Source organism: Rhineura floridana, chromosome 18, assembly GCF_030035675.1.
Source record: "Rhineura floridana isolate rRhiFlo1 chromosome 18, rRhiFlo1.hap2, whole genome shotgun sequence".
NCBI lineage: Eukaryota > Metazoa > Chordata > Lepidosauria > Squamata > Rhineuridae > Rhineura > Rhineura floridana.
Genome location: NC_084497.1, coordinates 19258861 through 19402112, shown reverse-complemented (window position 1 = coordinate 19402112; position 143252 = coordinate 19258861). Strand labels below are relative to the sequence as shown.

General features: G+C 45.5%; 4 protein-coding genes across 13 annotated transcripts; 1 reads left to right on the top strand and 3 right to left on the bottom strand.

Moving 5' to 3' along the window:
- Nucleotides 1-85509: 85509 nt before the first annotated feature.
- On the bottom strand, nucleotides 85510-102174 carry LOC133372276 (F-box only protein 2-like). 2 transcript variants are annotated; one of them, XM_061600638.1, is made up of 7 exons: nucleotides 102043-102174; nucleotides 98143-98396; nucleotides 97129-97255; nucleotides 96002-96097; nucleotides 95691-95826; nucleotides 95041-95129; nucleotides 85510-85875 (listed from the first exon to the last, which is right to left on the bottom strand). In XM_061600638.1, exons 2-7 carry the CDS (start codon nucleotides 98393-98395, stop codon nucleotides 85869-85871), a joined length of 708 nt encoding a protein of 235 aa, XP_061456622.1. In that variant the 5' UTR covers nucleotide 98396; nucleotides 102043-102174; the 3' UTR covers nucleotides 85510-85868. The 2 variants fall into 2 exon arrangements, with proteins under 2 accessions (XP_061456622.1, XP_061456621.1); XM_061600637.1 differs by lacking the exon at nucleotides 85510-85875 and having other exon boundaries at nucleotides 93316-95129.
- Nucleotides 102175-104525: 2351 nt separating this feature from the next.
- On the bottom strand, nucleotides 104526-111740 carry LOC133372277 (F-box only protein 44-like). 2 transcript variants are annotated; one of them, XM_061600641.1, is made up of 6 exons: nucleotides 111560-111740; nucleotides 108528-108805; nucleotides 107861-107975; nucleotides 106671-106766; nucleotides 105030-105168; nucleotides 104526-104817 (listed from the first exon to the last, which is right to left on the bottom strand). In XM_061600641.1, the coding sequence occupies exons 2-6, from the start codon at nucleotides 108787-108789 to the stop codon at nucleotides 104701-104703; spliced, it is 729 nt and encodes a 242-aa protein (XP_061456625.1). In that variant the 5' UTR covers nucleotides 108790-108805; nucleotides 111560-111740; the 3' UTR covers nucleotides 104526-104700. The 2 variants fall into 2 exon arrangements, with proteins under 2 accessions (XP_061456625.1, XP_061456623.1); XM_061600639.1 differs by having other exon boundaries at nucleotides 107861-107978; nucleotides 111560-111737.
- Nucleotides 111741-116580: 4840 nt separating this feature from the next.
- Nucleotides 116581-125865, top strand: LOC133372274 (F-box only protein 44-like). Of its 6 annotated transcripts, none has more exons than XM_061600631.1 (7): nucleotides 116679-116782; nucleotides 117462-117647; nucleotides 118174-118442; nucleotides 120243-120417; nucleotides 123096-123191; nucleotides 124021-124150; nucleotides 124594-125825. In XM_061600631.1, the coding sequence occupies exons 3-7, from the start codon at nucleotides 118199-118201 to the stop codon at nucleotides 124849-124851; spliced, it is 903 nt and encodes a 300-aa protein (XP_061456615.1). In that variant the 5' UTR covers nucleotides 116679-116782; nucleotides 117462-117647; nucleotides 118174-118198; the 3' UTR covers nucleotides 124852-125825. The 6 variants fall into 6 exon arrangements, with proteins under 6 accessions (XP_061456612.1, XP_061456611.1, XP_061456615.1 ...); XM_061600632.1 differs by having other exon boundaries at nucleotides 117459-117647; XM_061600633.1 differs by having other exon boundaries at nucleotides 116710-116772.
- A 1576-nt stretch (nucleotides 125866-127441) lies between these two features.
- Nucleotides 127442-140761, bottom strand: UBXN10 (UBX domain protein 10). Of its 3 annotated transcripts, XM_061600635.1 has the most exons (4): nucleotides 140598-140761; nucleotides 131086-131207; nucleotides 129465-129630; nucleotides 127442-129221 (listed from the first exon to the last, which is right to left on the bottom strand). In XM_061600635.1, exon 4 carries the CDS (start codon nucleotides 129204-129206, stop codon nucleotides 128322-128324), a length of 885 nt encoding a protein of 294 aa, XP_061456619.1. In that variant the 5' UTR covers nucleotides 129207-129221; nucleotides 129465-129630; nucleotides 131086-131207; nucleotides 140598-140761; the 3' UTR covers nucleotides 127442-128321. The 3 variants fall into 3 exon arrangements, with proteins under 3 accessions (XP_061456619.1, XP_061456618.1, XP_061456620.1); XM_061600634.1 differs by lacking the exon at nucleotides 129465-129630 and having other exon boundaries at nucleotides 140598-140760; XM_061600636.1 differs by lacking the exons at nucleotides 129465-129630; nucleotides 140598-140761 and adding an exon at nucleotides 139985-140292.
- Between the last annotated feature and the right edge of the window lie 2491 nt (nucleotides 140762-143252).

Sequence of the window (143252 nt, the reverse complement as noted above, 5' to 3'; positions counted from 1 at the left end):
TGTGTGAGTATACGCATGTCATGGTATCAGCGGATATTGCAGGACATGCATTTCTGACCAGTATAATTGTGTCACACAAATGCATATACAAGGGGTGTGTTTGTGTCAATTAAATTAGGGGTTGCGCATCAGTTTCAAGCAAATTTGGAATCCTGAGCCAGTGCGGGAGGCCTCTGAGGAAATTTAGGTGAAGTGGGTTTTATACAGCAGGAATGGAGAATATAGATACAGAGTCAGATCACAAGAGGGCTTTTGATGCCAGCAGGCTTCTTCAGTCATTTCTGTTTTTTAAAAAAACTGGTTTTGTCTCTATTGTATTTGCTAAGCTGACTGTATTTTATTTATTTATTTATTATAAATTTATATACCACCCATCACTCCAAGGGAGCCCAGGGTGTCCAACCACAAGGGATAAAACATTTTTTAAAAAAGATAAAACATCTTAAAAACAAAACATCTTAAAAACAATTTCAGTCCAGATGCAGACTGGGATAAAGTAACTCCTTAAAAGGCTTGTGGAAAGAGGAAGGGACTTAAAGGCAGTTGTAATTAAGTGGTGCATCAATTGTCAAAATCAATCCATCAATAAAAGTCATCCGCTCCTAAATTAAAAAAAAACACCACTGCAGTCTGTCTTAGTAATGTCTGCTAACTTCAGTGGGTTTACTCTAAGTAGGAGAAACATTGGATACAACCTAGGATCCGATCTTAAGGGTCAGGGAAAGCCTGCGCAAAAAAGGGTAATGATAGACCAACTCATAGCTCCACTAAATTAATGAACATGCCTAACTGAGGTCCTGGCAGCATTTTGAAACAGCACAAACACGACACACATTTTAAATCCAGCAGCTTAAAATAGGATATTTGAAAATAGCAGCAGTATAAGTTAGAGAGCGCTAAAACATGAAATTTTAAAAGCAGGTTGACAATGGGAAGGACTTCGAGGCCTGCTGGAAAAGCTGTCAAAGTCAGGGCCATTTGCATTCGCCAAGAGAAGGAGTTGAGGACAGACGCAAGCCTACCTAATTCGCACTTCTCAAACCAGGTAGAATCTATGGCATCCAAGCTGTTGCTGGACTACAACTCCCATCATGCCTGACCATGGGCCAATGGGAGTTGGAGTCCAATAACATCTGGAGGGCTACAGATTCCTCCCCCCCTGCTATAACCAGACATGTCCAGTACAGAACGTGGGATCTTCTGTGTGCAAATTATATGTTCTTACCACTGCGCATTGGGCTTGTGAGATTTGTCACCTATGCTTTCTCCAAGGAACACAACACAAGATTGCAATCAGCTTGCCTAACTGGGAAAGGGCCATAGTTCAGTGGTAGAGCATCCGCTTTGCATCCAGAAGGTCCCATGTTCAATCCCCGGCATCCCCAGGTAGGGCTGGGGGAGAATTGTGCCTGAAATCCTGGAGAGCTGCTGTCAATCAGTGTAGACAAGGACACAGCTTCCTATATTCCAGGAACTGATCGAGATCAGATCTGCTTAGCTTCAGAGATGGATCTCTAGACCATGGACCATTTCCTTAAAAATGCAAGAGCCCTTATGGACCATCTAGTCTAGCATCCTGTTCTCAACAGTGACCAGCTAGATGTCTATGGGAAGCCCACGAGCAGAACCCTTTCTGCACCTGAGATTCCCAGCAACTGGTATTCAGAGGCATGATAACAGCACACAGCCATTGTGGCTAGTAGCCACTGATCCTCTTTGAAAGCCATCCACAGTGTTGGCCGTCACTAATTCCCGAGGGAGAAAATTCAATGGGCTGTGTGAAGAAGTCCTGTCTATTGTCTGTTCTGAATCTTCCAATGTTCACCTTCACTGGATGGTCCTGAGTTCTAATATTAATATTTTAATAATATTTTAAATTGTTTTTAAAATATGTTTTAAATTGTGTATTTGTTTTAATGTTTTTGATTGCTGTAAACCGCCCAGAGAGCTTCGGCTAGGGGCGGTATACAAGTGCAATAGATAAATAAATAATATTATGAGAGAAAGGAGGGGGGGAAACTACCCACTTTCTCTACACCACACACAATGCACCATGTGCTTCTATCACGTCGCCACTGACTTGCCTTTTCTCTAAATTACGATGGCCCGAATGCTGCAAGCTTTCCTTACGTACATCCAGTTGATTATTTTTGCTGCCATTTTCTGACATCACTGCATAGGCCAGCAGTTTTGAGCAGAGACACTCCATTTAGTAATGATATGTTCATACCACCCACCCTCCAAGGAGCAGTGAATATAGGGGGCCATCCTCCCCTAATTTATTATCACAAACGCCTAGGGCAAGGATGGGCCCTTACATTCACTAGGTCTTCCCAGTGTAATTTAGAAACAGATGAGAAATTCTTTTCAGCATGTATTTAAAGGTGAGCCAAACTAATCCACACTTTCCAAAACAATATGCAAACTGGAACATAGCCATCCTTTGAAAAATCTCCTTTTTTTCTGAATTTTGCAGTTCTCCAGACAAGGGATGTGAATAAAATGCACATGCTAGTGAAAATTGCAGTATATTAGGGGAAGCTGATTTGCAAAAAGGTGCATAACAGGCAAAATTGCATATAACGATACCATGCTACTAGCAGAAACCAGGAATGATTTAAAACAAATGCTGCTGAATGTTAAAGAGGAAAGCACAAAAACAGGACTACAGCTGAATGTGAAGAAACCAAAGTAATGACAACAGAAGATTTATGTAACTTTAAAGCTGACAATGAGGACATTGAACTCGTCAAGGATTATCAATACCTTGGCACAGTCATTAACCAAAATGGAGACTATAGTCAAGAAATCAGAAGAAGGCTAGGACTGGGGAGGGCAGCTATGAGAGAACTGGAAAAGGTCCTCAAATGCAAAGATGTATCACTGAACACTAAAGTCAGGATCATTCATACCATGGTATTCCCGATCTCTATGTACGGATGAGAAAGCTGGACAGTGAAAAAAGCAGATAAGAGAAAAATCAACTCGTTTGAAATGTGGTGTTGGAGTAGAGCTTTGCGCATACCATGGACTGCGAGAAAGACAAATAATTGGGTGTTAGAACAAATTAAACCAGAACTATCACTAGAAGCTAAAACGATGAAACTGAGGTTATCATACACATAATGAGAAGACATGATTCCCTAGACAAGATGATAACGCTGGGAAAAACAGAAGAGAGTAGCAAAAGAGGAAGGCCAAACAAGAGATGGATTGACTCCATCAAGGAAGCCACAGACTAGAACTTACAAGATCTGAACAGGGTGGTTTATAACAGATGCGACTGGAGGTCGCTGGTTCATAGGGTCGCCATAAGTCGTAGTCAACTTGAAGGCACATAACAACAACAACAACAGGAGGTAACTGCATTAAAATGCTGATTAATTTTTGTGAGGACTTAAAAAAACCTCTGGAGTGGAAATGTGAAGAACTGAAGATGCAAAAAACAAGAAACTAAGAGAAACCACAGCTGACAGATCCGTTGGCCACTGGGGGAGCAGAATACTGGCCGAGACGGGCCACTGGCCTGACCAGCTGGGCTGTTCTTATGATTTTATGCTCTAATGTCCACTCCTAGTGCTTCCTCTATTTTATCCTCAGAACAACCCTGAGGTAGGTTAGGCTAACAGATATGGAATGGCTCTAGGTTCCCCCAGTCAGCTTTATCAGTGAGAAGGGTACTTGAGGCTAGTTAAAGTGTACCCCTCTGTTGTTGCGTTAGGCATATGTATTTATGCAGTACTCTTAAAGATGGTCTTTTCTAAGGAAAAGGGAGACATGAAAGCATGGAAGATAAGCAAATAAGCAAGGAAATATATATATATTTGCTGGAAACGTCATTATTTATTTACAGCTGGGGGAGGTTATATATACATATTACTTCGTTCTGCTTCACTTCTGCAAAAGAGATAAAATAAAAAGAACCTTGTGTTCTTGAGATCGTGTCTCGAGAAAGACCACGCTGTGAACTGACTGTACCTGTGAAATTCTGCGGTGTCCTAAATTTGGAGTGAATCCTGCTAGAGAAGAGCAAAAAAGGAGCTCTATGGGACAGCTTTCTGAACTCTTTAAAAGGCTCTTGCACGGAGGAGGAGAAGGTTGTATTGGGAAAAGGTACATTCAGGGCATACATAGGATCACCACCTCAATTAGGGTTTCACAGAAAAACAGGATAGAAATATAGGGAAGCAAACAAACCAATTATTTGTATTAATTTTTACATTCATAGCCCACCTTTCCTCCAAGAAGCTCAAAGGACAGTATATGGGTTCTCCATTTTATCCTCATGACAACCTTGTGAGGTAGGTTAGGCTGAGAGAGTGGCTCAAAGTCACTCCTAACTGAGTGGAGATTTGAACCCTGCTCCAAGGTCCTGGTCCAACACTCCAGCCACTACACCACAGACCTATGGGTTGTATCTAACTAGGTTTTACTCAGAGTCGACCCACTGAAATTAACTGACCTACATTAAGTCATGTCAATTAATTTCAGTTTGTATACTCTGAGTAAGACTACCTTTCGATAAGAACCCTGCGGAACTGGCTACCACAAGAAAATGTCGTGTGAGGCCCACCAACTTTGTATTAAAAGAGCGGTAGGCAAATTCATGGAGGGATAGGGCTCTGGTTACTGGTTGCTAGTCGTGATGGCCACATGTTGCCTCTACCGTCAGAAGCGGTGTGTCTGTGAATACCAGACATGGAGTTAGACTATGGAACTCACTCCCGCAAGAGACAGTGATAGCCATCAACTTGGATGTCTTTAAAAGAGGGTTAGACAAATTCATGGAGGAGCTTAAGGCCATCAGTGGCCTACTAGCCTTGATGGCTATACCCTTTCTCCATGGTCAGAAGCTCTATGCTTCTGAAGACCAGTTGCTGGAAACCAAGGAAGAGACAGTACTGTTGTGCTTAGGTCCTGCATTTGAGCTCCCCATAAAAGGCACCTAATTGGCCACTGTGAGAATAGGTGGCTGGACTAGATGGGCCGTTGACCTGATCCAGCAAGATCTTCTGTTTTTATGACCTGCGTTTGGTCATGAGGCTGCAGAAATGAGCAACTCCCTTCCCGATAGAAATGGACGACAGGAGCTCATTAATATCAGTGCTCAAAACTGTACAGAGCTTCCCATCATTCAGTTTTAATCTACGCCAGCAACTAGATATGGAGAGCACGGTTGCTGGGAATCACAAGGGGGGAAGAGAGTGCGGTCGTGCTCAGGTCCTGCATGGGGGCTTCCCAATGGGGCATCTGGTGGGCCACTGTGAGAACAGGATGTTGGACTAGATGGGCCCCCTTTGGCCTGATCCAAGAACCAGGCTCTTGCTTCTTAACTGCCCTCCCTAAAAAAACATCTCTCTCTCTCTCCGTCTCTCTCTGTGTGTTTGGAAGGAAGATCAGCCCCATCTCTCCTGCTTTTGGAATGAGACCACCAGGTATCTATGGTGGTAGATGATCACTGGTAGAGTATCGGTGGCAGAACACTTGCTTTGCACACAGAAGGTCCCAGGTTCAATTTCCGGTGGCATCTCCAAGTAGGGCTGGGAGGGACTCCTGTCTGAAACCCTGGAGAGCCGCTGCCAGTCAGTGTAGACTGAATTAGATGGAGCAATGGGTCTGAATCGGCATAAGGCAGCTTCCACTGTTCCTGATTCCTTGAGGAGCCAGTGGCCCCACTCTGCCTATATTAGGCTTGTGCACTTTGGGGGGGGGTCCCACCTCCTCCCTGCCCTTGTCGTGCTTCGATCTCTCGCCTCCTGTGAGTCCTCCAGCTGGCATGTGGGAGTGCTGCCATTCCCAGCCATCTGGGTGGCTGAGGTGTGTCATCTACAACAGCTATAAAAAGAGTGGAGTCATCCTCACCACGCAACCCCAGTGACAGCTGTCAGAAAGGGAGGTGACTCAGATGCATGTAAAGCCCACGCCATATTTCAGCATCCCTGCCTAACGGATAAGATCTGAAGCTATACACACATACACACACAGAAACACACTCATGCAAATAGAAATCTAGCATCTCAGGGAGGAGGGTTCTGGCTGAATGTTCTCCCTGACATGGTAGATTTTTATGTACAGGGATTTTCCCCCAGTAGTATGGAGGAGCATTTAGTCATGGGAGGTGCAGCTTCAAGTGCTACAGGTGAGGTCAAAGACCTACAACTGAGACCCCTGGAGAGCCACTGCCAGTCAGAGTTGACAACAGTGGGCTACATCGGGGGGGGAGAACCATTTCTAGCCCAAGGACTGCATTAACTTCTGGGTACCTTTCCAAGGGCCAGGTAAAAGATTTTCTCAACCCCAACCAGTCAAGGGCGTTCTGCAGAAGAGGGCAAACTGCTGATACTATCCTGTCAGGAGGTTTGCTCTGCACAGTGTCAGAATCGGGCCTTTAGGCTGGCAACACCTACCCTTTGGAACTCCCTCTCACTGCATATCAGACAGGCACCTTCTCTGTTGAATTTTCAGTGTCTGTTAAAGATTTTCCTCTTTCGAAAAGCCTTCTAAATGGAGGTCTTTATCTCAGTTGGTATCTGTCTTGGACTTGAATTGATTTTATGCATGTGCCATTGTTCTTTTAAACTATCTATATCTATATATCAGGATACCTGAAAGATCATCTTACTCCTTATATACCAAGTCGATCATTACGCTCTGCAGGTGAGGGCCTCCTGCAGATACCATGTTATCAGGAAGCCCGTTCCACACAACATAGGAAGTGGACCTTTAGTTTAGTGGCGCAGAGTGGTATGCGGCGGTAACGCAGCTGAAGCTGTGCTCACGGCCGGAATTCGATTCCAACGGAAGGAGGAAGTTGAATCTCTGGTAAAAGGGGTCAAGGTCCACTCAGCCTTCCATCCATCCGTGGTCAGTAAAATGAGTACCCGGCATACGCTTGGGGGTAAAGAAAGGCCAGGGAAGGAACTGGCAATCCCACCCCATATATACGGTCTGCCTAGTAAACGTTGCAAGACGTCACCCTAAGAGTTGGAAACGACTCACACTATAAGTGCGGGGACACCTTTACCTTTACCTTTACCATCTCTTATCTTTTCAGCACCTACTGAAGACCTTCCTCTTTCAACAAGCCTTTTAAGCAGAGACCTTATCTCAGTCTGCGTCTGTGTTGGAATTGCTTTTTAAGACGTTTTTAAAGCTTGCTTTCCCCCCCCCCCAAAAAAGATGTTTCTAAAGAGGTTTTGATTTAATATATTTTAAGGTCTGTTTTTATAAAGTTTTAAAGTGTTTTTAGCATTTTTGTTTGCCGCCCTGGGCTGCTGCTGGGAGGAAGGGCAGGATATAAATCAAATAATAAATAAATAAAAACTATCAATTGATTGATCAGTCGGTTAATAGATTGATCGACAGAAAGACAATATATGTTATTGTTTTAACTGTTTTTATACATTTAACTGGTCTGTATACCTATGTTTCTATTACCGTGTAAATTGCTTCAGGATGCCTGATGGGAAGCGGCTCATACAAGAAATATATTATATTATTAATAATGTCTGTGGTGTTCGGGCCCAGAGACAAAAGTGGGTGGAGCAGCAGGTATATGTTTTGCTTTTGTCGTGTGTGCTAGATTCTACACACACACACACACACCTCCACTGGAAGCTGGTGCACATTGGGACTGGTGGGGCGGAATGCAGGGAGCCCGAACAGTAGGCGGAGCCAGAGGCAATGACAGACAGAGCCAACTCTTTCTAGTTTTGCCCCCAGACTCCCTTGCTGAGATCTACAAGGGGCAACACTGTGACTCAGGAGGAAGAAGCTGATGGGTCCTCCTGCCAGCCCCTGGACTGGTTGGAAGTGAGAAGGCAGACAGGTGGAGGCTGGCTGAGGGCAGCCTGAGTTTGGTGGGTCAGTATCCCACGTGCCCTCGTGGGATACTGGACCAGCCTCCATAGCCCCTCTCTGTCCTCTATCCAGCGTGATCAGAGTTCAAGGGCACATTCCAGTCAGGCAAAAACTGGAGGGTGCAAATCAGGGCCAGGAAGCAGAAAGTTCTGAGGGCCGGCGAAAGAGGGCTGGAAGGGCCCGGGCCTGAGATTGTTATCTGATTTATTTATTATTTGATTTATATCCCGCCCTTCCTCCCAGCAGGAGCCCAGGGCAGCAAACAGAAATGCGAAAAACACTTTAAAATATCGTAAGAACAGACCTTAAAATACATTAAAACAAAACAACGTTAAAAACATTTTTTTAAAAACATATTTTAAAAAGGATTAAAACATATCGTTAAAACAGCATATTAACAAGCAATTCTAACACAGACGCAGACTGGGATAGGTCTCGACTTAAACGGCTTGTTGAAAGAGGAAAGTTGAAAGAGATGCCCCAGAATAGATGGGCAACTCTTCTGATCTGGCGTTGGAAAATGGAAATGGACGACCTTCAAGTCGATTCCAACTTATGGCAACTCTACGAATAGGGTTTTCATGGTAAGCAGTATTCAGAGGGGGTTTACCATTGCCTTCCTCTGAGACTGAGAGGCAGTGACTGGCCCAAGGTCACCCAGTGAACTTCATGGCTATGTGGGGATTTGAACCCTGGTCTCCGAGGTCATAGTCCAACACTTTAACCACTACACCACACTCAAGACACCCACCTCAGGTGGCAGATTCTGGAGGGTGATGGCAGCAGTATTGTATACACTGACTGGAAGGGGCTCTCCAGTATTTCAGACAGGGTTCTCTCTCTCAGCCCTCTGGAGATGCCGGGTTTCGAACTCGGGACCTTCTTCATGCAAGGCAGATGCTTTTCTCTTGAGCTATGGTCCTTCCCCTTTAGCAGAGAAGGGTGGATTATGGCCCCTTCTCCACGCCTCAGATGATCCGTCCGAGGACGGGGAGCAAGGACACCTTCAACAACCATCAGGGTGCTGACTCACCCTCAGCACTGGGTCCCCTTTTAATTGTATTTGCTTTTTGTCACTGTGACCAGTATCAGAGGGGTCTTGGGTGGGGAGCAGAGAAATTTGCTTGAGGGGTAGATCAGGACCACAAAACGGGCTTGGCCACCCCTCCTTTAAAGAGATGGCTTGCATGTGGGGTGGGGAGAGACTCGCTTGCCTCCCCTTCTGAAAATGGTTGTCAAAAAAAAAAAAACTCAAGGAAACAATGTAATTTTCCTCCCATTGTTCAACCACCCCATTTTTTGAAGGGACGGCGCAACCAGCAGCAATAAATCAAGCTGTTTCTTTTGTAAATCAAATGCATTTGCAGGCTTTGTGTGAGGCTGTTTTTGTGTTTATTCTTCGCTGTTGCTGCATTCTGTGAGAGGTACAGGAGAAAGCGGGCAGGGAGACTGTTTTTCACTGTCGTGATGCAGGAACGTGGATCAAATTATAGATGGAAATTCCTGAAAATCTCCATGCAGAGCTTATATGCATTTTTTTTCTAATCCTTGTCTCGCTACTTAATCTTGATGAGAGGCAATTGTTCCCAGTCCCCCAGATTCCGCTAAAAATACAAACAATTCTCACATATTATATGCATCATTATATTCGTTATTGGATGTATAATGTTATATGCATATGCACTCCAAGGTTCCTAAAGCAGAGGTTGGGAACCACATTTGGCCCCCAGGCCTCTGCATCCGGCCCTCAGAAACTCTCCCCAGGCCACGCCCCTCTGTACGGGCCACACATTTCACTGGCCGCAGTTTTTGCCTGGCTGGAATGTGTCCTTGAAGTCTGATAATGCTTCTTGATTGTCTGGATGGAGGACAGAGAAGGATGTATGATTTTGTGTGGAAACTAACCTACTGTACACCCACTTCTGTCTCTTGTGGGACACTGATATGCGGCCCTCGGAAGATTGCCTAGAAGGGGATGCGGCCCTCCAGCTCAAAAGTGTCCCCTGCTCTTATCCTAAAGTAACCAGCGCATAAACAGATAAATACTGCGCTGCATGTAACTGTATAAATGGAAATAGACTGCCTTCAAGTCGATCCAAACTTATGGCTATCCTATGAATAGGGTTTTCATGGTAAGCGGTATTCAGAGGGAGTGTCCCATTGCCTCCCTCTGAGGCTAGTCCTCCCCAGCTGGCCAGGGCCTGCTCAGCTTGCCACGGCTACACAAGCCAGGTGTGTTCAGGGTAGTATGGCTGTAGGCAATATATATGTAATTGTATAAAGGTACATATAGATTGCCTACGGCCATATTACCCTGAACACTAAGCAGAGTCAGGCCTGGTTAGTACTTGGATAGGAGACCACCTGGAAATACCAAGTGCTGTAGGCTTAGAGGAAGGCAATGGTAGACCACCTCTGAATACTTCTCACCACGAAAACCCTATGAATATTTCCAGAAAAGATTCATAGGGTCGCCATAAGTCGTAATCGTCTTGAAGGCATATAACAACAACAAACATATATATTACTATAAAACAGTCCTGCAAAAATATAGTACAGCATGATGCTTGACTCTTTTATACACTGTACATATAATCTACTATTGCTGTTGTTGTTGTTATGTGCCTTCAAGTCGATTATGACTTATGGCGACCCTATGAATCAGCGACCTCCAAGAGCATCTGTCATGAACCACCCTGTTCAGAACTTGCAAGTTCAGGTCTGTGGCTTCCTTTATGGAATCAATCCATCTCTTATTTGGCTTTCCTCTTTTTCTACTCTCTTCCGAGACCCAGCAAGATGGCGATCTAGGAGGAAGCTAATTTTAATGCTCCCCAGACAAAGAGATCAAAATAACTTATCCAATGCTCAAAAAACTCCTTAATTATTTCAAGGACTATACAGGAACATCATTTACTTGGATGGACTGTTTTTATCTGCTGATTACCTTTCATTCTTTGGCTACTCCATGCTCTCTGGACGTTTTATAATTAAAGCTGAGACACAACAGACTTCGAGCGTGGAGCCTATTTTCCAACTGTAAGTAACTAAAAGCGTAAAGCTTATCTCAAGAGACTAAGAGACTAAGAGACTATTTTATTCTATTTCGTCCATCTATAGTGACTATGATGAACAAAATAATATATTAACCTAACACTACATCATGATGGTTCTCACTAGAAATGCATGTAAAACGCTGGGTATTTCTCCCACCCTTGAAGCTCTTCCAACTAGCTCTCGAAAATCCTCTCGCAACCATAAACAGATGGAGATTACACAATATTACAAAGCAAATAATAGCAAAATGGGAAGAAAAGAAACTAATCAAATGTCAATATCAAATTCACACCCTTCTCCTATAATTAGGATGAACAAGGATGTCCTTGATATCTCTTTGAGCAACATAGAAATACTAGCCTCTAAGTGGGAGGATTCATCCTGCCCTAACTTAGCCGAAGAACTAAAATGGGCTGAGCAAAGCGAGTCCTCTACTCCTGCTTCTGATTCTTACTTGAAAGATTTTCCAATTAATTTATCCACACCCAGCTCCATGCCCTCTCTTGAATCATCTTACAATGAAGCAACACCAGAACTGCAGTCTATCAAAAGTATAGAAACCTTAATACCATCTTCGCCATCCTCATTAAAAATAAATTCAATTTCACATATCGAATATGATCTCTATGACTCTATTAATCTAAATGATGTCTTACCTAATGAGCAAAGAGAACATGATATTGCAGAATTGGATAAACCCCATGAAGGATTTAAACTTCATACAACACAGGATAACAATGAGACGAATATAACAATGATTAAATGGATCTCAGCAACCATACAATATTTCTCCCAAATTGTTACATATCTCACTCAACTAAGCCCCTTATTAACAACATTAATTGCGCTCACTAGAAAAATAGACTCTCAAACTAGCTCACCAAATGCCGATACAACAAACAGATCGCAAACTACTCAAACTAGGAGAAAGGACTGGAAACTATCTTCAAAGAATAAGACTAATATGAATTCACAAACAAACCAACAAAAGAAAAAAACTAAGAACATAAAAAACAACAACTTAACAAGAAAGTCTCACATGAACGTTAAGAAACTATACAAACTATTAGATCCGCCACGACGAGCTCCAAAAAAGAAAAAAAAGAAAAAGGAAAAGGAAAAGGAAAAGGAAAAGGAAAAAGAAACAAGAACTGCCAGAAAGGAGCTCTGTCAGAATCTTCGAGAGCCCGAATTTTCTCGAGGATCAAATACCGTTTCATTAATTCAAAACTCAACTCAAGAGGGGACTTCCGGGAAGGGTGACTTCGCTTGTGCCTGCTTTTGAGACGGGCTCCCGCCTCAAAAGAAGCTTATTCAGATATAAATCAGTCAGAACATTTTTTTTTTGACTGATGAAATTTCTCCCGGGCAGGGAGAAACGTAGAGATCAACCTCAAAAGCCTGTTTTTGTTGGGAGGACTGGATTTCATTAATTTATGAGAAAAGGTCCAGCCAGCAATGCCGGACGGACTTCCGAACAAGCTCTATCTGATTAATGCGATACGTTTATCTTTGCTTCAAAGAGAAAACGGACTAACAGGCAAGCACCCTTCTTTCTATCATTTTTTTTACTTGGTTTAAATTGTTGCAGCAAAAAGAGATTTGTCAAATGAATCAGCTTTAAAGAACTTCTGGGTGAGCTATAACTCTTCTCTGTTATTCACGAAATTAACAGCTTATCTCTGTTTCTATTGCAAAAAGCTGTCCTGGAAGTGCATTCTAAAGATATAAACAGAAGAGGGATTTCTATTCCGAGGAACATTATATTGTCTGGGACTATTCTCTTTTTGGTCTATTTTATTTTGACGAATCTGCTTCTTCACGACGCCACTAACTGTTTTGATGCTGGGAACTAAATTTGTTTTGTATTCTTGAACATAGAGAGATAAGGCAGGCTGCTCTGTTTATACTGTGATGTCATCAAGCCTGGAATATTAACCCAATTGTTGCTGAAATAAGAAGTGGTTCTTCTTTATTTTTGTTTTGTTTTGTTTTCGTGGTTTTAAAAATGGCAATCAAGAAAGTGGCTGAGAACCTGGAAGTAATTATGTTTCAGAAAATAATGGATGAGATTGAGATAACGAAACAAACCCTGCGACAGGGCAATAAGGAGCTGAAAATTGAACTGAGCAAAATGACACAGGAGCTTAAAGAAATAGGGGATCCTGTGAGAGAGGAGAATGAGATCAGAGATGAGAAAAGAAACAATAAAGGGAAGATACAAGCCCTGGAGATTGGAACAAATGTGGAATTGGAAAAAGATCTGGAGTTTATGGATATTAGAAATAAAATCTACTGTTTGGAATTTAACGTTATCTCTGAAGAAATTAATGAAGATATTAGAGATAAAGTTATCAATGGCTTGGATAATCTTCTGGACTGGAATGACGTGATGGAGCTTGATATAGAGAAAATCTATGGAATTAACTGCAGCCATGTGACAATGGAAAAACTCTCAAGAGATGAGCCAGTGCATTTTGTAAAAAAGAAGAACAGAGATATGACTTTACAACAATATTTCAGCAACTTATTCAGAATTGATGGCAAGAAAATATTTGAGATAGAGGAAATTCCCATCAGACTCTTATTATATGACTATGGTTATGACAGCAAGATTATTATGGAATACTGATAATGGAAGATTGGACACTGAAATTACTGGACTTAACAGGACTATTGAAGATGGAAGATGGAATTAATATGGATAATGGAATAATGGCTATTGAAATTATTGGACCTAACAGATTTTGATGAGATGGATTAATCGATATGTTTATTTGGACTATGGTTATGACAATAAGATTATTATTATTATTGAGATGGATTAATCGACATGTTTATTAGGAGAAAAATTGATAGATATATTTCTTAAAGAATTGAAACCTCTCTTTGACTTTTTGTGGAAAGAATAAAGTAATGTTTATGAGATTTGATGATTAATTAAGATAACTACTGGAGGAAAGTGATTTTATAATATAATTTAAGAGACAGGATTGTTATATATTGTAGACCTATAACTGATTTGATCTGCGACAAATGGGAAGTCAACATTTTATTTTTTTTGTTTAATCATTTTTGTTTTGTTTTGTTTTTTGTCTTTGAATGTTTTATGATTTTGTTTTGTATGTTTTATGAAAATTTGAATAAAAATTATCGTAAAAAAAACAAAACACTCAACTGAAGAGACCATAATACAGAAGACATCACAGATGACTTATAACGAACTTCATAAGGAACTCCACCAGATCCAAACCCAACAAAAAAACAATAAGATAGTAACATCAAACCAAACACAGAACCGATACTGGAAACTAGTTCTAAACCCAAGAAAATTAGTACTTTCGAATTTCCCTAAAGTTAAGAGATGGCTCCCACAGAGGGAACGCAAACAGCATTTATGGAAACTTCTTGAGGAAATAATTCCTGGCACCATTGACATAAACTCAATCTCATCGGTACAATACTTCTTTTACAATTATGTTACAGCCAGAGCAGTTATCTCCTTTTATGATGTGAGAAATGCACATCTCCTCTACACTTTTAAAGAGACACTTGCCTACAACCATCTATGGGTTGTAAGATACTTTGAAAACTACGCTCCACCGCAAAGCCTTTTTGAAACTCCATTCTGTCACACAAACCTATCTATTCATTCACATCCAAAGACGAATACTCGACGAATAGAGAATGTCCACAACTCTCCTATAGATCAAGAAACTCAATATCCAATATTGAAGCTTCCGGAAGAACAATTGCTCCTTGACCTCTATCCTGATCTCAATCCCAACGAACAACTTGAGACTATTAATAGACTGAAAGTTCTAATACAATCTTTAGAGAATACAAAGAAACTAACGACATCACCTGAAACCCCAATACAAGACCCGTCTGAGTCGCAATTAATACACAATGAGCCTTCAAGCTTATCTTTGCCAACTAATACTTCAAAATTCACTTCGCGACTATCAAAGAACACCTTAATTGCCCGATCACATCCTTTTACAGCTATTGAAAATGAACAAGGAGAAAAGATACCATATCAACTTTCAACTACCCATCCTTCGTCTAACTGACTGAAACCCAAGCCAAGAGCGAAAGAACTTAGTTTACTTTCATGGAACATTGCTGGATGGAACAATAATTCTACCAATCAGGACACGATAGATTATTTATCCTCTTATGACATAATATCCTTACAAGAAACCTGGTCTCTGAGTGAACTGACCCTTGATGGTTTTACATCTTATTATCTCCAAGCAACTCCTAGCGATAGAGGTGGCAGACCCAAAGGAGGAGTCTGCACTTTTATCTCAACCTCTTTAAAAGTCGAAACCATACTTGCTGGGACTTTCAGAGATCTAGCTATTGCTCTCATTTTAAAATTCACCAAATTCTCATTGATACTTATCAATGTATACTTACCTCCCATTCGTAGTAATAATATAATTAGCAATAGAATCATTTCACTTGAAGCTTTCATTACTAAATTGATGATCGAAAATCCGGACAAAAAATTAATGTTACATGGGGACTTTAATGCTCGAATTGGCAATTCAGATGCAGCATTATTCCAAAAGTATCACCAACTACCTCTACTCTTATTGGAGACTATTAAAATACCCCCTCGTTCTTCCAAGGATAATGCTACAAATTATGCAGGACTCCTGCTAATCAAAATGTGTACAGAAGCAAACCTAATATTGCTAAATGGTCGAACAAAGGGAGACACTCCAGGGGAATTTACTTATTATTCTTCCAATGGCTCATCTCAAATTGATTTTGTGTTTGTTTCAATAGATTTTTACTCTTTGGTAAACAAATTTCATATTGAAAATCGTCGAGAAAGTGACCATTTACCAACCCTTACTGAATTTAACCCCAATGTAACTGACTTCTATTTCTCTAATAGAACATTTGCTAATAATGAAGTAGAAATACGTCCAACTAGGGTTACCAAAGCTGAGCGACGAGATAACCAAGTTATTAATCTCCCCGATTATTAACAAAATTAAAGATGAATTACTAGAACCCACTTCTATGACCGACGCACTCCACATCTTCCAATTACTTATGACAAATTTACAAACGATTATCATAAATACATCACGCCCCCACTCTATTAACCATCGCTCAAGATCTAAGATATGGTTTGACAATGAATGTGCAATAGTCAACCACCAAATGAGAGATACTTACCGAAAAGCAAGTTTATCAGGGACTCCTGAAGACTTGCTTGCATACTGTGAAATAAAGAAAAAATATAAATCATTAATTAAGAACAAAAAACAACAAGATAAGAAAAGTGCTTGGCAAAAATTACTAGAAGCTGCTAAACAAAATAACACTACTAGTTTTTGGCGTATAGTTACATCTCATTGGCCAAAATCTCAATACCACAACTCCATAAATATACCAGCACCTGTCTGGGAATCATATTTTTATAATTTATACCTGGACCAAATTGACCTAAATCCATCATTTCACCCACCAAATGAGTCTTTGCAGAAGTGGTCCCCAGTCTCTAAACAGGAAATTGTCTATCTGATCTCAAAATTGAGGTGCAATAAAGCTCCTGGACCAGACAATATCCCCCCTGAGGTCTTCATAACGAATGTAAATTGGTGGGCTCCCATTCTGGCTTCATTGTTCACATATATTGATTCTACATTAACGATACCAAAAGATTGGGGATTGGCTACAATTGTACCCATTTATAAAAAAGGCTCGGTAAATGACCCATCCAATTATAGGCCGATTAATTTACTTAACATAATTAGTAAACTATACGCAGCCCATCTCCATATAAAACTGAACGACTGGATTGAGCAGAACGATATTTTACTGGATGAACAAGCTGGCTTTCGATCAAAAAGATCAATTTTTGACCATATACTTGTGCTTCAACACTTAATTGATAAATACGCAGCCAGAAAAGGAGGAACCCTCTATGCGGCCTTTATAGATCTGAAGGCCGCATTTGATTCAATATCTCGTCCCCGTCTTTGGTAAAAATTAAACCATCTAGGCATGGATAATCGCCTCATTACCTTAATACAGGGTCTTTATAGCAACACCTTCATGCAAATAAGATGCAATGCTAATGGACATTTAACTAACCCTGTCCCAACATTTAAAGGGGTTAAACAGGGATGTGTCTTAGCCCCAGTATTGTTTAATATATTTATTAACGATATTGTACATAATCTTTCAACAACAGCTACACACCCTCCCATATTAGCCAAAAAATCGAGAAACATCCTTCTATACGCGGACAATATTGCTTTAATAGCGAGAACCCCAATCGATCTGAAGAGACTTCTTGCCAAATTAGCAACTTACTGTCACACGGAGTCACTGACGATAAATTATCAAAAGACTAAAATAATAGCTTTTACTAAGAAAAAAACCAAACATCATTGGCGAATACAAGGAAATGAAATCGAACAAGTTAATTCTTTCAAATATCTGGGTTAAGTCATACAAGCGTCAGGTAATTGTCACATGCATAATAAACTTATGATTTCCAATGCTAAGAGAACGATGAGAGCACTGCTTGCTTTCTACTTCTCTACTGGCGGACCATCTTTCTTGCCAGCCATTAAAATCTTTAACGCTAAAATAGCACAATTAATTTACGGCTCTGAGGTAAATAAGAATCTCAGCTTTAAAGAGTTTGAAACGATCCAGACCATCTTTCTGAGATCCATAATGGCAATTCCAACATGTATTCCCAATAACATTCTGAGGTTGGAAGCCGGAGTACAATCAATTGAAACCAGAATATGGCTTTCAAGAATTAATGTTTGGCTAAAACTTAAGTTTAACCCTATTGGTTTTACTCCAGATATTCTAAATGACAATTTTAAATCTCTATGGGCAGATCTCGTGGTGGATAAACTCACAAAGATAGGTTTTTCACCTCAACTTATCTTTACCATGGGATATCAAGCAGCTATAAATAATATACGCCAACGCCTGAAAGATATTGACCACCAGCAACATTTGGTATTAATCAGAAACCAAAGACATAACCCCACATTTTTCACCCCAATGCCATATTTACTAAACTTAGAAATCCCAAAATACCGTAAAGCTTTTTCCCAGATCAGATTGGATATCTTACCGTCGGCTGTTTTGGAGGGCAGGTTCACTAAAATTCCATACAAAAATCGAGTATGTCCTTGTGGGGAAGATGTACCTGAAAATAACACACATGTACTTTTCTATTACCCCTTTTATAATGCATTAAGACATCAATTTATTATCCCCCTTCTGGCCACTTTACGACATAAATCTGAACGCTTTTGGTTGCAACATCTTCTTGATGATACATCGCCCATTATAACAATCCAGGTTGCAAAATATAGCATTGCTGTTCAAAAACTCAGATCCAATATTTTAAAAAGCTCTCCTAATTGAATATATTACCCAATAGGATGAATAATATTATGAAATATAATCTATTTTTATATTGTTTTAACTGACTTCTATTTTAAAAAATTTAGTTTATTGATTTTATTAGAATTGTCATCAATGTATAATTGTTGTGTTTAAATTTTCTAATGTATTTTACTGACCATGTGGTCGAATAAACTGTCATTCATTCATAACAGAGGTGGCACCGGACTAATATTTCAGGGGAGGGAATTCCAAAGGGGAGGTGCCACAACACTGAAGGTCCTCTTAATCAACAAAGTTTCTAAGCAGTGTACATAAAGATTTTTAAAAGTGTACTGTGGATAAAATCAATTAAAACTAATCATAAAAACAGAGAACTCCACTTGCCTGCTGGAATAGGAAGGTTTTCTATTTCAAGTGCCTGAGGTTCAATGGGGAGGGGCCTGTCTGATGTCAGCCAGGAGGGGGTTCTGCAGAGTGAAGTCCACAATATCGAATGCGTGACTCCGGAGGATGCGAGCTGAGCCATGGGGAACCACCACTAACACAGACTCCCCCAAAGACCTCAGTGATCTCGCAAGGATAGAAGGAATCAGGTGATCCTTAGGGTATCCCAGACCCAAGTTGTTTAGGGCTGTGTAAATTAATACAAGATCCTTGACTCTGCCCTGATAACATAGGGGCAGCCAGTCCAATCACTTAAGCACCAGAGTTATGTGCTGATAGTAGTCTGCCTCCATCAGCAATCTAGCCTTAGCAGATTGCACCAGCTGGAGCTTCCAAACCAGGCCCAAGGTGAGCCCCACATAGTGTGCATAGCAATGACCAAGTCTTGAGGTTACCAACGCAATGCAAAATCAACAGATTTGCCTGTCCTAGTTCCACAGTTGAGAGCTGGCATTGAAAACAGGTTCTGGGGTTCAGCCACTGGTGACTCCTCCCCCCGGCATAAATTAAACTCTGCAATCTCACCTCCAAGTGGAATGTTTTCCAAACGGATGTGTACAGCTGTCCCAGTCAGCCGGATCATAACACACGAGACTTTCAAATAGGATGTAACTTTGCAATGAGGGCATAGTACATCTTATCACTACCCAGTAGATCCCCATGATGGATTTGTTGTTGCTATGTGCCTTCAAGTGAATTACGACTTATGGCGACCCTATGAATCAGCGACCTCCAAGAGCATCTGTCATGAACCGCCCTGTTCAGATCTTGCAAGTTCAGGTCTGTGGCTTCCTTTATGGAATCCATCCATCTCTTGTTTGGCCTTCCTCTTTTGCTACTCCCTTCTGTTTTTCCCAGCATTATTGTCTTTTCTAATGAATAATGTCTTCCCATTATGTGTCCAAAGTATGATAACCTCAGTTTCATCATTTTAGCTTCTAGTGACAGTTCTGGTTCAATTTGTTCTAACACCCAGTTCTTTGTCTTTTTCGCAGTCCATGGTATGCGCAAAGCTGTCCTCCAGCACCACATTTCAAATGAGTTGATTTTTCTCTTATCCACTTTTTTCACTGTCCAACTTTCACATCCATACATAGAGATCAGGAACCATGGTCTGAATGATCCTGACTTTGGTGTTCAGTGCAGGGTTTTATGTGTTTCTCTCTCTCTTTCCTTGCGGCATAGCAAACACAAACAAAACTACAAGATGCTCCTGAGGATGGAAGCGAGAGTCATGCAGCCTGTCGCAAGCCATCTTGGATCAGCAGTTTGCTAAAGTCAGTTGAGATATCCATTTGACAGTCTCTCCCTCTCAAGTTCGCTTCCAACATGGCAATGTCTGTTGGTGTTTTAAGTCATAGGGATTTCATTGCAAAAGACGTCCCTGCTTAAGCAAGAATCAAAAGCCTTTCGCTGCCTTCATCTTCTGTCACGGAATGTTCTCAAACATTCAGGAACCTGAGGCAGGGTTGTGTTGGCAGCTGAACGTTGACGAATGGTGCAGCTTCTGTGGAGGAAGTGAAAGGTCAATATGGGTAGAGAGGGTGAAATGTTCACGCAAGGCCTAAGGACAAGAGAAATTGGGTTCTGTTGGCTGGAAGAAGGGAACGGACTGGAGGAGGTGAGCTGGGAATGGAATTAGGAGATAATAAACCCAGATGCTGGATGATGAAGAAAGAGGAATGTCTGGTCTTTCAAACTCTACAATTGTTCAGTTGCCAACTGGCCCAGTTTTTCATCCATATGGTGGTTGGCATTTCAATGGTGCCAAGGACGACATAGTCCCTTCTGCATCTTTCCAAGGCGGCATCAGCCAAAGCAACACTGTGGTTGGAAAATAAACAAATAAAAATAAATAAAAATTGAGGCTGCTTCTAATTATGCCCCTAATTAGGTTGTATCCATTCCTGTTCCCACTCAGAGGAGACCCGTCGGAGTTAATGGGCATGAATGACTTGGGTCCATGGATTTCAGTGGGTCTACTCTGAGTAGAATTTAGCGGGATACAATCCACTGACTGCTCCTTCTGTCTGACCCAAAGGGTGGAGGCAGAATTGTGTCCGGACCCAGAAGGGAGGCAACATGCTGCTGCAGGTTATTTCACCCCATATTCCACCCGCTCTTTGCCAGTTGTTTGATGCTCACCCCTGCAGTGCGGTGTAGGATCAGCCTGTCATGTACAGGCAATGTAGGAATGTTTAGCTTGTCAACCACAGTGGCCTCAGAAGACGAGTCCTTTATGTACTCTGCACTAGCTGACTAGAATATAGGACAATTAATGCTGGAACGGAGTGTCCAGTGATTAGGACGTAGGTTGGTCACAACAGCTGGGCTATGTGGTAAAGCAAGAAGTAAAGACGAGAGCATCAGCGACTAGTCAGAGGCACCAGGAGAAGGTGAAGAGGGTTCCTCTAGACACCAACATGGTGCCCATGGGCACAAGGACACTCTTGAGATCTTCCTGCAGTGCCCATAAAGTTTCTGCTGTGATGGATTCTGCTGTACTAATCAAGAGCTAGGACAGGGGTAGCCAAAGCGGTGCCCTCCAGATGTTGGACTCCAACTCCCATCAGCCCCAGCCAGCAGGGGCAATGGTATGAGCGGTAGTCCAGCAACATCTGGAGGGTGCCAGGTTGGCTATCCCTGCTCTGCCGTCTCATCCCATCCCATGAAACTCACAGTGCAATCCTGTGCATAGTCAACTCACCAGCAAGTCCTCTTGAGTTCAATGGAACTTACTCTCAGGTAATTGCACTTAGGACCCCAGTCTTCCTGCACTGGAGTTGAGAAACAAGTCTAAGTCACATTATAAGTTCCATCTGATTGTATGAGAACATCAGAAGAGCCCTGCAGCTGGATCGGGCCAATAGGGGCCCATCCAGTCCATCATCCTGTTCTCATGGTGGCCAACCAGATGCCTCTTTGGGGAAGCCAACAAGCAGGACCTGAGCACAACAGCAACTCTCCCCACTTGTGATTCCCAGCAACCAGGATTCAGAGGAATGCTGCCTCTGACAATGAAGGTAATATATAGCCTTCATGGCTAGTAGACATTGGTATCCTTCATGCATGTGTCTAATTTGGCACCCACCATCGATTGCACAATGGGCTAAAGACCTCGCTGCCTTTGCTGTTGGAAGTGGGGCAAGAGCAACTCCTGTTTGGGTTCTTTTGTTTGTATTCCAAAAGGAAGATAGAGTCTGGGTCCTCCAGCTGGCTAGGCTTGCCTGCCTTGACCTGTGCTCTTCTCTACCTGACCTCCTTCCATTGTAAACTGATATGCTCAGGGAAGCTGACCTGCCCCTCCTTCCTCTTCGACTGTCCAAGGAGAGAGGAGACATATTTGTCTTTGCTCTCTCTCTCCTGAGCCATGAAGGCAATACTCAAGTCTGGGCATTGTGCCTCCAACTTAGTTAGAACTAGGTATGCCTTTCCTATCTACTATGCATTTCTATAAATAAAATAGCTTTTCTTGTTTTACTAAGTCTTAAGTCTCAGTGATGTAAATGCAGGGTAAAAGCCTGCTACTTAGGTAAACACACACACTGGCACACACGCAGCTCAGACCGCTGAGAATCTCTGCATATACATATATATTTCCATTACACCTGCTACATCTGAACATCTTCCATATAAACATCAGTCTCATGTGGATACCTATGTGGTTTATAGCAGCTTACACGTTTAAATTAAAATGGATGGTTGTGGTTTTTTTTAATGTGAGCTGATGGGTTCCTCCCATTCTTCATTTTTCCTTTCCCCCTTTCCTCTCCCTTTGTTTTTCTTTCCCCCTTCTTTTTCAAATTTCTATATAAAAATTAAAAAAAGGATTTAAAAATGAACTCGTCTAGGATGTGCTCAGTAGCTAGTAGCCACTAGCCATCAAAGGCCATTGAGCAAAGCGTTTTCAGCTAGCATAGACCCTTTCATATGAATACATTTGTGGCCCTTGTTTCAAGCTAAGAATTTGCATCTTGCCTTTTCATCCCTAACGTCTCTGCACAGTTTTTGTTTCGCTTCATTTTGTGTTCTTGGCTGAAGGAACACCTCATTACAAAGTGAGAGAATATTTTCTCGCAGATTGGGAGAGCGTGCTAATGAAGTTTTCCAATAAAACAACATACATCTGGAAAAAGCCAGTTTATTACAGGAGAGAGAGAGAGAGACAGAGAGAGAGAGAGAGAGGCTCACACAACAAAAACAACCCCCTTTTTTTTTTTTTTCTCAATAATTTTTATTCAGATTTTCATAAAACATACAAAACAAAATCATAAAACATTCAAAGACAAAAAACAAAATCAAAAATAGTTAAACAAAAAGAAAAAAAGAAAAAAAAAAAACAAAAATAAAAAATAAAGAGTAAAATATTGACTTCCCATTTGTCAAAGATCAAATCAGTTATAAGTCTATAATATATAACAATCCTGTCTCTTAAGTCATATTATAAAATCACTTTCCTCCAATAGTTATCTTACTTAATCATCAAATCTCATAAACATTACTTTATTCTTTCCACAAAAAGTCAAAGAGAGGTTTCAATTCTTTAAGAAATATATCTATCAATTTTTTTTCCAGATAAGCATATCGATTAATCCATCTCATTACTAATTATGATAATCTTATTGTCATAACCATAGTCAAAATAAACATTTCAATTAATCCAACACATCAGAATCTGTTAGGTTCAGTAATTTCAGTAGCCATTGTTCTATTATCTCTATTAGTTCCATTTTCCATCTTCCATCTTCAGTAGTCTTGTTAAGTCCAGTAATTTCAATATCCAATCTTCCATTATCAGTATTCCATAATAATCTTGCTGTCAAAGCCATAGTCATATAGTAAGAGTCTGATGGGAATTACCTCTATCCCAAATATTTTCTTGCCATCCATTCTGAATAGGTTGCTGAAATACTGCTGTAAAATCATATCTCTGTTCTTTTTTTCAAAATACACTGGGTCATCTCTTAAAAGTTTTTCCATTGTCACATGGCTGCAGTTAATTCCATAGATTTTCTCTATATTGGGCTCCATCACATCATTCCAGTCCAGAAGATAATCCATGCCATTGATAACTTTATCTCTAGAATCTTCATTAATTTCTTCAGAGATAACATTGAGTTCCAAACAATAGATTTTATTTCTAAAGTCCATAGACTCCAAATCTTGTTCCTGTTCCACGTTTGTTCCAATCTCCGGGATCTCCTCTCTCACAGGGACCCCTATTCCAGTCTCCAGGGTCTCCTCTCTCACAGGGACCCCTGTTCCAATCTCCGGGGTCTCCTCTCTCACAGGGACCCCTTCCAGGGTCACCTCTCTCACAGGGACCCTTATATCTTTAATCTCCTGCTTCATTTTACTCAATTCAATTTTCGTTATCTCAATCTCATCCATTATTTTCTGAAACATAGTTATTTCCAGATTCTCAGCCACTTTCTTAATTGCCATTTTAAAAGAAAAATATAGGAAAACCACTTCTTATTTCAGCAACAATTGGGTTAATACTCCAAACTTGGTGACATCACAGTATAAACAGAGCAGACAGCCTTATCTCTCCAATAGTTAAGTAAACAAAATGCAGTTCCCAGGATCGAAACAATTAATGGCAATCGTCAAGAAACAGATTCGTCAAAATAAAATAGACCAAAAAGAGAGTAGTCTCAAAACAGTATAATATTTTTCAAAATAAAAATCTGGAATAGAAATCCCTCTTCTGTGTATATCTTTAGAATGCAAATCCAGGACAGCTTTTTGCAACAAAAACAGAGATAAGCTATTAATTAGTGCGTAGCAGAGAGAAGTTACGGCTCCCCAGTGAGATGTCAAAAACCGATCAATCTGGCAAATCTCTTTTAAACAGCAACAATTTAAGTCAAGTAAAAGAAAAATATAGAAAGAAGGGTGCTTGCCTGTTAGTGCGTTCTCTCTTAGAAGATAAGATGAACGTTCGCTTTAACAGATAGAGCTTGCTGTTGAAAATCTGTCCCACCTTCGTCGGCTGGACCTCGTCCCATAAATTAATGAGATCTGGTCGTCCCAACAAAAATAGGCTTTGAGGTTAATCTCTTCGTTTCTCCCTACCCGGGAGAAGTTTAATCAGTCAAAAAAAAAAGAAAAAACTGACTGATATATCTGAATAAGCTTCTTTTGAGGCAGGAGCCCGTCTCAAAAGCAGGCACAGGCTAAGTCACCCTTCCCGGAAGTCCAAAAACAACCCCCTTTAAAAAAAAAAAAAAAAAAAAAAAAAAAAAAACTTCTTTTGGCTTGGCGTTCTTAAATTAAACAATTTTTGGATAATTGACACGGCTCATGCCATTAAGCAAATGTACTTTAAATTGATTTCAAATTAGTGAATTAATGATTCTCCCCATCTCTGGGCTGTCATTTCTGAAATGGACAAAATGGAGAAGGGTGTCTTTTTTTTAATAAAAGGAGAGGTGAGCATTAAAAGCCTGCTTTCTCCTATAACCATAATTGGACTGGTTTGGTCACACTCAGTGGTTGTATTGATCTCTATAAAGTGTGTGGGGAGGAGAACCTGCTGACTTTCTATCATCTTTGAGCAAACGAAGGTGGAAGGAAAGAAGGAACTCAGGGGAAAAAACTTGCCGCGTCTGCATTTTACTCTTCTTAAAGAGCTTCCGTTTCTAGGTTTTCTGCGAACTCCCACTAAATGCACTTTAATGCAGCCCAATTGATTTGGTATTGTTAAATAACCCTGCGATTTATGGCGCCATTAACAGTTTATTCATCGCGGCAAGGTGCTCGCCTTGAGGGATATACAATACAACCCTGGCCTCCATAAAAGCAGAACACCCTGGATCTGACCGTTCACAGCTCTTGAGCGTCAAGAGACATTACGTGTGTGTTGGAAGAAGGCTGGGTGGGAGTGGGGGGGGGCAGAAGGGAAACAGAACTGAAGTCCTTGAACAATAAGTAAAGCAGAACAAGAAGAATGTCAGCAAAAAAGCTGAATGTTAGTGTGTGTGTGTGTGTGGTATGTATATATATATATATATATATATATATATATATATATATGAATGTAATTGTGATAAACAGAATCCTTGTAGGGATCCAGAGCAAACTTGAGTGAAGTTCTGTTTGTTGCTTTCAAAACTGTCTTATATATATATATATATATATATATATGCGCTTAAATAACTCATTGGTGGGATTTAGCCCCTGTAGGAGGATGGGTGAGTGATATGGGTTGTATGCCACTTGCTCAAAGTAGACCCACTGAAATTCATGAACCTATGTTAGCCACATCCATTAACTTCAATTGGTCTACTCTGTGTAAGACTAGCATTGGATACCACCCTATGGATACAACTCAGATGGGACCCATTGAAATTCATGAGCCTAAGTTAGTCATACAACCCTATATTTCCTTCTACCAGCTATGAGCATTGTTAGCTGGCGGTCCTGAACCCCAGGTCATTCACTCTGGGTCCCAGATCTCCTGCACCTTCCACCCCATAAAAAAACACCTTTGTTACAGGATGGCTGAGTGCATTGAAAGGCACACTGCTGGTTAGAGCTCAGCCATCTGCCATCTTAATTTGTGCAGAGACGTTTGTCCTAATAAGAACATGAGAACATGAACCATGTTGGATCAGGCCAAAGGTCCATCTAGTCCAGCATCCTGTTCTCACGATAGCCAATCAGATGCCCCAGTGGGAAGTCCACGAGCAGAACCCAAGGGCAAAGTGCACTCTCCGCTTCCCATTTCTATAGTCAACAGCTTCAGTTTCAGAACCTGGAACAGCTTCTAGTACGTGGACAGTCTTTTCCTAATCCTACCTAGAGGTGCCAGGGATTGAACCTGGGACCTTCTCCATGCAAAGCAGTTGCTCTGCCACTAAGCTACATTTCTTCCACTATAATAATAATAAATAATAATAATAATAATAAAATTTTATTTAGCAGACGCCCATCTGTCCGACTGAACGGACACTCTGGGCGACGTACAATATAAAATACAATATAAAATACAATATAAAATACAATCTCCTCATATACATAGTCATCATATTATTAATATCGTAACATCTCATCTAAAGACCATCTTACGCTAATACCGTGCAAACCTAACCCACCCCAGAGATCCCATAGGCCTGCCTGAAGAGCCAGGTCTTCAAGGCTCGGCGAAAAGTCAGCAGGGAGGGGGCATGCCGAAGGTCAAAGGGAAGTAAGTTCCAGAGAGATGAGGAAGTTGTGACCTTCCAGATTCTGTTTGACTCCAGCTCTCATCCTCCCTGACAGTTGGCCATGCAGGCTAGGTGTGATGGGAGATGGCGTGTAATGACATCTAGAGGGCCACAGTTTAGGGAAAGCTGTCCTACTGCGATATAAGATGCTGTCTTTGACTCGGTCAGATCTTTGACCCACCTAACGTAGAATAGCCTACACCAGCTTTTTGCAACCTGGCACTCTACAGAAACGTAACCAGTGGTTAGTGGATTGTCTCCAACTAAGTCCTACTCAAAGTAGACTCATTGTCCATGCACTGGAAACTTCCAGGTTGGGCTATTGTAATGTGCTCTATGCGGGGCTGCCCTTGAGGTTGGTCCAGAAGCTGCAGCTGGTGCAAAATGCGGCGGCGAGACTGCTCACTGGGGCAGGGTATCGCCAACATGTCTCCCCACAGCTGAAAGAATTGCACCGGCTGCCCATTAGCTTCTGGGCTAAGTTCTAGTTTTGGTGTACAAAACCCTATGCAGCTTGGGACCAAGATACCTGAAAGGCCATCTTATCCCTTATATATCCAGTTGATCACTGCGCTCTGCAGGTGAGGGCCTCCTGCAGATACCATCTTATCAGGAGGTCTGTTCTGCACAACATAGGAAACGGACCTTTAGTGTGGCGGCACCTACCCTTTGGAATTCCCTCCCCTCAAATATTAGACAGACGCCATCTCTGTTATCTTTTCGGTGCCTATTGAAGACCTTCCTCTTTCAACAAGCTTTTTATCCCAGTCTTGATCTGTGCTGGAATTGCTTTTTAATGCATTTTTAAAATTGTTTTTTAAAGATGTTTCTAAGATGTTTTGTTTTAAGATGTTTTTAAATATCTCTTGTTTCAATATGTTTTAGTCTTTTGTTTTTGAGATGTTCTGAGGTGCTTTCAGTGTTCTTTGCCGCCCTGGGCTCCTTCTGGGAGGAAGGGGGGATATGAATGTAATAAATAAATCAGTTAGTCATGTGCATTCATTTCAATGGGTCTACTCTGAATAGGAGTAACAGTGGATATAACCCAGAGATGGTGAGGCCCAAAGCATCTGCAGGGCACCAAGCTGGTGAAGACTATTCTACACTGACTAGCAGGGACTCCCCAAGGTTTCAGACTAGAGTCTTTTCTAGTCCTACTGAGATAGTGGGGATTGAAACCGGGATCATTTTAATGCAAACATATCGCTCATCATGGAAGGCCAAAGCTGTGTAATAACATGAAAGGAACTGGAGGAGGAGATATCCACACCAGGAAAGCGTGGAACTGGGGGGGGGGGAGCCATTTCCAAATCTGTTTGCATCCTGCGTAGGCGGCAAGGAAGACTGGGTACAGATTGACTACTGAGAAAAGATTTTCTCACAATATGTTGTATGAGCGTGAAGGGCTCTTGAGAAATTCCATCGCTTTCCTTTCGTCGAGAAGCCTGCCACCATTGTTGGCGCTCAGTTCCGCCGATAATTACAGTCCATCTTATTAGCACATTCAAGGGGACTCTAGTATGAGTTTTATCCAAACATTCTTTAATTGATTGAGCTTTCTCTTTTGTCAGCTTCATAGGCCGCCACTTAGCCTACAAGACACGCACCATGTTGCTGTCAGTCCTTGTCACTCTGCCTAATGCTAGGGCCAGCCCCATCTGTGAGCTTCCCAGAAGTGTTTGACCATCCACCATTAGAAGAAGGATGCTGGGTTAGGTGGACCTTTGGCCTGATCTAGCAGGGATTTTCTAATGTTCTTAAGTTTTGGGGGAGAGAGCCAGTGTGGTGTAGTGGTTAGAGTGTTGGACTACCACCTGGGAGACCAGGGTTCGAATCCCCACACAGCCATGAAGGGGGTGACCTTGGGCCAGTCACCACCTCTCAGCCTCAGAGGAAGACAATGGTGAATCCCCTCTGAATACCGCTTACCACGAAAACCCTATTCATAGGGTCACCATGTCAGGATCGACTTGAAGGCAGTCCATTTTCATTTTCCAAAGTTTTGGGGAATGTGGGAGGGCAATTACAAAAAGCCCAAGAAACACTGGCTTAAGCTGCAGCTCTGTGTATACTGAGACAGATTTAATACAAACAAGAAATACATTTGCTGACTTGCACTTCTGAGATATGCACGAGAAGAGGACCAGCTCGGAATGCACGCAAGTTGATCGCTCCGTAAGAAAAGGAAGAAAATAAACCTTGAACAAGGGCAGAGTAGGTTTCAAAGCTGCCCATAAAACCTGATGGATGGCTTCCTGAAAAATGAGAGCTTTCTAAATCCAAAAACATGAGCTGAAGGTGCAGCCCGCCAGCTGGTCTCCCTTGGAGAAAAATTTGCAACTCTGTTCTCTCTGTCTTTCAAATACTGATAGTGCCCTTCACAGGCCGGAGAAGCCGAAGCAATAGAAGAGGAGTGGAAAGATTTTCTTTGCAAGGCGGGAACGGAATCTATCAGGGGGAACCTGTGGCCAACCGGATGACTCTGGGAAGCCCACAAGCAAGGCTTGAAGGCAAGCCACCCCTCCCAGAGTTGTTGCCCAGAAGCTGGTATTCAGTGGTACGCTGCCTCTGAAGCTGGAGGGTCATAGAATCATAGAATAGTAGAGTTGGAAGGGGCCTATAAGGCCATCAAGTCCAACCCCCTGCACAATGCAGGAATCCAAATCAAAGCATTCCCGACAGATGGCTGTCCAGCTGCCTCCTGAATGCCTTCAGTGTCAGAGAGCCCACTACCTCCCTACGTAATTGGTTCCATTGTTGTATGGCTCTAACAGTTAGGTTTTCCTGATGTCCAGTCGAAATCTGGCTTCCTGCAACTTGAGCCCATTATTCCATGTCCTGCACTCTGAGACGATCGAGAAGAGATCCCGGCCCTCCTCTATGTGGCAACATTTCATGTACTTGAAGAGTGCTATCATATCTCCCCCCAGTCTTCCCTTCTCCAGGCGAAACATTCCCCATTCTTTCAGTCTCTCCTCATAGGGCTTGGTTTCCAGTCCCCTGATCATCTTTGTTGCCCTCCTCTGAACCCATTCCAGTTTGTCTGCATCCTTCTTGAAGTGCGGAGACCAGACCTGGATGCAGTATTCAAGATGAGGCCTAACCAGTGTTGGTGTGGATTTCTCCTAATATACATATTCTGTATGCAATTTTTGCCTCTCATTTTTGCAAAGCAATTTCCCTTGGAATCATAGAATAGTAGAGTTAGAAGGGGCCTGTAAGGCCATCAAGTCCAATCCCCTGCACAACGCAAGAATCCAAATCAAAGCTCTCCTGACAGATGGCTGTCCAGCTGCCTCTTGAAGGCCTCCAGTATTGGAGAGCCCACTACCTCTCTAGGTCATTGGTGCCATCGTCGTATGGCTCTAACAGTTAGGACGTTCTTCCTGATGTCAACTTCGTTTCACAGCATGGCATGGGGAACTTCAATGCCAGGAACCAAATGCGGCCCTCCAAGGTCGCAAGGTCTCTAGCTGATTCTCCCCAGCCATGCCCCCTCTTCTCAGGCCACACCCCCTCCCTGGCTTGGCTTTGCACCCTCCTGCAGTGCTTTTGCCTGGCCAAAATGTGCTCTTGACCTCTGGTCATGCCTTTTCCTTGCCTGTACAGAGGCAGACAGGGTGTGTGCAGAAACTAGCGTAAGTGTATGAAGGTTGTATTTACGTGTGAGTGCACGTAGAGAGTAGCCTGCTCTGCAAAGGTAAAATTCACATTAATTCCTCTGCTCATTCATTGCTTTTGGCCCCTGAAAGTTGCCCAGAATGGAATGTGGCCCTCAGGCCGAAAACAGCTCCCCACCTTTGTTTCATAGGGTGACTGCTGCAGCTGCAGCATTGCTGAGATCTCCAGAGACCCCTCCCATCACGCAAAGCAAAGCCCAGCTATTTCCACCTGTTTCCTACAAAATAGGACAGCCATCTTACCCTCCCGCCTCATCCCCAAGAAGCGTCGAGAGAGCTAGCGGCGCCCACCATGCCAGCTTGTTACCAAGGCGTGAACAATTACCCTTGCGCGGAAGCCGTGGAAATGACAAGCCTTAACGGCTGTGGAAATGCAGCCTGTAAATTAGAGAATGCAGCTAATTGTTCTTTTATGGCGTCGATGTTCTCTTTTTAAAAAAAAAGAAAAAAAGGAAGGAAGAAAAGTCGCCGTAAGCACGCGGAAAGCCTGCTGGTGCTGTTTAGCTGACGGGAAGTGAGTACAGCTGGAGAGGAAGGTCGATTAGCTGGGCACGGCTGTCCGCTGAAGGGCATCTGACACATCTGAGTTGCCTTCGCAGAGGCCGACAGTCTCCAGAGAGGGGTGTTGGCAGCAAGGGGAAAGCGCTCCCATCTGCCGCCCTGGGCACCTACTGGGAGGAAGGGCGGGATATAAATCAAATAAATAAATAACAATAACATCTGACCACACCAGACCCAAAGCAGCTGCTTTTGCAAATTAGGTTATGGTGCAGCAGGTGGACTTTGCTACTCAACAAAACTCACACAAAGACAACTCCAACAGGAGGAAACTAGGAAGCCGCCTCTGCCTTCTACGGGGTCAGGTTATCTGGTCCTACAGATGCTGTTGGGCTCCAACACCCATCAGCCCCAGCCAGCATGGCCAGTGGTCAAAGAATCATAGAATAGTAGAGTTGGAAGGGGCCTATAAGGCCATCAAGTCCAACCCCTGCTCAATGCAGGAATCCAAATCAAAGCATTCCCGACAGATGGTTGTCCAGCTGCCTCTTGAAGGCCTCCAGTGTCAGACAGCCCACGACCTCTCTAAGTCATTGGTTCCATTGTTGTATGGCTTGAACGGTTAGGAAGTTTTTCCTGATGTCCAGTCGAAATCTGGTTTCCTGCAACTTGAGCCCATTATTCCATGTCCTGCACTCTGGGACAATCGGGAAGAGGTCCTGGCCCTCCTCTGTGTGACAACCTTTCATGTACTTGAAGAGGGCTATCATATCTCCCCTCAATCATCTCTTCTCCAGGCTAAACATGCCCAGTTCTTTCAGTCTCTCCTCATAGGGCTTTGTTTCCTGTCCCCTGATCATCCTTGTTGCCCTCCTCTGAACCTGTTTCCAGTTTGTCTGCATCCTTCTTGAAGTGTGGAGACCAGAACTGGATGCAGTACTCAAGATGAGGCCTAACCAGTGCTGAATAGAGGGGAACTAATACTTCACATGATTTGGAAACTATACTTCTGTTAATGCAGCCTAATATAGCATTTGCCTTTTTTGCAGCCACATCACACTGTTGGCTCATATTCAGCTTGTGATCAATGACAATTCCAAGATCCTTCTCACATGTCATATGGCTGAGCCAAGTATCCCCCATCTTATAACTGTGCATTTGGTTTCTTTTTCCTAAGTGTAGAACTTTGCATTTATCCCTGTTGAATTTCATTCTGCTGTTTTCAGCCCAATTCTCAGCCTATCAAGGTCCCTTTAAATTTTCTTTCTGTCTTCCATGGTATTAGCTGTGTCCCCCCCCCCAATTCTGTATCATCTGCAAATTTGATAAGCATGCTCTGTACCTCCTCATCCAATTCTTTAATAAAAATGTTGAACAGCACTGGACCCTGGACCGAGCCCTGTGGTACCCCACTCGTTAGTTCCATCCAGTTTGAGAAAGAACCATTGATCAGCACTCTGAGTACGATCCTGGAGCCAACTGTGGATCCACCTGACAGTTGTTCCTACCAGCCGACATTTAGCTAGCTTGCTAATCAGAATATCATGAGGCACTTTGTCAAAAGCTTTGCTGAAGTTGAGGTATATTATGTCCACAGCATTCCAACAGGCTATAAGGGAGGTTATCCCATCAAAAAATGAGATGAGATTAGTTTGGCAGGATTTGTTCTTCATAAATCCGTGTTGGCTCCTAGTAATATTGTGTGTGTGTAGTGTAGTGTAGTATAGCGTAGTATAGTGTTTAGAGCATTGGACTAGGATCTGGGAGACCAGGGTTCAAATCCCCATTCAGCCATGAAGTACCCTGGGTTACAACTTGGGCCACTCGCTGTCTCTTAGCCCAACCTACCTCACAGGGTTGTTGTGGGGATTAAATTAGGAGATGGAGAACCATGTATGCCTCTTTGAGCTCCTTGGAAGAAAAGTGGGATATAAATGCAATAAATTAATCAATAAATTATATAGATACATAAATTATATATATATACACATGCATGCCAGGGCTAAGCATCTCAGCACTGTGCAGTAGGATTCCTCAAGAGCACCTTGACATTACCAAGAGAAGAACATCTCAGTTCCCATGGATCAAGTCTGACGAGACCACGACTTCCAGAGAGTTAAATAGGTTGGCGTGCATGCATTTGAATAATAGAAACCGCCGCCACTTGCACAATTTCTGCTGAGCCGGCACAAATTTATTCCATATTACCAACGTTAGGGTGGCTGCCAATGGCCTGGTTTGATTTACTGTTTATTTAGCGATGGTTACATTTTCTGCTGCTTTGCAGGAATGCAGAGGGGATGGGAGTAGGGAGGAGGTTAAAGTGTGTGGTGAGAAAATGTACTTTTTAGAACATAAGGATGGGGAACTCCAGTCCCAAGGGCCAAATGCAGCCTCCAGGCTTCTCTCTGTGGCCCTCAAGACTCTCTCCAGACCACACCCTTTGCTGACTCTGCCTTGCACCCTTCTTGAGTGTGTTGGCCTGTCTGGAACAAGTCCTTGAATCCGGATTTTGCCTCTTGCTCGACTGGATGGAGGACAGAGTCATACAATGCCCTTCTGTGCAAAGGTAACAGTTATCGTCACGGCTGTGCCCAATTTTGTGCCTGGCACCAACCTCCACTCACATATGGACCCCAGAAGGTTGTCCGAAAGCAAATGTAGCCCTTGGGCTGAAGAAAATGTTTCCTCACCCTGGTTTTAAAACAAGGGACCGGGGTCGCTCCGAATGGGTGAGAAGCTGCCATAGGTTTTGAGAGACAGCTTCGTCAATCTTGGGGTCAGGAAGTGCTCCACATTTTGAGAAGGACACTGACAAAGCAGAGTGTGCCCACCAGAGGGAGACCAGGATGGTGAGGGGTCTGGAAAGGGAGTCCTGCATGGAATAGTTGAAAGAGCTGCATTGGGGAAGGGGGCATAGATCAGTGGCAGAGCATCTGCCTCGCATGGAGAAGGTCCCATGTTCAGTCTCTGGCATCTTCAGGAAAGGCTGGGAGAGACCCCTGCCTGAAACCCTGGAGAGCTGCTGCCAGTCAATGTAGACAGTACTCAGCTAGATGGACCAATGGTATGACTCAGTATGGAGCAGCCTGCTATGTTCCTTACTGGCTAGCCTGAGGAAGGTTAAAGAGACACAATTTGTTATGTGCCTTCAAGTCAACTACGACTTATGGCGACCCTATGAATCAGCAACCTCCAATAGCATCTGTCATGAACCACCCTGCTCAGATCTTGTAGGTTCAGGTCTGTGGCTTCCTTGATGGACTCAATCCATCTCTTGTTTGGCCTTCCTCTTTTTCTACTCCCTCCTGTTTTCCCAGCATTATTGTCTTTTCTGGGTGAATCATGTCTTCTCATTATGTGTCCAAAGTATGATAACCTCAGTTTCATCATTTTAGCTTCTAGTGATAGTTCTGGTTTAATTTGTTCTAACACCCAATTATTTGTCTTTCTCGCAGTCCTTGGTATGCACAAAGCTCTCCTCCAACACCACATTTCAAATGAGTTGATTTTTCTCTTATCCACTTTTTTCACTGTCCAACTTTCACATCCATACATAGAGATCGGGAATACCATGGTCTGAATCCTGACTTTAGTATTCAGTGATATATCTTTGCATTTGAGGACCTTTTCTAGTTTTCACATACCTGCCCTCCCCAGTCCTAGCCTTCTGATGTCTTGACTATTGTCTCCAATTTGGTTAATGACTGTGCCGAGGTATTGATAACCCTTGACAAGTTCAATGTCCTCATTGTCAACTTTAAAGTTACATAAATCTTCTGCTGTCATTACTTTAGTCTTCTTGAGGTTCAGCTCTAGTCCTGCTTTTGTGCTTTCCTCTTTAACTTTCATCAGCAATAGCTGTCGTCAGATATAATTCTGAAAGGCCGATATACAGAACATAAAAACAGCCCTGAAACTGGATTGGGCCAAGAGCCCATCTAGTCCAGCCTCCTGTTCTCACAGTGGCCAACCAGATGCCTCAATGGGAAGCCCCAAACTATGACCCGAGTGCAAGAACACTCTCTCATCCCTCTTCTATAGTCAGCAGCTTGGATTTCAGCACCTGGAACAGCTCCTAGTATGTTGATAGTCTTTTCCTAGCCCTAATTGGAGATGCCAGGGGTTGAACCCAGGGCCTTTCCATCCAAGCAGTGGGAATCCCACACGCAGCAACTGGTACTCAGAGGCTTACTACCTTCAACAGTGGAGGTAGAATAATTATCATGCTGGGTTGCCATTGATAAAGATGGAGGAGGCTTCTTCCCTGTTGCTCCTGAGGACAGGACTAAGGTGTGCTTGGTAGACAGCCTCCCTGGCTTCCCACACTTCAATAAAAAGCCCAGGTGAAGACACTGTAAAAGTGACTTCTCCCATGGGTCTTTTTCAGAACAGGAAGTGCGGGCATCTGGGGAGGCTGCAGAAATGTTCAATGGACAAAACACAGGCACCACCCTTGGCCACCTCACAAGGGTAAATAAGTTCAATCCCGCACACACACACGCACACAAAATTATCAAGAAATGTAAACAGGGCAGAAAAATAGAAGCCTTTTTCATGGGGAATGAAAACGTTCATGGAATTGGAAGAGGTTTTGGCGCTAATCTTTACCAAAGGTCATGACAGAGCGCTCTTTCGACCCGCTCTGCTCTCCTCCCCCCTCAAAAATAACAAATGCCAAATACTTTGAGCGTCTAAAAGAAAACAGCAAGAAGTGACTATCAAGCTGAAACCCAGGAAAGGTTTTCAGTAATTGCTATCAATATTCAGAATGGGAGACGTGGTTGATCTGCTTTGACAGCATGGAGATAAATCCCACTTCTCTCTCTGAGCAGCAGCGGGCTGCCGGCAAATAAATAAAAATCTCTGGGGGGCTGACATTTCCTTTCCTTTCTCATCGTCTTGTCTTTCTCTGACCTCGCGGGGTGGGATGGGGCACGAGTTTCCACCAGCAAGTACAAGGCTGCTTCGAGCAGGCCCAGATGCAGTGGAGGATGCTCTGTTAGGGTGAATGGGGCCCTGCCACATCAACCTCAGGCTGCCCTCAACCAGCCCTCACTTGCCTTCCTTCTTACTTACAAGCAGTCCAGGGGGTGGCCCTGCCTGTCAGCTTTTTCCTCCTTAGTGTCAGTGCTGCCCTTGAAGAATTCATCAGGGAGGAGGATGGGGACAGAATCAGAATTAGTCGGCTCTGCCCTGTCATTGGCTCTGGCTCCACCAACTGCTGGGCTCCCTGCCTTCTGCCCTACTAGTCCCAGGGGGCACCAGCCATCAGTGTCCAGGCTCCAGCATCCCACATTGCTTGTTGGGTGGCTGAAACTCACCCCCAAGCTCTAGCCGTTGTGTGAGCCTTAAAGAGTGCGATGCGAACTGGCAATATCATCAGTGTGCGCCTGTTTGGCATGGCACAGACAACAGCAGCAAAATATGATTTAGGAAAGGCACGAGGGTGGTGACAGAAGATGTGGAGGGACCCCACTTTAGACTGCATCTCAACCCACCAGTTTGAGCCCAATGGTCTAGATCAGCCATCCCCAAGCCAGTGCCCTCCAGATGTGCTCCAGACTGCATGGTCCATGGTCAAAGGTGATGAGGGTTGTAGTCCAACATCTGGAAGGCACCAGGTTGAAGAAGCCGTGCAGTGTCACATGGGCCACAACTGCCTTGTTTGTTTACATTCTGTTATTGACACCCATCCCAATGTCATCGACTCAACCCAACGTCCATCAGCATCCCAAGACATCACATCAGCTGCACCAACAGCTGAGATGAGCTCATTTCCAATCAGTACTGATCTGTGGCATCTAGACAGGCATAGATATGGAAAGAGCAAGTAGATATTACAATCTTCTGCAGTTTTCTATGAGTCCTGTCCTGATCTTCCCCCAAATTTCCATATGATGGCTTCGAACAACAGGGAGCCCCTGATGCCAACTCATTCTGTTAGGCATTTTAAATTGCAGGAGGCATTTTCAATTAAATTCCCCTGCCTTGCAAGATGTTCATTCAGAAGCGGGATTTGATATTTTGTTTTGTTGTGTTTTTTTTTTTAAAAAAAACTCCTTAATTCTTTAAACAAGTATGTGTCCCAGCTCACAGCTGTTTCTCTCATGGGAGAATTTGTGCCGTTTAGCCTTCCTGGAGAAATGGAATATCTGAGGATAGAAACCTCACCGCCCCTAAAGCTTTGAACTCCGATAATGCTTTTCTGGATGGAGGGCAGAGAGGGGTATCCAAGGGTGTGTAGAAACTAACTTACTGTACAATGGTAAAATTCACATCCATTTCTCTGGCCCTGCCCATTAGCGGCATGTGGCCCCCAGAAGGCTGTTCAGCAGGGAATGAGGCTCTCAGGCTGACCAATGTTCCCCATTCTCAAGACATGACTTTGGTCTGATCTAGCAGTGTTCTTTCATATCTATGTCATGTATATTATACATATTTATCATATATATTTCATGTTCTTATTTAAAAGTGTTCATTGTGTTGTTTGGGGAGGAAAAGACTGTTAGTTACAAATAGGCATCCTTCACAAATACCTAAATGCCTCATCTTGAGTACTGCATCCAGTTCTGGTCTCCGCACTTCAAGAAGGATGCAGACAAACTAGAACAGGTTCAGAAGAGGGCAACAAGGATGATCAGGGGACTGGAAAGAAAGCCCTATGAGGAGAGACTGAAAAAACTGGGCCTGTTTAGCCTGGAGAAGAGAAGACTGAGGGGAGATATGATAGCTCTCTTCAAGGACATGAAAGTTTGTCACATAGAGGAGGGCCAGGATCTCTTCTCAATTGTCCCAGAGTGCAGGATACAGAATAATGGGCTCAAGTTGCAGGAAGCCAGATTTTGACTGGACATCAGGAAAAACTTCCTAACTGTTAGACCCATACCACAATGGAACCAATGACCTAGAGAGGTAGTGGGCTCTCCGACACTGGAGGCCTTCAAGAGGCAGCTGGACAGCCATCTGTCGGGAATGCTTTGATTTGGATTCCTGCATTGTGCAGGGGGTTGGACTTGATGGCCTTATAGGCCCCTTCCAACTCTACTATTCTATGATTCCATGATTCTATGATAGCCATTGACGGAGAGGTGGTGGCATACAAGAACATCAGAGGAGCCCTGCACCAGCAGGATCAGGCCACAAGCCCATCATGATCCAGCATCCCATTCTCACAGTGGCCACCGAGATGACCGGGGAAGCCTGCAAGTAGAACCTGAACACAACAGCCCTGTCTCAACTTGCAGTTCCCAGAACTGGTATTCAGAGTCATCCTGCCTTGAAGAGTGGAGAGAGAACATAGCCATTATGAAATAGCCCCTGATTATCCTTATCCTCCATGAATGCATCTAATTCTCGTTTAAAGCCATTCAGATTGGTGACCATAACTACATTTTAGAACATATGAATTCTAGCATCCTCATAACTGGCATTGCTTGAGGATTCTGAGAAACCAAAACATTGGAAAGCTTCAGTCCACCACCTTGATTCAAGATGGTGCCCAACTCTATCCAAACATAGATGAAAATCCGATCTTGGGATTCCTTATGCAAAATTTGGTTATGATCTCTTGAGAGGTTATAATCTCTTGATGCATAGTGAACACCCAACTTGCCAAAACATTTAATAGAAAAGAGCCTTTCTGGATCCATTCAGAGGCCCATCTAGTCCAGCCTCCTGTGCTCACAGTGGCCAACCAGATGCCTCTGGGATGCCCGCAAGCAGGACTTGAGGGTGACAGCTCTCTTGCTTTCTCTCTGTCTCTTAGCACAAAGTTGCCAGGCAGCCTTACCAAGCCAAAGAGAGCATCTCAGACAGTAATGCACTTTGATCTGGTAATAACAGTAAGAGGGTCTCCGCTGGATTCTCTTCCAGTTGCTAAAGACAAGAAGCCACTCCGAACAGTGGATTGTGGAGCTAGCAGATCCTATTATCCCAATAGTTTTGATAACATAATCCCCTATTAAAGCCTGGATAATACCATCCATCTGGAGAAAAAGAGCTCCAGAGTGAAGGAGAATGGGGGCCAGGGGAAGGACAGGTCTGGGAAGGAACACCATGAATATTATTGAGGTTGAGGTTAAACTTTCTAGCTTCGGTAGGAGACCACCAAGCTAACTAGAGCAGGGTTGAAGTTTACAGGATGAATAACAGCATAGAGAGCATGACTCGAGACTGATTCCTACACTCAAGGTGACCCTAAACTTGACTCCTGGAGGAATACTGGACATTTTTATCCAAGCCCTTTAGGAGAAATATTGGGTATTTTTGTCTAAGTCCACAAACGCTGCTGTGCCAAAAGCCAAGACACCTGACTTGGCATTAAGAGCTTCCTATGCAATGCTAGTCCTACTCAGAGTTGACCCACTGAAGTGAATTAACATGCACTAACTTAGGTCAATTTATTTCAATGGGTCTACTCTGAGTAGGACAAGCATTGCATACAAGCCATAGGAAGCTCCTTATGCCAAGTCAGGCTATTGGTCTATCTAGATCTATGTTGTCTACAGTGGCTGGCAGCGGCTCTCCAGGGTTTCAGCAGTAAGGGTCCCTTCCAGCCCTACCTGGTGATGCTTGGGACTGAATCTGGGATTTTCAGTCCATCTAGTTCTCTATTGTTGGCACTGACTGGTAGTGGCTTGCCAGGATATCAAGCTGGAGTCTTTCCTAACCCTACCTGGTGATCCCAGGGATTGAACCTCGGACATTCTGCATGCAAATCAGGTGCTCTAACCACTAGGGATGGTGGAGAAATTCAATTCAGTTCACATTTAAAGACTGAAGCTCAGACATCTTTCAAAACTGGCACTCTGAATTTTAGTAATGCAGGTTTTCAGTCACATAATGTGTGCAAAAATGCATATACTGGGGTGAAATGTGCATATCAGTGCATATAGTAGTGTAAATAAAATATTAGGGATGAATTATATTAGGGAATACTATGCGCGTATTAGGCAAAATCACATACAAAAATGTATGTACCAGGAGAAATTCACATGAAAATGTTGGTGGGTTTTCAGGAGGATTTAAAAATGGATGCATGGATGGATGGATGGATGGATGGATGGATGGATGGATGGATGGATGGATGGATGGATGGATGGATGGAAGGAAGGCCATAGATGATAGGTAGGTAGGTAGACAGACAGACAGACAGACAGACAGATAGATCTTCAGAATATATACAGAGAGAGAGAGAAGGAAGGAAGGAAGGAAGGAAGGAAGGAAGGAAGGAAGGAAGGCGATAGATAGATAGATAGATAGATAGATAGATAGATAGATAGATAGATAGATAGATAGATAGATAGATAGATAGATAGATAGATAGATAGATAGATAGATAGATAGATAGATAGATAGATAGATAGATAGATAATCACATACTGGTGTGGAAAGGCGGAGAGCTGAATTTAAGAAATATAAGTAACTGAAAGAAACAAACATTGAGACATTCACCAATCCCTTGTCCCCAGCACTAGTTGGTCTCCATCTTTCACAGCCAGGTCACCAAAAATGACATGTTCATCACTCCCTATCTGCCACTGAGCTATGTCCCTTTCCCAGCACGGAAAATGCTTTTCCCAGTGTGTGTGTGTTTAAAATCCCCTCATCCTTAAAAAGTCAGGCTCTTTGGGAGAATGAAAAGCTCCTCTGAGAGTAATGGAATTTGTGCGGCATTTGGGATTATAGCGTGACCTGCAACAAAACGTTGCAGCATGGACTAGCATGAACCTGCTCAGGGTCCCAGCAAATCATAGATACTTTATGGTCCTTCTCCTCACCTCCACTCCTTTCCATCTCCTGCCATGATCAGTCAATATCCCATGGATGTGGAATCAGAAATCCATCCTCATTTGGTTTTTCCCTTTGCTTTTCTGAACATTTCATTATAATTATTCATACTATCCTTGATGTTCCCTTGAGCCTCCCTCCTGTGTGTGGTTGGTGATGTTTTGGCTAATTAAGCACACAGCGCTCACGCCCTTGATGTTGGAAACCAGAGGGAAATGTTTTAATTGTTCTACAGTGCAACTGGCATAAGAATCTAGATATCCAGAGAGTCGCTGTTCAGTTCCTCTAAAGTTCAGCATCAGGATCATAGACCGAGTTGTTTTGCCATTGCTGTTGTGATGAAAAATAGCTCTCTGTGCCTCTGTATATGTGTGGGTTTGTGTGCATGCGCGCGTGTGCATGCCTGTGCGTTATAATTTATAGCCTAAATCCCCAGGCTTGCAAAGAGATTGCCCTCCAAATTCAATCTGGCAATCCCATCCCTTATGAGTTCATTACTGTTTAATTGAATCACCTACTGTCACCCGAGCCCCATTTATCCTGCATGGTCACCAGAGAGATTTACCTATTTATTGTTACATTTCACATGAGCAACTCCTTATTCTGCCACTCTGTAATTCATTTCGCCAATCCTGACAAGTCAGAAGTGAAAACCCGTCTCCCCCCCCCACTCCCCAGAGCGACAATCCCTCCCCCCTGCTCGCCCATCGCCTTGCTTGTTAACATAACTCATTCTCAGGACGGCCACCCTCCCCACCCAGTCTCCAAGACAGGCAGTTCATCATTTTGGGGCGAGAAAGACACTTTCCCTCAGCCCGATCTTGGCAGGTTGTAGTTTTGCCCCCATGGCCTCACAAAGCAAGAGATCAGGAGGGAACTGGTTCCAGGACATAACCCTTATTTTAGGATCCAAGCACTGAGTCTGCACTGCCATAAAGGATCTGTTCGTCTAATGAAAGAACTCATGCCACTTTTGAACAAAGGAATAGTTGAGAATGAGATCCTTGATAATGCCTAGGAACCAATAAGCATGAAATAGGAGAGTGTTTGCTACTGAGAAGAGTCTTCTCTGTGTTGGCTCACCTTCTTTTACTCAGGAAAGGACAAGGAAGCATGTTAGAAGATTCTTCTCAGTGGCTTCTCAGACACTTCCTTTTCATGCTGATTGGCTCACGGGATGCTGGAGACTTAGGGACCCTGCTCCCAGAAAAGTAAAGGGTCTAAGACCCTCCCGAGACCCTGGATGACTACACCTCTGGTGGTGACAAGAGAGGCGGCCTTTTCAGCTGTGGCCCCCCATCTCTGGAATGAGCTCCCCAGTGAGATCTGCCTGCCGGGTGTCTTTGTTGACATCTTTTAGGCACCAGGGCAAGACTAATCTTTCCCCCCAGGCTTGTGATAGAATAAAACAATACTGTGTGTTATTAGTGCACTGCCAAAGCGTCCTGTGGCAGTTATAGGGCTTGCTGTTTTTTATTATTTTGTTTTTATGGTATGATGTATTTATTCTTTTTTTTTTTAAAGCAATATTGTATTCTGCTTGAAGACCTCCGGTTAACAAGTGACTAACAAATCTAATTAATCATCATCATCAACATCACCACCGGATTTGGGGCTGCGTACACACCATACATTTGATGCACATTTAAAGCACATGACTTCCCCCCAAGAATCGTGGGAACTGTAGTTTGTTAACGGTGCTGGGAATGGTAGCTCTGTAAGGATTAAACTACAGTACCCAGGACTCTTTGGGGGAAGCCATGTGCTTTAACTGTGCTTTAAAGATACTGTGTGCACACAACCACAATGCCGCACTAAGATGTTCAGTTCTATCATCTGCAGCCAGAATGGAGGTAACTGGGGGGGGGTCAGATGTAGGGAACCTTTGGCCCTCCACTGTGAGGACAGAGGGCTGAACTAGATGGGCTTTTGATCTGATCCAACAGCCAGGTTCTTCTTATGTTCTTACATTAACTTTGCTAGCTTTCTATGCCCAAGGATTGATGGATTGATTTTACCTAGGGAGAGCATTCAGACATTCAATTTCTCAATCCCACCGCTCACACCTACATTCTAAAGTGGTACGGTCCCAGGAGGTTGCGCCTCTTGCTTTTTTCTGAATTCATAGCCTGGCTCTGATTTCCCCAGAGATGTGAAAAATCTCCTTCTTCCCTAGAAACTCTGCTCGCTCTCTCACTCTCTCTGTCTCTCTCCTTTCCCCTCCTTCCTTGGCTTGGGGCAGGGAGGTTGAAATTCAATTTTCCTGCCAAGATCTGTGGCTCTCGGAGCAATCCGTTCCCTCTCCCTTTCCCCGCTGCCCTCTGCACCATTGGCACCCAACGGTCTTGAATTTGCTATTTTATTATCCAGACCAAGACCGAACCAACAGCCGCAGAGACAGCAGGTTTGTTACAGAAAGCCATCAGAGGCTGTGAGCAGGTGGGTGGGCAGGCCGATGCCTGAATGAGACACAGCAGGAAAAGGGCCTGTTCGGAGGACATTAAGATTCAATCTCTGCTCTCATTTCTGTGGTGGGAAATCAGCCAAAAGCTCTCCGGCCCTTCTAAGTTGAAAGCAGTTGGCGGGGGAGAGAGAGAGAGAGAGGAGAAGGGGGTAAGAAAACCTCCAGCGGGTTAAGTTTTTAACTATCCTTCCTCCCTGCTTCTCTGACACAAATCTGTGCTGCATTGATTTTCTGTTCTGCCCCGACAATTGCTCAGCAATATCAAATTGCTCCTGCTTTGGTAGGCTGAAGTTATTGCCAGACATTTCCACTTAAAGAAGGAGACTCTGAGAGAGGGGGTGGCGATGAGTTCTCACCTTCTGCCTCCAGGCTCTTGAGAAGTTCTATGTCCCCACTTGGGGTGAGGGAGGAATTCGAATCCAGCGCGCATTGAAAGGTGAGCCTACGTCGCTCACACTTCCTGAAACGATATGCAAACTGAAAAATGGCCATCCTGCACAACGCGCTCTTCTCTGAATTTTGCAGTGCCGTTCCCCAGCCGAGGAGAGCATCCAAGAATGCATTCTCTGTGGTAAATGCCTAGATTAGTGGGGAAAAACATGGAGAAAAATACATTCTTTTGTGGGGGATTGCCTTGCAAAATTATGTACATGAAGCCAAATTGCACGCAAGCGTGTATCTTAGGAGGAAGTCACAGCTAAAGCTCTGATGAATTTTCATGAGGTGTCGTTTAAAAAAAGAAATCACAAGCTGATGTGGAAATCTGGAGAACTAAATTTAAGCCCGGAGGAAGGAGAAACTGGTGTTGACAGGTCCCTGCTGGTGGATCATCAGGAACAGGCGAAGTGGCAGCAAAGCGACTATGAGCTCAAGGCCGAGGGTGAAACATTTGTTGGGCTGCATCCTTCAGGTGTGCCCCAACGGATGCCTCCTTCCTAGCCAGTGTGGCGTAGTGGTTAAGGTGTTGGACTATGACCTGGGAGACCAGGGTTCGAATCTCGACACAGCCATGAAGCTCACTGGGTGACCTTGGGCCAGTCGCTGCCTCTCAGCCCCAGAGGAAGGCAATGGTCAACCCCCTCTGAATACCGCTTACCATGAAAACCCTGTTCGTAGGGTCGCCATAAGTCGGGATCGACTTGAAGGCAGTCCATGTCCATTTTCCTAGCTAGCATCCCATGGACTCTTTGAGCAATAGATCTCTGCAGTAGGCCCTTATTATTATGAATCCAGTTATTAGATTTTGATTCTTTGAGTCAGGGGTGGAAAACCTCTGGCCCAGCCCTACAGGCCTCTTTACCAGGCCCTTGGGACTCTCCCAGGCCATGCCCCTCACTGGGCCTGCTGTACATCCCCCCGTCGAGGGCTTTTGGTTCAGGAATGACTCCGTCTATCCTGGCTGGCCAATGGCTGTCCTCAGCAGGAAAAACTATAAAGGTTTCCTCTTAATGCTGGGACTTTGCCTTGGTTATGAACACCTTTCCTGGTTCCAGACTCAGACTAATTAATAATGATAATAATAATAATGATAATAATAATAATAAAATAATAATAAATAATAATAATAATAAGCAGGCCCAATTGGACTCCTGTTGACCCAAAGCTCTGGAGATCTAGGGTTGCATCCAATGTTAGTCCTACTCAAAGTAGACCCATTTAAATGAAAGGACATGAGTACCATCGGGCCATGAATTTCAAGGGGTCTACTCTAAGGAGGACTTAGTTGGCTACAGGCCCTACACCTAGTTCACAATGGGCGTTAACCATGTTTTTGGTTTTGGAGAGGAAAGGGAGTGCAGTTGCCCCGTGGCTGCTCAGTCAAGCCTTCTTCATCAGCTGCCCTTTTCCCCTTCAAGTTTGGTTGTTAAAATGCCCTGTCAAGGCGCTGAGGGATTGTTGCTGAATCTGGGCACCATTAGCAGCTTGTTAAAGGGATAACATAGCATTTGCTAGAATAAACTCCCATTTATCACTCCCTCAGCCTTTTCTTTTCCGCTCCTGATAAATCCAAGTGGAGAATACCCTCTGGGCTTCCAGCAAACGGCCCAACAGGTGTCTCTCTTGTAGCCAAATGGCCTCTTGGCCTTCTGTTATTTCCACTTTTCCTTCCCTGTGTCTCCTGGAGAACTTTGAAGAGAGACTGTTAATCAAGAAGCTTTACAGATATGGCTTTGCGACTGTCAGCCGAAATGGGAGAGACTCACTTTGATGGGTAAGCCCTTGGGAGAATGCTCTCTACAGTTCAGCATGAAATACCTGGCCGCTCTCACAAGCCGTACACTATTTTTTAAAAAAAATAAAATAATTAAATGTGTGGCCCACTCATCAAGCCTACTCATCAACCTCTCCAAGGGCCTGGCATCACTGGTGCCTGGTGGTGCCATGTCAGTAGGGCAGTGGAATCCACTCCAGGTTTTAGTCCAAACTTTCAAGGTGCTGGAACACCTTGTCCAAGGTGCTGAAACAGTGCTTCCACTGCTTGGAATGTGTCCTTTCCTGGGTGGCGAAGGAGAGATGCGTTTGTGCAGAAACTGCCTGCTTTTGTGTGTCCGAAATGCAGACTACAGCACAAAGGGAAGAGACCCATCCATTGCTCTGCCCACTTTTGCTTTTGGCCCTGCCCACTGTTGGGCTTGGCCTCCTCCACCACTGTCATGTACCCTCTGGCTAGTTGCCCACGCAGAAATAAAAAAGGTTATCCACACTGAGATGGGGGAGAAGTTCGATTCAGTTTGCATTTCAAGGTGAATCTATCAAATTTCCACTTTCCGGAACGAGATGAGAAAAGAAATACCGCCATTCTTCAAAAATTGCACTTATCTGAATTTTGCAGACAAGCCGCCTGACTTGCATTTCGTATCTGCAATATCTAACTTTGGGTCACACTGATGGGAGAGGTAAGTAGGGCAGGTGGACTTATTGAAGCCTGCACTGTCTGTATTGGGGGGTGCCTGGGAGCTCCCTCTCTGCATAAGGAGGGGGCCTTCAGGAGCCCCTCTGGGCCACAGGGGTCCCTGGCCAGGGCACAACCTGGCTGCCCTCTGGCGCTTACATCTGTTTCAGGATTCCCCTCAACCCTCTCAAGCAGATTTGACGAGAGTGTGAGGCACATTCAGGGAGAGGAAGGGGGGGGAGTTCCTTGCACTGATCAGTTGGATCCCACCCTTAAATACAATCATTGCTCTGTGGCAAATTACCAAAACCAAATTTGGGGCAAATCAGAGGCCAGTCATTTCTGAGAGTTTCGGGGTGGCTCATGGGAGGATGCCTTGCCACCATGCCAGACCCTTGGTGCATCAAGCTCAGTACTGGCAACACTGACTGGCAACATCACCCCAGGGTTTCAGAAAGGGGTCTTTTCCCCAGCCTTTTTTTGAGGTGCCAGGGACTGAACTCGGCTCCTTCTGTGTGCAAACCGGGCAACCTCATAATTCGGATGAGAATTGGGGAAGGGTTTAGAGGCATGTGTGTATGTGTTTGTTGGGGGCGGTGGGGTTTGCAATCCGTAGCTCCATAAATAAACCAGTCGACTTTTCACCTCCCCTCACCCCATCTCTCCACCCCATGGACTGGCTAGCCTAATAAGTCATTGATTTCCTCGTGTCTTCCCCTTGTAACTCATGCTTCTGTCAATGTAAAGCGTTTTGTTTCGTTCGATAAGGAGAAGGGCCGAGGACGCTGGGTCCAAAAATTTAATCATTGCAACATCACCAGTGACATTTCCAGTGACAGGTTTCCTCTGAACCTGACAGCTCCCCTTCGGCTGGTTCTCGTGCTGACTTGTTGTGACCAGTCAAGGCCAAGGATTTTTGGAGAACAGGGGAGGGGGGAAACCAAAAAATGCACAGAGAGAGATTAACCCCCATCATGCAGTTAGCTTCAGGATACCACAGCAGAGAGAGGAATTGATCGTGCAGATTGAACAACACAAGTAAAGAGGCGCACCGGATACTTTTGAAGCCAAGCTGTGGATTCCCACAAGAGCTGTAGCGATGGCCACCAACCTGTGGGTGGTCATAGAGGAAAAAGTGGGCGGAGCAACAGGTGTGACTTTTACCTTTGTACAGTATGGACCAGTGCGGCAAAAAAAAAAAAATCCACAAAACAAATCAGGTTTCTGCAACCTATGGCCCCACACACATTTCTTCACCATCTAGATAACTAAAAGGCATTAAGAGGCGCATTCCAGCTCAGCAAAAACATTTGAGCATGTCTAGGAGGAGGGCCATTGAGAGGCATGGTCTGGGGAAGTGGGTGGCCTGGGTGTTGGGAGTAAAGCACCAACGCATGTTACAAGTGACCTGAACCCAGGGGGGGGCAATAGACAGAAAAGCAATCTATTCTTCCTTCTGCTGATTCCTCCTCTAAAGAGTTTGTTGTTTTTGCATGCTTTGCCCCTCTCTTTCCTCCCTTCTCTTCCTGTATTTGTTATCAGTAATGGCTCTCTGAGTGCATGACTGCTTCTTCATGTATGACTTTACCTCTCTGTTGTGATAAAACTTAAGATCCTTTATTCTTTCAACTACCAGTCATAACAGACCAGTTATTTCTGCACCCCGCTGCAATACATATCTACCAAAGATTCTAGCATTGAGAAGAGTCCTGGAGGTCAGACACAGCACATGAGAAGACTCTGCTGGATCCGGGTCTTGCCAACCTACATTTGCATCGATAGCTCGGAATTAGCATATGCCAATTTGTGCCATGGGTTCACACCTTGGTATACAAAAGGTCCTGGGGACGAGTCTCCGGTGAGATGAGAATGTAAGAAGAGCCCAGCTGGATCAGATCAAAAGTCCTTCTAGGCCAGCCTGCTGTTTCCCACTGTGGCCAATCAGATAGCTCTGAGAAGCCCACAGGCAGAGAATGAAGGCAACAGCCCTCCCTCTCTATTACCCACCAGAACACCAGAAGGGCCCTGAAGCTAGATCAGGCCAAAGGCCCATCTAGTCCAATATAAGCCCACAAGCAGCACCTGAGCACGAGTGCCCTCCCTCCTGCGGTTTCCAGCAACTGGTGTTCAGAAGCATCCTGCCTCTGACCATGGAGGTAGAACAGCCGTCAGGGTTAGTAGCCATGGATAGCCTTTTTGTTGTTGTTATGTGCCTTCAAGTTGATTACAACTTATGGCGACCCTGTGAATCAGTGACCTCCAAGAGCATCTGTCATGGGTCACCCTGTTCAGATCTTTCAAGTTCAGGTGTGTGGCTTCCTTGATGGAATTGATCCATCCCTTGTTTGACCTTCCTCTTTTGCTACTCCCTTCTGTTTTTCCCAGCATTATTGACTTTTCTAGTGAATCAGGTCTTCTCATGATGTGTCCAAAGTATGATAACCTCAGTTTCATCATTTTAGCTTCTAGTGATAGTTTTGGTTTAATTTGTTCAACACCCTTCTCAGCCTTTTGGCTAAGATCAAGTGTGTGTAACACCCAATTATTTGTCTTTTTCACAGTCTGTGGTATGCGCAAAGCTCTCCTCCAACACCAAATTTCAAACGAGTTGATTTTTCTCTTACCTGCTTTTTTCACTGTCCAACTTTCACATCCATATACAGAGATCGGAAATACCATGGTCTGAATGATCCTGACTTTGGTGTTCAGTGATACATCTTGGCATTTGAGGACCTTTTCTAGTTCTCTCATAGCTGCCCTCCCCAGTCCTAGCCTTCTTCTTGTTTCTTGACTGTTGTCTCCATTTTGGTTAATGACTTTATCCTTCATGAATTCATCTCATCCTCTTTCAAAGCCACCCAAGTAGCTCGCCATCACTGCCTCTTGTGGGAAGGAGTTCCATAGTCTACGTATGCTCTGTGGAGGCCTGATGGACCACATCTGGCCCCTGGCCCTGAGCGTTCCCCACTCCTCCTCAAAGGGGTAAGTGCCAAGAAGAAGTGGTTGGCACATAGGTGGGTTCTCAGATATGAGCAGGGCTTTTGTAGAGCCAATGATGGGCCAACTGACACTTGTTTTTGGCCTCCTGGGGGCCACTGGCTATGTTATACCTCCACTGATGGAGACAGCATGCTTCTCCATACCAGTTGCTGAGAATCACGGGGGGGGGGAGAGAATGCTGTGGTGCTCAGGTCCTGCTTGGCGTCTTCCAACTGGGCCATCTGGTTGGCCACTGTGGAACAGGAAGTTGGACTAGATAGGCCATTGGCTGGGCTCTTCTTAGGTTTGTATTAGTTCATCCACTGCTCCCTGAAGTTTTGGAACATGAGGACAGGTCTGCCTGTCACGTCGAGCCTCTGACTCTATGTTCCCATCCCAGGCTGTTCGGCGCCAGAAGCTGTACTAACAGCCCAGATGGCAGAGACTGACTATCCGAGGGTGGAAAGAGAAGAGGAGGCATTTGTCTAATCCCAACCGCGCGAGGATAACAATGGCATTTACTGCTTGCTAAGCGCTTAATTGCACGGCGCCGGGAAGTCCGCTGAGTCTCCGGTGATAAAGGACCAGGGCGAACAGATGGTGGAGGCAGGGGCTTACTCAAGCATAATCGTCTCGCCGAGCGATAAACACGGCAGGGTAAGGGCAACGGTGCATTCTGAGAGCCCCCGGGTCGGGCTCGCACACCGAAACTGTCTAATTTCTCTTTCTAATTTATCTTCCTCCGTGTCTTCTGCATTTGGGGTTTATTGCAGAGGCTAATTATTTATGCATGCAGACGGTTTTGGAGCCCATCCCGCAAGGCCCACAATGATGCATAATTCAAACCTGCAGGTGTGTTAAGATTATTTCCCTTTTGGCGTTTCAAGGAGAAGCATGTTTGTCCCCATACTAGGGAGCCCACGCCTTGGCTGCATAGATAACCTTTTTTTTCCCCAGAGCAAGAACAATGATGTCACCTACAGAAGTAGCTGGATAATTTACAGGAAGTCAGCCTACCTGCTCTGGCAAATGAATGGGGTGATAAGAAAGGTTTCAAGTTCTACTGTTATTTGGGACAGCATAGATTTAAAGCACACCAGACATCTAAAGCACATTTAAAGCACATGGCTTCCCCCAAAGAATCATGGGAACTATAGTTTAAGGTCACTAAGGATTATAGTGCCAGGAAGGGTCAATTATAGTCCACAGTATTGTTTGAGGAAGCCGTGTGCTTTAAAGGTGGGTGTGACCTAAGTCAGAGAACAGAAAAAACAATCAAGCTGAGGCTAGATACTCCTTTCCTTTTCTTTGATGGGGTTCCCACTCCATGCCAGCAGTTTAAATGATAACACTTCTTTGCAAAGTGGTTTGTAGTTCTAATGAAAAGCTGCATTTCAGCCTGCTGAAGCTCTTCTGTTAAATCTCAGTGTGCTTTTTGAGCCTACACAGTCAGACGTAAGCACCACCAAGTTCAGTGGAGCTTACTGTCAAGGTAACCGCACCCAGGATGGCAGTCAGGCCACATGTCTGATCGGGGATGTGAAGCCATGTCTCTTGCTTGTTATTCTGTTAGCTGCTATGCTGGTGTGTATGTGTATCACACTGTCCTTGGGGCTGTGGCTATGGTCTTTCTTTGGGGTGTGGCTGTGATTCTCCTTGGTGGCACGGCTATGGGGTTGTCCTTATGGGCTCCCTAAATGTCAGATTTTACCTCTGGTCCTTACGTTCAGAGATGGAATTACCCCAATGGTTTTCAAATGTGCTGCTTCAAAGGAACCTTTCCCATCTCCGGCAGATCTCTTGCAAGTCCCTGTGCCACCAGAGGAATCTGGGGTGTGTTGTAGGGAACACACTCCCATCCTACAGATCATCAGCCAGGCCGTGTTTGAGCCCCCATGTTACCCTTCATGAACGGAGAGTGTGACTGTAGAACCCGCCTGACTAACGACGGATGGGGGGAAAACCCTCCTTGACTCAAGTCTGAATTGGACTTTGAGTGCTACGAGCGTTTATTTCCCCCTTTCAGAAAATAGGTCAGGCCTTTTTTTTAAGCCCTCATGTTGACATTTGGAGTGAGGGAGGGACATGACCCACCCACCAAATGAAGGGGAGGGAACCTCACATGTGTCCTCGAACTCTGCTCTGCACCATGTCCCAAATTTATCTGATTGCCCACTGCTGGGCTATAGACCGTTTGCCCTGATATAGCTTCAGGACTCTTCTTATGACTAGTAGTGAGGGAGGGCTATTGCCTTCATGCCCTGCCTGTGAGCTTCCCAGAGCCATCTGATTGGCCCCTTTGGGAAACAGAACGTTGGATTAGATGGGCCTTTGGCCTGTTCCAACAGGGCTCTTCTGATGCTCTCAGTTATGGTTGGAGGCCATCACTCTCAAGGCCGGATCTGCTGGGCTCTCCCTCTACGGTCAGAGGCAGTTCATTCATTCATTGGTGATCACTTGTGGCTGATTAAGATTGTCTTCCAATATAATTTGGTTGGAAGCCGCCTGTGAGTGAATTTGTTTTAGGTGGGGAGATCGACGCACAACAATCAACACACAATCTTGACAGAAAAAGACTTGGATCCAATGGCATGGATCCCGCGATGATTGGAAGTCTTTTATCTGCTGCAGCCTTCACAGCTGTTGTAACATACACATTATTATCCTCCGCCTGTTCTGCCATTGAGGACTTTCTTGGATCGTTCTTTGTCTGGTTCCTCTCCCTTGACCTTACCACCATGGGTGACCTTGCTGGGAGTACATGACTCCCGACGGCATCGCTCACAGGGTTCATTGTAACACGCAAGCCCGCTCACCACTACAAGGTGACGATCCATCGAGTGGGTCGGAGACGGTGTGCCTCTGAATGCCAGCTGCTGCAAACCACAGGAGGAGAGAGTGCTCCTGAGTTCAGGTCCTGCTTGAAGGCTTCCCCATTGTGCCATCTGGCTGGCCACCATGAGAACAGGATGCTGGACTAGAGGGGCCACTGGACTAGCAGATGCAACAGGCTCTTCTGTTGTTCTTAAGAAGCCACAGCCAGATGGAATAGGCGAGTTCTCCTGAATCCAGCAAAGCTCTTCGTAGGTTCGTTATCACTAAACGTAAAGACGCGGGGGCCTTGGAGAGAATTCAAAAGATCTGCAAGTTAAGTGAATTGCTGCAGAATATTTCATGTTAATTTCATTAACAAATCTCTTGACAGGGCCCCAACGGTCTCTTCGTTCTGTAACCGCTTTTTAAACACACACGCACACAAAACCTAATTGCAATCAGCCGTCTTTGTTTCAGCACTTAAAGGCCTAACACAAAAGCCACAGAAAGCACTCAGGTGACTCCCCATCCTCTTCACTGCAGAGAGGTATTGATCGGGCCTGACAGCCATTGTCTCAGGTAAATTACCCTTTATATATTGTTAGCTGGTGGCGCAGCACAGACCTGGACATTACGTTTGCCTCGCAGATACTTTCTCTCTCTGTCTCGGTTTCAAAATGCATCACGCAATTATAACAGCCTTATTAGGAGCTCTTGTCTCCTCTCTTGGCAGAATTCTCTCTCCTAAGCCAAGACTTTTGGAGCAAAGTATACGTCTGTCATGGCCACCAGGGAAAAAGGCTTTGTCAACCTTCTCAAAACTGGAAAGGAATTCTTGCCGCAAGGATTTGGAACATAGCCTGATACTGGGTCAGACCATTTTCTCATCTAGCTTAGCATTGTATGCACTGGCAGCGGCTCTCTGAGGTTTCAGACATTCCCAGCCCTACCTGTAGGTGCCAGAGATCAGACCTGGGACCTTCTGCACCCAAGGGAGATGCTCCACCACTGAGCTATGGCCTTTCTCCAGTCCTCTTTCCTCAAAAGGCTCAGTCGAATTCTGGTTCACACGGACACCATCTACAGGTAACGGGTGTATAATTCAACGTGTGGAATGTGTATCCGCAAGGTGTGACGGTGATCATGTGCCACTTCATAGAATCAGAGAACAGTAGAGTTGGAAGGGGCGTATCAGGCCATTGATGATTTTAAGTATCATCGATGATACTAAGATGATTTTAAAAAGTGATTAGACAAATTCATAGAATAGGTCAGTGAACGAGTGTTGTATTTATTTACTTATTATGGGTTGTATCCAATGTTAGTCCTACTGAGAGGAAAGCCATTGAAATGAATGGGCATGAGCAACTTAGGTTACTAATTTCAATAGGTCTACTCTAAGTAGGATTTAGTTGGATACAATCCTACATTTCTATCCTGCCCTTCCTCCCAGGAGCTCCTGGTGGCATACATGGCTCTCCCCCTCCCTGTTTTACCCTCGCAACAACCCTGTGAGGTAGGTTAGGCTGAGAGACAGCAACTGGCTTAACGTCCTCCAGTGAATTTCACAGCTGAGTTAGGATCCATTGGTTGACCTAATAAAAGTTCTGCCCACTAATGTGGACTTCATTTATTTCAGATGCCCTTTTAGATATTTATAAACCATTTTAAATATATACCTGCATAGAAAACACATTAAATATTTTTTTCTATTTTTTCCCCTGCAAGATTTCACCTGAAGTGTGGTACGCAAGTCACTTGATAGCTAAAAATGATGGAAATAAAGAATGTGTGCTTCTCTCACTCAAAACGAGAGCATTAAACCATTGCACCAGGAGACAGGAGATAAATAGGCAAGACACATGTATGGGGTAAACTACGGCCACTTTATTAACTACAACTTCAGAACTTAAGAACATACGAACTCAAGAACTTATAAACCACTAACCTCTAAACTGTATAGGGGAATTGAAACCATGTGCAGGAAATCCATTAACCTCAGTCTGGCTCCTAAGCCTGTTGTGCCCGGGCGAGCCTACCCCACAGGGACTCAAGCTGGCCATGCATCCAGCTCTTTTCCCCTGCCACACCCTTCAGGTGCGGAGGGAGGCCTTCCTGATTAATGCCCCCCTGAAGCCCCATAACTCCAGGTGAGTGACACAGGTTAACCTCAACAGTGACCCAGACCCTGCCCCACAAGGTCCCACAGCCCTGTGCGCAAGTCTTGGGGATCACTACTCACCTGAAAAGTGCCTGAGGGTACTCACCACTGGTACTCTCCTCTTCCCTTTCCCGCACACACCCGGCAAGTGGCTGAATTAAACCAATTAACCTATGTATCCAACACCCTCCTCTAACTGCACTTCCCCAAAACTCGCAGTATGGAGTAGGTGAAAAATCCCACCACCACCCCACCAGCCAATCACAGGAGAGGTCAAAAATCCCTACTCAGCCCGTCTATGGTGACCAGCTAATCTCATACCACTTACTGGGAGGGCAGGATGGGTGTTGCTCCCTGCTGAAAAGAGGGGCACAGCCTTAAATAGGCTCCTCCTTTTCCTCCCCTGCATTGGTGCTCTTGGTGCCAAAGAAGCCAGAAGTGGCTTCATGCCCTCCTTCCCGTTCCTGGAGCAAAAGCGCTCTCACCCGGACCCTTTTTGCTACCGGACAGAGAGGAGCGGGATAGTTCCGCAAATACTTTGGGCACTTCCACCTCACCCAGAAATTTGCTTTACTCCACTGGTGGCTGGTGCCCATCAAGACTGGTGGGGCAGAATGCAGGGAGCCCAAGCAGTAGGCGGAGCCAGAGCCAAGGATTGGCTGAGCTAGAGTCAATGACAGACAAAGTCAGCTAACTCTAATTTTGTTTAGTCCTCCTCCCTGTTGAGTTCTACAAGGGGCAACACTGAGACGGAGGACAAGGAGGAAGCTGGCAGAGAAGGCCACCATCCCCTTGACTGGTTGTAAGAAAGAAGGTCAGGAAGTGGGAGCTGGCTGAGGGCAGCTTGAGGTTGGTAGGGCAGTGACCCGTTTGCCCTAATGGATCTCTGCTTTACATGTAGTCCAAGACACTCTGATGAAAAGTAGGGGGAGAATTAAACCAAACATTCAAAAACTTAAGACAATCCAGCCCCACTCACCATGACCTCTGTAAATTTGTGGAGTGCCGAGTTTCAAGCATATATTTCCATAACGACTAGAAACCTGGATTTTTTTTTAAGAAAAGCAGATAATTTGAGGAAGTTGTGTTGAATCATGTGTTTTTCCTTCAAGCAGTGGAATCTCATTGTGTGCATACAACTCTGACGGTTTCGGAAACAGGGAGTGGAAATAACGAGGAATTTCATAGAGATACCTCCCCTGATATTCCTAGACAGATCTTCAGATGAAGTGAATCAAAGGGTTTCCGCTGACAGTCACCACATGTCCCATTAAGTACTGCTCTGGACATCAGCATCTTGAACTCAGCAAGTGGAGAACGTGCCCCTTAAGTGTAAAATAAGGGCTTTCCGCCAAGAGGCTGTAATTTCCCCCAAAATCTGTTCAACTGCAAGCTACTCTGCTCTTTCACCCTCTTCCTGCTGTGCTGGTTGAAACCATTTCTGTTTGAAAGAGGAAAACATCTCCAAAAAAGAAAAAAAGATTTTTATCCTAATTGCATGAATAGGCTTCTCTCCATTAAAGCATTACGGCAATGAGAATCTTTGTCAAAGGCTTTGCCTGCGGGGTGGGAAAGAGACTATTTAAAACAGATTAAGACATCTATCTGTGCTGTTAAAAAAAAGGTCTTTTAATTTTTTTAAAAAAGGAAAGGGGGTAGAGAAGTGGAATACTGTACTTCCTTCTGTCTCAAAACAAGAGGCTTCTGAAATGCCAAGCAGCTATTAAACTGAGGGAAAAGCTGAGCAGCGGAGCTCAGCTTTCATAATTCGGGAGGCATAATCGATGCTTTTACCGATCCACTATGAAAAAATCAACACCCCCCAAGACAAAGGTTTGGGATCCAGCTGTGGAGGCTGGTGGCTGCAATGTCAGTGAGGCAGTGAATCCGCTCAGGGTTTCACTCTGAACTTTCGAGGAGCAGTCCAAGGTCCTGGACCTATTTTGTGAATAGGTTGCAGCACCTTGAACAGCTCCTTGAAAGTTTGGACTAAAACCCGGAGAGGATTCGCTGCCCCACTAACATCAGAGCCCCCAGCCTTCACTGCCAAAGAACTACAGTGTACATGCAAAGAGTTACTCTGTACATGCCCAAGTGTGCTGGCCCAAGACATCCAGTTGCCTGAGGAGGAAGCCAAGATGCCATCAACATACTTCATCTCATGTACCAAAGCTGACTGGACTGACAGGTCACTCTCTGTTTCAACATTGGTGCCTAGGGATGGGTAAATCTGTCAGTCTCAACTCTGGGCTCCTATTGGGAGGAAGGGCAGGATAGAAATGTAATAAATAGATAGATAGATAAATAAACAAATAAATAAAATTTCCATTTCTGTTTCACATTTTCCCCAGTCTTAAATCCAATTCCCCACGCTTCCACATCCATTTGAGATTTATTTATTTATTTAAAGTCCTAGTGAAAATTCATAAGCATTTCTTCTCATAGCCACATGTTTGTATGGAATACTGCCTACTGCGTGTAATTTTTCTTTTCGCGGGACAATTTCCCCTAAATCAATGCATTTTTGCATGTTCTTTCCACTGATATTTTCTTATTCTCTTACTTATGCAGTTATTTTCTGATATGCATTTTTATGGACACTTCCCCCCTTATATATGAATTTTTGTACACATTACTTGCTTGGAGAACTGCATTTTGAAATTTGGAGAAGATTCTGGTTGTTTTCTGTGGGATTGGATCTCCTTATTTCGTATGACTTTTGTGTCTTAACTGTGAGTGTGGAACACTTCTCCCCCGCCTCCCAGGAAGGTCTACTAAGCTGCCTCATCCGCGAGTTTTAGGAGATTGGTTGAAACCTTGCTTGTTTGGCAAAGCCTTGGAAAATAGCCAAATCAAATTGTAAGTACTATGATTGCATTTCATTCCAGGGCTTCGTCATCCATTGCCTTCCAGTTTCAAATTGTTTTCATGTTTTAGGAAAGAAAGAAGGGGGAGAAAAATCAGCTAAGATGAAGAGGTTTATGTATTTATTTATTTATAAAATTAACATGGTGGTATAGAGCAGTATGTACAAGAAAATATAACTCATCATTAAAACAGTACAGATGATTAAAATATGATAGGGTATATAACAGGGGAAATTAGAATTTTGCGTGCTGGTGTAGAGGGAGTGAACTGTTGACAAGACCAAAGGGATAACATCAAAGGGTTTTACCTTTGGGGTTATCTCTTTGGGGAGCAACAAAGGCAACTCTCTGTTGTTATTGTTGATGTTTCCCCACCTACTCAAGCCTTTTAGAGGCAACTGATTCATTTGGCATCGATGCGCTACTGCTGATTCTTGTTTGTCAGTTAATACCGCCCAGAGAGCTTCGGCTATGGGGCGGTATAGAAATTTAATAAATAAATAAATAAATAAAATAAATACTGCTTCTGGATTTTAGCAAACAGTTGCTTTTGATGCTCTGAGTTGGAAGCCACCTGGGGACTCTAAAGGCTGAATGGTGGAATAGAAAGGGAGAAATGGCCTTCCAATAACTGAAGGGATGTCACACAGAAGAGGGAGCAGACTTGTTCTCTGTTGCTCCAGAGGGCAGGACTTATGGTGAAACATCAGGTGAAACTTTCCAACAGTAAGGTCTGTTCGGCAGTGGGACAGGTTGCCTTTGCTGGAGATATTTAAGCGTTGGCTAGAGGACCAACCAACCAGGGATGCTGTAGTTGTATCCTGCATTGTGCAATGGATTGAGCTAGATGACCTCCAAGAACCTTTCCAGCTCCATGATTCTGCTTGTGTGAACACAGTTATTTTGTGCAGTGACAGTATGCCAAACAGGAAGCCAACAGGAAGTGGGGGCGTGCTGCAAAAGTGGGGGCATAGAATCCTGAAAGTTCAAGCCAGACTGTGAAAAGTTTGACTGTTTATTTTAAAGTGAAGAAGAAGGGAGGATCCATGAAAGCATCTTGAGAGATTTCAAGGTTTTGATCCTTGAGAGAGTGGCATATGAAAGGGAACCTGCTCCATATTCAGATGCTGTGTCTGAATCAGGTACAAAGGAAAAGAACATTGGACATTCTTTTGAAAAGTCAGGCCTTTAGAGAGGGTGAGAGAAGACTGGCAGGATTTAAGAACTCCAAAAACAAAGGAAAAAAGGAGAGATAATAAGCAGCTGAGAGAATATACAGTCAAACATATCCCTGTGTATTTGACCTGATGCCAGCCAACCCAGTGACTGCGGTGTGGTTAAATCCACTGCTATCAATTCTAGATGGAGCCTTCTAAGCTTCTAGTGTGGTTGAATCCACAGCTATGAATTCTAGACAGAGTCATCCAAGGTTCTGGTGTGGTTGCATCCACTGCTATCAATTCTAGACAAAGCCTTCTAAGTTAAATCCACAGCTATGAATTCTAGATAGAGCCTTCTAAGCTTCTAGTGTGGTTGAATCCACAGCTATGAATTCTAGACAGAGCCTTCTAAGCTTCTAGTGTGGTTGAATCCACAGCTATGAATTCTAGACAGAGTCATCCAAGGTTCTGCTGTGGTTGCATCCATTGCTATCAATTCTAGACAAAGCCTTCTAAGTTAAATCCACAGCTATGAATTCTAGATAGAGCCTTCTAAGCTTCTAGTGTGGTTGAATCCACAGCTATGAATTCTAGATAGAGCCTTCTAAGCTTCTAGTGTGGTTGAATCCACAGCTATGAATTCTAGACAGAGTCATCCAAGGTTCTGCTGTGGTTGCATCCACTGCTATCAATTCTAGACAAAGCTTTCTAAGTTAAATCCACAGCTATGAATTCTAGATGGAGCCATCCAAGCTTTTGGTCTGGTTAAATCCACTGCTATCAATTCTAGATAGAGCCTTCTAAGCTTCTAGTGTGGTTGAATCCACAGCTATGAATTCTAGACAGAGTCATCCAAGGTTCTGGTGTGGTTGCATCCATTGCTATCAATTCTAGACATAACTGTCCAAGCTTGCAGTGTGGTTGAATCCACTGCTATCAGTTTTAGACATAGGTTATCCAAGCTTGTGTGTAGCTGAGTCCACTGGTTGTGTTTGAGTTAAATCTATTGCTATCAATTCTAGACAGATTCATCCAAGCTAGGAAGACACTAGACTACTATGCAAAAGGCAAAAATTATATTTGTTGCTCTGCCCATTTTTTGTCTCTGGCACCACCAACCACTGGCATATGGGCCCAGGAAGGTTGCCTGAAATGGAATGTGGGCCTCAGGCTGAAAGAAGGTCCCACACTGCTGAATTAATTAATCATGCCAATCTGTCAGGCCCTCTTCTTCCTGACTCACAAAGGTGTGGCTTCTCAAAGAGTGATGGGGAACATCTGTGGCTCTCCAGATGTTGCTGAATTCCAACTCCCATCATCCCTGACCATTGTCCATGCTGGCTGTTGGGGCTGATGGGGAGTTGGAGCCCAACAACCTCTAGGAGGTTCACAGATGGTCCTGCATCCCTTGTGTAAGAGCTACAAGGACGCAGGAATGGGTATAAATATTCAGCACCTGGGACAGCGCCAAGTACATCTCTAGAACTGCAGTACTGTCCATGCTGGATGCTGGACCCTGATGGGGAGTTGGCATCCTGCAGCATCTCAGAGGGGTGACAGGTGTCCCCCCAGCCCTGTCTTCAAAGCTTTCCCAGAGGATGCTGACCTCTGCTGCAGAGCTCACAACTTCTGCCGTCGTCTCGGCCTCTAATTCTTAGCAGCTGCAGCAACTTTTCTCTGTGGGTTTAATGCTCGTATAAATCAGGCATGGCCTTGCATTGAAAGCAGGCATCAGCCTGACCCTGAAGCGACCCGAGGAGGAGACTTCTCAAAGTGCAGTTTTTCCACCATTATAAAACACATCCCACCTGTGAGGCAGCTGGCTTCCAGGTGAGTTAAAAGGCTGGAGCCTTCTGTACTCTCTCTCTCTCTCTCTCCCTCCCACCCCTTCCCACCCACTCACGTTTCTCCTGATGTCTTCCTACCACTGGAAATGGGTGGTCATAAAAACATGACAGGTTCATTAACTAGAAAATACATTTTGCACTGTACAAATGAAATTCAACTGACTGGCAAAATAACAGCCCCCCTTTTTTATTGCTTTGCACTTCATGGGTGAAAGAAAGGAGACCTCATCTGCAATTGTGGAAAGCAAGTCCCGGGATAACTCATTGTGGAAGGGAGATGTGAGATTATCTCCCTCTCCAAACCTACCTTCTGTGTCCAAATGACTTGCTCCTGAGACTTATCGCAGCTCAGTTGCTGGAGACTTGGCTATGTCCAGGATGGACTGCCGCAATGCACTCAACATAGGGCTGCCCTTGAAGACAGTTCAGAAGCTTCAGCTGGTGCAAAACACAGCTGCCCATGTATTTGTGTGGACTGCTAGTGTTCTATCATTTAGTGCAGGTTTTAATTCTAACAGCGGGGATGACCAAATCCGTCACTTTCACAGTTCCCTATTTGTTTTTCAATCTTAGGTTCAACTCACCACATTTCTGCAACAATCTGAAACTTATTTATTTATTTTTAAGGGAAAGGGTCCTCACTAAAATCTACCAGCGTTTTAGTGCTCATTTCTATGAATGTGCTCATTTTTGCAAGAAATTTCCCGTTAATAGGAGGCATTTTTGCATGCTATTTTCACAGATATATGCCTTTTTAAACAAGCTTTTTGTCTGGAGAATTGCATCATAAAATGTGGACAACTGCAAGGTTTGAAGGGTGGCTATGTGTCACTTCATGTGCTCTTTCAGGAAGCATGAATTAGGTAGGTTCATGTTAAAAGGCAAACCAAACCAAACCAAATTTCTAAGGACATAAGAAGAGTCTTCTGGGTCAGACCAAAGGCCGATAGGGTCCAGCATCCTTTTCTCACAGTGGCCAACCCAGATGCCTCTATGGGAAGCCGAAAAAAAGGACCTAAACACAAGAATGCTCTCCCCTCCTGTGTTTTCCACCCACTGGTATTCAGAAGCTTACTGCCTTTGACCGTGGAGGCAGAACATAGCCGTTGTGGCTAGTAGCCACTGGTAGCCTCTTTGAAAGCCATCCAATTTAGTAGCTATCACTGCCTGCTGTTGGATCAAATCCCATAGTTTAACTATGCACTGGTTGAAAAAGTACTTTCTTTTGCTTGTTCTCTCTCTCCCCCCTCCATGCATATGTAAGTGTACTGCATTTCAATCTATAAGCTCCTTGACAGGGTTTATTTGCCCTTAAACCTGGATTTAAAAAAAGGGAAAAAAAGGAAAAAAAGGAGCTTTCACCATTTCCTGTCTTTCCAAGAAGGAGAGAAAAGATAAAAAAGATTCCTTCTTCTTACTGGTGCCCTGCCGACCAACCCTTCCTGTAGAACACCGTTCCGCTGTCATCTCTGCAAGCTGCGCAGTCTTTGGTGGCTCATTCACCTTTTTCTGCAACCTCTGCTCATCCATATTCACCCTGCTGTCTCCTCCTGCCAGCCTGATGCAAATAGCTCCCTCGTTTAAATCAGTGCTCTTGATTGCTCCATGAAGTCACCTGGACTGCTTTTGAAAGACGAGCCTGCAAATTAAGAACTCCCCAAATGAACCCCTCTGGTCTGCTATAGGGTGAGACATGGCCAGGCATTGCACATTGCAGTTCCAGGCATTGCCACTCCAGAAGGACGCTGAAAAAAACTGGAGGAGGCTGAGGGTGCAGGATTTGGGCGGTGGTGGTGGTAGAGATTGTCTAGGAGGCAGACCTCCTGAGCAAAGGTTGAGACAGATGTTTACACCCTCCAGATGTTGCCAGATTACAACTCCCATCTTCACCGACCCTTGGCCATCCTGGCCTTGGATCTGGCAGTCCAACAACATCTAGAGCCCCCCCAGATTTCCCATTGGTGGTGCAAAGGAGCCGACACAATGTCCATTAAAAATATCCAGCAGCTGGGACAGCTCCAAGCACATCTCCACAACCACAGCAAGCACAAAAGGTACCAGAGTCCTCCCCTTAAGCCAGGGATGCCGTGCCCAGTATTCAGCACCTGGGACACCTCCAAATACCTCTCTAGATCCACAGCAGGCAAGAAACCAGAGGTGGGGACTACACGCTGGAGGGACACAGGTCCCCCCTCCCTGAGACAGATGAGAGCACCATCTACGTACATGGTGCTTGGCAAAGAACAGGCTTGACAGGTCCGTTCCCCAGCGGGCTTACAATCTACAGACCACGAGGAAAAGAGCAGAGGAAGGGAAAGGAAATGGAGGCAGGGATAAAGATTGAGTTGTTATCAAACTGCCCTTTCCTGATCCTCCGCCCTCCTGTTCGCTGATTTCCAGTTTGACTACTTGCCAGGTCATCTGTCTACCTTGCTTTAGATTGCCAACATATCCTGGCCTGCTTCTGTGCTCTCAGTCTTGACTCACAGAAGTCAGCATGTAGAATCTCTTCTTCCTCCTCCTCCTCCTCCTCCTCTTCTTCTTCTTCTTCTTCAAGCATGGAGTAGAGTCAAGCTTACAGCTTCACCACTCCTTAAAGGCACAGGAGCAGAGGGCAATAAAAAAGCTGGCGACCCTAGGCTTCCTTCATAACTTTCCCCAAGGCACCAGGCCTGACAGCAAAGGGCAAAACTGAACTGGAAAGGAATGTTCCTGCACAAAGAATGGCTTGCCATTCTGAGACAAGAAGAAAAAGTTCTTCCTCAACACCCTGCAATGCACAGATTGCTCCAGGGGGGCTTGGAAGGGCAGCGGTATTAACTCTGCCTTCCTTTTATGCAGTTAATTGACTGACCCACATCCAGCATTGACGCACCAGCTATACAGTCCTGGCCTAATGAATTACGCTTGTGTCGTGGATGGAGGCAGCTGGCTCCTCCACAGAGCGTGTGCCAGGCACAGAAAAGGAAAGAGAGAGAGACCCATTTATACAGTTTATGAATTGCAATGCGCTCACTGCAATGGAAGAGAGGCTGCATAACATTGGGAATCCATTGTCATTTTTAAAGGGTGCAGGCTTTTGCAACTTAGCAAAAATAAATTTTAAAAAGACTGTTCTCCAAGCCCTCTTATCCCTCCATCCCTTCTTCCAGTGCTCAATGCAAGCCAGGCCTTACAGACTCTCCACTCTCTTGTCAAACCGAATCACACATCCGCATGTAGCAAGAGTGCCAATTTAAGTCAGCTGAAGCCTGTATTCTTCACAGAGCACTTAACTAACTTGGAGAAAAAGCATTGCCCCAAAACAAGGCCACAAAGCTTTGATACGCAAAGTTTGCATTTTGTGGGAAAGAGCCTCAGCTCAGGGGCAGAGCATCTGCCTTGAATGCAGAAGGTCCCTGGTTCAATCCCCAGTGACTTCTCCAGGTGGGGCTGGGAATGTCCCCTACCTGAAACCCTGGAGAGGCCCTACCAGCCAGTGTGGACAATACTGAGCTCGGTGGACCTGCACTCGATCATCCCAGAGTGCAGGACATGGAATAATGTGCTCAAGTTGAAGGAAGCCAGATTTCAACTGAACATCAGGGAAAACGTCCTAACTGTTAGAGCCATACGACAATGGAACCAATGACCTAGAGAGGTAGTGGGCTCTCCGACACTGGAGGCCTTCAAAAGGCAGCTGGACAGCCGTCTGTGGGGAATACTTTGATTTGGATTCCTGCATTGAGCAGGGGGTTGGACTTGATGGCCTTATAGACCCCTTCCAACTCTACTATTCTATGATTCTATAAGCTTCCTATGTTTTTAAGCAGATGATTGCCATCTCATCTTACCACTTTTACTTTTCCTTTTAAATTCTGTAGCTTCCTTTTGGAGGGGGTCGTAGGGTGGGGGAGAGGGAAGGTTGATGTTAGCAGCTCTTGGGATTCAAGACGCTTATTAATTTCAAGCAGTGCTCTTTGAGAGTGTGTTAACCCCAAAAAGTATCACAGAGAGAATTCACATCTCACTGATTAATTATCTTGCAAGGTGCTTATGTAATGGGCAACTGCTTTTGTTCAGCGATAGAATATAGAAGGCTTAGGACTGGGTAGGCTTTTACAACAGAGCGAAGAAGAAAGAAATGCATAAATCCATATGTTTGTCGCTATTGTGAATTAAATAGCTACAAGAGCATCAGACTGAAGGCATATCTAGGCCAGCGTCTTGCTTTCAATGGTGGTCATCTGAGAAGCCCACAAGTGGGCTCCAAGGCCCAGCGTGCGGCAGCTGTGGAAAAAGTGAATTCCTTGACTGGTATCACTAGGAAAGGGATCGAAAATAAAGATGCCACTGTCATGCTGCTATCATACAAATGCATGGCACAGCCACACTTGGAACACTGTGTACAGTTCTGGTTGACTCACCTCGAAAATAGAGGTGTAGAGTTGGAAAAGGTTTGGAAAAGGGCAACCAAAATGATCAAGGGAATAGAACGACTCCCCTATGAGGAAAGGCTGCAGCATCTGGGGCTTTTTTTGTTTAGAGAAAAGGCAAGTCAGAGGTGACATGATAGAAGTGTGTAAAATTATGCATGAGAAAGCAGACAGAGGAAAGTTTTTCTCCCTCTCTCATAACACTAGAATGTGGGGTTACCCAATGGAGCTGAAGGGTGGGAGATTTAGGACAGACAAAAGGAAGACCTTCTTTACAGTGACGAGTTAAACTCTGGAATTTGCTCCCACATATAATGATGGCCCCCAACTTGGATGACTTTGAAAGAGCTTTTCATCTCATTTGGACAAGGGCTGTGTACAACAGCCATACATTTAACGCACATGACTTTCCCCTAAAGAATCCTGGAAACTGCAGTTTACCCCTCACAGGGCTATAATTCCCCACACCAGTAACAATGTACAGTTCCCAGGATTCTATAGGGGAAGTCATGTGCTTTAATTGTATGGCATTCATGTGGCTAAGGATCACAAAGCCTCTGGAGAATCTGACCTCCAGGAGTAGAGAACATGGTTGACTTCCTAGAGAGGACTTATTTTGTTACTCCAACAAGGAGACTGGACAATCTGGCCTCCAGGAGATAAAGAACATATGTACTTGGCTTCCTAGAGAGGTCTTTTTTGTTATTCCAACAAGGAGACTGGCCAAACTGGCCTCCAGGAGGTAGAAAATGTTCTTGACTTCCCAAATAGGGCTATTTTGTTATTCCATCAAGTTACGCCATTGAGTTATGGACTGTAAAATCCCTAGCCAACGACCAACAGCCCCCCTCCCCCCGAAATAAAAAAAGATCTACCTGTAGAGTCAAGGTAGCCCCTTTCCATCAGTTCCTCTGATCAATCTGATCCCTTTGCCGCCAGTTGGAAAAAAAGAACAATGAGGTGAAACTGTACAAGTGAGACATGGACAGTCTCTCCAGCAAAGGACAAGAAAAATGAGACGAAGAACTCGTTAAGGGAACTAATTGGCTGGGCCTCTGATTTTGGGGGGGAAGCTATTTTGATCAAAATGATACACTAGCAAAAGCCGACAGGCCCTTTGTGCACATCAGAGCCTGGTAACCTTCTTTCCTTGTCCTCATTAGCACACCCGTTAGCTTTGTGTCCCTTCAACTTTTTGATTTTTTTTTAAAAAAAATGCAACCTAGATTAATTCTCTCCCTGCTACACACACATATCACAATTCCTTATTCCCCAGCAACCAGAAAAAAGTTTAGAGTTTAGGCGTAATTATCTCATCACCCCAGCGATTCATTCATGCACCCCCTTCTTCCTTCCTTTTTTCTTTGGGGCAATTAAGGAACAGCTTGTTAAATCCATCATTATGGAGCTTTTCAAACTGTTTTCTCCCTCACTATTAGAGGGATGCATATTTATCATGCATTCAGGGTTTCTGGGTTTATTTTTATTTTTCAGTCGTGTGTGCGTGCGTGTGTTTTTAAAAAACTTACTAAATGAAGCATAATGAATCCATCAGTTTATACATGTTTAGATACAAGCAGCAAGATCTTCATGATGGTTCTTTAGCTTGTTAGAAGGAAGGCAGAGATGGCACAGCAAAAGGTTAATAAAATTATGAATGCCACAGAGGGAACTGCTGCAGGTTTTTCTCCTTCTTGCTTTGTAGGAGAATCTGGGGGCTTTCGGGCTCCACTTATCATTCTGAAGCCTCACAGGAAGTGCTTCTTCACACACAAGGTGTCACCAACCGGTGGAACTCACCACCACAAGCTTCCAACGCAATCCTAACCAAATTAACTTAGAGTCATTTAACTCGAACTTCAACGACTCTATTACTCTGAATACAACTAGCATGGAATACACCCAATGGGTTGTATCTAACTAAGTTCCCTGGAGTAGACACATTGCAATTAATGAAGCCAAGTCACTTGTGTTCATTAATGCCAGTGGGTCTACTCTGAGGAAGACTATCATTGGCTGTAACCCCCATCTACTGAGAGAAGTAAATCCTACTGAATTCAGTGGGACTTACTCCCAGGTAAGGGAGGGTAGGACAATGGCCTTAGATAGCTTTATATAAATAAAGGGACTGTGGTCACATTACAGGAAAATAGGTTAATCGCCAGCTATTCATTGTTTTTAAATTAAGCAAATTATACCCTCACAACCAGACAGCCCGGGTCAAATAGCAAAGCATTAGAAGAAACAATAATACTATGATTTTTTAAAAAAAATTAAAAAGCAAATATTCCATTAGAGCTGTGGATAGCAGATCTTCCTTTTTTTTAAAGGGCTGGTTGACATGTTCCAGGGGACACACAAACATACGCCAGCTTGTTCATTCAAGAAGACACGTCTGCCACCCACGACACCGATATGGAATCAACATCAGACATCGTAGGAACATAAGGAGACTCCTGTTGCATTAGATCCAGATAGCCAGTGTGCTGCCGTCATTCCCTTGGGGCCTTCCCCTGGTGCAAACTACACCTCTGAGTGCTGACATGCACACTCACTGCCCCCTTGGTTAAGAGGTGATGAGAGTAGTTACCTTTTTCCTCCCTTGACAAGTTCCTAGAGCTGAAGGAGGAAGTTGAAAAGAGGGACGCTCTTTCCCACTTCCTTTTTCAGCTCGATGTGCATTTCGAGGCAGAGATCAATTCTACTGGGTCTGACTTAAAAGTGGGAAAGTGACGTGTGGGCACCTGCATGCTTTCTGTCTTTGTTGGGGGCGGGAGGGCGGGGGACTGATCTGGGGAAGGTGGCCCAGGACAGAATGCTTCCCTGAAAAAGGTTCCCCATGCCTGCAGCGTACCTTTGAACAGCAGAGAACAGGGAGGAAGGCTGTCATGCTCTTCAGCAGGTGTGGGGAACGGCTGGCCCTCCAGATCTTGCTGAACTACAACTTCCGCCATTCCTGGTCATTGGCCATGCTGGTTGCTAGGGCTGATGGGAGTCGTAGTTCAACAACATCTGGAGGGCCAAAGGTTCCTCACATCTACTTTTAAGCTTTCCAGAGGAAAAAAGATTGTTGGGCTAGATCAAGGGGAGGGTGAAAAACTGCTGGCTTGTGGGTCAAATGTGGCCTCCAGGATTTCCCCATCCAGCCTGAAGCTTCCCCCCCTTGCTGCGATTAGGCTTGAGACCAGGAGTGGGGAACCTTTTCAGGCCAGATCTTTGCTTCCCCTCTCCCATCTCTGCGGGCCAGCTTTCACCCACCTGCCAATCATCTGACACGATGATGATGTCCAGTGACCGGTGGGTGGTCGGTCACATCCGCCTGTCAAAGTTGACCCACGGGGGTGGGGGGGAGGAGTCTGCTCCACCAGGGAGTTCACCGGTGCAGCAGTGGCATCAGCTGATGGACAAGGGGGTGTGGTTTGTGGGAAATTTTGCTTGCAGGCCAACTTGGACTCTGCGGGCAGGCTACGTTTGGAGGTTCTGCACCCCTGCTTCCACAGGCTAGGGCGGAAATGAGGTGCTTGCAGGCATTATTAGGAAAAGAGTTCCATTCAACTTATCACTAATTTTAATTACAGTCTTTTCTTCTTACTTCTTTTCCCCCCTCCTCCCCCCAATATGAGCCAGCTTCTCGTCCTATAATTCAATTTGGCCTCTTCTTTTACATTAATGTAAACCGTGGTAGTTTACAATCTAATTACAGTGAACTTTAATGGAGTTAGCGGAAGGATAGGATTAATTGCCCCCGGGCCCTTTCTTTCTTCTTTCCTGATGCATTTGCTAATTTTCTAATTATTTCCTTTTTATCTCCTTACGTTATGGATTTTAAGGAAATAAAATTGAAATCAAGCAAGAAGGTAGGTGACTTGTGCCTTTCCAAAGCACAACCAAAGCAGAATGCTGATCTAAACCATTCTCTCTCTCTCTCTCTGTCACACACACACACACGCACATCATCTTTTTAACAAAAATTAATAGAGATATTTTTGCGGAGGAGATTAGGTCTATCAATCTGTTCATTCTGTCTTTTATTCTGTTGTCCTTTGTTGGTGGGGATGGGGGGATTAAGCCTATCTATCTATCTATGTATCTATCTATATCCATCATCGATTGCTTCCAGCTAAGGCCTACTCAGAACGTGTGTGTTACGTGCCTTCACGTTGATCAGGACGTATGGCGACCCTATGAATCGGCGACCTCCGACAGCAGACCCATTGACGTCAATGATCCTACATTCACCGTGGTGAGCAGTTTCAATGGGTCTCCTCTGACTCAGAGTTAGACCCATTGAAACTGATGGACATGGTGAATGTAGAATCAATTATTTCAGTGGGTCTGGCTCTGAGTAGGCCTTAGCTGGAAACGTGGCTGCAGCCCCGTTGCGACTGTTATATTTTTCATGCTCGGCTAAGCCAAAGGGCTTCCTGGGGAAAAGGTGGGCTTTGAGAAGGAAGATGAAAGAAAGGGGCTTTTGCAACATCCCAATGGGAAGGGCCCACAGCTCAGTGGCAGCACACCTGCTTTGCATGCAGAAGGCCTTCACTTCAGTCCCCAGCATTTCAAGGTCCCAGGCTATGGTCTGAAGGCACATGAGGCCAGCATCCTGCTGAAGCTAAGCAGGGTCAGGTCTGGTCAGTGCCTGGATGGGAGACCACCTGGGAACTGTATGTAAGCTGTCTTGGGTTTCTATCATGAAAAGGAAGGTGGGGTATAAATGTAATAAAAAATGAATAAATAATAAGGCAGGGCTGGGGAAAGACTCCCTCTCTGAAACTCTGGAGAGCTGCAGCAAGTCAGTGAGCAGACCAGGGGTTCCAAACTTCCCCCCCCCCATGGACCACTTGAATACAGGAAGCTGACTTATCCTGCATCAGACCTTTGGTCCACCTAGCTCAATATTGCCTGCTCTGACCGGCAGCGGCTCTCCAGGGTTTTAGAGTCTCTCCCAGCCTTACCTGGAGAGGGCTGTGACTTAACCCAGGACCTTTTGCATGCCAGGCAGATGCCGCACCGTGGAGCTATGGCCCCTTCCCCAGCTGAAAACCGCTCAGAGTCCCGGCAGGCCACTTCATGGTTTCTCAGCCGGATGGAGAAGTTGTAACACAGCGTGGTAGAGGCGACGTGGTTTCTGTTTAATGGTGTTCTTATTGCTGCCTTTGTTGCTTATATTTCATTGTGTTGTGTGTCGATATGCGTTCCACGGGGTTCAAATTGTAATACGGTAAAAACGCAACGTAAGAAACAGAAGGAGCCGTTGTAAATCACTTAACGAATGAATGAAGTCTTTATTGTGCAAAGCCATAGGCTACCAGGTCAACTAGGTCAATTAACATCAATGTGAATATTTCATGCAGACATTCCATGCACCACCGTTTGGGAAGCCCTGGTGTGGATGATATTGATCTGAATGGACCAGTGGTCTGACTCAACATCAGCCGGCGTCTTGTGTTCCTGTGGCATTGTGTTTTGCAGGGGATCAGTGCCAGAAAAGAAAACAGACAGCCTCCATCCCTGGCAGCCAGAAGCTGCTTGGAGCTGTTTTCACCTAATTGCACCTAAGCTATGCAAATTGATCAGAATGTCAATAACACCATAGCCTCTAATGAGCCAAGCACTTTCTGCCTGAGTCGATGGCCTCCTCACAACAATGCCGATCTAATTACGGCCAATATTTCTCTCTCTCTCCAGTTTCAGCTCAGCAGACAGGATGTTCTTGGCAGCTGAGTGGAAGAGGCCTAGCGCAAGCGTGAATCAATGGCGTGGTTATGGAAATATGTATATATGCAGAGATCCTCAGCGGTCTGAGCTGCGTGTGTGCCAGTGTCTGTATTTGCCTAAGCTTTTACCCGGCATTTTGATCACTGAGACTTAAGACTTAGTCAAATAAGAAAAGCTACTTTATTGGTAGAAATACATAGTAGATAGGAAAGGCATACCTAGTTCTAACTCAGTTGGAGGCACAATGCCCAGACGTGGGTATTGCCCTCATGGCTCAGGAGAGAGAGCAAAGACAGAGATGTCTCCTCTCTCCTCGGACAGTCAAAGAAGAAGACAAAGGAAGGAGGGGCAGATCAGTTTTCCTGAGCATATCAGTTTACAACAGAAGGAAGTTAGGTAGAGAAAAGCACAGGTCAAGGCAGGCAAGCCTAGCCATCTGGAGGACCCAAACTCTATCTTCCCTTTGGAATGCAAACAAAAGAACCCAAACAGAGTTGCTCTTGCCCCACTTTCAACTGGCATAAGCAGGACAATGATGTCATCTATGGGGGGCACTCTTTGCCAATCTACTGCATGCCAAAGAAATAAACTTGTGTCCCCCCCCCTCTCTCTCAGACTGAAACCCACCAAATCAGCTCAGCGGAGGAAGGCGCACATTATCTTCAGCAGACACTGTTATAAACAGCCTCATCAATTTTCCAAGAATCCTGTCGTCCCTTTATTCCAGGGGGTGAAGAAACTTTTGCAGCCTGAGGGCCGCCTTCCCTTCTGGGCAACCTTTTGAGGGCCACCAGTGATGGGTGGAGCCAGAGGCAAAATGGTCAGAGCAAATGGAGGTGAATTTTACCTTTTGTGCAGCAGACTAGTGTCTACACTATGGATGGCAAGCTCTCCCATTTTGGGTCTCTCCTTTCTGATTTTTCCAACCTTAAGTTCAGTTCTCCACATTTCTGCAGCAATTTGCATTTTTAAAAAATCCTCAGGAAAATTCTACAGCATTTTAAATGTGAATTCCTACTAATAAACATATTTTCGTAAGCAGTTTCGACTAATGCACAAATTTTTGCCAGCAATTTCACATCATAGAATGCATTTCGGTGTGTTATATTTCACTCCTACAATATATGCACACTTTCCCCTGATATGTGCATTTGTGTAAATATTGCGTAGTTGACGAAGTGCATCGCAAAATTCGAATAAGTACACATTTTGAAGGATGGCCGAGTTTTGCTTCTCATATTGTTTCAGAATGTGCAAATTTGATGAATTCAGCTTGAAAGGTGACCTGAATCCAATTCATCCTCCATCCTGCACACACTCTCGCACCCCTTCCTTGTCCTCTATCCAGGCAAGCGAAGCGTGATCATGAGTTCGAGGACCCATTCCAGGCAGGCAAAAACCTTCAGGGTGCAAGACAGGCTGAGTGAGGGGTGTGGGCCTGGGGAGGGTTCCCAGGGCCATATGGAGAGGCATGGAGAGCCACATTTGAACCCTCCAGGCCTGAGGTTCCCAATTCCCCCTTTATTACTCGACGTCTAAGGCCCTTCTCCGGGGCCCAACCCATACAGAGGCCCGGAGAACAGTAACAAGATCTAGGGCCTTTTCGGTGGTGGCCCCCAAATTATGGAATGCCCTCCCAGATGAGATACGCCTGGCGCTTTCTCTGTCATCTTTCCGGCGCCAGGTAAAAACCCACCTCTTCACCCAGGCATTTTAAAGTATTTAAGCTTTTAATCTTATTTTTTTTTTAGTTTTCTTTCACTTTGTTTATATAATGTTTATATTGTCTGCGCAATACACCCTTGCTGTATTTTAAATATTGTGGTTTTATCATGTTGTACACCGCCCTGGGAGCTGCTAGCTATAGGGCGGTTTAGAAATGCAACTAAATAATAAATAATAAATAATTACGACCAACAGAATATCACAAGATAGCAGGCAAGCTTTCAGCTCCACCAAAAATCTTCATCAGGCTGGATGTTAGTGAGTGAGGAAAAAACGGTGTTGATATTGAAGCCGTAATGGCTGCACCGATCCATAGTCCACCTGCTCCTAACATCTACCGGCCCTGGGGACCGCGGTGTTGGGTTTAACGAGCCCTTTTGCTAACCCTTTGGAGGTAGACCTTCCGCCTCCAAGGAGGCATCTGCTGTAGGTGTGTTGTTGTATGTCTGTGAATTCGTCCCCACCATCCCCACTGCCTCCCTTTTTTATATATATAAATGCCTTTCGAGAACAGAGCACAACCGATAGCTAAATTAAACTTGCCAAGAGTGCCTGTTTAATTGAAAATGCCATCTGTAATTTAAATGTCAGAGCCCGGGACGGTTATTAAAAAGCCCTTCTTGATTGCCGCGCCTCATTTCACAGTTTCAAAACAGACAAGAAAATGCTTCAAATGGAGCATGTAACACTGTGCTACCGCACAATTAATAATCCTCCCCGCCTGCCTTTTTAGCTCTCTCTCTCTCTCGTCTCCTTCTTTCCATTCCCCGGCTCCAGAGACCCCGGCTCCACCCAAGCCAGAACTATTCCCCTCTTCCCATGTTGAGAGAATAGGGGCCTCCTGACAACTCTGGAAGAAGGCTAGGACTGGGGAGGGCAGCTTTGACAGAACTAGAAAAGGGCCTCAAATGCAAAGATGTATCACTGAACACCAAAGTCAGGATCATTCAGACCGTGGTATTCCTGATCTCTATGCATGGATGTGAAAGTTGGACAGTGAAAAAGGCGGATAAGAGAAAAATCAACTCATTTGAAATGTGATGTTAGAGGAGAGCTTTGCACATAACATGGACTGTGAAAAAAGACAAATAATTGGGTGTTAGAACAAATTAAACCAGAACTATCACTAGAAGTTAAAATGATGAAACTGAGGTTATCATACTTTGGACACATCATGAGAAGACATGATTCATTAGAAAAGATAATAATGCTTGGAAAAACAGAAGGAAGTAGAAAAAGCGGAAGGCCAAACAAGAGATGGATTGATTCCGTAAAGGAAGCCATAGACCTGAACCTACAAGATCTGAACAGGGTGGCTCATGACAGATGCTCTTGGAGGTTGCTGATTCATAGGGTCGCCATAAGTCGTAGTCGACTTGGAGGCACACAACAACAACAACAACTCCCAGCACCCTTCACAATCTCCACTTCCCAGGATGCTTTGGGGCAAGCCATGACTGTTGACAGTGGAATCATGGCAGAATAAATGCACGATGGCCTCTGCCTACTCTGCCCCATGCAGACACATCAGCTTTCTGTGCAAGCTCAGTTGCACCCCAACTCACGCAGCAGCGGTAAGGGCACGAGTGCCCTTTGCATGTATATCTGTCTGCATCTCTCCGCTCTCTCACCATTGGCCTAAGCTTCCAATTACATCCGGCCAGCTGCCTTGAACTTCTGCTCACTGTCTTCCCAACTCAAAGAAACAAGGAGGCCAAAAAAACAAGCACGGAACCAGATAATCTTTTTGTGGCTAATAACATTCCTCACTACGTAAGCTAAATGAATCTCATGCTTCAGGGATAAACTTTACCTGCCTAGCGGTGTGTGTGTGTGTGTGGGTAACAATAACAGCACTGGCCATCACCCTCCACCCCCTGGTGTCCTCTTTTCGCATTCAGTGGCTCGACACCATCACCCACGCCTGCGCCAGGCAGGCGTGGGCGCTGCCACTTTGCAGGCATATGGTGAGATTGCGCCCATCGCCTGCTGTCACTCCTGGACTGCTAAGCAATCGTGACTCTTTGTGACAGCTTTGTGTGCAACATCTGCACTGGAGGAAAAATGATCGGCACTGCGAGTGTCTTGAAAAAGGGGCCCGGGGAGACTTTTCTCAGTCCGAGGGCCGCATCCCTTCCTGGGCAACCCCCCAGGGGCCACATCCCAGCGGTGGGCGGAGCCAGAGACAAAAATGGACAGAGCCGACATGATGCTTACCTGGCGTAGGCTATATTCTAGCCATGGAAAAGACAGTGGCTTTCTATGCACACAGACACCATGCGCATGTCCTTCCATGTGGGCAAGGAAGAGGCATTATCACACGTCAGGGTGCCACACCAGTCAGGCATCTCCAGATAGGGATGTCCCTTATCTAAACCCCTGGAGGGCTACTGCTAGCCAGTGCAGGAAGTACTGAGCAAAATGGACCAATTGTCTGACTCAGTATAAGGCAGTAGCTCAATCGTCAAGCACCTGCCGTGCATGCAGAAGGTCCCATCTTCAATCCCCGACATCTCCAAGTGGGGCTGGGCTGCCCTCTGCCTGAAACCCCGGAGAGCCGCTGCCAGTCCGTGTTGACTATACTGGGCTAGATAGACCAGTTGGTCTGGCTTGGAACAAGGCCCTTTCCAGCTTCCGGTTCAATACCCAGCATCTCTCTTCGTTGCTGTTGTTGGTTTAAGGGATCAGGTGATGGAGAAGACCTTTTCCTGCCTGAGTCCCTGGAGATCTGCTGCAAGTCAGAGCAGATAAACTCGAGCGAGAGGAACAAAGAATCTCCAACCTGGTATAAGGCGGGTTCCAGTGTTCCATCTTTTACCTTCCATCACCACTGAAAAGACAACAGTGCTGGGAAAAATGGAAGGGAGTAGAAAAAGAGGAAGGCCAAACAAGAGATGGATTGATTCCATCAAGGAAGCCACAGACCTGAACTTACAAGATCTGAACAGGGTGGTTCATGACAGATGCTCTTGGAGGTCACTGATTCATAAGGTCACCATAAGTCGAAGTCACCTTGAAGGCACATAACAACAACAGCAAATTCAGTGCTAGTCCTACTCAGAGCTGAGGTTAATAAACTTGACTAACATTCATTAATTTTAGTGGGTTTACTCTGAGTAGGACTTGGTGGAATACAATCCATACTGTTTGTCACTTTCCACAAGGTGATGTCTCAGAGAGACTTACAAAACCATATGATACAAAGCAACTTGATCATCAATTAAAAGTCAATGCATAGAAAAAAATACAATAAAACACAATCCCTAGAACAACTCATCCAACACTTAACAGCAACAAAGCTAATGTGGGCACACACAATCTGCTGCTTGCATTGCCAGAAGAGGAAAAAAAGCTGGCTGATATATAAGAAATTTGACTTAACCTGAGAGGCTCATATTATAAAGGATTTGAAACATCTCTCCATCAGTTCTACACCAACAGACTAGGATACATGCTTACACATTATATTGCATAGGGCATATTCACTACAAGAGCTAAGTAATATATAGCCAATAATGAGCCATATTGTCTGCTGAAGAAGACCTGATAAACGGTCGAAATGCATTTGGTTAGTCTAAGATTACGCTGCCTTGATAGTGTGCATTGATTCTTTTGCAAAGTCCTCACAATAGGACTCCCTTGTGAAACTGGGATGTGCAGATACAGAAGATCGGGTTTTTATGCAAGCTTTCTATCTCATCTTTATTGTTCGCAGTCCTTGACCAGCCATACAGGTACAAGAATTTAAATGCAAAAAGGTAGAAGAATTACATATAAACAAGCAAGCAAGTTACATTATATAACTTATATATAAACAACTTAAGAAAATAAAATCTGGCATACTAAAGTTAAGATGCGTTAGCCATCTGTTGCCTTATAGTACATGCTGAAGCACAACATTTTGCCGCTTCAAAGGTTATTTCATTTCTGAAATCTGAGGGAAGGAAGGAGGCTTAGAATGTGTCAGAACTACCTGGTACGTTTTTTAGAATTGGAGCAATATAAAAGGAACGACTGTCCTTATAATATGAACAGCATAACAGGACATGGGTGATTGATTCAGCCTCGCCCGACTGGCATGGGCCGATGCGCTGGGAATGAGGAATGCGCAAATATCTCCCCTCCAACCAGGCTGATGGTAAAGAGGTGAATGAACGAATTTATTGTTACAGTCAAAAGACCATTTCACACAAAAAATCGTTTCACAGAATATACAAAATCATTAAATGAATGCTAAAAAAATTTTAAATCTATATTTAAATTTGACCCTAAAGGGATTAATTAAAATCATTTAAAACAGTAATACAAGTTATTTAGCAGAAGGATAATTCATCATTGTTTTCCTATAGTGGATGGCTGCCGCACTAAATTTAGCAACTGCGAATGTCACCTCCGGTGAATGATCACCTAATAGGTAATCCAGATAAAAGGATTGGGACCGACCAGGGAAGGGGGTAAAGAGGTGAAATGAGCCACTGTTAAAGGCTCTACGATACACTTTCCATCTCTCTGCGTTTATGTATTGATGATATCTTAATTGTGTATTTTGGTTGTGTTAAATTATGTTCATTGGTGTTATTTATTAAATTTCCACTCAAATTACATTGATCATTCCAATAACTCAAACTACTCTACCCCTTAGCCCAATTTGGTTATTCAGCTTTTGTTAAGGTTGGGTTCTCATCCTTCGAAGTTGTAATTGGCCATCCATCCCCCAGGCCCGACCAACATTTTGTGCGTACCTCAGCGCTGCTGAATGTTATGGAAATATATATGCAGAGTAATTGAGAGGTCTGAACTGCATATGTGCTAGTATGTGTATTTACCTAAGTAGCAGGCTTTTACCCTGCATTTAGATCACTGAGACTTAAGACTCACTGCCGCCACTTTTCTATATGTTGCAAGCCTCAAAGCATGAGTATTCATGTGCAGGACTGGCTGCCACTGGCCTCAATCCCAGCTAGCCTATTTCTTTACAATAATCATGCCTCTGTACATGTTAGCGGAGCTTGCGCATCGTTGCCGCTGATGTGCCAGCTGACTTGTGCCACTGCACAGGGACACACAGATGACTGGATGGCTGTGTTGGCTGCTGGTGCCTCAGTCCTAGCAGTTATGCTGTCTTAAGATGCCTATGCATGCACACAGAGGTACTCTGCTGCTACCTCAGTCCCATCCACCATAGTTCCATATGCTACCGACCGCACATGTGCATCTGCACAGAATGCTATGCTGGCTGCTACTGCCCCAGTTCTAGCAGCCAGAGTTTCTTATAATAATCTGCATGCATGCACAGGTGCTCTGTGGATGCCTCAGACCCACCCACTATATTTCCATGCACCACCGTGCATGTGCACACATGCTCAGAATACTGCATCGGCCACCACCATCCCAATTCTAGCAGCAGTATCTTTTTAGGATACTGTGTGCATGCATGCCCGGGTGCTCTGCTGATGCCCCAGTCTCAGCTGCCATATTGCCATATGCTGCTGCGCATGAACACGTACAGACATTTCTCTCTTTGTAGAAAAGGACAGATTGTATACTGACATTTCACCCCCACACACACACTTTTGTTTCATGTCAAGCAATTCAGTCTTTATTTCCCCTGTTATCCCAAGTTCCTTTCAGTGGCCTGCATAAGCTTTAAAGCCCCAATCTCCATAATTAAACAGGTAGAACACCGTTGATTGCTCTCGGCTTCATTAGGGATGGGTGACACCCCCTTAACCTCTCCATCCTGCTCTCCCCTCGCCACAGCACAGGCAGGGAGACAGGATGGCATTTGATCCCGGTGCCAAGGGAAGCACATTAAGAGGGAATAAATGTGTGAGGCAGGCGCCAGAAGGTAGCTGAGCTCTGGAGGATCCTTCTGGAAGGTCCCCAGCAATTTCATGACGCTTTCTCAGCGGTAGGGAGGCATGCACAGGAGGGGGGGATGCGGCTGCAGAGGCAGAGAGGAACAGCAGCTGAAGGAAAAGGGGCTGATGGCGATGTGGCCGGGCTCTGATGGGGTCTTTGCTGGAGTCCTCAGTGAGCTGAAATGTGACACTTTCGGGTCAGAGGGAGCAATGATGATGGAAGTGGAGCAAGAGCAACTCCTGTTTTGTTCTTTTGCGTATGTTCCGGAAGGGAGATAGAGTTCGGCTCCTCCAGATGGCTGGGCTTGATTACCTTGACCTGTGATGCTCTGACTGACTTCCTTCCATCGCAAACTGATACGCTTAGGGAAGCTTATCTGCCCATCCTCCTTCTGCCCTTTCCTCTCTTCTCTTCTTTGACTGTCTGAGAGAGAGGAGACACCTTTGTCTCTGCTCGCTCTCTCTTAAGCCATGAGGGCAACTCCCAAGCCTGGGGGTGCGCCTCCTACTTAGTTGGTTAGTCAGAACTAGGTATGCCTTTCCTATCTACTATGTATTTCTATAAGTAAAGTAGCTTTTCTTGTTTTACTAAGTCTTAAGTCTCAGTGATCTCAACGCAGGGTAAAAGCCTGCTTTCTTTGGTAAACGCACACACCGGCACAGACGCATTTCAGACCGCTGACATTCTTTGATAACAAATATACAAATTTACACAACAAGTGGCACCATGGGTTCATCTTGAGGAAGTGCCTCTGGGGCTGACCCTGGGTGCAATTCCCCTTCTGATTCCACCTGGGGATCTGCCTGGTCCGAAAAGACCCGTTGGAAACCCCAGAAAACCAATCCCTGTCAGTATGCACAGTACTGCGTTAACTGGCCCAAGGGTCTCTGGTCCAGGATAAGGCACCTTCCCATATTCCTATTTAAATCCGCCTTTTATTCAGAATGCTGAGGACTGGCATCTTACTTTATTTTTAGGGAATGGTTCCACAGCTCAGGAGTAAAGCGCTGCAGATTGTCCCGTTGTCAGTCCCTACAATCTCTGGTTCAGGCTGGTGAAAGCCAGTTAGCACAGCCGATCCTGAATCAATATATTTTCATGACCCTAAGAGGCAGAAGCTCGTTGGACATTGCTTTGCTCAGAGCTGGTGGGGATGACGGGAGGCGCTGAGAATACCTTCTCAACCTGTATGGTTGTCAAAGGACCTGCTTGTTACAGATGCATCTGAAGTCCACAGTGCCTTCCGCTCCAAAAGAAACTGGCCTTGCTAGGTGGTAAATCACCCCGAGAGAGCACGTCTAGAGGGCTGCAACCGTCCTTATGTTCAGCCTACTTGTCCTCAGATCTGAGTACCTGCTGTTAACTGCTGTGGCTCGCTCTGGAAGGTCAGCTAGCTTGGCTTGTAAATCTTTTGGGGGGAAAGTTTAAGCAGCTTTTTAAAAAAGATGAACATCCAGGTGTGCAAATTCAGGGGGCTGGGCACAAACACATGAGCTGCATTTCGCTAGCAGCTGTCCACCCCCCATCCTCTTCTTCCCCCCCCCTGCAAAAAAATCTGGCCTCTTGCAGAAGGTTTATGATCGGCTCCCCTTTGATGGCCGACACCTGCCCACCCGGCCACCCGGCCTGAAAAGAATGAGGCCTGCACAGCCATCTGGCTCGCAGCAGCCTTGGGACTCTGCAGGAAGGTCATTGCACATATTGGAAGGTGGAGAAAGGAGGAGGTGGTCTCTTCACAACTGTACAACTCAGAGGGTTGTTTTTTTCCCAGCTATGGAGGGAGGGAAGGAGGAGAACCGCCGCAGAGAACAGGGGGATGATGGCAAGGCCCCCCTTTATTTTTGCTCAGCTGCCATGGGGGTAAACATACTCAATGCTAGTCCTACTCAGAGTAGACCCATTGAAGTGAACTGACCTGTCTTATTTGGACTCTGGATTTTCTCTGAGTAGGAATTCGTTCAATACAACCCACAGGGATAGGGAGAGCCTGTCTTGCTTTCCCTTCTGCAGCCAAAGGGAGAGGGACAAATTTGGGTCAGGATGTTGGAAGTGGAGCAAGAGCAACTCCTGTTTTGTTCTTTTGTTTGTGTCCAGAAGGGAGATAGATGGCTAGGCTAGCCTACCTTTACCTGTGATGCTCTGACTGACTTCCTTCCGTCATTGGACTGATATGCTTAGGGAAGCTTATCTGCCTCTCCTCCTTCCGCCCTTTCCTTTTTCTCTTCTTCGACTGTCCGAGAGAGAGGATCAAATTCCTCCCCTGCTTTTAGACACAGCTCTCATGGACGGAGCACAACTATAACTGTTAGTGCACAACGCTGTTATCTTTTCGGCACCGGGTCAAGACTTTCCTCTTCTCCCAGGCATTTTAGCATGTGTTTTTAAATTGCTTTTTTAAAAATGTGTTTTTAACTTTGTCTATTTGTTTTTAATCGTTGGAAACCGCCCAGAGAGCTTCGGCTATGGGGCTGTATACAAATGGACTAAATAAATAAATATAATGTTCCCCCTCCCCAAAGCAATTTCCCCCTAGTCCTCCAACAGTCCGGCAGTTGTGGCAAGGGAATAACACAGAGTGCATTCGCCTGGCTGGAACGTGGGCTTGAACTCTGATCATGCCTGTTGCTTGCTAGAAGGACTGTGGAGAGGTGCGTGCCGAGGGGGTAGGGATGGAAAGATCTGTCCATTTCGGTTCTCTCACTTTCTCCTTTTTCCAGCCTTAACTTCAGTTCTCCCCATTTCTGCAGCAATTCGCATTTTTTTTAAAAAAAAAAACCCTCATGAAAATTCTCCAACGTTTTAGTGCGAATTTCTCCCAATAAACACACTTCTGCAAGCCGTTTTAACAAAGGCACACATTTTTTGCAAGCCACTTCTTGTTATCGAATGCAGTTTTGCGCGTTATTTTCACTCGTATATTCATTTATATGCACATTTCCCCCTAATATGTGGATTTTTGTAAATGTTGTTTAGTTGGCGAACTACAACATCAAATTCTAATAAATGTGAATTTCTAAGGGTGGCTGCGTTTCGGTTCTCACACTGTTTCGGAAAAGGCAAATCTGCTTAAAATGCGAACTGTATCGAAATCCTCCCTTATCCCTACTAGGGGGGAAGGTGGAAACATCTGACTGAATATAGCCTCCTGTAGAAAGGTAAGATTGACATCTGTCGGCCCGCCCACTTCTGCCTCTTGCCCCACCCACCACCGGTGTGTGCTTCCCCCCCCTAAAAAAAATTGCCCACAGAGAAATGCAGTAGGAACACAGGAAATTGCTTTATAGTGAGTCAGACCATTGGTCTGTCTAGATCAGTACTGACTGCACAGACAGATAGCGGCTGCCCAATATTTCAAGCAGGACTCCTTCCCCAGCTCTCCATGGATATGCCATTGGGGATTGAAACTTGGACCTTCGACATGCCAGGCAGATGCTCTGCCCCTGAACTACGGCCCTTCCCCAGTGGGGCTGCAAAAAATTGGGGAGGGGGCAGGTCACTGCATTCTCAAGACACACGAGCAAGCCTCTCTCGCATTGCCCTGCGAATTGGGAATTAGTAAGTGTAGGTCACAGTTATAAGATGGGGGATACTTGACTCAGCCATACAACATGTGAGAAGGATCTTGGAATTGTCGTTGATCACAAGCTGAATATGAGCCAACAGTGTGATGTGGCTGCAAAAAAGGCAAATGCTATATTAGGCTGCCTTAACAGAAGTATAGTTTCCAAATCATGTGAAGGATTAGTTCCCCTCTATTCAGCACTGGTTAGGCCTCATCTTGAATACTGCATCCAGTTCTGGTCTCCGCACTTCAAGAACGATGCAGACAAACTGGAACAGGTTCAGAGGAGGGCAATAAGTATATACAAGTATTTAAAGTAACTCTCAATAACTTGCTTTTAATAATGTTATTTGTTATCTAACTTTGAGAATTGTTTTTTAATTTTGAGAATTGTTTTTTAATTTTGAGAATTGTATTATTTTATTGATGTATTATGTTCTATTGATGTATTTTGTTCGTTTTATTTTATAAGCCGCCTTGAGGGCCTTTTGGCCATAAGGTGGGGTATAAATTTAATAAATAAATAAATAAATAAACAAGGATGATCAGGGGACGGGAAACAAAGCCCTATGAGGAGAGACTGAAAGAACTGGGCATGTTTTGCCTGGAGAAGAGAAGACTGAGGGGAGATATGATAGCACTCTTCAAGGACATGAAAGGTTGTCACACAGAGGAGGGCCGGGAACTCTTCCCGATCGTCCCAGAGTGCAGGACACGGAATAATGGGCTCAAGTTGCAGGAAGCCAGATTTCAACTGAACATCAGGAAAAACTTCCTAACTGTTAGAGCCATACGACAATGGAACCAATTACCTGTTGGAATATGTGGTTCAACTCCAACTTGTGGGTTGAGGCTGCATGGGGTTAAATAGGGTAGCTAGAGAGGACACCTCCTGATGGCTAGGCTAATACCTATCCTTTGATCTCCTGCTGACTCTCCCTTTCTGCTAGACTGATATGCATAGGATGTTGACCGCATCTCCTTCCTCCATCCTTCTTTTTCTTGAGAGGGAGAGCAGACATATTCTCTTTGTCTCTCCCTCTCCTCCAAGCATAAGGGCAAACACTAGGCTTAGTGTTTGCATCTCCACCTTAGCTAGTTATCTAGACGTAGAACTCTTTCCTATCAAGTATGTACTTCCAGAATAAAGTAGTTCTTTCTTATTTTAAAGCTTAGAGTCTCTGTCTGACTAATTTGCAGGAAAGGTATAATCTTTAGCAAAGATTCAAACACACATAAAGGCTCACTCACTCTCTCCATTCCCAATTTCGCCACTGTCCGACATTACCTAGAGAGGTAGTGGGCTCTCTGACACTGGAGACATTCAAGAGGCAGCTGGACAGCCATCTGTCGGGAATGCTTTGATTTGGATTCCTGCATTGAGCAGGGGGTTGGACTTGATGGTTTTATAGGCCCCTTCCAACTCTACTATTCTATGATTCTAACTTTTTCCATTTGTCCAACAAAATGAAATAAAACCCTTGCCCAGAGCTCAAAGTTGGTTATGCCTACTGTCAGATCCACAGTGCAGAAGTCGGAGTGAGAAAAATCTGAGGGGTGATGGTGATGTGGTGGTGTGTGTGGGGGGGGTGCCTTGTACTTGGAAAAATTCATTTTTCTAGTGTTGTAAAGGGTGGTAATTGATCTTGGAGCTGCAGCTTTGCCTCTCGGAATGACTTTACCCGTAATGTAAGAATAAAACTCTGTTAGGTCAACCACACAGCAATAAATACCAGATGCACATTAGCTATAATATATTGGATTATTCCACTCGCTGGTGACGGGGAAAACAAGATTTAATTCCCTCGGCGAGGCAGGCACTGAAAATCACTTTTCTGTGGCTGTTTTCTCCTCTCTCCTTTTAAGTCATTTTTGTCCATCACTGGTGGGCTTGTACAGCAGACATCAGTGGACTTTGAAAAATCATTTCCCCCAAATGTTTCACTGGTGAGAAAGGGCAAAGCACAGCTCTGAGGCTAAATTGTCCTCAGATTCCCTAAATGCCACCTATTTCACTGTGTTATGGATTCCTGGTCCTGTGAGATGGTTGGGTTTTTTCTAAAAACAAAAACATGACAGCTGATGGGAACATAAACAATGAGTCTTCCAGAGCATTGTACAAATGAGGAGTGGTCAACACTGTGTCCTTTCCAGATATTGAACTACAACTCCCATCATCCCTGAGGACTGTACAGTCTGGGGCTGACTGCAGTCCCACAATAGCTGGAGGACCCCAGCTGGCAAAACTGAGTTTACATCATTGGCTTTCAATGGGCAGAAAAGAGCACACAAGTCAGCCATGCCTCTGACCTTAAGGTGGTAGCGTTGCCATTTCTTGCCATTCCCAAGCACTAAAGTAATGATGACAGAAGATTTATGTGACTTTAAAGTCGACAACAAGGACATTGAACTTGTCAAGGATTATCAATACCACGGCACAGTCATTAACCAAAATGGAGACTATAGTCAAGAAATCAGAAGAAGGCTAGGACTGGGGAGGGCAGCTATGAGAGAACTAGAAAAGGTCCTCAAATGCAAAGATGTATCACTGAACACCAAAGTCAGGATCATTCAGACCATGGTATTCCCGATCTCTAGGTACGGATGTGAAAGTTGGACAGTGAAAAAAGCGGATAAGAGAAAAATCAACTCATTTGAAATGTGGTGTTGGAGGAGAGCTTTGCGCATACCATGGACTGCGAAAAAGACACATTATTGGGTGTTAGAACAAATGAAACCAGAACTATCACTAGAAGCTAAGACGAAGAAATTGAGGTTATCATACTTTGGACACATAATGAGAAGACATGACTCGCTAGAAAAGACAATAAAGCTGGGAAAAACAGAAGGGAGTAGAAAAAGAGGAAGGCCAAACAAGAGATGGATGGATTCCATAAAGGAATTTACAAGATCTGAACAGGGTGGTTCATGACAGATGCTATTGGAGGTCACTGATTCATAAGGTCGCCATAAGTCGTAATTGACTTGAAGGCACATAACAACATAAATCGCTAGAAGCGAAAATGATGAAACTGAGGTTATCATACTTTGGACACATAATGAGAAGACATGATTCACTAGAAAAGACAATAACGCTGGGGAAAACAGAAGGGAGTAGAAAAAGAAAAAGCAGAGTCCCAGCAGGGTCCCTATGTCTCCAGCATCCTACAAGCCAATAATCATGAAAGTGGAGTGTATAAGCCATTCAAAGTGTCTTCTAACATGCTACATTGTCCTTTCCTGCTGACTGGAGCCAATCGGAGTGAAAGGAAGTGAGTCAGCCACTGAGAAGGCTCTTCTCAGTAGCTAAAACTCTTCCCTTTCATGCTGATTGGCTCCTAGGGACATCTGTTGTTGTGGGAGAAGAATTAACAAGGATCTAATTCTCAACCCAGCAGCAAAAAACAAAAGAGATGGGAGGGGATGTGGCTGTAACTGTCATGCAGAGACTGTGTATTTCTGAAAATTCCACTGTGCTACTGTTTAGATGTATGCTGTTGATGTGATCAAAGTCAGAGAATGTGGGGAAATAGTCAGGTAGAGGCTAGATACTCCTTTCCTTTTCTTGGATGGGATCCCCAGTCCATGCCAGCAGTTTACATGATACAGTTAATGAGGATGATGTGGCCATAGTCTACCCGGCACGTAAGCTTTGTGCAAGCAAACTGAGATGGATGCAGAATGAACAGCTCAAAAAGAATCTCCAATTCAGTTTCTCTTCTCCCTTCCATCCGCATCAGCAGTGGGCAATCTTGTCAGTCTTCCCAAGTTATCACTCAAACACCCACCGGGACCACTCCCCATTACCACCAAAGTCCTTATCTGATCCTGTTTGTCTAAGGTAAGACAAACAGCCCTAATCCTCCAGGCAATTGATTGGCTTTTGTTCAGCAAGAGTGAACAAGATTTCATCTTAATCTTCATTATTTCTTTTTGTAGAGCAGAGTCAACACAAGATTAGGTTTCATTTACAAAAAGGCGTGGGGGGAGAATCTCCAAGTCTCTTGCTTTTATCCTGAATCAGAAGTGTCTCTCTTTGTCTCCATTTTTTTAAATCATGTTGTGATCCTCACTTTCTCAATATTCATGAAAAGAACCACCTCTGCCCCCAGCGAGGGTGTACATAATTTCTGAGTAAAGAGCGCGATTTGGAAATGGCAATATCTGATCTGCAAACCTTCATCTGCTAATCCCTGCTGTGCCTACGTAGAAGCTGGAACCCTCTTTCGTTCTTCGGGAAATGAAATGAACTCTGCACTTGCTGGGGGGCATATATTTCCTCTACTCTTAGATTTGGATCACCCAGGATTTCACAAATTGAGGCCCGGGGCTGGTAAGCTTGTCGAGCGCGATACCTGCTAGGCATCACTGTCAACCGTCCATCTTTGGAAAAGGCAGTCCTCTGAGGGAGGGGGAGAAGCGAAGACAGCGTGTCCTCTTCATGATCTATTGCAAAGCTTCAGGCCCTACCAAAAAGTAGAAAAAGATGTCTCATTTTTCCTGTAGAGCAAATGCGCATAAAGAACAGGGGAAGTCAGAGCAAGGGTATTGATGATGGATGATGATGATGGCATTTATATCCCTCTCGCCCTTCCTCCCTCTCATAGGGAGCCAAAGCCAAAGGGATATGGAACCTCAGGCCTGGGGGCCACATGCACCCCTCCAGGCTTCTCTATCTGGCCCTTGGCACTCGTCAGCCATGCTTTGCACTCTCCTTAAGAACATTTTCTTTGCCAGTGGCCCCATTTCCACTCCAGTCGTTCATTCACCACCCACGTTGGTGATTAGGAGGAATGATAACATCATGGCACTATGGTCAGATGTCCCTTCTTCAGGACATGAGGCCGGAGATGTGGGGGTTGTAGCTAGCACCAGCCCAACTCAGAGTAGACCCACTGAAGTTAATGGGCACGACTAATTCAGGTTCGTTAATTTCAATAGGCCTGCTCTGAGTAGGAGTCAGTTGGCTGCAACTCTTGGGAGCAGGAGAAGGACTTGACATCAAGGCGAGCCCGGTGTACTTATTGAACCAGAGGCACTGGTACAGGAGGAGCCAGTACAATGCAAGCTGGGCCCCTTGAAGCAAATAGGCTCTTCTCAGCCTAGCTACTGAGACACAGTTGCAGCTCCTATTTAAGGCTCAGTCAGAGGATGGCTGGTGCTGAAGCAACATTCAAACTCTGCTCTGACGGAAGGTCCAGCGTAAGCCCTGCATGGAGCTGTCCAGGGTGCTCAGTCACAGGAAGGCTGGTGCTGAAGCAACATTCAAGCTGTGCTCTAATGGAAGTTCCAGCATGAGCCCTGCATGGAGCTGTCCAGGGTGCTGCTGAAGCCTTGCCTCCGTACTGCTGCTACTCAAAACAGAACAGATCAATATTGAAAATGAGCGGGGAGTGCCTGATGTTGAATGAGAATTCTGCAAAGCCAACAGCACTCTTATGTTCTCATGCTTCCACTAAGAACATAAGAAGAGCCTGTTGGATCAGGCCAAGGGCCATTTAGTCCAGCATCCTGTTCTCAGAGTGGTCAACCAGATGCCCCAATTAGACGGCCGCAAGCAGGACCAGAGCACAACAGCATTCTAACCCCCCCCAACAGATTCCAGCAGCTGCCTCGCCAAGGGAATTAAATCTTCCTTTTTTCCATCATCAGCAAGTGGAATAATCCAATACATGCTGCTTCTGACTGCGGAGGTAGAACACAGGCAGTGGCTCCCACAGGCCAGAAAGACTCATCAGTTGGCCATCATTGGATCTACAGAAGTCCTGCTCATATCTGAGGACCTACCTGCGTGCCAACCACTTCTTCCTGGCACTTGCCTCTTCAAGCAGGGCTGGGGAAACCTTGAGCCCAGGGGGCAGTTGTGATCTACCAGGCCCCCAGAGTTAGACTATGAAACTCACTCCCGCAGGAAGCAGCAATGGCCACCAACTTGGATGGCTTTAAAAGAGGATGAGACAAATTCATGGAGGAGAAGGCTATCAGCCACTATTAGCCACGATGGCTATATTCTACCTCCACCGTTGGAGTCAGTGAATGTGTCTGAATACTAGTGGCTGGACACCGCAGGAGGGGAGAGTGCTCTTGTGCTGAAGTCCCGTTTGCAGGCATCTCCTAGGCATCTGCTTGGCCACTTTGAGAACCGGATGCTTGACTTAGATGGGCCTCTGTCCTGAACCAGTAGGCTGTCCTTGCGTACTTATTGGAAGCAGGGAGATTTTTCAGGAGTGGAAGGCCAGTGGATTCTAGCAACACTGCAGTGCCACTTGCTGGCTCACTGCTGTAAAAGCTAGACTAGAAAAAAATGGAAATGGGCTGCTTGAGCCATAGCAAAAGAATAGGGTGCACCATGAGCAATAGACCGACACATAACAATTTCAACATGGCATTGAACTTGGTATGGAGGTGAGGTAAGTGCTAACGAGCGGAGATGGTGTGCTCTTGTGGACATTTTCATGGCACTGTTGACACTCCTTGATCAAGGCGGGGAAAGGGGGCCCAGGGAAGACATCAACACAAGTCCCTGAATATAAAGAATTGCACTGGCTGCCCATTTGCTACCGGGCCAAGTTCAAGGTTCTAGTTTTGGTGTACAAAGCCCTATACAGCTTGGGACCAGGATATCTGAAAGACCGTCTTATCCCTTACATACCCAGTTGATTACTGTGCTCTGCAGGTAAGGGCCTCCTGCAGATACCATCTTATCAGGAGGTTCGTTCTGTACAATGTAGGAAACGGACCTTTAGTGTGGCGGCACCTACCCTGTGGAATTCTCTCCCTTTGAATATTAGGCAGGCGCCATCTCTGCTATCTTTTCGGCACCTTTTGAAGACGTTTCTTTTTCAACAAGCCTTTTAAGTTGAGAGCTATCCCAGTCTGTCTCTGTGTCGGATTTGCTTAATGAGTTTTTAATAATGTTTTTAACCTTTTTTTTAAGTTTTAAAAATGTTTTTAACGCTGTTTTGTCTTAAGGTATTTTAAGATTTGTTTTTATGATGTTTTAAAGCGTTTTTAGTGCCTCGTTTGCCGCCCTGGGCTCCTGCTGGGAGGAAGGGCGGGATACAAATCAAATAAATAAATAATAAATAAATAAAAGCACCCCAGGTTCAGAAGCAAGTTGGAGACGCACCCACAGCCACCATCAAGACAGCCCCACGCCACAGTTCATCCAGTCTCATTCTATATGTTACAGTTCCCTCCGGCTAATGTGAACTCACGAGTGTGAAAATGCACAGACGGATATTGGGTAAGTAGCCTCTATAGTCCATTTTCTTTCCGGGTGACCAGCAAGGGCACTCACAGTTGTGTGTTAATTGGATACTCTAAATAAAGCTTTTAAACTTTCAATAGGGGACTGCCTTCAAGTCGATCCCAACTTATGGCTACGCTCTGAATAGGGATTTCATGGTAAGCGGTATTCAGAGGGGGTTTCCCATTGCCTCCCTCTGAGGCTAGTCCTCCCCAGCTGGCTAGGGCCTGCTCAGATTGCTACAGCTGCACCAGCCAGCCCCTTCCTTGTCCGCAACTGCCAGCTGGGGGGCAACTGGGCTCCTTGGGACTATGCAGCTTGCCCACAGCTGTATAATTGGTGGGGCACGTAACCCCTGAGCCACTCCCTGTGGGGTGATCTTTAGCTGGCCCTTGACACCCAGGAGACCCAAGTGGGGATTTGAACTCACAGACTCTGGACTCCCAGCCAGGCTCTCCTCCCCTAGAGGAGAAAAACCTTGCTAATTTCAGGATAAGGCTGAGTTGCACATTGGGAGTCCCTCCCGGGATATAAAGAGTGGATAAGGTTCTGTGAATTTTGCAGTAGCAATGCAAGCGTATCTTACACACACACTATCCAGAAGGATTCCGCACTCCTTTCCTCCTAAAATAGCCTTTGCCCACCTGGTGTTGTTGGACTGCAGCTCCCATCAGCCCCAGCGAGCGTGGCCATGTCTGCTGGAGCTGATGGGACTTGTAATCCAACATCCGGAGGGTACCAGTTTGGCAAAGGCTATCCTAAAACATACTTCTGTACTGTAGATAAGATGGCGCGGTGAACCTCATGTTATGGATCATTTGCACACACCAGTGCTCAAGATGCTGTCTCTGTGCACCGAGGTTCAAATTTTGTGCTGCTGCATAATGACTTATGAGCAGCCTATCTACCGGGAGTATTCCTTAAAGCTATCTAAACTCGGACATCACTTTGTGGCAATCAGTTCCTTAAGTTGTATATGCATTACACAGAAAAAGTATTTCCTTTTATTGGGACTCACAAAGATCCCTGTGTGTTGGAACAGCTACTCCTGCAGTTCTTCTTAAAATGCTTTCTAGAGTTTGAATACAACCAGACCAGACTTCATCGCTTTAATTCTCAGACCTGAGGTTTTAAAACCCTGCAATTTGCCCATGTCAGCTAATGAATCAATGGCGACACCTGGTGGTTGTATCTATACTTAGCAAGCCGTAAGTGTGCAGTAGGGCCCTGCTCATACGGCAGCTTCCGTTCCGGACTACCGCCTTAAAGTGAAATCCACCATAAAGGGGAACACATTGACTAACATTGTCTAAAATGGTGCCCGACGCCCGAAAAACGCCGTAAAAGTGGAACAAGCGCCGTAGGAGCGGGGCCTTTCTGCAATTGAGAACTGCGGTATCGGTGGAACGCTGCAAAGTGGAGCTGTATGTAAGATTGAGGCCTACATGTTCATCCCTATAACCGTGTTTTGAAGGTTTGGCGCAAGGCAGGTGCACAAACAGTCTTTTCTGAGAAATCTAGAAGACACTTCAGCAATTTGTTCAAGCAAGCGTGATTCAGAGGTTGCTGCTAGCTCCTAAGATCTCCTGACATGGCAGAATTCATTTATATCAAGAAGAGGGTTCCAGCCTCACATTATTTGCCATAATGTGCGTTTCTCTGGCCAAGGAAGGTTTCAGATCAGAAGATGGAGCTTTATGGTAGTGGTTGGTTCAGCAATGAAACAGCTCAGATGATGAACGGAAGAAAGGAAGAGCTAGAGGTTCCATCTCTTCCTGATGCTGACCCAGACCTTGGTTCAGGCAGGTGCTTACAACGTTAGGGCTGCACACCAGCTTTAGCTGAACCTTGAACTGGACTGGGCCACCCTGATTGAGGCAGCCTTGGACCACCCTGGGTCTAATCTAGTCTACTCCTAGTGTTCTGGGGCTGTTAAAAAAGGGGAAAGGAGATGCAGGTAGGCAACCTTCTCCTCCCAGACCCAGGTTGGGTCAAATCAGGGCCACTCTAAAGCACCACATCAGGCCCTGAATTAGATCTGGGGTGGCATGCACAGCCCTTGTTTACACACACACACCTGCCTCTTCCCAAGTAGCCTCATATCCAGCTAGCTGGACACTTCACATCAGGCCAAAGGTCCCACCAGGATCATCCTCGCCTCTGCTCCTGGGCCCTTGGTGATGATGAGAGGGTTGTCAGAGAGCCAGTCAGAACTTCAGACAGCGGATGTAGAGACCTCTAGTCCTGGAGTAGGGAAGTCTGGGCCTGTCAGCTCATTGGAGCTAGTGACCTGCATCAAAATGTTGCAGTGTTTTCCCACCTCCTCACTGTTCAGGATTCTAGAGAGGATTAACAGCCAGCATGGTGTAGTGGTTAGCATGTCGGACTGGGACCTGGGAGACCAGGGTTCAATTCCCCACGTGGCCATGAGCCTCACTAGGTGACCTGGGCCAGTTGCTGTCAGCTCTGCACTGAAACAGCAGTGCCGGTGGGGCTGGAAATGCCTGGGTCGTTAGCAGGGGAGGAAAGTCCTTAGCCGGCAGTCTGGTTGTAAATCTGCCAGGCAAACGAGGAGGGAACCTGACAAGGGCCAGGCCTGTCTGAAGCTTACTTTCCAAGTCCAAAGTCCAGAAGCGAGGTCAGTAGAGGTCCGGGATCAATTGCCAAGGGGTCAGTCCAAGAGATGCTTCAGGGAAACTAGGAATACACGAGCCACGCCTGACGTTGCAGTCAGCAACAAGCTGAAGGCAAGGGGTGCCTTATAAGGAGCAGGTTTGACAGCAGGTGTGAGCCCTCAGCGTTTGGGCGTTAAGGAGACAGGCCTGCCTCTCTTCTGCCTGACCTTCTGCTGTCTACGTTCTGCAGGTGAGGGGGGAGTATCCTGTTCACTGTCTGTGTCTGGCTGCAGGGCCTCTGCTGTATCTGGGGTGCTCTGCACCTGAGGGGGAGAAGGAGCTGGATTCTCAGGAGGCTCCTCCGTGTCTTCTTCTGGGTCTGCTGCTCCTGGGTCTGCTGCTGTTACTCCCGAGTCATCCTCATCGGAGGAGTCCTCTGATGGGGCCATGACAGTTGCAGACTCTCGGTCTAACCTACCTCACAGGGTTGTTGTGAGGATAAAAATGGAGGGGAACCATGTATGCCATCTTAAGCCCCTTCGAGGAAAGGTGGGATATAAATGTAATCATAAAAATAAATAAATGGCCTCTTTGCCCTCCCTGCACCACTTTTTCATTTTTCTTTTCCAAGTGACCTGAGCGTTCTGAGGCTGCTGGGGGTGGGGGCGGGGGTTCCCCCCCAGATTTTTTTGCACTCCTGACAACCTCAAAGTTTCCATAAGCATGTCAGTACCTCCCTTTTGTTTGTCAATGGCCCCATTTCCACTCCAATCCTTCAGTAACCACCAACGTTTGCTATTAGGAGGAACGATAACATCACGGCACTATGGTCAGATGTTCCTTCTTCAGGAAATGAGGCCAGAGATTTGGGGTTGTAGCCAATGCTAGCCCTACTCAAAATAGACCCATTGAAGTTAATGGGCATGACTAATTTGGGTCTGCTCTGAGCAGGACTTAGTTGGCTGGAGCTCTTGGGAGCAGGAGAAGAACTTGACGTCAAGGAGAGCCCAGTGTACCTATTGAACCAGATGCACTGGTACAGGACCCAGTACTTTGCCAGTCTGAAGAAACGGATTGCCCTCCTCTGACTCTGAGGACTCCTGTTCAGAAGTTCTAGCGCAGCCACAGTCTCTCTTGCTCTGCTAATGCAGGCTGGGCCCTTTAAAATGAAGAGGCTCCTCTCACCCTAGCTACCGAGTTGCACAGAGTTGCACAGCTGCAGCTCCTATTTAAGGCTCAGTCAGAGGATGGCTGTTGCTGAAACAACATTCAAGCTCTGCTCTAATGGAAGGTCCAGCGTGAGCCCTGCATGGTGCATGGAGCTGTCCATGGTGCTCAGTGAGAGGATGGCTGCTGCTGAAGCAACATTCAAACTCTGTTCTAACAGAAGGTCCAGCGTGAGCCCTGCATGGAGCTATCCAGAGTGCTGTTGAAACCTTGCCTCCACACTGCTGCTGCTCAAGACAGAACAGATCAATATGCAAAACTAACAGGACGCGCCGAATGTTGCACAAGAATTCTACAAAGCCAACAGCAACCCCCACAGTACAACTTTTTGAAAGTTCAAACCCACCACCTGCCCCTTCACCTCAGGGATCGTGGTGCCAAATTTGGTTACAATACCTTCCAAGGTGACCAGATCAGTGCATTTTTGAAAGGACGAGTCTGCCATTTGTTTCAAAACCAAAAACCTGCTCATTGTCTTCAACCTTTAGCCTTCCAGTTCTTGCTAAATTACATCTCCCATCATCCCTGGCCATTGGATGCCTTGCTGAGGCTCATGGGGCTTGTAATTCAGCAACACCTAGAGGGCCAAAGGCTCCCCATATCTGTATTCAGCTGTGTCCAAAGCAGTGCAGTTTTTTTTTTAAAAAAATGCTTTCTACCATTGTGTTTCAAAACGGCACCGATGCGTATCCCAAAAGAGACAAAAACATTGCTTGACGCTCGGAAACCAGCCTGCCAAAGTGATATGGTAAATAGCTTTAGCCACACAGAGAAACGTGCCACACGCAAGCGCTATTGCTGCAATTTAGCATTTATTTACATGCACAGTTGTGCAACCCATCCCGGGAGCCTACACCGAAGGGAGGAAAGACAGTGTGGTGCTGAACCATCGTACTAGTTTAGTGAGAGGTAAAGAAGACAATGGCTATTTATTTCATGCCACCCTCCGCCAGGGCTGTCAGTGAGCAGGGCAGGCCATACGAGTGCACACACACCCCTTTCAGACATGATCTTGGAAGCACTTTGCTAACGGGAGGAGAAGGCAGCGTTTGATTTTGACCTTTGGTGTCACAAAACATTGAAGTAAGTATGGGGAACCTGTGGCTCCCGCAATGTCACGGGACGACAATTTCAATCATCCTTAAAATCAACCACGATGACTGGGATAGATAAGAGCTGGGAGTCCAGTAACAGCTGAAGGGCCACAGATTCCACGGCCTTGCGCTGAAACATGAGAGGGTCACCGCAGGTGAGCTGGAGGCTCCATCTCTTCTGGACGCTCAGCCAGGCCTTTTGTAAGTGAGGCAAGAGCAACTCCTGTTTGGGTTCTTTCGTTTGTATTCCAGAAGGAAGATAGAGTTTCGGTCCTCCGGCTGGCTAGGCTTGCCTGCCTTGACCTGTGCTCTTCTTTACGTGACTTCCTTCCGTTGTAAACTGATATGCTCAGGGAAGCTGATCTGCCCCTCCTTCCTCTTCGACTGTCCAAGGAGAGAGGAGACATCTTTGTCTCTGCTGTCTCTCCTGAGCCATGAGGGCCATACCCATGTCTGGGCATTGCACCCCCAACTTAGTTAGAACAAGGTATGCCTTTCCTATCTACTAAGTATTTCTATCAATAAAGTAGCATTTCTTATTTGACTAAGTCTTAAGTCTCAGTGATCTAAACGCAGGGTAAAAGTTTGCTGCTTAGGTAAATACACACACTGGCACACAGGCAGCTCAGAGCGCTGAGGATCTCTGCATACACATATTTCCATAACAAGGCCCTGGTCCAGGCAGGTATTTACAACACGAAGGTTGTGCACCAGCTTTAGCTGAACCCTGAACTGGACTGGGCCCACTGCAGGCAAGCTAAAACCCAGGGCTAATTTGAAATGCAAGCGGTGTTTTGGACAATTGATTTTGCTGAATCTTGTTTGTTCAGGTTTGGGTTTGTTGTCGTTTTGATTTTTTTTTCCTGTGCGAAATCTGAGCAAGGGCAAAATTATTGATTTCTTTTTTTAAAAAAACTGTGGTTCTCAAGTCCTGTTGCCAAATTCAATAGGTGATCCCAGAGGCAGCCAACATGGTGCTCTCAGATGCGATGAATTCCCAACGCCCATCAATCCCTGACCAATTGGCCATGTGGTATGGGCTGGTGGGAGAAGATCAAGAGGGCACCACATTGGCTATCCCTGAGTTACACCTCTCCTCCTTCACATCAACGCAAGAAGATCTTGCTGGATCAGGCCAAGAGGGGGCACCCTGTTCTCACAGTAGGCAACAAGATGCCCCAACAGGAAGCCTGCAAGGAGGATCTGAGCACAAGAGCACTCTCCCCACATGCGAGTTGTGGTTCAGCAACTTCTGGAGGTCCAAAGGTTCCCCATACCTGATATATCATGATACTTAATTCAGCCCGGAGGAAAACCATGCAAAAAATTCCCTCTCGCCTTGGTGAGGGACGGTGTGATGCGCATGCCTGAACCAGCTCCAGTGCTCCCCAAGTCCACCACTAAGGCTCTATGGTCATGCTGCTATGGGTCACCCGAGCTCCGTACCAGCCTTTCCAAAAGACCGTATCCTGACCGCCGTGCTCAAAACGGACAAAGCGAACCCCGGGACCGTAGTCGGCAAAAGTGTGGGTGATCTTGAATGTGGGAGACAGAGAAAACAATGAAGGGGGTTAGGAGAAAACTAATGGCAAAAATGTGCAGCATAGAATCACAGCATTGGAAGGGATCCTAGAGTTCATCTAGTCCAACTCCCCGGATGTACATGCCGCTACAGCAACCCTGACGAGATCGCCAAGTTCGCCTGCACACCATACATTTAAAGTACATTAATACCACTTTAAAAATCACTGCTTCCCCTTAAGGAATGAAATGAAATGAAAAATGAACAAATAAAGGAATCCTGTGAACTGTTATTTACCCCTTACTCCAGCAGGGTGCAGAGCAGGGCGGGTGAAAGGTGTGGCCTAGAGAAAGGGGTGTGGCCTATCCTGGGGGGGCCTGCTAGAGATGATGGGAAGACCACATTTAGCCCCTGGGCCTGAGGTTTTCCCTAATATACACGATTGCTTGCTAACACCTGCAAAAGGACACAGTGACAGAGGTGAGCTGGAAGTGTTTGCCATCTGTCACGCCCATGGATAGAAAGGGTTTCCTGTTTTGTTTCTCTCTCAGTGGGTACCTCCCTGAGCACCAACCTCAGTCCATTCGCCCTCGTTGTCTTGCGGGACGGCAATGGTGTCGCTCGCAAATTCAGCCACCACCTCCTCCGTCTCCGACAGCAGCTGCACTTTCAAGTTGTAGAGGCAGCCGGCGTCACACCGGGCTGCATACCTGAAGAAAGAGAACGCCGTTAATGATCCCAAGGTTAACACAAGCCAGCTGTGTGATACTGCTGCAAGCGAGGCGAATGCAATTTGAGGCAGCATTAAATCGGACCATCAGGCTGCAGAAACCAGCAGTCTGTTCACAACAGATTCAGCCACTGTGGGTTTCCCTCCCCACTTACCAGTCTCTGACCACAATTTTGGGCTGGATGGTGTCCATGATCTCTTCCCAGTAACCCTCAGCCCGGAGATCAATGACTTGCGACTTATTGCACCAGCTATGACATTAAAAAAAGAAACAAGTTTAACATGCAAGTGCAAATGTATAAAACTGTCTCTGTACTCAAATGGTCAAGGTTCTTGTACCAATCTACAAAGCCCTTAACAACCTGGGCCCAGAATTCCTTTAAGGACCACCTGATCCTTTATATCCCTGCCTGATCACTGAGGTCTTCGGGGGAGTCACTGTTAGTGCTCCCGCATGGCTTGGGTGCATGGCTTGGATCCACCATGAGCCATGCAGTTATCACTGTAGGCCCAATTTTATGAACTCCCTTGCAGCTGAGGTCAGATAGCCCGCCTCTCACTGTTGAATGTCCAGCGCCTACTGAAGACTTTTGTTAGAGCTTAGTTAGTCATGCCCATGAATTAATTGCAATGGGTCTATTCTGAGTAGCACCAGCCTTCGAGACAACCCTTTATCTGTATTGTATTGTTGAGTTTGATGTACATCCCTCAGACACATTTTTTAATTAACAAAATTTATATGCCGCTTGACTGTAAAAAAAACAACCCTCTAAGTGGTTTACAAAAGGCATTAAAGATTATCAATAAAACAGTTAAAAGCAAGTAATTAAAAACATCTTTAGAACAATTAAAACAGCAACAGAAGAAAAAGATTAAAATAGATCAGTATCGATATGTCTGGACAGGCGTTCTTAAACAAAAAAGTTTTCAGCAGGCGCCGAAAGGAATACAGCAAAGTCACCTGCCTGATGTCAATAGCCAGGGAGTTCCAAAGGGCAGAAGCTGCCACACTAAAAGAACGATTTTTTTTTTACAAGTGCAGAACAATTATTGTGCAGCACCTGTAACAGGGCCAGTTCCACAGATCGAAGTGCTCCAGTGGGCAAATATCAAGGTAAGGCAGTTGTGATGAAGCGTTATATAAGTTGTCTAAACAAAAAAAAAAATTTTTTTTAAAAAAGCATAATTTCCCAGGAAGCACCCTGTCCCACATTCCACAAGTTTTCTGTACAATTGCTGCCCATAATCTCTCCACTTTGACACAGAGAGAAAAGGGACTTACTCAAAAGATGAGACAAAATATTTGTGGACCTCGTCGCTGGGAAATTCTTTCCCAAAATCTCCAGGCAGATCCTCTATTTTCCAGCCATCGCCTCCGTTTTCCACGTCCACCCAGTGTTCAAGGCCCTCTGTAAGATGCCAGAATGATAAAAGCCTTTGTATATCTACACACACACACATACACACACACACACCACCACCACAATCAAACTGCTCTCCTTCACTTTTAGGCTGCAATGTTAAAAACTATTCTAGTTTCACAGCCCCATGCAAATGCAATTTTAGGAGGGGGTTCCAGATTGTGGAAATATAATACTGCCCTACCTTACAGGAGGATTGAATTGCTGAGATAATGTATACAAAGCCCCAGAGATGGCATGTCCCATGGTCAGGGATTATGGGAACTGGAGTCCAACATCTGGAGGGTCAGCAGGTTGAGGTAGGTTGGACTAAAGCAAGTGTTTGGAACTACATCCCATCACCCTCAGCAAGCATGGCCAATGGGCAGAAATGATGGGCGTTGCGGTTCATCAACATCTGGAGAGCGAAATCTTTTCCATACCTGGACCAAAGCACTATATACATAGCATGAATTACTATGGGAGGCTAACCTGTGGTCTTCCAGATATTGTTGAACTATAACTCCCATCATCCCTGACCAGTGACCCCGCTGGCCGGGGCTGATGGGAGTCGTACTTTACCACCATCTGGAGGGCCACAAGTTAGCCACCCCCACCTCCAATGAATTATTTTTATGCTGGTCCTGTAGATTGCCATCTCTTTTTCCCCCCCAGCACACCTTCCTTGCCTTTCAGCAGTCAAACAGAAATTCACCAGGCGCAGCTTTTCCAATATGAAAGCATAGTGATGGGCAAAAAGTGTTCACCTGCCAGATCGCTGCCTGTGCTATGCAGCTGCCAAAAGGACCTCATGGGAAAGAAAGATGGCCACCCTACCGCCAACAACCTTCTCGTTGACCCCTATTTGTTTCCGGAATGTTCACCAGCCCACTTGCCTTCGCCGTCTGGGTTTTTGATTAAATTCCGCTTCCTCCGATGCAGAAAGTAGAGCATCTGCCAGTTCTCAGCGCCTTCCTCTGCCGCATCTTCCCCAACAAGTCCCTCCTGCTGGCATTTCAGCAACCAGAGGGTGGCTCCATCGATCAGGTTCTTCCACTGGGAACAGACGAGGCGACACACCAAGAGCAGCTCGACCGCGGGAAGGTAAGCCAGAATTTGGACCAGCAGGGGCTCCGGAAGGGACTCCATCCTAGGAGAAAGTTTGCTCAAACATATTGAGCTGTCTCCAATGCTAGTCCTACTCAGAGTAACCCATTGACGTTAATGGACATGACTTCTAAGCAAGGGGTTCCCAAACAGTAGTCCGCAAGCTTCATTTAGGTGGTCCGCAGCGTGTTTAGGGATAGGTGTTTGACAATGAGAGATAGCACATCCATTGTACTGAATCTTCATATTGATTTTTTAAATTATGTTTTATTGCGTCTTTTATTATTTATATCGCACTTTACTGTATTACAGTTTGAATTCTACGGAATTACAATTGCTACAACAGGCAGGAAAATGAATCATTCAGTGGTCCACCAAGACCCTTAGCCGTTTTCAAGTGGTCCGTGGGGGGAAATGTTTGAGAACCCCTATTCTAAGAGGTTTAACAAGTACAAAAACCAGTTACCCCAAAACTATGAAATAGAAACGTCCTTAATGAAAATACACAGCAGAAACAACACCGTCAGAACATTAAAATATAAAAACATCCCCAATTAAAATACGAAGCAAAACCGTCTCATTAAAGCAACACAGCAATTAAAGCAAGAGATCCCGAAATGTTACAAACATCAACCACTCCAGAGGAAGAGAAATCCACATGCGCTGTAAAAAGTTACTTCTATAAAAGGAACAATCTATAAGAGGGAAACGGAGGTCAGCAACAATTTTTTTAAAAAGAAAAGAGGGAAAGCATATTGTCATCCCTAGTGCATTCCTCAGGGCACGTCTTCATTTACCTTCTTACGTCTATCATGAATCGTTTATAATGTTTTGTTTTTAAGATGTTTTCAAGATGCTTTTAGTTTTTTATCGCTTGCTGTTTGCCACCCTGGGTTCCTTTTGGGAGGAAAGGCGGGGATATAAATTTAATAATAAATAAATGATAAATAAAGGTATGATATGGCTCCTAGAAATACGGTAGAGGCTTTGCAGAAATAAATTCTGGGGAACACAGGAAGCTGCTTTCAACCGAGTCAGACTCAGTGATCCATTGAGCTAAGTGCTGTCTACACTGACTGGCAGTGGCTCTCCAGGCTTTCAGACAGGGCATCTCTGCCAGCCCTACCTAGAGATGTCAGGGACTGAACCTGCATGCAGTGCAGACGCTCTGCCACTGCTGAAAAAGACTCTGTGGTGTAGTGGTTAGGGTGCCCGACCAGAACCTGGGAAACCAGGGTCCAAATCCCCATTCAGCCATGAAGCTGACAAGGGGGCCTTGGGCCAGGCACTGCCTCTCAGCTTAACCTACCTCGCAGGGCTGTTGTGAGGATGGAACAGCCAACCTCACAGGGTTGTCACGAGGATAAAACTTGGAGGAAAGAGGGGATATCAGTGAAGTAAATATATAAAAACACAAAGCGGGGAAGAACAAACAAGAAAAGGGGAGGAGACTGCTGCCTGCTTAATTAAATATTATTATCATTATTATTCATTACACTTATGTCCCACCACTCCTCCAAAGAGCTCAAGGAGGCTTACAAACATCGTTCTGCCCCACCCAACGTTCTCCTCCCAGCAACCCTGTGAGGTAGGCTAGGGTGAGAGGCAGTGACTGGCCCAAGGTCACCCTGTGAGCATCGTGGCAGAGTGCGAATTGAGTCCTGGTTATCCAGGTCTGAGTTCGACAAGCTAAGCACTACACCACATTGCTCTCTCTCTCTCTCTCTCTCTCTCTCTCTCTCTCTCTCTCTATTTGTAAATACAGGCTGCTACGTCTGGATTGTCATCTATTTTGCCATACACGTAATGGCAAAAGAGTGAAGGCAAAGCATGCAGCAATTGAAGGTGCAACCCTAGTCAGCCTCTGAAACACCCAGGGCCAAATCCAGACCCTTGAAAGCTGCCCCTTGGCTTTCCAAACTGCCTGCCCAAAGGCTGCAGGGAATGGCTGCGGTACGGAAGGGATATACCCAGTCTGGAGTGGGCACTGATACCTTGGCCCAGCCTTCCTTGGGTTCTTCTCCAAGTAGCCTTCTACTCTGGCCCAGCTAGTTGCTGATTGGTGCTTTATGCTCTGAAACCGAATTGATGGGCAATTACTATCTGGCAGCATAAATAATCATTACTTGATCAATTTCCAGACCCCCAAAGAATATATTAAACATAAATTCATTGTGAACAACCAGCACCTCAGCAGAGGTCCTTCATTTATGCTAGTTCTATGGACAGAGTGTGGGCTTCAAACTAGGGACAGCTTGGTTCAAATCCCCCCCACATTTAGCCACAAAGCTGCACCGTGGAAATAATTACTGTTGTTCAGCCAACCTTCCTCACAGGGTTGTTGCAAGGAGAAAGAAACCCACATACCCCACATTGGAGAGCGAAGGATTGACTATTGCTAATATGTAACAAAGAACTGCTGTCTGAGCTTGCTCTTTTTCTCCTCCCTCCGCATCCTTTTTTCCTTTTATGTTGTGTCTTTTTAGACAGTAAGCCTGAGAACAAGGACAGGCTTGTGGTTTTTTACTGATTTGCAAAGCCGCTGTCAGTCTCCCCCCCCCTTTTGGCTGAAGAGTAGAGGGGCAGGATCCTTTAAACTAAATCAATAGCTGCAGTCGTAAGCGTGCGTTATTGAACTCAGTGGAGCTTAAGTCAAAGAAAACCAATTTAGGATTTTCACTGACAAGACAGATATGGGTAAACGCACTTAGTAATGGGGTTCGGAAGATAAACTTGCCCATTTTACAAATGGCCAGCTCTCATTATCAAAAGAACAAGCCTTCCCCCATTTATTTGCCTACTCATTCTAACATACCAGAACCAAAATAGCTTCAAAAACAATAAATGTTAACAAGCAGGCCCTTAACGCCTGGCCCCATAGATTACAATTGGCAATCTCAAGCCTTTTAACATCAACCTCTGAGAGAGAAGAGAAAGGTCAGAAAGATGAAGGCCATCTAGCCTTCTGCACCACCAAATTGATAGGACGGCGGAGAGTCACGCATGCACACTATGTATCCTGAACCACGTTCATTAAGGACTAAAGCCCCATCAAGCTCAGTGAGAGGAAATATGTTTAAGGGTGAGCTGTTAATCCATTTCAGGACTCTGGATACCGTACCGCTGAGGCTGTGATTCAGTATCCACTTACTTGGGGGTAAGCCTCCTTGAAATCAGTGAGGCTTATTTATGAATAGACAGGGACTGTCAGTTTATATACGGAGTCTGCCTTCTGCATCCAGGATTTTAAGTCAGGGTTAATTTCCCCAACCTCATGTTATTAAAATTAGGAAGACGTTGGCCTTTGGTTTCCAATGACCTGATCAGATCTTGCAAGAAATCCTCTCTGAGCCACACCTTTTCATCTCCTCTCCCTACCAACCTTTGCATGTAGAAAGGTCCCTCCCCAAACTCAATCCCTCCAATTAAAAAGGATCGGGGTGGGGGGAGAGACAGCAGAGAAGGAACTCTGCCCCAAACCGTGGGGAACATCTGCCTCTTTTAGACAAACAGCCTCACTCCACGTAAGGCAACATACTCTCATTTGTAAACTAGTATCATCTGATCTGTGTCCTGGTTGACTCACTATCAATGATTTCTTTTTAAAAATGCACCTGCATATTTCTTTTTTAAAAGAAAATGGGTTAAGTTAGAAGGGGGGGGATTTTTTTTTCCAAGGGTGTGCTTACCTTAAAGATGCTCAAACTTGCTGGGAAAAAGTCAGGAGCCTGAAAGATGGGGTTTGCAGCAGGAAAAAGCGCAGGTGCCTCCTCCTATCGCAGCATCCCAGCAGACCCTTCCAGTGACACAGCAGCCTCGGATGTCCCAGCCTCTTGGCAGGTTAGAGGAGAAGGGGAAGCGTTTCCTGGAGCTTCAGACTCCGCCTCTGGAGCTGGACCGGTCTGATCTTGCCTGTCGCAGGCAAGTAACTTCAGATCTTGGCACTTGATCCTCTGCTCTGGCAGAGAGCATGAGCACGAGCATGCAGGCGAAATCATGCAACCCTGAAACCAGAAAAACGTGCCCTGCGAGAACAAGTTTTGCCGTCTCCAGAGAGGGATTGTAGCCAACGTTAGCCCTGCTCAGAGTAGATCCATTTAAATTAAGGAGCACGACCTTTAACTTAGAGCCATCTATTTCAATGGGTCTACTCTGAGTAAACTAAGGTCCTATCCCACACGCCATACATTTCAACCACATGACTTCCACTACCCCCCAAAGAATCGCAGGAACTATAGTTTATTAAGGGTGCTGGGAATTGCAGCTCTGTGAGGGGAAAACTACAGTTCCCAGGATTCTTTGAGGGAAGCCACGTGCCGAGTTGGATAGAGCCTGGAATATTTGCATTTGCACTTCCTAGATTCCAAGGTACAGAGATAAAGAGAGAGAGAGAGAGAGAGAGAGAGGTATTTTTCTACCACAAGGACAGTCAACATGGCGCCCTCCAGCTGTTTTGGACTACAGTTCCCATCAGCCCCAGCTAATATGGCCAATGGTCAGGAATGATGGGAACTGTAGTCTAACATTATCGGGAGGGCACCACAACTGCTATCTCTGTTCTGGCAGGTATATAGAATTCATTTATTTTATTACTGCATTTTGTTTGACACTCTGGGCTCCCACTGGGAAAAAGAGTGGGATATAAATCTAATAGATAACTAAATAAATTTATATCCCACCAAAAATCTCAAGGTGGTGTACATGTCTCTCACCCTCCTCTTTTTATCCTCCCATCAACGCTGTGAGGCAGGTTAGGCTAAGAGCCAGTGACTGGTCCAAGGTCACATAGCGAGGTCCCTGGCTGCACAGGGATTTGAACCCAGGTCTCCCAGGTCAAAAGGGATTTATCCATCTGGATGGCCTGGATGCAGAATCACAGCCCAGATCGAAGCACTGCAGGGGCTCAAAAAAGTAGGCATACACAAGCACTGCAATAAAATGTTGCACTCGTTCGGGACACTTCAGTCAATCTGGGACACTTTTTTCAATGAGCCACTCACCATTCTGTGTCCCTTGAACATGCTGCCCTCAATGGGCTGTTCTGAGGGTCCCACTGCCCCTTAGGTCTTCCCCCCCCCAAATATATTTGGTTTCCACTTCTGCAAACTCTTGGGTTCCTCTCACCCTGATCAAACCTGCAGATATTTCCCTTTTGTGCATGGATCCCTGCTAAAAGCTTTTTTATTTCAGCAAACCTTTCCAGACATATGATTTTGTTTGGTATATTAGCTGCCCCAAGCTCCTACCGGGAGGAAGGGCAGGATTTAAATCTAATAAATAAAAATATATTTGTGCCATTCTGAACAGAGGAAAGGTCCAAAGGGGTCCTCTCTGGGAGTGAACGCAGCCGTGGCTGACGCAGGTAGCTTTCTCCCACTGATGGGAAAGCTCAAGAGTTGGGAACCTATGGATGAGGGCTTGAATGCGGCCCTCTAAACCTCTCTATGCAGCCCTCAGGATTCCTCCCCAGCCCACACCTCTCACTGACTTTGCTCTACACCCTTCCTGAGTGCTTCTGCCTGGTTGGGATGGGTCCTTGAACGGTGATAACGCCCCTTGCGTGCCAGGAGCGAGGTGCGTGTGCGCATATGTACGCCAAATCCAGTGACCTTTGTGCAGCTGAAATGTAGCCTAATATACATCCTTTACTCCACCCACTTTCCGCTCTGGCCCCACCCACAACTTGAATGGATAGCCTCTCCAGGTAGTTCCCCACAAAGGCATGCAGCCATTGGGATGGAAAAGTTTTCCCACCTCTGGGGCAGCTGATGGAGTGGATGTAGCCTCATACCATGTTGCAGTCCCCTACCTTCTCCTCCTCTTGGAGATGGGGCAGCCATTTTGTGACCGGCGCCAAAGCCTGGCGTCAGTGGGCGGCCAGGCCAGGCAGTGGGCAAGGGGTCCAAGGTCCAGAAGGGCCCCTCAGTGGCCCAACCTGCATAGGAATCTGCCTTATACGAAGTCAGACCATTGCTTCATCTAATCCAGAATTGTCTGTGCTGACTGGTGGCATCTCTCCATGGTAGCAAGCAGGGAGCCTCTCCCAGCTCTCCATGAAGAGGCCATTGTGCGTTGAACTTGGGACCTTTGGTATGCAAAGCAGTTGCTCTGCCATTGAGCTAAGGTGCTGCCCCAGTCTTTTACACCCAGAACACACTTGCAGATCACGTCCTTTTCTTTAAAAATAAAAGCTTTTCCTTTAATAAAATCTTAAGGCAACTTTAAAAATGCGAACACAACGTCAGAGAAAAGGTTTCACAGATGGATCACAACTGGGGCTTGCTTAAATCCTGAGATGCTCCACCAGGTAGGTGACACTTCCCCCTCTTTTAGGGCGTTTGCCTCTTCTAGGGGAAGTTTGGGCCGATGGTGACGGTGCTGTTGGAGAGCTTCCCGTCGTCCACTCCGTGTTCAAACTGGATGTGGCGGATTCCGGCTGTGTAGTTGCGAAAAGTGTATGATGTCTGGAGATGGATGGGAGGGAGAAGAGAGAGGGGCGTTGAGGTCCAGGCGGATGGCAGCATTAGGTAGAAGGGCCGTAGCTCAGGGGCACAGCATCCACTTTGCATGCAGGGGGTCCCAGCTTCAATGCCCCATGGCATCACCAGGCAGGGCTGGGAGACAGATTCGCTGCCTGAAAACCCAGCCCGATGCTCCCTGCCCACCCCCGATTTACCTCTTTCCAGTTTCTCGTGCCGTTTTTCATTACCTCCCCGTTCGAGATAAAACATGTATAGAGGGCTTTGAAATCTGCAGACAACAGCTTCACGGTCAGCACATAGTTGTAGCGGGGATTAGGATAAAGAACGTCAGACCTATATTGGGACGGGGGCAACAAGACAGCACCAAGCGTGAGCTGGGCATCACTGTTGCCCGGTCATTGGCAATGTTTATTAATTTGTTTATATCCCACCCTTTCTCCCCAAAAGAGCCCAGAAGTTCATCGTTACTGATTAAGGTGTGCGCAAATTCTGAACCAAAGCAAGCCGCTTCGGCCTGACTCAGCTCCTCAGAAGGAAAAGTGGGTCTTCTCCAAAACAGGCTGTTTATAACGTTTCAGAAAGGTGTTTATACAGGCGCTGGTTGCTGTTTTTCTGGCCAATGGAGGTACATAAATTCCGCCATTTTAAAACCAACAGCGGGTATTCAATGCAAGTCACACAGCACAGGCCCACCAACGTTAGATGTGCCTAACAGGGTCATTAATTTCAGTAAGTCTACTCTAAGTAAAACTTCCCTGAATGCAGCCTGTTGTAGTCATATTTTGATAAAATGTTTTATTTATCCCAGGGCTATGGTCTGAAGGCACATGAGGTTAGCACGTCTGGTCAGTGCCTGGATGGGAGACTGCCTGGGAACCATATGTAAGCCAGCTTGGGTTTCTATTATGAAAAGAAAGGCGGGGTATAAATGTAATAAACAAATAAATAAAACCCCGCTGTTCCTCCCAGTAGGAGACCAGGGCGGCAAACAAAAGCACTAAAAACACTTTAAAACATCAAAAACAGACTTTAAAATATATTAAAACAAAACATCTTTAAAATGTTACGACTTATCTCTGATCAGCACTTCTTAATGAATATTTTAGCTTTTTCTCTTTTGAAGAAGTTTCCTGCCGAATAAGGGATATATAGTGTTGTGGGGTTGGAATGGATGATCCCTGTGAGTCCCCTTCCAGCCTCTGATTTGGAATCCTGTGCCTTGGGGTGAGGGGCTGGCTCTGCTGGTCAGATGAGTTTCTTCTGTTAAGCTAACAGAGTGGCCAGGTTGTTAATGGGTCTGTCAGGTGCCCAGCAACTGGCGAATGGGCCAGGAAGATCCTTTTGTTATTGAAACTCTTCAGGAGAGCCTTTCCCTCCCCGCCCCCGGCAGCTAGGAGAGGTTTGTGTTTGAGTGTGTCTGGAGAATGGTGGAGGCAGGCAGAGAGACTGGCTGTCTGCACCATGGCTTCAGGATGCCTCCTATAACACTGATGGAAAAGCTGGATATTGGACTGCTGAAGCCTTGAGCCCCTCCATCCTAAGCTCAGCTTGGAATGTGTGTAAATAAATAAACCATATTTCATAAAGACACCACAGTCTCCGCTGACCTTCTTCCCAAAGGAAACCAAACCCTGGACAAACGCAGGGACCCCTGGAATCACACCGCTCAAAGCTTGGGGAGGCACGCAACAATATTCAGGCATTTAGCTCTCAGACATTCAGGCGGAATGCCCCAGCAGGCCTGAAAAGCCCTGATGCAGTAGCAGAAGCAGAATGGATCCCTAAGAGAGCTAACCAAATGCATCGTGGCTGGCTTTGTCAGCTCAAACACTCACCAGTCCTGCACCACAATATGAGGCCTCACGTAGTCCATCAACTCATCCGAATAGCCATGGTCCTTCAAGGTGATGCGCTGACTTTTTGTGTCAGGCCTGAGATTGGGGGGGAGAAAAAGAGTCAAAGCCATTTAAAGGCCACCATCACCAGCCAAGTTTGCTGGGGGGATTATGTGCCCTAGGACAGGAATTCTCAAACTGTGCTGCACAGACCACCAGTGGTCCGTAAGCTTCATTCAGGTGATCTGCAGAGAGTGTGGATTTGTGGTTCAAGATGGGAGATGGCACACCCATCGCGGCAACTATTCATATTAATTTTTAACTGTATTTTCATTACTTGTATTTCTTAGGTTGAATCTGATCCAATACATAATAAAAGCAGCAATCAAAATGCAATTTTAAAAAATCACACAGCAGCTGACACAGCCAATTACAATGACTACAAATGGCACAGAAAACATTGAGCGATCTGCCAAGACCCTCCACAATTTTTAAGCGGTCCAAAAAAGTTTGGGAGCTACCGCCCTAAGAGAGTGGCAACTGGATATTGGTTGGCCAAATCCAGCCCTCTAAAGCTGGCCTGCACTGAGAGAGAGGGAAAAAACCCAGCTAACTCGAGCCTTCCTAGGGCCTAGCATCCCTTCTGAACATTTTTCATTGTACTGACTGTCTCCTGTTCAAAGAGAGCCAGTGTGGTGTAGTGGTTAAGGTGTTGGACTACGACCTGGGAGACCAGGGTTCAAATCCCCACACAGCCATGAAGCTCACTGGGTGACCTTGGGCCAGTCACTGCCTCTCAGCCTCAGAGGGAGGCAATGGTAAACCCCCTCTGAATACTGCGTACCATGAAAACTCTATTCATAGGGTCGCCATAAGTTGGAATTGACGTGAAGGCAGTCCAATTACTCCTGTTCTAAATCCCAGGCACATAGCAGCATTTGGGGATTTACAGAACCTCTAACAGGCCTCTGTGAATGCCTGGTGGACTGATTTTGGCTTTACGAGTCAAAAGGTCTGCAGACCAGACAGCCTGACATAGGCCATTTTTTCAGAAAGACAGAATTCAGACCTTGTCGCGTACACGTAAGTGAAACCCACGTGCAAGATTTAACTCTGTGTGGCAATTCCCATCAGGTGAAGAAGCATCCCTCCCAATTTAATATCAGCTAAATCAGGATCATGGTCTTTACCCATTAAATGCAATAAAGCATGTCGCAACATGCTCCAGGGGATATTCCTCTTTCGACAGTTCCACCACAGTCCAGCAGCGCTCCTGATGCTCATTAATTTTCCAGTGGAGAAATTCTTCTGCGGAAAAGGCAGACAGTGAAGGGAGAGGCTTCAGTTTTAGTCCCTGCTAAGGGCAGGAGTGGAAGCTCAGACCATGGAGCAACTTCACATACAGGATTTGTAGCAATCAACTGGAAGCCGCACAGCCCGCAATCCTATAGGGGTCGTGGAGGGCTATAGCTCAGTGGTGGAACACACAGAAAGTCCCAGGTTCAATCCCTGGCATCTCCAGTTAGGAGTGAGAGAGACTCCCTGCCTGAAACCCAGGAGAGCTGCTGCCAGCCAGTGTAGACAATATTGAGCTAGATGGACTACTGGTCTAATGCGGTATAAGGAAGCTTCCCATGTAAGTTACGTTTTTATGACTGCTCCTCCACCAAGAGCATCGGAGAAATTTTTACTCTCCCTGGAGCAATCTAGTCAAGGGCCCCACTCTCCCTGCAATTTCTCTGCCTGCAAATTGCACAGATCATTTCAAAAAAAGCCATTTGCTGAAAGGGTGAATCAGCTTTAAAAGTCTTGGGGGATGGCGCGGCAAGTCGACGCTTCCCCCAAACAGGGACGCACCTTTGCCACAAGGGTTCTTGACTATGTTCTTCCTCAGCTGACAGAGCAGGTGGAAGATCTCCCAGTCCGGGCTGGGGCTAGTCAACATGGCAAGGGGATAGCCAGCCCGTTCACACTTGTCCTTCCAGTGAGCGTTCAAAGCGTCCACCAAGTTGCGCCACCGGCAACAAACCCAACGGAAGCAGCGAACGAGGCACCAGGAGGGGAACAGTCTAAAGATGTACAGCAGGATCTCTGGGGGTAGGTCATCGATGGTCGCCATTTTTCTTCCCGGAAAGCTACAAAGTGAGATTCAAGAGAAGGGGAACAAATGGAACAAAAACAGTCATGGTAACAATCTGATCCTATTATTTACTATTTATTGTTATGAATTACCCAAAGGTTCAGAGCAGGTTACAACAGTCTGAAAACACACCCTTAAAAAACAGTTAAACCCAGCCTAAAATCACAACATGCTTACTCAGACCTATAGTAAATCCTATGGGATTCTGAAGGGCTTAATCCCAAGTAAGGGTTGCAGCCGATGTAACTCCTACTCACAGTAGACCCATTGAGCAAGACTAACTCGAATCCATTCCTTCCAAGGCATCTACTACCCTGAGTAGGGCTTAGTTAAATACAACCCAGTGTAGGGATGGAAGGATTTATCCACTACAGACCTCTCTGTCTCTCATTCTTCCAATCTTCAATTCAGCTCTCTGCATTTCTGTGCCAGTTTGCAAACTTCACAAAAAAAAAAACCTCAAGAAAACTCTCCAGTGTTTTAGTGCAAATTTCTCCTAACAACCATTTTTTTAGGCACTTTGGACTAACGTACACATATCTGAAAGCCGCTTCTCGCCTGGCTGGGAGTCCAGAGTCTGTGAGTTCGAATCCCCACTCGTGTCTCCTGGGTGCCAAGGGCCAGCTAAAGATCACCCGCACAGGGAGTGGCTCAGGGGTTAAGTGGGCAAGCTGCAAAGTCCCAAAGAGCCCAGTTGCCCCCCAGTTGCGGACAAGGAAGGGGCTGACTTGTGCAGCCGTGGCAAGCTGAGCAGGCCCTAGCCAGCTGGGGAGGACTAGCCTCAGAGGGAGGCAATGGGAAACCCCCTCGGAATACCGCTTGCCATTAACACCCTGTTTATAGGGTTGCCATAAGTTGGGATCGACTTGAAGGCAGTCCATTTCCATTTTGCTTTACATTTTCATTTTTGTGTACACATCCCCCTAATACATGCATTTCTTTAAAAAAACATTGGCTGGCAAACTGCATCGCAAAACTGGAATAAGTGCAAATTTCAAAGGAGGGCTCATTCTTGGGTCTCACATTATTTTGGAAAGTGCACATTTGATAGATTTAGCTGGAAATGTGAACTGAATCGAAATTCTCGCCCATCCCTAAGCCAGTGTTTTTTTTAGAGGCAGCAGCAAAAACTGAGTACAGAGTCTTTGTGACAGAGGAGGGAAGCAGATGGCTTTTTTTGCGCACCATGGAGGGCAGGATGAAAATGGTTCAAACGTCCCTTGGAAGAAGAGCTGCAGCTCAGTGGTTAGAGCATACGCTCTGCCTGCAGAAGCTCCCATGTCCATCTCTGGCCTCTCCAAGTAGGGCTGGGATTGTCCTCTGTCTGAAACCCTTGGGAGCTGCTGCCAGTCAGCGTAGACAATGCTGAACTAAATGGAGCAGTAGTCTGACATGGTATAAGGCAGCTTCCCATGTTCCTGTATCTTTAGGCAAAGGCCGCAGCTTAGCAGTGTCTGTTTTGCATGCAGAAGGTCCCAGATTCAATCCCCAGCATCTCCAGGTAGGGCTGGGAGAGACTCCTGCCTAAAATCCTGGACAGCTGCTGCCAGTCAGTGTAGACAATACTGAGTTAGACGGCCCAGTGGGTCTGACTCTGTATAAGAAAGCTCCTTATGTTCCTAACACTAAGGAAATACTCTTACTCTTTGGAACTCCCTGCCTATTGACATCAGGCAGGCGCCTTCGCTGCATTCCTTTCAACGCCTACTTAAAACATTTCTCTTTATGCACGCCTTTCCAGACACATGGATTTTGATCTATTTTAATCTTTTGATAAGTAGCTGTTTTAATTGTTTTAAATATGTTTTTGCCTACTTGCTTTTAACTGTTTTATTGATCATTTTTATTTTTACTTTTGTAAACCACTTAGAGATCTTTACATTCAAGAGGTATATAATTTTTAAAAAATAAAATAAATATTTACTGGAAATATCAGCTGTTTGAAAACAACGTTCTCTGTATTGCAAGAAGTGTGTTACAGTTAACACAGGGATTATTGCTCTATTTTAGTCTTGAGATGCTCTACAGAAATAGGAAATAAAGGCACACACACCCCCACGCCCTTCAGTATCCACCATTGTTGTTTAGACTCCAAACAAGTCTGTCTGCATGCCCAGTGTTCCTGTCTGTACTACACAGACAGAGTTAAAATGCTGCCCTTTTGCAATTACTATTAGAAGCCCAATCAATATTGTTATAATAATAATAATAATAACAACAACAACAACAACAACAATTACCATCCTTCACCAGCAGGCCCCAGAGCAGGTCACAACAATATAAAATACATTATTAAAAACAGTTTAAAACATAATTTATTGTATTTATGAGGGGCTTTTTTAAAGAAAGGTGAACTCAGAACAAAAGCAATTTACAAAAACAAGCATTAAACGCCAAGAATAACAACCATCAGCCTAAACTACTCAGCAACAATATGTATAAAAGAGCAGAGCCAATTTGAACCCCACCCCACTAATAGATAAGCAGAAAATTAAGACCCAAGGCCTGGGTGAATAAAGATGTTTTTGCCTGGCATCTAAAAGCAGGGTGATAGCTCAAAAGAATTCTGGGATAGCCCCAGAAATTAATCCAAGGTGCTGGCAAGTTTCTAAGTATGTAAGAGTCTGGGCTCAGAGAGAGAGACTCTTCACACGCTCAGAAACGCTATCACCACTTCTGCCGCCTCAAGGCTGAACCTTGCTATTTAAGCCCAGCCCAGCCACCCTAAACCCCTCACCTACACCCTTACCTCAGTTAAGAAAAAGAACGGACGAAAAACACAACTCTCTGGAAAGGCAAAAAAAAAAAGAGAGATCTGTCTCTGCCCCGCTGAGCGTCCAGCAGCAGGTGAGGGCAGGCAAGATAACGCCGCAAGCCGGGAGAGGCTCCGCCCCGCCTCTGGAACAGCCAGCCGGTGTCTCCTTCGCAGGCGGGGCGGAGGAGGGGAATCCCGGCTTATTTGCATCCGAAGAGGCGTCACTACGTCACGCCCGTTCTAAAGGAACCCTCTGAGGGTCTGAATAAGTAAGCATTTTCTATGCTGTTTTAACTTTTTACAGTTGTTTTACAACGCCCTGAGGCACATATGTGGAGGGCAATTTCAAATAATAAAAATGATGATGAGTCATCTTTACTGCATGTCTATTAGGGTTTGAACATTGTCAATGTGCTGAACCGGTGCCTGGCTGCGACAATGGACTGGATGAGGGCTGATAAACTGAGGCTCAATCCAGACAAGACTGAGATGCTGCTAGTGGGTGGTTCTTCTGACCAGATGGTGGATGTCCAACCTGTCCTGGATGGGGTTGCACTCCCCCTGAAGGAGCAGGTTTGTAGCTTGGGGGTTCTCCTAGAATTATCTCTGTCACTTGAGGCTCAGGTAGCCTCGGTGGCACGGAGTGCCTTCTACCAACTTCGGTTGGTGGCCCAGCTACGTCCCTATCTGGACAGGGATAACTTGGCTTCAGTTGTCCATGCTCTGGTAACCTCTAAATTAGATTACTGCAATACACTCTACGTGGGGCTGCCTTTGAAGACGGTTCGGAAACTGCAGCTTGTGCAAAATGCAGCAGCCAGATTGGTAACAAGGACCAGACGGTCCGAACATATAAAACCCATTCTGGCCCACTTGCACTGGCTGCCTTTATGTTTCTGAACTCGATTCAAGGTGCTGGTTTTGACCTATAAAGCCTTACACGGCTTGGGACCACGATACCTGATGGAACGCCTCTCCCGATATGAACCAACCTGTACACTACGTTCAAGATCAAAGGCCCTCCTCCGGGTGCCTACTCCAAGGGAAGCTCAGAGAATGGCAACAAGGGAGAGGGCCTTCTCAGTGGTGGCCCCCAAATTATGGAATGATCTCCCTGACGAGGTGCGCCTGGCACCAACACTGTTATCTTTTCGGCGCCAGGTCAAGACTTTCCTCTTCTCGCAGGCATTTTAGCATGTGTTTTATATTGTTTTAAATTTTTAAATTGTGTTTTAAATTGTGTTTTAAAAGATGTATTTTAAATTGTATTTGTTTTTAGTTACTGGAAACCGCCCAGAGAGCTTCAGCTATGGGGCGGTATACAAGTATAATAAATAAATAAATAAATAAACGGTAGCCTTGTACACCAAGGTGCACAACAGATGCAATTTTCCTCAGTTATTATTGGCGTTGAATTTATGCCCCATCCTCCCTCCTAGGTGGCATATGGGGCTCTCCTCCCTTCTACATTATTCCTCACAACAACCCTGTGGGGTAGGTTAGGCTGAGAGTTGGAGGCTGGCCCAAGCTCACCCCAGTGAGCTTCACGCCTGAGCAGGCATTTGAACCCTGCTCTTCCAGGTCCTAGAGTCTGGCACCCTACCCACTACACCACACTGGAGCTACAGCAAGGGTGGGGAAACTTCACTGGTTGAACATCTGCCTGTGTGGCACGGCCACAAGGCAACACTGATTGATACCTCTATGAAATCTATAAATACATTCAAAGCAGGAGACCATCTAGGGAGGCGATTGGACCCTTGGATGATAAGGGAGTCGAAGGTGTACTAAAGAACGATAAGGAGATTGCAGAGAAGCTAAATGAATTCTTTGCATCTGTCTTCACAGTGGAAGATATAGGGCAGATCCCTGAACCTGAACTAACATTTGCAGGAAGGGATTCTGAGGAACTGAGACAAATAGTGGTAACGAGAGAGGAAGTTCTAGGCTTAATGGACAATATAAAAACTGACAAATCACCAGGCCCGGATGGCATCCACCCGAGAGTTCTCAAAGAACTCAAAGGTGAAATTGCTGATCTGCTAACTAAAATATGTAACTTGTCCCTCGGGTCCTCCTCCGTGCCTGAGGACTGGAAAGTGGCAAATGTAACGCCAATCTTCAAAAAGGGATCCAGAGGGGATCCCGGAAATTACAGGCCAGTTAGCTTAACTTCTGTCCCTGGAAAACTGGTAGAAAGTATTATTAAAGCTAGATTAACTAAGCACATAGAAGAACAAGCCTTGCTGAAGCAGAGCCAGCATGGCTTCTGCAAGGGAAAGTCCTGTCTCAGTAACCTATTAGAATTCTTTGAGAGTGTCAACAAGCATATAGATAGAGGTGATCCAGTGGACATAGTGTACTTAGACTTTCAAAAAGCGTTTGACAAGGTACCTCACCAAAGACTTCTGAGGAAGCTTAGCAGTCATGGAATAAGAGGAGAGGTCCTCTTGTGGATAAGGAATTGGTTAAGAAGCAGAAAGCAGAGAGTAGGAATAAACGGACAGTTCTCCCAATGGAGGGCTGTAGAAAGTGGAGTCCCTCAAGGATCGGTATTGGGACCTGTACTTTTCAACTTGTTCATTAATGACCTAGAATTAGGAGTGAGCAGTGAAGTGGCCAAATTTGCTGACGACACTAAATTGTTCAGGGTTGTTAAAACAAAAAGGGATTGTGAAGAGCTCCAAAAAGATCTCTCCAAACTGAGTGAATGGGCGGAAAAATGGCAAATGAAATTCAATATAAACAAGTGTAAGATTATGCATATTGGAGCAAAAAATCTGAATTTCACATATACGCTCATGGGGTCTGAACTGGCGGTGACCGACCAGGAGAGAGACCTTGGGGTTGTAGTGGACAGCACGATGAAAATGTCGACCCAGTGTGCGGCAGCTGTGAAAAAGGCAAATTCCATGCTAGCGATAATTAGGAAAGGTATTGAAAATAAAACAGCCGATATCATAATGCCGTTGTATAAATCTATGGTGCGGCTGCATTTGGAATACTGTGTACAGTTCTGGTCGCCTCATCTCAAAAAGGATATTATAGAGTTGGAAAAGGTTCAGAAGAGGGCAACCAGAATGATCAAGGGGATGGAGCGACTCCCTTACGAGGAAAGGTTGCAGCATTTGGGCCTTTTTAGTTTAGAGAAAAGGCGGGTCAGAGGAGACATGATAGAAGTGTATAAAATTATGCATGGCATGGAGAAAGTAGATAGAGAAAAGTTCTTCTCCCTCTCTCATAATACTAGAACTCGTGGACATTCAAAGAAGCTGAATGTTGGAAGATTCAGGACAGACAAAAGGAAGTATTTCTTTACTCAGCGCATAGTTAAACTATGGAATTTGCTCCCACAAGATGCAGTAATGGCCACCAGCTTGGATGGCTTTAAAAGAAGATTAGACAAATTCATGGAGGACAGGGCTATCAATGGCTACTAGCCGTGATGGCTGTGCTCTGCCACCCTAGTCAGAGGCAGCATGCTTCTGAAAACCAGTTGCCGGAAGCCTCAGGAGGGGAGAGTGTTCTTGCACTCGGGTCCTGCTTGCGGGCTTCCCCCAGGCACCTGGTTGGCCACTGTGAGAACAGGATGCTGGACTAGATGGGCCACTGGCCTGATCCAGCAGGCTCTTCTTATGTTCTTATGTTCTTAAATCCATCCAGTCGTCATTTCCTCCCACACTGTATAGTTATAGGGCATATTATTTTATTTCATTGTTCCTCACTCTACGATTGAAACAGTCAGTGAAGAGCAAAATAATAATCAGTTTATCTGATGGAGCGCCTCCAACGCCACCAATTATGCCGGCCGACAAGATCAGCCACACAGGGCTTTCTCTCAGTCCCACCAACTAAAACAGCTAGGCTGGTAGGGACTAGAGAGAGGGCCTTCTCAGTGGCGGCCCCCACCCTCTGGAACTCCCTCCCATATGATCTTCGGCATGCCCCTTCCCTGAATGTATTCCGCCAGGCCTTGAAGACCTGGCTTTTCAGACAGGCCTTCGGGACTTCCGGGGAGGGTTAATCTTTTTGACTAATTGCCTGCTACTCTGAACTGTCACTGTTTTACTGTTTTATTGTTGTACTGTATTTATTATGATGTATTTTAATTGAGTTGTACGTCGCCTAGAGTGGCCATTGGCTAGATAGGCGACTTATAAATTATAATAATAATAATAATAATAATAATAATAATAATAATAATAATAATATATGCACATTGTCCCATCTGTCCTCAAATCTCTCTGTTGTCTTATGTCAGAAATGGACAGCTCCAGACACAGAGGGCAAACGTGGCCCTCCAGGCTGCTCTACTGGCCCTCAGAACTCTCCCCTGCCTGGTCACGCTCACTCTCCTCTGGCCCCGCCCCTCACTGGCCTCGCTTTGCACCCTTCTTTTGGCCTGGCTGGCACGTGTCCTTTGAACTCCGAGTCTCTCGCTTGCCTAGATGGAGAACTGATAAGAGGCGTGCGAGCAGCCCACTGTACGAAGGTAAAAGGGCCGTAGCTCAGTGGTTAGAGCATCTGCAGATGGTCCCAGGTTCAATCCTGGGATATAAATGGGCAGGATAGAAATCTAATAAACAAATAAGCAAAATCCCCAACGGCATCTCCAAGCAGGGCTGAGAGAGACCCCTGTCTGAAACCCTGGAGAGCCGCTGCCGGTCAGTGCGGACAATACTGAGCTAGGTAGAGCAATGGTCTGACTCAGCGTAAGGTCACACGACGCACATTTTTAGCCCGTGGCTTTCCCCGGAAAAAAAAAATCCTGGGAACTGTAGTTTGTTAAGGGTGCTGGGAATTGTAGCTCCGAAAAGGGGGTAAACTACCCGTCCCAGCATCCTCTGGGGAAAAACAATGTGCTTTATACTAAGGTAAGGTGTGTAAACGAAACATGACGCAGTTCCAGAAACGAAAGTGTAGACATACGATTGCCCAGCACGTGCTTTCTGGGCTGACTCCGGGCACCGTTGTTTACTTTCTCCCCAGCTGGGAGAACTTGATAGCTGCATCATCTTATGCAAATGAACTTCCCCGCGAGAGGAAATGATGCCTTGCGGGTCCGCCCTAGGGGAAGAGACGGTGCTGCGGCGGGAGCATTTCTCGGAATTCAGCATCTTGCTTCCAACCACTTTCGATTCTCTGCTGAGCTGGGCAGAGACGAAGCTTCTCAGCAGAGGTGCCCCTCTCCTGCCGTCTTCCCAGAGGTAAACCCAGGTAAAGCCTTTTGTTGTATGGGGGAGGCGCTGTCAGAGCAGCCAAGAGGTGTCTTCATCTTAGCCAGGATCTGCAGAATAGGGGCTGGCAGGATTCAATTTTTACCAGGAGAAAAGGCCCAGGATGTCTTTGTTGCAGAACTGGTGGTGACAGGGCCTCTGAGCATGTGCCGAGTGTTCATCCCTTTCTCCCCACAGTGGCGTACCAAGGGGGTCGGGGGGGGGCGGCCTGCCCCGGGTGCAGTCAATAAGGGGATGCAAGATGGAGTAGGGTTACCAAGTGTCCAATTTTTGGCTGGAGTTTCTGGTTTTGGGGGGTCTCCGGCTAATTTACCTTAATCACTGGATTCTCAGCTTCAATTTTTTAAAAAATTAAGTTTCTAGGTGGTCTGGTTCCTGAGATATACACCAAAACGTCAGGGCCCCCTCACAACTGTTTAATCTGTTTAACGGATCTGTATAGCAGCTCTTAGCTCCAGAGCTTGGAAACCCAGTAGTCACCCCCTAAGAAGAGCTGTGCTGGATCAGGCCAGTGGCCTATTTAGCCAGGCATTCTGACCTAAGTGGCATAGCACTTTCCCCGCTGCTTGCGGCTCCCAGAAACTGGTATTCGGAGGCACATTCTGCCCCTGCCAGTGGAGGACTTCGGCTTCCCTAAACAAAAAAAATATTTCAAGCAGGTGCTGAAAAGAGTACAACGAAGATGCCTGCCTGATGTCAAAAGGCAAGGAGTTCCAAAGTGTTGGTGATGCCACACTGAAATCAGAACTAGTGCGGAGCAAGTAGTATCTGATACCTGAAACAGTGCCAGTTTTCTTGAGGAACCTCTTGTCGCAGAATGGCAAAACTGGGAACGGAGAGACTGAGTGAGCCTTTGTGTGTTTGAATCTTTGCTAAAGGTTACACCTTCCCTGCAAATTAGTCAGGCAGAGACTTTGAGCTTTAAAATAGGAAAGAACTACTTTATTCTGGAAGTACATACTTGATAGGAAAGAGTTCTACATTTAGATAACTAGCTAAGTTGGAGACGCAAACGCTAAGCCTAGTGTTTGCCCTCATGCTTGGAGGAGAGGGAGAGACAAAGAGAAGATGTCTGCTCTCCCTGTCAAGAGAAAGAAGGATGGAGGAAGGAGATGTGGTCAACATCCTAAGTATATCAGTCTAGCAGGGAGAGTCAGCAGCAGATCAAAGGACAGGTATTAGCCTAGCAATCAGGAGGTCTCTCTAGCTACCCTTTTTAACCCTATGCAGCCTCAACCCACAAGTTGGAGTTGAACCACATATTCCAACACCTCTCCTGCTCTTGTCTATTTCCTGCTAGCAGACGGAGTGTGGTTCACTTCCCTTTGTGTGTGTGTGTGTGTGTTCCTCTGTTGCTGTTCTTCCTTGCAGGCAGCTGAATTCTTTTCAAAGTGCGATGGCGAACACTGGAGATCTCCCGGAAGACCTCCTGTTGGAAATCTTGTCTCTGGTCCCTATGAAGGACCTGATTCTCAACTGCCGCCTGGTTTGCACCCGGTGGCGAGACCTGGTGGACTTGCCGGTTCTGTGGAAGAGCATCTACCGGCGGAAGAGCAGCGACCCCGAGAAGCAGTCATCAAAGAGCGTCTTCATTTTCTCCCACCTGGAAAAGAACTTGATCAAGAACCCTTGCGGCGAAGGTGCGTCTGGGAGAAGGGAAAAAATATGATGGACAAGAACCGTTCTGAAAGTGCCTGGTATTAGCCCTGCTGGGACTGTTCCACTTATGCTGGGACTGTTCCACTTCAGAATGGTGGGTCAGATTGAACTTGAAAACGAACGCATCTGCTGCTCCAGGAGTACAGAACCTTTTTGGCCCAATGGGCCAGATTTTTATTTCCTCCCCCCCCCCCGTGGACCACTTTTGACAGGTGGCCGAGGCAACTCACCTGTCAGTCATCTGACATCATAATCAGAGACCACCTCTCCCCATTTGAACCAACCTGGATACTGTGTTCATCCTGTGAGGTCCTTTTCTGTTTTCCCCTACCTAAGGGAGGCAACGTGAAATTGGCCCTTTTCAGTGGTGGCGCTCCAACTGTGGAATGCTCTGCCCAGAGCGATCCAGCTGACACCATTGCACCAGGTGGAGATGCTTTAATTCACCCAGGCATTTTGCTCCTAATTGGTGTTCATCTTTTAGCTGGTTTTTATTTATTTATTATTTTATTAGATTTATATCCCACCTTTCCTCCCAGTAGGAGCCCAGGGCTGCAAACAAAAGCACTAAAGATACTCTAAAGCATCATATAAACAAACTTTAAAATACATTAGAACAAAACATCCTTAAAAACATATTAAAACAAAACATCTTTCAAAACATCTTTTTAAAAAAAAAAAAAGCTTTATCATAGAATAGTACAGTTGGAAGGGGCCTGTAAGGCCATCAAGTCCAACCCCCTGCTCAATGCAGGAATCCAAAGCATTCCCGACAGATGGCTGTCCAGCTGCCTCTTGAATGCCTCCAGTGTCAGAGAGCCCGCTACCTCTCTAGGTAATTGGTTCCATTGTCATATGGCTCTAACAGGAAGTTTTTCCTGATGTCCAGTCAAAATCTGGCTTCCTGCAACTTGAGTCCATTATTTAAAAACGCATTAAAAAGCAATTCCAACACAGATGCAGACTGGGATAAGGTCTCTACTTAAAAGGCTTGTTGAACGAGGAAGGTCTTCAGCAGGCACTGAAAAGTTAACAGAGATGGCTAATGTTTAAGGGGAGGGAGTTCCACAGGGTAGGTGCCACTACACTAAAGATCCATTTCCTATGTTGTACAGAATGGACTTCCTGATAAGATAATATCTGCAGGAGGCCCTCACCTGCAGAGCACAGTGATCAGCTGGGTATATAAGGGGTAAGACGATCTTTCAGGTATCCTGGTCCCAAGCTGCATAGGGCTTTGTACACCAAAACCAGCACCTTGAACTTAGCCCTGTGGGCTAATAGGCATGACATCTGTCCTCATCTATATGTTAGATGAGAGGACTTTTAGTTATCAATGTTTTTTTAATCTCTGGTGTATTTTTAAATGTTATATTAGATGCTTTTTAAAATTGTAAGTCATTCTGAGACAAAAAAATATAGTAAGAGATAAATATCATAATGATAATATCAGTTGATTGACAGGTAGGTGAGCCTGTCTGCCTATCAAAGGTGATTTGTAGGGTGGAAGGGGAGAGTTCAAGCTGGCTTTCTGCAGGGATTGGATGTGCACATGAGTTCCCCATGGAGACTCACTTTCGTAGCTGAACCACCCACGTCTCCATGTGCCCCACACCTGATGCCAGGTGTGGAGCAAGAGGGTGTGCTTTGGGGGAAATGCCTTGGCGGGTCAAATGGGGAGGGCTGGCAGGCCAAATTTGGCCGCGGGCTAGAGGTTCTTCACTCCCTGTGCTCCTGCTACCTACCCCTTCACTGTCTCTCTTTTGGGGCTCTTTCCACAGAAGGCTTCGTCTACTGGGAAGTCAAGACTCCTCCGGAGGGCCACTGGGCAATCCATGAAGTGTCTGGAAAGGGTAAAATGAAACTCAAAACGAAGGACTTTCTTCAGAGGAATTCTGATGTGGAAGCCAAGCCACACCACCTTCAGGTCAACAAATGCTTTGCTCCATGGAACGGGTGAGGAAGGTCATAGCCAGGTTTGAGCTGAAATTCATTTGCAGAGGGCAAAAGGGATTCTCACCTTCCCCCCCCCCCGTGGGAAATAATGAAATTCTGCATGTGGATAGCTCTCCCCCTAGCCCCAAATTTTAAAAAAGAAAAAGGCAGTCATCACAAAGGGTGGATCTATTTATATCAGTGGGTGACCGTTTTTTTGGCTGTCAGAGGCTGGATTTTCTAGGGAGTAATCTGTTGAGGTCCGTGTAGTAGGTGATGCTGGAGTCAAGAGTGAGTGGAACCAACCCTCTTTCCCTCTCTCTCACACACAAATCCTTCTCTCTCCCCCCCTCTGTGATACCCCATTTTCTCTTTCTCTCTCTACATCCCCTTTTCATAGAATCATAGAATAGAAGAGTTGGAAGGGGCCTATAAGGCCATCAAGTCCAACCCCCTGCTCAATGCAGGAATCCAAATCAAAGCATTCCCGACAGATGGCTGTCCAGCTGCCTCTTGAATGCCTCCAGTATTGGAGAGCCCACTACCTCTCTAGGTAATTGATTCCATTGTTGTATGGCTCTAACAGTTAGGAAGTTTTTCCTGCTGTCCAGTCGAAATCTGGCTTCCTGCAACTTGAGCCCTATATTCCGTGTCCTGCACTCTGGGACGATCGAGAAGAGATCCCGGCCCTTTTCTTTCTCATTCTCTGTCACGCACCCCTTTCTCCTCCCCCCCACCAAAAATGGACCCTCTTTGGCACCAACATGAAATTAGGCCCAGGACCAAATGTAGCCATTAGGGCCATCGGTTGTCCTCCTGTGATGTATATAAACAAGTTCAATCTAATGAGTTTTAAAATATATATATATATAAATCCACAAAGGAACAAACATGCCTGTATGGGACCACAACCATTAAAAAAAATTACCTCCTGTTTTCTCTCTCTTATCACAACACCCTTGTAAGGTGGGTTAGGGCTGAGAGAGGGCATGTGTCCCAAGGTCACCCCATAAGCTTTTCTGGCTGAGTGGAGATATTTATTACTTATTATTAGATTTATATCCCGCCCTTCCTCCCAGTAGGAGCCCAGTAGGAGATATGAACTTGGGTCTCTCTGTTCAAAGTCCAGTGCTTAAAATGGAGGAAGGTTTCCTTCAGAGGAGGGCAACAAGGATGATCAGGGGACTGGAAACCAAGCCCTATGAGGAGAGACTGAAAGAACTGGGCATGTTTAGCCTGGAGAAGAGGAGACTGAGGGGAGATATGATTGCACTCTTCAAGTACATGAAAGGTTGTCACACAGAGGAGAGACGGGATCTCTTCTCGATCATCCCAGAGTGCAGGACACGGAATAATGGGCTCAAGTTGCAGGAAGCCAGATTTCAACTGGACATCAGGAAAAACTTCCTAACTGTTAGAGCCATACGACAATGGAACCAATTACCAAGAGAGGTAGTGGGCTCTCCGACACTGGAGGCATTGAAGAGACAGCTGGACAGCCATCTGTCGGGAATGCTTTGATTTGGATTCCTGCAATGAGCAGGGGGTTGGACTTGATGGCCTTATAGGCCCCTTCCAACTCTACTATTCTATGATTCTATGAAGGCCACATATCTCAGCGGCTGAGTACCTGCTTTGTGGGCAGAAGGCCCTAGCTTCATGTTGCAGAGTAGCATAAAAGCACCTGAGTGAGCTTTGTGTGTTTGAATCTTTGCTAAATATTTCACCTTCCCCGGAATTAGTCAGACTGAGACTTTTAAGCTTCAAAATAAGAAAGAACTACTTTATTCTGGAAGTACATACTTGATAGGGAAGAGTTCTACGTCTAGGTAACTAGCTAAGTTGGAGACGCAAACACTAAGCCTAGTGTTTGCCCTTATGCTTGGAGGAGAGGGAGAGACAAAGAGAAGATGTCTCCTCTCCCTCTCTCAAGAACGAAGAAGAAACCAGAAGATGTGGTCAACATCCTAAGAATAAACAGTTTACACAGGGAGGAAGAGTCAGCAGGAGATCAAAGGATAGGTATAGCCAGGAATCCGGTCTCCTCTCTAGCTACTCTTTTTAACCCCATGCAGCCTCAACCCACCAGTTCGAGTTGAACCACATATTCCAACACTTCAGTCCCCAATGGCATCTCCAGGTAGCGCTGGGAGAGACCCCTTTCTGAAACCCTGGCGAGCAGCTGTCAGCCAGTGTAGACAATACTGAGCTAGATGGACCAAGGGCCTGTCTTGGTCTAAGGCAGTTTTCTGTGCTCTGGCCACTACACCAAGCTGCCTCTCAGGGGGTTGACAAGCTCAGGGAAGGGCAGGTCACATAGTGTCTGGCTTTTCAGTTGTGGTCTGCTTAGAAGGTCACACGCACAGGTCTTTTTAAAGCCCTGCCTCAGGGACTCGATTTCAGAGGTTCAAGTGCCTTTCTGTAAGCTCACAAAGAGGGGGGAAAGGCCGCACTGAACAACCTATGAAGTGTAGCCCTGATTGGAATCCAGATTCCCCTGGTGGGCCTCATTGAGGAAGAGTGGGGAGTCAGCCCCACGGTGCCCTTCCCCAAAGAGGGTTGCCCGCAAGCTCCATGGCCCTGACCATCATTCGTGGCCTCTGCATTAGCAACAGGATGGGGTGGTGCCTTCCTAGAACATACAGTCCAAACGCTTGGATAAGGATGGTGGTTCTTCATTATTTAAATTGATGCCTCAGGCTCTGCAGCAAGTCTCAGCTCATCGCCTTGAAGGATGCAGGCTACTGGGATCAACTGTTGGATGAAGCCAGGCCCACTATTGTGGTGAAGGACTGGTGAGTGACAGAGCAGTCTGTCCTGGCTGTGAGGGAGGTGGGGGGCACCGTAGTGAGACTCTCAAGGGCTTTTTGTGAGCCAAAGTGGGTTAGACCTGGGCTTCAGGACCACAGACAGTTCTACAGATGGCAACGTGCCCCTACAGTGATCCCTCCCACCCTGAGCCCTTATGTCGTTTGTAGGCCTTGAATACCCAGCCAGGCCCTGCCTTGCTGAGATAAGATCTACCTCCATAAAAAGGCCTACTTAGGTGGACAGTGATCACCTGGCAGTCCTCCTGGCCAGCAAGGCTGGGTCTTTGTGGCCTCGAGCCACTGATGGGAGCACACCTGCATGAACCTGAGGCTGGCAGGGGTTCCAAGGTTCAAGTCCAGAGAAGTCATAAGGAGTGGACTGCTGGGTCAGGCCTCCACAGTCCCTGTGGCTCTCAGAACCATGATTGCTCCCCATCGCAGGGTCATCAGATTCGTTGCCTGTTCACGGATGCAATGAGATAAAACCAACAACAACTATCTTGCTCCACGGCGGCCTAGAGGGGAGGGGATGTCTGTCGCTACAAATCTCTGTGGCATGCGGCTCTCTCCTCTGCAATTTTAAAGTGGCAGCCGGTTCAAATGTGACACTGGCAGTGCCAATCAGGATGGGGTTGGCACATCTTTATTTTCAAATAATCATGAGCCACTTCCCTGGCCAAAGGGGCCCAGTGGAGCAAACAACACCAGCATTGAGATTTTATTTTTCTACACCTTCGCCTAAATTTAATTCTGTGCCCAAAGTGATGGCTTTTTCCTCTGTTTCCCCCCCCCCCAAACCCTGCCACCCACATAGGTTTTATTCCTCCCTCGGCTGCTGGTACAAACTGTGCGTAAAGCTGTTGTCGGCGGACTCGGAAGTCCTCAAAGAATACTGTTCGGAGGATTGCTACGAGCATGGTTGGGAACTCGGAAAATGGCGTGAGGTAAAGTAACCCTCTTTGGGAAAATGTGTACAACGAGCTGGAACTCATGAGCACAGCCATAGGTGAATGATTCTTCAGAGGATCATTTCTCCACCCTGCAAGAACATAAGAAGAGCCTGGCTCATTGATCAGTCCAGTGGCCTAGATAGTCCAGCATCCTGTTATCACGGTGGCCAACCAGATGCCCCAATGGGAACCCCACAAGCAGGACCTGAGTGCAAGAGCAACTCTCCCCTGCTGCCGTTTCCAGCAACTGGTATTCAGGATGCCTGCAACAGAGGAGGCAAAACATAGCCATTGTGGCTAGTAGCAATTGATAGCCTTATCCTCCATGAATTTGTCTAATCCCCTTTTAAAGCCATCCAACTGAGTTGTCCTTCCTCACCTAAAGATGCAACCTCCCCCAGATCCTAACTATTCCTCCCCATCTCTCTCATCTTCAGGTTTCATACACTTTTTACTACTGCCCGCCTGGAGTCCGCTACATCCTCTTTGAACACCAAGGCAATAGTCATAATGCGCAAAAATTCAAGGATCGTATCAGAATAACCAAAAGCACCATCACCATTGGCCCATTTTGTCTAGAGAAAGAAGACTTATCTTCTGAATACTTTTACGATACTGATGACGACATTAGGGGTGTTTGGTCTTATTATGGCGACAGTGACGACTTGGGTTTTGAATTCTTTGACTGCTGGTAGAAAGTCCCCTCTGGAACATTTTCATTCTCTCCTGCAAATGCTGGGTAGAGCAAGTCCCACCCTCCCAGCTTCCCTGCAGTGACTGAAATTTGCTGACCCCATTTCTGATGATCTCTGCTTCTCTTGAGTTTATATCCTTTTTCCTTATTATTATTAAAAATGTAACAAAGCAACCAGAACAGTGGGGTCCAAAAACAAGAAATTAAAAAGATCTTGATTGCATATTGAGAACCCACAAAAGTATATAAAAATACATTTTTTCTGCACCTAGATACAAAGAAAAAGGATATATTGCAAACAAAATTTCACCGTCACAAAATCCATAGATTGTAGAAAACCTTGGGAACCTTTATATTGCTGTCTGCCTCATTAGCATGGGGAATAAACCTCCACCATTCTGCGCCAAGCGTGCCCTTTTGTGTCCTGCCTTTTGCGATCTTTATCTGGGAGTAGTAGTCCAACAACATCTAGGGACCTAAGGTTGAAGAAGTGTAATCAAGAGCTGTATCACACATTTTGACAAGGTCTTTATCCCCTAATACGGCTCTTGGAACACCGGAAGTATTTGTGTTTTCTCTTCCAGGATCGGAGGACCCTGTGCCCCTTTAGATGTTGTCAGATTCAAACCCCCATCAGCCCCAGTCAGCATGGCCAATGCTTGGGCATGATGAGACATGTAGTCCAACAACATCCAGAGGGTCCCAGATATCCCACCCGTTGTTACACTGACTTTCATGCCAGTATTTTGTGTTATGCTGTTCCATAGTTCTCTGTTAGCCACCTTGTGCTTCCCTTGGAAAGGAAAGCGGGTTAAGTCTCTCTTTTTTTGGCATGTTAACTTTACAGGGCTAAAAACTTAGGCTACAATACTAAAATGAACTCTTGCCAGGACGAAAACAAAATCCGGTACACCCAGAATATCTTTATTATATCTAACAGCACACACAACATATTGTCAAAGTGTAAAAAGCATCCTTTCCCCCTCCATACAGTAAACTGTTTACTGGTTGTAAGCCTGATCCCCCCTCCCAGACTATTTCTAGGGGTTTTTTCCCCCCTTACTCTTCTCAAAGGGGAGAAAAGGGTGTTTTCAGGCCATCAGACCGCCAACACCCTTCCAATGGTCCTTGCAGCTGTGATCTTGAACAACCACCTTGCTCTTCCCTACACTTGAGAACGTTCCCTGGAGAATCAAAAACTGAAGTCAACATTTGGTCAGCATGGATGTCATCTGCCAACACCCCTCGTGTAATGGGGGGGGGGGATGCTCCCATATATGGAATACAGGTGGAATGTATGGGGCAGTTTATACACAGAATAGAATCAAGTGGTAAAGTTTTTTCCAGGCTGCCTCTTCAGGGTGGGGGCAACATTTGACAGCACTCTCCTATGAAATGAAGAAGATGGGGTAGGGGAGTCCAGACTAGCCTTAGCCCAGAGATGACCTCCTGGGTGTACAAGGAGCAGAGTGGCGCAGCCCAAGAGCAACTTCACCGCTTGAACCTGTGGCATGTAGAAACTGACCCTAAGCTGGTTGTACTTTTCAAACTCCTTCCCTCTCTTCTAAGCAAGGCCCTTATCACCATCATCTTGAGAGGAAGGAAACATACTCCCTACTCCAGTGCCAATAAACCGTTGTCAAGGAAACGGAACAAACCAGGCTGCTCACACAACTTTCACTTGTCCCTGCACTGACAGGAAGTTCCTGCCATCGCTTTTGGCCCCGCTGCAAGGATTAGGAAGATGGTCTACAGTGAATGTGGGCTCCCAGACTCGGTTACCAAGATCAGGCCTTGCCTTACGACTACAAGTTAGTAGCTAGTCCAGAAATGACATTGCTGCCTGTTAACATCGCTGGTGGCCAAGGACGGCTAGCAATATTGCTCCTCTTTCTGCCATACGCTGCACACGGCAGCCTACTGGCAAAGTGGCCCAGAAGCCCCCTCTGCTTTTGTGGACATCTCTGCAGTGCTTGCAAAGCTCTCCAAATGACACACTTGCTACTTAGAAACAGGAGACGCGAGCGGAAGGCAGGCTTGTCTGCAGCAGCTGTAACTAGCAAGACTGGACACCCTTCTAACTCAACCTGTGAAAGCGTTAGAGCAGACATAGCCAACATGGTGCCCTCCAGCCGTTCTTGGGCTCCAGCTGCCATCGGCCCCAGCCAGCATGGCCAATGGTCAGGGATGATGGGAGCTGGGAGTCCTACATCAACTGGGGGGAGGGTACCACGCTGGCTACTCCTGGGCAAACCGAACTGACAAAGAAAGGATCAATTGCCTGCTCTGCTCAGCCTGATCCTAGCTTGTGTCAAAACGACGAAGGCCCTGGTCTGACTTTCGGCAGCTGTGATCAAAACAGAGGCGAATTCCCCACCCTCCAAGGTTCATTTGGTCATCTCAGCAAGGCAAGACTTAGATTTCGATAAAGAGGAATTAACAGACGCAGAATGTTTTGGCAAGCTATGCACTTATCAAGCTTAATTTTTCCCCTCCCCCCTTTTTTGTATAATACTAGGATTTCAAACTCTGCACGTATACAGAAATGTTTTTTCTTTTTAACACTCAAATATAGATTATTTTTTTTTAAAAAAAAAGAATATAAATGGCATTTTGATAAACATAAACAGGTTGAAATTCATTTTTTTTAAAAAATGAGGAAGCAGCTTTGAGGAAAAGCCGCTTGCTCATCCCCAAGCAAAACTCAATTGATAATAGATTACCAAATCAACATATGTTTGCAATTAACTCATTTTTGTTTCAAAAAGCAAAGGCTCTTCTGTGCCTGTTGCCAAACAACACTTAACATTCAAATATGCACTGGATAAGCTCCACTTAGCTAGGATCTTTCCAGTCTAATTTGTGCCATAATCTCGTGAAAGGAACATTTGATTAAAAACGTAGCAACAAATTCTGGTAGGCTGAGATAATGAAGCTCTCTTAAATTTCAACTTCTACCACGGAAGAGAGAGAGAGGAGATTTGGGTGAGCTGCTCTTCCATCAAAACCAGAAGTTCTCTTTGGACCTTGAACAGAAGAACTGCAGGGAGGGGAGGAGAAAGCGTTGGCCACAATCACCAGAACATTCTCTTGCAGAAGATGCTGGTGAGGGGAAAGGATCTATTCCTAGACCGGAAAGAAGAACACAAACCAGCCCCTACCACAGGATAGTGAATGAGAAGTGTCAGATTTCCCAGCAGAACAAGGCCATGTTGAGAACAACTCAGCAACCTACAAAATGGCATGGAGAATATGGGAAGCTTGGAGAGGGGTGGGGTGGGGAACAGAGGCACAAAAGGGAAGGGAAATGCAATGCTTTAGAAACACAATGGTCCCCCAGCTCTCCTTTTGGACACGCAGGGGGGCAAATGCAACATCAGAGAAAAGGAGCCGGCTGCATCAGGAGCGGACATTGGGAGAAAGGCCACACTCTCCAATGGCATTTTAATGCAAAGAGCAGCCTCCAGCCGCTTACAGCTCCTCCTCTTGCTCCTCCTGCAGGATGCACAGCACTGACTTGTGGGGGATTGCGCACTCTTGCAAAGACTTGGTGAGGTCGGGAAAGGTCCTCCGAGGCACTTCTACCGTTTCAACGCTGCAGCGCCGGTACACGGCCGAGTTCTTTTGCCCTGCCACCGCAAGGATGGTTTTCAAGCTGTCCGTCGGCCTGAAGTGGCGTTCAAATCGGTGACCCGAAGGAGATCTGATGGCGAGAAGCAGCCTTGGCTCTTTCTCACAGGGCTCTTCCAAATCCAGCGCTGGAGGGGCCCCTTCTCTTAACGGCTTTGTTTCCAAAGGAGCGGGTGGATTCTCGGCATATTCGCCTCTGCCCCCATTGTGCTTTGCCATGGCAGGGGGGGACACTGTCTTCCCCACTAGGGGGAGCTCTTTGAAGCCTCGCTCTCTTTCTTCCAGTTGGGGGCTCACTTGGAGTTGGCCGGCCTGTTCAGACATCGTTTCCGCAGCGCTCTTCCTCAGCTCTTTCCTGCTGATGGACGGGAGCACTCTGTACTTATTTAAGGAAGAGGAAGTTCTCATGGGCACCTGCTGGAGGAGATCTGGGATTTCGGCAGGAAGCACCTGAACGGGGTGATACAGGTGCTGGGTCGACGAGGCCCTCCGGCCACTTACAGCGTCTTCGCAGGGAGCTAATGGCTGAGGGGACGATGGCACCTGATAGGAATAGGCCTCTATGCTGTGGGAGTAATTCAAGTTGGACCTCGTGCGCCCCTTTGCAGATTTTGGCCGGGTGACGTGCATGGCGAGGGAGGGTGGCTGCCAGGTGGAAGGCTTTGTGATGCCAAAGGAGGTCTTCCGTTCAGAGGATGTGATGTTCAGGTGCGAGGCAGCAGCCATTGCTTTTCAGAAGACCTGCGGAGACAAAGCGGCAATGGCAAGTCACACAGGGCCAGGCACCAACAGGCTCGCAACAGCCCTGCTTTCACCTCCAGCAGCAGATCACTTTTCCGCCTGCCTTAATCAGGCTTCAGGCTGGGCTGACGGCAATTCACACAATTATGCAGCAGAGAGGAGAGCTTGAATCTATCAACTGTTCCCATACCTGCTCACCTCCCTCATCTGCTCCAGGTATAGTCTAGGACAGGGGTGGCTAACCTTGGGCCCTCCAGATGTTGCTGGACTCCATCTCCCATCATCCCTGACGACTGGCCATGCTGGCTGGGGCTGGTGGGATTTGGAATCCAATAATGCCTGGTGGACCACAGGGTTCCTCGCCCCTGGCCTTTCGAGTGCGCCGTGTCTGCAGCTGTTGCTTGCTGAACTATTTGACGAAGAAGAAGAAAAACAAGACTGGAAAGGAAACACCTCTAATGGTTCAGCCAATGGGAGGAGGGCCTCTTCAGCCTAAGGCTGTGGCTCATTGTGAACTAGTCTGAACTCAGGCTATGGCCTGATCATCAGCTTGTGTTCCTGTTCATATAGCACCATCAAAGTACATGGCACTTTTACCAAGTGAAAGAAGACAGGGTCTCTGCCCCAAAAAGCTCACAAGCTAATATCTGACACAGGAAAAGACAGGAAGGGGTAAATGGGAAGATTATTTCAGTTATACTTATTCAGACTTTAGTTACAGCAGGCAGACTGGGTGCAGAGGCAAAAGGGTTGCTGCTCTTGCGTCCTGCTTCTGGGCATCCCAGAGGCATCTGGCTGGTCAGCGCGGAGGAAGAAAGCTGGATTCTGTTCTTATTAAAAACAAGAAGGTTCTGCCTTGCCCACAATATTTTGGTTTTTTTAAAAAATGGTTTTCCTTGTGTATAAAATGGGGCAAAGTTTTTACCATGCTTTGATTAAACTCTAGTAGGGCACTGCCAGGCTGGGGAGGGGGGGGGGGAATTCGGCTTGCTGACTTCCAGCTGGCCACCCTGTGCTAGCTTTGACCTTTGTCAACCGTTTAGATCCTATATTCCTTGCCTTGACTCATCATATGCTCTGGGCTGTTCTCATTTGGGATGCCCATCTCAAGCAGAAAGGTATATCAATAGTTGACCTGGGAGAAGAACTCTCACCGCTTCTCCTACAGGTGTCACAAACGCCAAGCCCAAATTCCTTTTAACAGTTTCCCACTTTGAGGCAGCATGCAACAGCCATGGTTTAAAAAAAAAAGGATGGATTTTATTTAATAGTATTATTATTAATGATATTTCTATACTGTTCACATTAAAAGAAACTTTGAAGAGTTTACAAAAGCAGAAATACATATTAAAACAATTTGGAACAGAGAGACCAAATCACAGATAATGTGTATTGTTTTTAGATTCTTACAAGATCTGAACGGGGTGGTTCATGATAGATGCTGATGGAGGCTGCTGATTCACAGGGTTGCCATAAGTTGTAAACGACTTGAAGGCACATTCTTTTTTTTTTGTCCTTGTGAAGGAGAACCACTGCCCACATTAACTGTGTTGCAATATTTTAGTGAAGACCCCCGAAACGCAACAGCGTGGTACCTAGCCTCCTCTGTGCTTGTTTCTGAGTCCCTATTATGCTAAACTTTGCAAACACAAAGGTTACCAAGGATAATAATATGAGGCTTTGTTATGCAAAGATTGATCTCTCAAGTTTATTCTGCAGCTGTCTCAGGGCCAGAACGCTGAGCCAAATGCAACTTGATCATTAAAAGGAAGCCCAAAAAGCATCCCCTGGATGTTTTAAAAAACAGACAAAGATTTGATGTGAAGTCACACTTTAGGAAAAAGTCAACAAGCAAAATACTCACATGCAGAAGATGCTCCATCGGCTCAAAAGGACTGACGGCTCCAGAGCTCCAAAGGATCAAACAGGCCAGTCAATCTGATAGGATCTCAGCCTGCACCTCCTGGGAGTTGCAGATTTTCGACCCTGAAACCAAGCAAGAGAAAAGGGTGGGTAGAGGAGGTTAAGTGACATTTCTCTCACGAAGAATCTGTTGGCTTGAGTTGGGAAGCCAGCGGGTGGTCCTCTGGAGGCATGAGAGCTGCCCCATTTCCAGCAGAGCCCCCGTCCTTCCAGAAGCCATGTGACAGGCAGAAATTCAACTGGTACAACCTTTATTGACTTTATGCCTCTTCAAGATAGAGGAGCTCTGAGATACAAACAGGACAGGCTATTACCAAACAGTGAGGGCTGTGGCCTGTGGCGAGTTCTGAGGGCTTAAGGTTCCCCACTCCTACTCTAAAATGACTGTATCACAGGGTGCATGATACTGCCTAGAATGGTGTGCCCCATGCATTACCAGAACAGATCTCCTTAAAGGATGGCAATCAGAGTAGAGGGGAGGGAAACTTGTGGACAAAAATGTTTCCTGATGCATGCTAGAAGTGGGGCTTGTAGCATTTTGAAAGGTAAGAACCAGCTATCTGATGGAGGCCAGAAGGAGACTGATCTTTTAGGCCATGTGTGGGGAACCTTTGGACTTACAGATGTTGCTGAATGACAACTCTCACCATCATCCCTGGCCATTGGTCATGCTTGCTGGGGCTGATGGGAGCTGTCATTCAGCAACATTTGGAGGTCCAAAGGATCCCCACACCTAAGTTAGGCTTTCCAGTCACAAGCTTCAGAACATCACCATAGAAACTCTCAAGAAAAGTACTCTTCCTCCCCACATTCTGGGTAACCTTCCCCACAGCCACCAACCTGAGATCAGGACCATGCAGATTTACAACCCCTCACTGTGAACCCACCTGTCTGTTAAGATCACTGCATCTGGTGATCAAGGAAGGGGACATCTCCAGGGCTGTGGGCCTGGGGTCTGACCTTCAGCTAAGACCTTTATTTTAAAAAATGGTCCAGGCTTTTAATGCATGATAATTTTAATGTGCTGCTGTTTCAAGCTTTTTTTTAAAAGTTTATCATCTTACAAATGGTAATGCTGTTTTCACTTCTTTGATTTATGGATTGTATTTCTCCTTAATGTGGGTGACATTTTATTAGTTTTTTAATTGACTTTTCATAAGCTGTCTTAAATTTCCAAAGCAACAGGCAGGATACACATTTTGAATACGTATCTCATACACAGAGATATATTTTGGGTCTATCCAATCTACTTATAATAGACCCATTGGATTGTATCCAGCTGTCCTACTCAGAGTAGACACAATGAAACGAATGAACCTAAGTTAGTCATGTCCATTAACTTCAACAGGTCTACTCTAAATAGTACTAGCATTGGATACAATCTGTTGGAAATAATAGACATGACTAACTTAGGTCCATTACTTTCAATAGGTCTTCTCTGAGTAGGACTTAACTGGAGACAGCTCTTTGAAATTATACATACTTTGAAACTGCCTTCCCCATCCAATGCATCCCAAATTCACTTTCATAAAACTGGAGGAAAAAACCTGAGCCTCTTTTTATATTCCCCCTTTTGCTGTAGCTTCTCAACTCTACAAAAATGGGAACCAGGAAAGAGTGTATAGCAAGTGACAAAGTCAACTCTTGCTGCCAAGTTTGGAGTGCCGATGCTTCTTTACTAGCTGAGCACAGGCAGAACACACCCAGCTCTGCCACCTATATAGCTTTGCCAGCCACAGAGCAAAGGGAGCCCACTGACTTGGGAAAGACACAATAAAGGGTGTAGGAATAATCAGCTATTGTCAGCAGCTCAGCCAGAGGTAATTACCCGGAAAAAAAGGACAGGCGTGTTTGTGTATATTTAGCTTAATATGCCAAGCAACAGATATAAACTCCAAGGCAGCACAATCAATACAAAGCGTCTTGTCCTGGAGAAAACATGCACAAACAGGAGTCCAAGCCACATCTAATCTCAGCCACACACACAAAAAAGAAGAAAGCATGCTGACAAGGATGAAAAGTGAGTTCTCCCACATAGGTTTCCTCTCCTAGAGTCCACCTGAAGAGTGTCTGCCTTTGATTTTCCTAAACAAGTGTTTGATGCTTTAAAGTTGATATGGGGCAGACTTCTAAATATGAATGCTGGTAGCTCCCCAACTTTTGTGTAATAGTAAGTGTAAGGCGATGGTGGAGGAAGGGCTTTAGAAAGAAAAATGTAGAACATCTCCAATGGTTACTCGCACCTGTTTGAATTTATCCATCCCCCCCTTCCCCACTTTCCCCAAGGGAACCACTGCACAATTCACTCAGATCTTTGGCAGAGGCTCCAATCCATGCCCAGCACCCATTCAAAGTGCAGTTCATAAGTAGGTACATGGGAGACAGGGGCTTCTCCATTGGGGTGCCTGCTCTTCAGAGCTCTGTACCCCAGAGGGAAGCTTAGCTGGCTCCATCACTGATGACACTTTCATGTCCTGTAAAAAAAAGGTTCTGTGCCACTGGGCCCCTACGGCCAAAAACTTCATTCCTACTTTTTCCATGCCTTGTCTTTCCTTTTTCATTAGGCCAATTAATGTCATTTCATAGTGTACTGTTTTTATGGCATGATATTAAGTGGATGATTGTTGGCTGTGTTGGAAGCCCTCTAGCTGGAACAGAAGGTGCGGAATATAAATATTTTGATAAATAAAAAATACAGAAACACACTCTATATTTTAAATACATACACATCCCCTCTGAATTATACATAGTGTGGGTAAATATAAACACATATAAAATTTGTATTATTTAGGGTATAATATACACTGCGTGGATTTATACAATGTGTTTTTATAAATACAATGAAACTCCTTTCAGAAGTGCATATATTATAGTGCGTATATTAAATATATTTATATTATAAATACACAGAAAAAACATCTTCAGGGGTGTGTATATTTATGTTAGTGTGTTATTTTATAAATACACACACACTATATTACCAACTATATGTACACAGTGAGTAGTGGTGTATGTTTTTGTATACATAAACATTATAACATATTTATCTGTTGTTAAGCTGTGCATTAACATACTTATTTTGTATTATAATTTAAAACCACTTAACGCAAAAATATAGCTGTATATATCTGACATGTATGATATAGAGCAATATCTGATGTTAGTCAGTGCAGATCCACTGAAATCAATAGGCATTTATTTATTTATTTAGACAATGTATATACCGCTTATATTTAAACAAATTTCTAAACAGTTTACAACATGGTTTAAAATATCTTAAATAAATAAAAAATGCACACACACCCAGAAAGTTTCCACATTCTGTACAATTAACTAAACAGAGCACCCTCTTTAGCATCAAAACAAACATTGCACAGAAAAATCAACTACACACACACACACAAAAAAAGGAAAATTTCACACCGTAAAAACACAACAAAAAGCTAAACGAAAGATCCCTGTAAACATCAGGAAATAGAATATCACAAATGAAAATCGACCCCCTCAAAAAAAAAAAGATTGACAAATAGGCAACTTAATATACTTAACTCCATAGATTTGAATGGGTCTAACTCTGAGTATGATTAAGAACATAAGAACATAAGAAGAGCCTGCTGGATCAGGCCAGTGGCCCATCTAGTCCAGCATCCTGTTCTCACAGTGGCCAACCAGGTGCCTGGGGGAAGCCCGCAAGCAGGACCCGAGTGCAAGAACACTCTCCCCTCCTGAGGCTTCCGGCAACTGGTTTTCAGAAGCATGCTGCCTCTGACTAGGGTGGCAGAGCACAGCCATCACGGCTAGTAGCCATTGATAGCCCTGTCCTCCATGAATTTGTCTAATCTTCTTTTAAAGCCATCCAAGCTGGTGGCCATTACTGCATCTTGTGGGAGCAAATTCCATAGTTTAACTATGCGCTGAGTAAAGAAGTACTTCCTTTTGTCTGTCCTGAATCTTCCAACATTCAGCTTCTTTGAATGTCCACGAGTTCTAGTATTATGAGAGAGGGAGAAGAACTTTTCTCTATCCACTTTCTCCATGCCATGCATAATTTTATACACTTCTATCATGTCTCCTCTGACCCGCCTTTTCTCTAAACTAAAAAGGCCCAAATGCTGCAACCTTTCCTCGTAAGGGAGTCGCTCCATCCCCTTGATCATTCTGGTTGCCCTCTTCTGAACCTTTTCCAACTCTATAATATCCTTTTTGAGATGAGGTGACCAGAACTGTACACAGTATTCCAAATGCAGCCGCACCATAGATTTATACAACGGCATTATGATATCGGCTGTTTTATTTTCAATACCTTTCCTAATTATTGCTAGCATGGAATTTGCCTTTTTCACAGATGCCGCACACTGGGTCGACATTTTCATCGTGCTGTCCACTACAACCCCGAGGTCTCTCTCCTAGTCGGTCACCGCCAGTTCAGACCCCATGAGCGTATATGTGAAATTAAGATTTTTTGCTCCAATATGCATAATTTTACACTTGTTTATATTGAATTGCATTTGCCATTTTTCCGCCCATTCACTCAGTTTGGAGAGGTCTTTTTGGAGCTCTTCGCAATCCCTTTTTGTTTTAACAACCCTGAACAATTTAGTGTCGTCAGCAAACTTGGCCACTTCACTGCTCACTCCTAATTCTAGGTCATTAATGAACAAGTTGAAAAGTACAGGTCCCAATACCGATCCTTGAGGGACTCCACTTTCTACAGCCCTCCATTGGGAGAACTGTCCGTTTATTCCTACTCTCTGCTTTCTGCTTCTTAACCAATTCCTTATCCACAAGAGGACCTCTCCTCTTATTCCATGACTGCTAAGCTTCCTCAGAAGCCTTTGGTGAGGTACCTTGTCAAACGCTTTTTGAAAGTCTAAGTACACTATGTCCACTGGATCACCTCTATCTATATGCTTGTTGACACTCTCAAAGAATTCTAATAGGTTACTGAGACAGGACTTTCCCTTGCAGAAGCCATGCTGGCTCTGCTTCAGCAAGGCTTGTTCTTCTATGTGCTTGGTTAATCTAGCTTTAATAATACTTTCTACCAGTTTTCCAGGGACAGAAGTTAAGCTAACTGGCCTGTAATTTCCGGGATCCCCTCTGGATCCCTTTTTGAAGATTGGCGTTACATTTGCCACTTTCCAGTCCTCAGGCACGGAGGAGGACCCGAGGGACAAGTTACATATTTTAGTTAGCAGATCAGCAATTTCACCTTTGAGTTCTTTGAGAACTCTCGGGTGGATGCCATCCGGGCCCGGTGATTTGTCAGTTTTTATATTGTCCATTAAGCTTAGAACTTCCTCTCTCGTTACCACTATTTGTCTTAGTTCCTCAGAATCCCTTCCTGCAAATGTTAGTTCAGGTTCAGGGATCTGCCCTATATCTTCCACTGTGAAGACAGATGCAAAGAATTCATTTAGCTTCTCTGCAATCTCCTTATCGTTCTTTAGTACACCTTCGACTCCCTTATCATCCAAGGGTCCAATTGTCTCCCTAGATGGTCTCCTGCTTTGAATGTATTTATAGAATTTTTTGTTGTTGGTTTTTATGTTCTTAGCAATGTGCTCCTCAAATTCTTTTTTAGCATCCCTTATTGTCTTCTTGCATTTCTTTTGCCAGAGTTTGTGTTCTTTTTTATTTTCTTCATTCAGACAAGACTTCCATTTTCTGAAGGAAGACTTTTTGCCTCTAAGAGCTTCCTTGACTTTGCTTGTTAACCATGCTGGCATCTTCTTGGCCCTGGCGGTACCTTTTCTGATCTGCGGTATGCACTCCAGTTGAGCTTCTAATATAGTGTTTTTAAACAACTTCCAAGCATTTTCGAGTGATGTGACCCTCTGGACTTTGTTTTTCAGCTTTCTTTTTACCAATCCCCTCATTTTTGTGAAGTTTCCTCTTTTGACGTCAAATGTGACCGTGTTGGATTTTCTTGGCAATTGACCATTTACATGTATGTTTAATTTAATAGCACTGTGGTCACTGCTCCCAATCGGTTCAACAACACTTACATCTCGCACCAGGTCCCGGTCCCCACTGAGGATTAAGTCCAGGGTTGCCGTCCCTCTGGTCGGTCCATGACCAACTGATCTAGGGAATAGTCATTTAGAATATCTAGAAACTTTGCTTCTTTGTCATGACTGGAACACATATGCAGCCAGTCTATGTCCGGGTAGTTGAAGTCACCCATTACTACCACATTTCCTAGTTTGGATGCTTCCTCAATTTCATATCTCATCTCAAGGTCTCCCTGAGCATTTTGATCAGGGGGACGATAGATCGTTCCCAGTATTAAGTCCCTCCTGGGGCACGGTATCACCACCCACAACGATTCTGTGGAGGAGTCTGCCTCTTTTGGGGTTTCGAGCTTGCTGGATTCAATGCCTTCTTTCACGTATAGAGCGACTCCGCCACCAATACGTCCTTCCCTGTCCTTCCGATATAGTTTATATCCAGGGATAACCGTATCCCACTGGTTTTCTCCATTCCACCAGGTCTCGGTTATGCTCACTATATCAATGCTCTTCTCTAAGACCAAGCACTCCAGTTCTCCCATCTTGGTTCGGAGGCTCCTAGCATTAGTGTACAGGCACTTGTAAGCAGTGTCTCTCTTCAAGTGTCTTTGGCACTTGTGGTTAGGCCTGTGGTAATTTTGCTCTTCTGAATTTATATCCTGTGCCCCTGCTCTCACAATGCCTACTTCTAGGCCTACCCCTTTTAAAATTTCATCATTTCTTTGGTTTTTATCCCAGGGGGGAGGTTTATTCCGAACTGGACCTTTCTCAGCTCCTGTCGGGTTTTCCCCCTCAGTCAGTTTAAAAGCTGCTCTGCTACCTTTTTAATTTTAAGTGCCAGCAGTCTGGTTCCATTCTGGTTCAAGTGGAGCCCGTCCCTTTTGTACAGGCCCGGCTTGTCCCAAAATGTTCCCCAGTGCCTAACAAATCCGAACCCTTCCACCCGACACCATCGTCTCATCCACGCATTGAGACTGCGAAGCTGGGCCTGTCTGGCTGGTCCTGCGCGTGGAACCGGTAGCATTTCAGAGAAAGCCACCTTGGAGGTCCTGGCTTTCAGCATCCTACCTAGCAACCTAAATTTTGCTTCCAGGACCTCACGGCTGCATTTCCCCATGTCGTTGGTGCCAACGTGCACCACGACCACTGACTCCTTCCCAGCACTGTCTACCAAACTATCTAAACGACGGGCGATATCCGCAACCTTCGCACCAGGCAGGCAAAACACCTTGCGGTCTACACGCCCATCACACACCCCACTGTCTATGTTCCTAATGATCGAATCACCCACTACAAGGATCCCTCCACCCCCTGGAGATATATCCTCGGCACGAGAGGATAGCTGCTCATCCCCCAAGGAATGGGTCCCTTCTAAGGGATCGTTTCCCTCTTCCTCAGCTGGATGCTCTCCTTCCCCGAGACCATCATTCTCCATGATAGCAGGAGAGCTATCATCGTTGGAGTGGGACACAGCTATAACGTCCCTGAAGGCCTCCTCCACACACCTCTCTGCCTCTCTCAGCTTTTCCAGGTCCGCCACCTTGGCCTCAAGGAAATGAAGTCGTTCCCGGAGAGCCAGGAGCTCATTGCACCGAGAGCACACCCACGACTTCTGTCCAACAGGCAGATAGTCGTACATGCTGCAGGCAGTGCAAAACACTGGAAAGCCCCCACACCCCTGCTGGCTTCTTACCTGCATAGTTTTGTTTAAGGTTTATTACGTCAATGGGTTGGAGACTGCAGTTTAGTTGAGGTCAGGGAACAGACGGGCAGAGTGGGGGGCCCTGGCCTCCTCGCCCTGCTGCCGAACTCGCTCTGCTGCTTAACTCGCCTTGACACTTTGTCAGCTGGGGCTCCCTCTAGCTCGTAGAGCAGGCTCCCTTGCTAGGGTGCTCTGACTTTATATGTGTGGCTGGTTCCTCCCAGCTACTGCTGCCAGCCAATGATGTGTTACTTGAGGCTGATGGCTATCAGTTGGGGCTTAACACTTTAGTATTCTCTCAGGCTTCCTTCCTGAGCGAGGGGCGGGGCTGTTTAAGCTTTTGGCTGCTTTTAATCTAATCAAGGGGCTGCGCCTTCCAGGCAAGTCTTTTGTGTTTGTTGTTTTCCCACCTAGAACAGCCTGACCTTTCTTTAACCTAGGGAAACAGAGCTTGTGGTTGTGTTTCAGGAAGGCTGAAGCTGCCCTTTTTAGCAAGGACTGAGCTGACTCTCTCCCTGTATGTGTCGGTGGAGTTTCCTTTTCCCCCTTCTCTCCGACTGGAATTTAGCCTTGTTTACAGTGTCCCCTGAAGCTTTCCTGCTAGGGTGGTGTTGAAAACTAGCTTTCTATGGGCTTCCTTCTCCTAGGATCTGTCTCCTAAGATATAGGTTCTTTCAGGATTTGGCTCCTAGCTCAGGGTGACCTTGGGCTGCCCTTATTAGTTATTGCTCTGAGCTGTTTTACTTCAATTAAATAATGGAATAAATGGGAGCTACTTACCCTCTTTTTGCTCTGCTGCTTAACTCGCCTTGACGCTTTGTCAGCTGGGGCCTTGACGCTTCGTCAGCTGGGGCTCCCTCTAGCTCGTGGAGCTCTGTACACATCATACATTTAAAGCATATTCTCCCCCCCCCAAAAAAAGAATCCTGGGAACAGTAGTTTACCCCTCACAGAGCTACAATTTCCAGCACCCATAACAATCTACAGTTCCCAGGATTCTTTGAGTGGAGGAGAGCATGCTTTGAATGTATTGTGTACACACAGTCTTAATACTGGGTATCACCCATGAAGCTTAAATCTCTCTCACACACACAGACAGACAGATAGATAGGTAACCCTTCACCAACCTGGTTCCTTCCTCGATCTTTTGAACTACAACTCCCATCAGCCCCAGCCAGCATAGGAGAAAATATGTTATCTCTCACACACAGACCTCTCTCCAAGCCCAGCAGGAGATTCTGTAGGGCAGGGGCTCTCCCATTGCGCTGTGGGGCTCCTCCAGAGGTAGAGTCGTTCAGGGTCTCAGGGTGTGTGTGCTATCTTAGACCCTTTACTTTTTGGGGAGCGGGGTCTCACAGGGTCCCTGTCTCCAGCGTCCTATGGGTCAATCAGCATGAAAGGGGAGTGTGTTAGCCGTTGAGAAGAGTCTTCTCTAGTGTGATTCCTTGTCCTTTCCTGCTGACTGGAGCTAAACAGAGTGAAAGGAGGTGCGTCAGCCACTGAGAAGACTCTTCTAAATGGCTAAAACACCCTCCCCTTTCATGCTTAAAAAAAGACGGAAGGGGGCATGGCTGGGTCTATCATGAAGGGGCCCTGCACTTCTGAATTTGCCACTACACTACTGGGCTCCTCAGAGGCCCTCCAGCCCCCAAGTAGCCCCTTGAGGGGACGGGGGAATCCGGCCGGTCGTGCCAGGCTTCGTGGTGGAGCACCGCGGTGGGCCCTCGCCCGCCTTCTCACCTCGCAGCGGCTCCATCCAGCTGCCTCGCTCGCAGCGAGTCCGGTACTCCTCGGTGGTAAACAGCGCCGGATTTCCATGGCAACGCCCGCCAGCAACCTGCTTCCGGCCTTGACCGGAACAAAGCGCAGCCTCCATCCGCTATTGAAAAACGGCCTAGAGAGGCCGCCGGGAGGAATGGAAGAGAAGACATTCATAAATAACCCATCTAGAATTTTTTTCTATGGTCAAAGGTGGCGTCGCTCTATCCATTGGCATCTCTATGGTCAAAACAGATAGGAAAAGGGTGTGGTGGTCATAGCTACGAAAGAGATATAACCTGGTTGAACTTGGGCTGGAAGCGGGACTGAGGGTCAAATTTTAAAAAATGGCCTTTGGTGCACACTGTGGGTTGTTTATATATCATGGTTCTGGAGGTTTTTTTAGCTGAAAATCTAATGCCTGCCAAATTAACAGTGACCTACATTGCAGGGCTGTCGTAAATTTATCTAAGCGCAGACACGCACACCAACCTGCAAAGGGAGTAAAACAACCGTGAGCTACATTGCAGGGCTGTTGTGTGCAATTTTCTCAGCCCGCCTATGGAACACGATGGGCCTGACAAGCACTGGACACTACTGCAGGGTTGTTGTACGCCATTTTCCCCACATCAGCTTGAACCCCCTCCCCCTCCTAATTTGCAACAGAGCTAAAATACATTGTTATATTGTAGACATAAGTGAAAAAGCATAATAATAATGATGATAAATGATTTTCTAAACAAAGGCAAATCTATCATAATATTGGAAAGGGAACCTTTTGGAGGTCATCTAGTCAATGCAGGATGTGCAGCAGGTTCCACATGGCAGCTTGTTTATTATACTCAAGCTTGCAAGTTTTTTCCATCGACTGCACAGTATTGTCATCAAAATGCCAATCCTTACTTTTCCCCCATTTAATCTGGATTTCTCCTTCTTGTGGAAAATTCAATAAATAAAAATAATCCATTAGACACCTGCAGCCGCTGCTGGTGTGGAAGTGTGTGTGTGTGCATTTTGTCACATGTTTGTCAGGGTGCAAGTCCACTGACTGCTGCATGTTGAAGGCACATCACAATACAAATGAGCCTTGAAAGAATTTAATACAGAGGTCTTGTGCAAAAGCAGTCTTGCGCAAGATCACTGAGCAGTAGGGATGGGTGAGAATTTTGATTCACTTCGCATTTCAAGCAGAATTTATCAAATTTGCAATTTCCAAAACAATATGAGAACTGAAACACAGCCATCCTTCGAAATTCACCTTCATTAGAATTTTGGGATGCAGTTCGCCAACTAAACAACATTTACAAAAATGCATATATTAGGGGAAAGTGTTCATAAAAATGAGTAAAAATAACATGCAGAAAGGCATGAAACGAGAAATGGCTTGCAAAAATGTGTACCTTTGTCAAAACTGCCTATAAAAATGTGTTTATTTGGAGAAATTCACTCTAAAATGGTGGAGAATTTTCATGAGGAATTTTTAAAAAAAAAAAATGCAGACTGCTGTAGAAATGTAGAGAACTGAATTTAACATTGGAAAAATGAGAAACTGAGAGAACCGAAAGAGACAGATCTCTTCATCCCTACTGAGCAGTGAGTTTGCTGGTGACACCAAATTGCTCATTAAAAGAGATTGGGAAGAGCCCAAAAGGTTCTCTCCAAACTGAGTGAATGCCACGGGCAGTTAAATGGCAAATGCAATTCAATGTAAGCAAATGTAAAGACAGGGCAAAAATTTGCTAATTTCACATATGAGCTCATGGCGTGATGGGACATAGCAATTGCCAAAGATCCTGAGCCGGCTGACAGACCAGGCACGGGATCGCTGCAATGTGGAACCTAATGAACACAGCAATATTGAAAGTATAGCACAGTGGGGAGGAGAGCCTGGCTGGGAGTCCAGAGTCTGTGAGTTCAAATCCCCGCTCGTGTCTCCTGGGTGTCAAGGGCCAGCTAAAGATCACGCCCACGGTGAGTGGCTCAGGTGTTACATGCCCTGTCACCTGTGCAGCTGTCGGCAAGCTGCACAGTCCCAAGGAGCCCAGTTGCCCCCCAGCTGGCAGTTGTGGACAAGGAAGGGGCTGGCTTGTGCAGCTGTGGCAAGCTGAGCAGACCCTGGCTAGCTGGGGAGGACTAGCCTCACAGGGAGGCAGTGGTAAACCCCCTCGGAATACCGCTTACCATGAAATCCAGGGTAGCCATAAGTAGGGATCAACTTGAAGGCCGTCCATTTCTTTATGTCCCTTTGGACTTATCTCAGGCCATCCCCTCTTTCCCCAGCCCACCCTCCTCACAGCCCTGCCATGCACCCTCTTTTGAGTGTTTTTGCCTGGTTGGAATATGCCTTTGAACTCTTGATAATGCCTTTTGCCTGCCTGGATGGGTGACAAGAGTGTGAGTGTGTGTAATAACTAGTCTCCTGTACAAAAGATAACATTTGCATTCATTGCTCCCCCCCTCTTTTTGCCTCTGACCCGATCCACCACTGGCATGTGTCCCCTAGAAAATTGGCCAGAAGGGAATGCGGCCCTTGGGCTGGGGAAAAAAACACCCCATCCCTGGGCTAGAGGCAACAGTGGACAGAACCCAAAGCTTCCTTTCAAAGTCAAACCAACTTTGACTTTCTTAAAAACTACT

Coding starts and splice junctions, on each gene's coding strand:
- LOC133372276 (XM_061600637.1), bottom strand. CDS start 98,395: ATGGAGTCCCTTCCGGAGCCCCTGCTGGTCCAAATTCTGGCTTACCTT. Junction 96,098..97,128: donor TATTTTGTCTCATCTTTTGA/GTAAGTCCCTTT, acceptor TTAATGTCATAG/CTGGTGCAATAAGTCGCAAG. Junction 95,827..96,001: donor AAAATTGTGGTCAGAGACTG/GTAAGTGGGGAG, acceptor CTCTTTCTTCAG/GTATGCAGCCCGGTGTGACG.
- LOC133372277 (XM_061600639.1), bottom strand. CDS start 108,789: ATGGCGACCATCGATGACCTACCCCCAGAGATCCTGCTGTACATCTTT. Junction 107,979..108,527: donor CAAGAACCCTTGTGGCAAAG/GTGCGTCCCTGT, acceptor CCTTTTCCGCAG/AAGAATTTCTCCACTGGAAA. Junction 105,169..106,670: donor CATATTGTGGTGCAGGACTG/GTGAGTGTTTGA, acceptor GTCCCAATATAG/GTCTGACGTTCTTTATCCTA.
- LOC133372274 (XM_061600627.1), top strand. CDS start 116,612: ATGATGCCTTGCGGGTCCGCCCTAGGGGAAGAGACGGTGCTGCGGCGG. Junction 120,418..123,095: donor TGCTTTGCTCCATGGAACGG/GTGAGGAAGGTC, acceptor TTGATGCCTCAG/GCTCTGCAGCAAGTCTCAGC. Junction 124,151..124,593: donor AACTCGGAAAATGGCGTGAG/GTAAAGTAACCC, acceptor TCTCATCTTCAG/GTTTCATACACTTTTTACTA.
- UBXN10 (XM_061600635.1), bottom strand. CDS start 129,206: ATGGCTGCTGCCTCGCACCTGAACATCACATCCTCTGAACGGAAGACC.